At 43.2% G+C, this 144,179-nt stretch overlaps 6 protein-coding genes and 1 pseudogene across 10 annotated transcripts; 4 read left to right on the plus strand and 3 right to left on the minus strand.

The window, feature by feature from the left end:
- The first annotated feature begins 2,067 nt into the window (after positions 1-2,067).
- Positions 2,068-18,368, plus strand: LOC118375777 (probable ATP-dependent RNA helicase ddx6). 3 transcript variants are annotated; one of them, XM_035762382.2, is made up of 13 exons: positions 2,068-2,399; positions 3,964-5,034; positions 5,128-5,232; positions 5,349-5,478; positions 6,063-6,209; positions 8,788-8,882; positions 10,197-10,319; positions 10,514-10,642; positions 15,107-15,223; positions 15,343-15,406; positions 15,509-15,610; positions 15,749-15,960; positions 16,250-18,368. In XM_035762382.2, the coding sequence occupies exons 2-12, from the start codon at positions 4,795-4,797 to the stop codon at positions 15,955-15,957; spliced, it is 1,461 nt and encodes a 486-aa protein (XP_035618275.1). In that variant the 5' UTR covers positions 2,068-2,399; positions 3,964-4,794; the 3' UTR covers positions 15,958-15,960; positions 16,250-18,368. The 3 variants fall into 3 exon arrangements, with proteins under 3 accessions (XP_035618275.1, XP_035618276.1, XP_035618274.1); XM_035762383.2 differs by lacking the exon at positions 2,068-2,399 and adding an exon at positions 2,724-2,832; XM_035762381.2 differs by lacking the exon at positions 2,068-2,399 and adding an exon at positions 2,749-2,922.
- Positions 18,369-20,893: 2,525 nt separating this feature from the next.
- On the plus strand, positions 20,894-25,221 carry LOC118375779 (mitochondrial import receptor subunit TOM40 homolog; annotated as a pseudogene).
- An 87-nt stretch (positions 25,222-25,308) lies between these two features.
- On the minus strand, positions 25,309-54,355 carry LOC118375778 (B-cell lymphoma 3 protein homolog). Of its 2 annotated transcripts, XM_035762384.2 has the most exons (9): positions 53,297-54,355; positions 52,663-52,834; positions 38,313-38,421; positions 30,611-30,812; positions 27,337-27,425; positions 27,094-27,171; positions 26,692-26,859; positions 26,204-26,309; positions 25,309-26,125 (listed from the first exon to the last, which is right to left on the minus strand). In XM_035762384.2, the coding sequence occupies exons 1-9, from the start codon at positions 53,946-53,948 to the stop codon at positions 25,938-25,940; spliced, it is 1,764 nt and encodes a 587-aa protein (XP_035618277.2). In that variant the 5' UTR covers positions 53,949-54,355; the 3' UTR covers positions 25,309-25,937. The 2 variants fall into 2 exon arrangements, with proteins under 2 accessions (XP_035618277.2, XP_035618280.1); XM_035762387.2 differs by lacking the exons at positions 52,663-52,834; positions 53,297-54,355 and adding an exon at positions 40,134-41,105.
- Positions 54,356-61,189: 6,834 nt separating this feature from the next.
- Positions 61,190-83,422, plus strand: LOC118375780 (E3 ubiquitin-protein ligase CBL-like). Of its 2 annotated transcripts, XM_052489979.1 has the most exons (12): positions 61,190-62,738; positions 75,089-75,235; positions 77,020-77,176; positions 77,398-77,519; positions 78,341-78,478; positions 80,025-80,244; positions 81,209-81,361; positions 81,571-81,720; positions 81,855-81,913; positions 82,625-82,708; positions 82,930-82,994; positions 83,156-83,337. In XM_052489979.1, exons 1-12 carry the CDS (start codon positions 62,026-62,028, stop codon positions 83,278-83,280), a joined length of 2,133 nt encoding a protein of 710 aa, XP_052345939.1. In that variant the 5' UTR covers positions 61,190-62,025; the 3' UTR covers positions 83,281-83,337. The 2 variants fall into 2 exon arrangements, with proteins under 2 accessions (XP_052345939.1, XP_052345940.1); XM_052489980.1 differs by lacking the exon at positions 82,625-82,708 and having other exon boundaries at positions 83,156-83,422.
- Positions 83,423-84,649: 1,227 nt separating this feature from the next.
- On the minus strand, positions 84,650-120,626 carry LOC118375775 (transmembrane protease serine 9). Its single transcript, XM_052489098.1, has 19 exons — positions 120,499-120,626; positions 120,170-120,320; positions 119,796-120,046; positions 119,504-119,640; positions 119,109-119,210; positions 118,878-118,922; positions 108,711-109,103; positions 108,363-108,586; positions 102,861-102,987; positions 102,604-102,774; positions 102,423-102,521; positions 99,073-99,348; positions 98,862-99,032; positions 86,928-86,994; positions 86,514-86,670; positions 85,989-86,087; positions 85,693-85,856; positions 85,344-85,480; positions 84,650-85,173 (listed from the first exon to the last, which is right to left on the minus strand). Exons 1-19 carry the CDS (start codon positions 120,536-120,538, stop codon positions 85,021-85,023), a joined length of 2,964 nt encoding a protein of 987 aa, XP_052345058.1. The 5' UTR covers positions 120,539-120,626; the 3' UTR covers positions 84,650-85,020.
- Positions 91,257-101,211, plus strand: LOC118375782 (trypsin-2-like). The gene is made up of 5 exons (XM_052489984.1): positions 91,257-91,425; positions 99,505-99,658; positions 99,962-100,221; positions 100,538-100,674; positions 100,782-101,211. The coding sequence occupies exons 1-5, from the start codon at positions 91,362-91,364 to the stop codon at positions 100,929-100,931; spliced, it is 765 nt and encodes a 254-aa protein (XP_052345944.1). The 5' UTR covers positions 91,257-91,361; the 3' UTR covers positions 100,932-101,211.
- A 7,562-nt stretch (positions 120,627-128,188) lies between the features above and the next one.
- Positions 128,189-130,668, minus strand: LOC118375776 (trypsin-1). Its single transcript, XM_052489983.1, has 7 exons — positions 130,604-130,668; positions 129,815-129,942; positions 129,487-129,637; positions 129,101-129,351; positions 128,781-128,917; positions 128,556-128,657; positions 128,189-128,369 (listed from the first exon to the last, which is right to left on the minus strand). The coding sequence occupies exons 1-7, from the start codon at positions 130,627-130,629 to the stop codon at positions 128,322-128,324; spliced, it is 843 nt and encodes a 280-aa protein (XP_052345943.1). The 5' UTR covers positions 130,630-130,668; the 3' UTR covers positions 128,189-128,321.
- Positions 130,669-144,179: the final 13,511 nt, after the last annotated feature.

The raw sequence follows: 144,179 nt of genomic DNA on the forward strand, positions 1-144,179 counted from the left end.
AAAGCCTTTTGGAGTGGGTCTGTGGACTTTTCCATGTGAATATTAAAGTCACCAAAGATTAGAATATTATCTGCAATGACTACAAGGTCTGATAGGAATTCAGGAACTCAGTGAGAAACGCTGTATATGGCCCAGGAGGCCTGTAAACAGTAGCTATAAAAAGTGATTGAGTAGGCTGCATAGATTTCATGACTAGAAGCTCAAAAGACGAAAACGTCATTTTTTTTTTTTTGTAAATTGAAATTTGCTATCGTAAATGTTAGCAAACACCTCCGCCTTTGCGGGATGCACGGGGATATGGTCACTAGTGTAGCCAGGAGGTGAGGCCTCATTTAACACAGTAAATTCATCAGGCTTAAGCCATGTTTCAGTCAGGCCAATCACATCAAGATTATGATCAGTGATTAGTTCATTGACTATAATTGCCTTTGAAGTAAGGGATCTAACATTAAGTAGCCCTATTTTGAGATGTGAGGTATCATGATCTCTTTCAGTAATGACAGGAATGGAGGTGGTCTTTATCCTAGTGAGATTGCTAAGGCGAACACCGCCATGTTTAGTTTTGCCCAACCTAGGTCGAGGCACAGACACGGTCTCAATGGTAATAGCTGAGCTGACTACACTGACTATGCTAGTGGCAGACTCCACTATGCTGGCAGGCTGGCTAATAGCCTGCTGCCTGGCCTGCACCCTATTTCATTGTGGAGCTAGAGGAGTTAGAGCCCTGTCTATGTTGGCAGATAAGATGAGAGCACCCCTCCAGCTAGGATGGAGTCCGTCACTCCTCAGCAGGTCAGGCTTGGTCCTGTTTGTGGGTGAGTCCCAGAAAGAGGGCCAATTATCTACAAATTCTATCTTTTGGGAGGGGCAGAAAACAGTTTTCAACCAGCGATTGAGTTGTGAGACTCTGCTGTAGAGCTCATCACTCCCCCTAACTGGGAGGGGGCCAGAGACAATTACTCGATGCCGACACATCTTTCTAGCTGATATGCACGCAGAAGCTATGTTGCGCTTGGTGATCTCTGACTGTTTCATCCTAACATCGTTGGTGCCGACGTGGATAACAATATCTCTATACTCTCTACACTCGCCAGTTTTAGCTTTAGCCAGCACCATCTTCAGATTAGCCTTAACGTCGGTAGCCCTGCCCCCGGGTAAACAGTGTATGATCGCTGGATGATTCGCTTTAAGTCTAATACTGCGGGTAATGGAGTCGCCAATGACTAGAGTTTTCAATTTGTCAGAGCTAATGGTGGGAAGCTTCGGCGTCTCAGACCCCGTAACGGGAGGAGTAGAGACCAGAGAAGACTCGGCCTCTGACACCGACCCGCTGCTTAATGGGGAGAACCGGTTGAAAGTTTCTGTCTGCTGAATGAGCGACACCGGTTGAGCTTTCCTACAGCATTTCCTTCCAGAAACCGTGAGAAAGTTGTCCGGCTGCGGGGACTGTGCCAGGGGATTTATACTACTATCTGTACTTACTGGTGGCACAGACGCTGTTTCATCCTTTCCTACACTGAAATTACCCTTGCCTAACGATTGCGTCTGAAGCTGGGCTTGATAAACTGTAAGGTCTCCTGTTCTAGGAGACCTCTGTGTGTGTATTAACACCTGTTTTGAGTGTTGTGCCCTTCAGACATGATCAGAAGGCGGAAACCGCCTACGTTCATACATACTCCTCCTGTCTGGGCCCCACCTGGGTATCTGAGGTTCTGAGAATACCACTGGTTTCCTGAGAACACAAGGCTGCCGCAGGCCTGAAGAAAACAGCCACCTGTCAGAAGATGCTTGGACTCGTTCACCTTGTTATGACCCTATACTTGTGATTGTTTTTTAAAATGACGTTTTACTTGCATTGAGTGTGATATGTGTTTGTATTACTGTGCAGAATCCTTGGACGTCCCTACCCCCATTGAAGTTGAAATTTAAAATGGTTAAGCAAAGGGTTAGGAAAGGCGTTAAATGCGTCAGCATGCTTCAGTTCTGTTGGCGACTAGCCGAACCGAGTGTGCAAGCATAGTACTGTTTGTCCATTTTGCGACGCGGTAGCCAGTTACACTTCCTCAAAATAGTCGGAACTAATCGAAGATATCCCAGGAAATGTCATTAATGTTGACGTTGTTACCGAAGAAATCTTAGTCACGCAATTGTACATCTAACTAAGGCTTTTTTGTGCAGTATTTTTCAATGAAAAAATGTGCATAAAGACGAGTCGTCTCTGGTTGAATAACAACAAAGACTTTATTTAATAATCCCCACTGTTGACCAATCACCGACGAAGGGGCGTAGACATCGGCTCCGAACTTCGGCTTGCCACCGGAAAAAAAATGTCGTTTGCCCGAACAACAACCGAAAAAAAACTCTCACCGAAGTCCAAAATGAACAAAATCTCGACATAGGTATGTGCACGAACTCTACCGAACTTTTTCGCCCGGGGAGCAAGCAAACTTTTTACGTTAAGTACGTCCCAAGAACCTAGATATCTCGAAACAATTTGAGTTCGAAACAGGACACGCTGATTGGGTAGTTCATGTACCTGCGCAGCCAGACGATGGGTTCCATTAGTTACTACAGTCACAAAGTCAAAATGGGTTATATTGTAAAGATTCATAAAAAATAATGAATTTGCCTTTAAGGTTAGGCATACAGCTATCAGATTAAAATCAAATTTTAAGAAGATAAATTGTATAAATGGGTGGGGCTTAAGACTTTGTGGCTGTGGTAACTAGTGACGAACCAGTAGGAAAGCGAAAGAGACAACCAGCTAAAGGCAAGCGCGCGGCCATGTTGAATTGTCGTTTTTTTAAGAAGAGACAATAGAGAGACAAGTCGGTGGGTTTCACGAAACACAAACAGTTTCATAATACTTGGGAAATTTGCTTTAATTAAGTTAACGAGAGAAGACGTTCGATGAACATTAAGGTAACGTGTTGTATTTGTTTGAAGTAGCTGATAGTGCATGGGCGCTACTCGGCTGCCTATGCTAGCATGTTTGAAGGAGAGTCGACCAGTCAGCCTACGCTTAACGTTAGTTACCATAGCTAGCTAACCAGCAATGTTTGCTAAGCAAACGTACTAGCTAGTTATTTCATATTTTACTTTCTAAAATCTGTCGACTGTTTATCTAAATCGTAAGCCTCAGCTCGAACATGTGTCGTGAACGTACTGCTAGCCTCCTAGTTGTCAGTCAAAATATCTCAGCCCTAAAACTTCGATTAACACGTTGTCACAGCTAGCTAGTTAACGTTAGTTGACCCACACAACTCTAGCTAGCTACGTTAGCTTAGCTAATCTACTTTACCGGGCATTCAATGCCACTATCAAGATAATTATCAATGTAAAGTTTGCCTACCGTTAGTTTGCCATCTAACGTTTGCTGGTAAACCAATTGTGGGTCTCTGTTGGCTGCTCATACGGCTATCAATTTGTTAATTGTTTCATGAGTACACTGATCACCAACTCAGCGCTAACTGAACTATTTTGTTGAACTCAGCTAGCTATCGTAGTGTTTTAGCACAGTCAACTTGTGCGTAGCTAACGTGTACTCATAACTTATGTTTGGATCTTTTTAAAACAGTTTTTCTGCTTTGCTTTAGCCCCAGATCGCTGCACTTGGTAACTAACGTTAGCTAACTACTCTTATATCGACCATTTCTACCACGTAACCTAACTAGCTAGCTAAACAATTTGCTAATATGTCCAGTTCGCTAGTTACACGTTAAAACTAAAATGCTCAAGTTTAACCTTAGACTCGATTAGCTCACGTTCTGGAAATAAACATAATTTCAAGTGTAGTCCTAGTTAGTGGTTGTTTTGTTTAGAAGTTGAGATTAATTTACATGTTTAAATTGTTGAAACCAATCTCCACTTCATTTTAGTATTAGCTACGGTCAATAGCGGCACAGGCACAAGTTTTCATTTGTGATGCTTTTGTCCTTATGATGTATTGTTGCTTTCGTGCAGGTAACCAGGAGTTGAATGCAAATGTGACTGAGTGTGTCAGCTCCACATCTACCACAGCAAAAGAAGAGCACAACAGCAGAACACACATTGTTACTGTCAAAGTGAACAGCACAAAGGGTTGGAACTATTTCCCTCAGTGTTTTGTGTAAGTAAATTTTTAGTGGTTGTCAAGCGCACAATTTTTTTTTTGCTTCATAACACACCAAAAAAACACCAAGTTGAGAGATTCAGAGAAACATAGGAATAGTCCATGTGAATCAGAAGACAGTACAGGTCTGTTTGAATGTAAAAGACTAAAAGCACTTGAGACTAATAAAGACACTTACAGCCACTCCAGTCCAGGAAAAACGGCGAAAAGGTCTTTGAACATAGAAACAATATTACAAACTTTACAGGTTGTTGTACACCGAAAAGAGACTTCAGAAAAAGCTATTTTCGCCAGGAATAAGACTGCTTCAGGATAATTTACTTTAATGTTTGAATTCTGAAACACTTTCACAAAGGTTTGTTTTTTGAGCGGATATATGATCTATTTATTCATATAAATGCTAATTTCTCCCTTTTTGGGGAGCGTTGTCTTGTAAATATACAATTTTCATACGCCAGACTCTTCTTTTCAAGAGGGCTGTACGTATAAATATACATCAATTCTTTAAATTAGAAATCCTGAAAACAAGATTTTATTTTTTTGTGAACTAAATAACAAGGACAATAGTTCCGCGAGTGGATAAACAAGATCTAAGGAAACATTGGATAGGGGAAAAAAAGTTTAGCTTTACACTGTGAGTGACTAAGGCATTGACAGACTGTGAAGGACAACCTCTCTAAGCCATGTCTACAGCAAGAACAGAGAACCCAACATCCATAATGGGACTGAACAAGCCCAACGGGCAGTTTAGAGGACCACTCAAGCCAGTTGGACTAACACCAGGATCCCTGGCAACTACCCCACAACCAGATGCCCACCAGAAGGGAGGCAACATTCCCCAGGGCAGTGGGGGCATCCGTTTTGGCGATGACTGGAAGAAGTGCCTGCAGCTTCCACAGAAGGACTGCAGATTTAGAACATCAGTAAGTCCTAGTGATACATTCACAGTTTAATAAAGCAAGTCCATCATTCAATAATGACCCCAGCTTCAACCTTGACGTCTACTCTTTCCCCAGGATGTGACATCGACCAAGGGGAATGAGTTTGAGGACTACTGCCTGAAGCGGGAGCTACTGATGGGGATCTTTGAGATGGGCTGGGAAAAACCATCTCCTGTACAGGTGACTTCCCTCTGCTGCTCTGTCCATGACTATTTTGGAATTTTGTTGAATGTGTGTTGGTCTTTGCTCATGTTTGTGGAACTCTCTCACCACCCTGTGTCTGTCTGTCTCCCCAGGAGGAGAGCATCCCCATTGCTCTGTCAGGAAGGGACATCCTGGCCCGGGCTAAGAACGGCACCGGGAAAAGCGGAGCCTACCTCATTCCTCTCCTGGAGAGGATAGACCTGAAGAAGGACCACATACAGGGTGAGAACTGCACCAGCTGCTACTCAAAACCGTTTCAACATCAATCCATGTAATCTCATTTGCTTGTTTAAATCAATTTTGGTACGAAGTCAGTCTGTGAAGTCTGCACTTAATGTTTTATGATTAATTTGGCCTATTGTGGTGTAATCACTGGTGAACACCCCTATGTAGTTGCCTGAACAATTCACTAGATTGATGCACAAGTAAGCACACATTCAGTGTATGGAGAGGCCATTACAACGGTCCAGTACGCCTGGTGGGACACGGAATCTCTTGATATATGGACTGACCCAGTGTCACAAACCTAATGCCCACACAGTGTGCTCTAATAGAGCTGCAGCACAAGGGAACAGCATGCCACAGATTCATAATATGTCAAGGCCACTTCAGTTTAGTGAGTTGGATAAATTACATTCAGTTAAGCCAGTGCCTGAGCTCATCACCTGTCAGTGAAATTGAGCTTTTTAATGGTCTCCAGTTATAGGTTATTTATTCCAATTGGTTTGTGGAGATTGTTTTTCTCTTGTCCCTCATTCCCCAACTGTTTCTCTGCAAAATCCTTCATTTCTCCCTCATCTCTGCAGCCATGGTGATGGTTCCTACACGAGAGTTGGCCCTGCAGGTGAGCCAGATCAGCATCCAGGTGAGCAAGCACATGGGTGGGGTCAAGGTCATGGCCACCACGGGAGGCACCAACCTGAGGGACGACATCATGCGCCTGGACGAGACTGGTAACTACCACTCAGTCACGGGGGACGGGCAGTCGAAAGGGTTATAGTGTCATATCCAATGTGTGAAGAATTGCAGCTGATTATAGCTCTACATGCATTATGGATATTGTTTGCTTGTGTGACTGACACTGAACTTTGTTACTTTAAATCCAGTTTGGCTGTTAATCAAGAGACTTGCCTGTGTTACGCAACAGCACATTGTGCAGATCCTCATTGTGCCTTTATGTACTGTACTTACTAGGGCTGTAATGATCAGTACATTCATGTAGTGTATGTGGACACCTGCTCGTCGAACATCTCATTCCAAAATCATGGGCATTAATATGGAGTTAGTCCTCCCATGGGGCAGTTGTCATTCTACTGGCATCTGCCAAACCCAGATTTGTCCTTTGGCCTGCCAGACGGTGAAGCTTGATTCATTACTCCAGAGAACGCGTTTCTAGTGCTCCAAAATCCAATGGTTTTACACCACTCCAGCCGACACCATGCGCAATGCCAAGCGATCTTGGGCTTGTGTGCGGTTGCTCGGCCATGGAAACCCATTTCATGAAGCTCCCCGACAAACAGCTCTTGTGCTGAAGTTGCTTCAAGGCAGTTTTGGAACACCATAATGAGTGTTGCGAACGAGGGCGGACTATTTTTATGCGCCTCAGCACTACCACTTTGTTGCTGAGCCATTATTGCTCCTAAATGTTTCAACTTCACAATAACAGCACAGACAGTTGACCTGGGCAGCTTTAGCGAGGCAGACATTTGGGGAACTGACTTGTTGGAAAGGTGGCATCCTATGACTGTACAATCTATGGAGATTGCATGGCTGTTTTATACACCTGTCAACAACTAGTGTGGTCGAATCTACTAATTTGAAGAGGGGTCCACATACTTTTGTATATAGTCTGAATTATTTTGTCCGCTGTAACGATAGCTCCCTGATTTCAAATGTTTAAGGTATAAGTGCATTGATCATCAGGACCCCTAACCGATCCAAATGTAACATGCATCCTCAGAAAATCGATTCAAACGTTACGAATTGCCTATTCACTTTTTTGTTATTGCTCAAATTACTTTCTACTCTCCGAAAATACCTAATCTTTTATGGCAACTGCGTCCTCTCCTTACTGTTGAACTAAGCATGTAATTATGTTGACAGTCATTGATCTAAAAGTCATTTTGCCTGCTCAACAACCCCAGTCAATATCAGTAGACTGGTCACTCTGTGTCCTGTGTGCAGCTTCGCACGCTGTCCAACGATGGGTATTCCTGATCTGGTATATTTGCGACTCACGTACAGCATTCAAATGTTGGTAAAATGGCTTGCACAATATTAGCCTTTATTAGTTGGGTGACAACCAATGACATTGTTCTAGTTTAAAAAAAAAAATCAAATGCATTTTTGAAAAGGTGGGTAGGCTACATACTGATCAGGGCATACATTCAATTTTATTTTGATCACTATCAGCAGTAGTTTTGCTTAAAACAATCTGTATTTGTCATTTTTAGCTATAGAAGGTAAAAGTTTATAATTTCATAACGAAGACTGCAATCACTTTTGCTATCTACTACATGGTCTGGTCGAAGTTAGAGAAGAAAACGAGCTTACTGAGTCTGTCAACTTCCAAACGGTCAAAACCAACTCTTACCCTACGAGGTCCGGAGCCTGCTGGTTTTCTGTTCTACCTGATTATTAATCGCACACGCCTAGTGGCGCAGGTCTAAATCAGTCCTTGATTTAGAACCTCATGCCTTTTGCACACATTGTATATAGACTCCCCTTTTTTTCTACTGTGTTATTGACTTGTTAATTGTTTACTCCATGTGTAACTCTGTTGTCTGTTCACACTGCTATGCTTTATCTTGGCCAGGTCGCAGTTGCAAATGAGAACTTGTTCTCAACTAGCCTACCTGGTTAAATAAAGGTGAAATAAAAGAATGAACAACAGAAAAATGCTGTGGATCTGGCTTCGAGGTCTAGAGTTACGTTTCAGGGGTCTAAACGGTCCGATTGTGAGACGGGTGAAATCTAAAGTTGTGCTATGTCACAGTAGATTTTTAAGTATTTATACATTACTAGCTCTAACACTTAATCAGCAAAAATTACATTCATTAGTGGGTGATGGTGATTTTCCTTATGGCTCAGATCAGATGCCTACATGCATCGTTTACACACAGATCCAGCTCCAAGATACCCAGGGGTGGTAGGTAGCCTGACAAGGTGAAAATCAGTTCTGCCCCTGAACAATGCAGTTAACCCATGTTCCCCGGTAGGCCGTCATTGTAAATAACAATTTGTTCTTAACTGACTTGCCTAGTTAAACTTAAAAAGCTCATGAGCTCCAAATCTGCAGCAGATTTTAATTTAGAATGGAAAATGAATGTGTTTATACAACGGATGTTAGTGGATCGCATCGATACGTTCCTCTAATCGCACTGAATCGTTTCAAACTAAAACGTATTGTACCTGTATCGGTGACAATTTGTCAAGATGCGTAACAGCCCGTCTTAAAAGGGAAATATGAACATCCCCAGTACTTACTGTTAATTTTCACAATTTTCTCTTCCTCGTCCCCCTGTCTCTCAGTGCATGTGGTGATAGCCACACCAGGCAGGATCCTGGACCTGATAAAGAAGGGCGTGGCCAAAGTGGACAAAGTCCAGATGATGGTGATGGATGAGGTGAGCTTTACTGGTTGTTTTATTGAAGCGGCATATGTTACGAAATCTGGAAAGTATGTTTTTTTGTGGAAGAATCCGTAGTTGCTCATTTTGTTTTGCTAATGGAATAATATTATTTTGCTAATGGAATCATATTGTTTTAATAAGCCAAGTGAACACAGCCCCACTTTGCCACCTGCTCTGTTTGAAATAGTTCATGTGCTGAGGATTCACTCAATTGGGTCATTAACTTGGTGACTGGGAGCAGTATTTTCACATCTGGATGAAATTCAACTGCCTGCTACTCATCCCCATAAGATATGCATATTATTAGGAGGTTTGGATAGAAAACACTGAAGTTTCTAACTCTTGAATCATGTCTGTGAGTATAACAGAACTTATGTAGCAGGCGATACCCAGAGGAAAAAACATTCTGATTTTTGTTGTTGAGGTCACTCTCTTTTCAATGGGTTTTCATTGGGAATCCAGATTTCTAAGAGACCTTCTTGCAGTTCCTATCGCTTCCACTGGATGTCACCAGTCTTTAGAAATTGGTTGAGGTTTTTCCTTTGTGTAATGAAATAGCCCTGTTCAAAACGAGGGTCACTTCAAGTGTACTGTTAGATAGAGGCGCGTGACCAGAAAGGTAGCCTCAGTTTGTTTTCTTCCAGTATTGACCACAGATCATCCCGTCTTCAATTTGATCAATTATTTACTTTAAAAAATACCTAAAGTTGTATTACAAAAGTAGTTTGAAATGTTTTGGCAAAGTTTACAGGTAACTTTTGAGATTTTGTCGTCACGTTGAGCAAGTTGGAACCAGTGTTTTTCTGGATCAAACGCGCCAAATAAATTGACAATTTGGATATATATATATATATATATATATATATATATATATATATATATATAGACAGAATTAATCAATCAAAAGCACCGTTTGTGATGTTTATGGGACATATTGGAGTGCCATCAAAAGACTCTCGTCAAAGGCATGATTTATATTTTTATTTCTGCGTTTTGTGTCGCACCTGCAGGGTTGAAATATGTTTTCTCTTTGTTTATGGAGGTGCTCCCCTCGGATAATAGCATTGTTTGCTTTTACCAAAAAGCCTGTTTGAAATCTGACATGTTATGTTGGCTGGATTCCCAACACGTGTAGCTTTAATTTGGTATCTTACATGTGTGATTTCATGAAAGTTTGATTTTTATAGTAATTTATTTGAATTTGCTGCTCTGCATTTTAACTGGCTTTTGGCCAGGTTGGGAGGCTAGCGTCCCACATATCCCAGAGAGGTTAACAAATGTCCTTGTGTCCTGACTCTCCCTCTCCAGGCAGACAAGCTGCTGTCTCAGGACTTTGTGGTCCTCATCGAAGACATCATCAGCTTCCTGGCTAAGGGGCGTCAGATCCTACTCTACTCTGCCACCTTCCCCATCAGTGTGCAGAAGTTCATGGTGAGAGGACTTGCCTTGATGACTGGGGGGCTAGAGAGTGAGCGAACGGGGGGAGACCAAGGGGGTGGTTGGATAGACCGAGGTGGAGATGTGCATGGAGGTTCAATGAGAGAAAGGAGTCTGAATTAAAAGTTGACAACTGAATTGTCTTTATACTCAATTGTGATCGGTTTTCCCCCTGTCCCCCTCTCCAGGCGAAGCACCTTTCAAAGCCCTATGAGATCAACCTGATGGATGAGCTGACACTGAAGGGCATCACCCAGTACTATGCCTACGTCACTGAGAGGCAGAAAGTCCACTGCCTAAACACCCTCTTCTCCAGGGTGAGTCTATCTAAAGCTGTGGAGGTAGTTTGTTGAGCTATGTACAGTGCATTCAATAAGTATTCAGACCCCTTGACTTTCTCCACATTTTGTTACATTACAGCCTTATTCTAAAATGTTTTGAATTATTTTTTCCCCCTCATCAATCTACACACATACCCCATAATGGAAAAGTGAAAATAGGTTTTTATACACTTTAGCAAATGTATTAAAATAAACGCCTTATTTACATAAGAGACTTGAAATTGAGCTCAGGTGCATCATGTTTCCATTGATCATCCTTGATGATTCTACAACTTGGAGGCCACCTGTTGGAAATTCAATTGATTGAACATGAGTTGGAAAGGCACACCTATCTAGATAAGCTTCCACAGTTAACCGTGCATGATAGATCAAAAACCAAGCCATGAAGTCAAAGGAATTATCAGTTCCGAGTAAGGATTGTGTCAAGACACATATCTGGGGAAGGGTACCAAAAAATGTCTCCAGCATTGAAGGTCCCAAAGAACAGTGGCCCCCATCATTCTTAAATGGAAGACTCCTCCTAGAGTCTTCTATTCCTTTGCGTCCTCAGAGCATGTGCATACCAGCTGGCTGGTGTGTTTATGGACATATTCAATCAATCCCTATCCCAGTCTGCTGTTCCCACATGCTTCAAGAGGGCTACCATGGTTCCTGTTCCCAAGAAAGTTAAATGAACATCGACCCGTAGCACTCGCTTATGTCATCATGAAGTGCTTTGAGAGACTAGTCAAGGATCATATCACCTGACACCCTAGACCCACTCCAATTTGCTTACTGGCCCAATAGGTCCACAGATGATGCAATCACACTGCCCTAACCCGTCTGGACAAGAGGAATAACTATGTAAGAATGCTGTTCACCGATTACAGCTCAGCATTTAACACCATAGTACTCGTCAGTAAGCTCGATACCCTGTGTCTCGACCCCGTCCTGTGGAACTGTGTCCTGGACTTTCTGACGGGCTGCCCCCAGGTGGTGAGGATGGGAAATATCTCCACCCCACTGATCCGCAACACTGGGGCGCCACAAGAGTGTTCTGAGCCCTCTCCTGTACTCCCTGTTCACCCATGACTGCGTGGCCATGCACGGCTCCAACTCAATCATCAAGTTTGCAGACACTACAGTATGGCTTGTCACCAAAAGCACTCGAACTTCTACAGACACACAATCGAGAGCATCCTGTCGGGCTGTATCACCGCCTGGTACGGCAACTGCATCGCCCACAACCGTAAAGCTCTTCACGGTGTAGTGCGGTCTGCACAACGCAACACCGGGGGCAAACTACCTGCCCTCCAGGACACCTACACCACCAGATGTCACAGGAAGGCCAAAAGATCATCAAGGACAACCACCACCTGAGCCACTGCCTCACTGCCTGTTCACCCCGCTATCATCCAGAAGGTGAGGTCAGTGCAGGTGCATCAAAGCTTGGACCGAGAAGCTGTTTTTCAGTCTCTATCTCAAGGTCATCACTGTTAACTTCTTACGCCTGAAATCCTGTTAACGGGATTGATTTGACAACAGCCAGTGAAAGTGCAGGGCGCCAAATTCAAACAAATCTCATAATTAAAATTCCTCAAACATACAACTATTGTACACCATTTTTTAAAAACTTAATCTGACCACAGTGTCCGGTTTCGAAAAGGCTTTACGACAAAAGCATACCATGCGATTTATGTTAGGTCAGCACCTAGTCACAGAAAAACAGCCATTCTTCCAGCCAAAGAGGAGTCACAAAAAGCAGAAATAGAGAAAATGAATCACTAACATTTGCTCTTCATCAGATGACACTCATAGGACTTCATGTTACACAATACATGTATGTTTTGTTTGATGAAGTTCATATTTATATCCAAAAATCTGTTTACATGGCATGTTCACTAATGTTTTGCTTCCAAAACATCCGGTGGTTTTGCAGAGAGCCACGTCAATTTACAGAAATACTCAACATATATGTTGATGAAAATACAAGTGTTATGCATGGAATTAAAGATATACTTCTCCTTAATGCAACAGCTGTGTCAGATTTCATAAAAGCGTTACGGAAAAAGCATACCATGCAATGATCTGAGTACAGCGCTCAGGCACCAAAACAAGCCATACAGACACCCGCCATGTTGTGGAGTCAACAGAAGTCAGAAATAGCATTATAAATATTCACTTACCTTTGATCTTCATCGGAATACACTCCCAGGAAGCCCAGTTCCACAAATGTTTGTTTTGTTCGATAAAGTCCATAATGTCCAAATACCTCCTTTTTGTTAGCGTTTAGTTCACAAATCCAAATTCACAAGGCGCAGGCACTTAATCCAGACAAAGTCAAAGTTCCATTACAGTTCATAGAATCAATCTTTAGTACGTTTTTTAAAATCTCAATATTCCAACTGGACAATTCCTTTGTCTTTAGAAATGAAAAGGAACGCAGCTCACTCTCTCGGCCGCGCGCATGACTTAGCTCATGGCATTCTGCCAGACCTCTTAGTCAAACAGCGCTTATTTGCTCCCCCTTCACAGAAGCCTGAAACAAGGTTCTAAAGACTGATGTCTAGTGGAAGCCATAGGAAGTGCAATCGGACCACATTTTACACTAAATTGGATAGGCAAAGACTTGACCTACAAACCTCAGATTTCCCACATCCTGGTTGGATTTGTTCTCATCTTTCTGCCTGCTATATGAGTTCTGTTATACTCAGACATCATTCAAACAGTTTTAGAAACTTCAGTTTTTTCTACCCATTTCTACTCTTAATATGCATATCTTAGCTTCTGGGCCTGAGTAGCAGGCAGTTTACTCTGGGCATCTTATTCATCCAAGCTACTCAATACTGCCCCCCCAGCCATAAGTTAAACAGCCATTACTAGCATTGAGTGGCTGCTGCCAACATACTGACTCAAATCTCTAGCCACTTTAATAATTAAAAATGGAATATAATGAATCTATCACTAGCCACTTCAAACAATGCCACTTTGTTCACATACCCTACATTACTCATGCATGTATATACTGTACTCTAAACTGCATCTTGCCTATGCGTCATGGCCTTCGCTCATCCATATATTTAAATGTACATATTCTTATTCTTTGATTTACACTAGTGTTTGTACAAGGTAGTTGTTGTGAAATTTTTTGATTACTTGTTAGATATTACTGATTCGTCGGAACTAGAAGCACAAGCATTTCGCTACACTCGCATTAACATCTGCTAACCATGTGTATGTGACCAATAAAATTTGATTTTAGTGCTGGCCACCTGGCCAAACTGAGCAATTGGGGGTGAAGGCCCTTGGTCAGGGAGGTGACCAGGAACCCAATGGTCCATCTGACAGAGCTCCAGAGTTCCTCTGTGGAGATAGGACAATCTCTGCAGCACTCCAGAAATCGGGCCTTTATGGTAGTAGCCAGGTGGAAGCCACTACTCCGTGAAAGGCACATGACAGCTCACTTGGAGTTTGACAAAATGCACCTAAAGGAATCTCAGACCATGAGAAACAAGATTCTCTGGTCTGATGAAACCAAGATGGAACTATTTGTCCTGAATGCCAAGTGTCACATCTGGAGTAAACCTGCCACCATTCCTACAGTTAAGCATGGTGGTGGCAGTACCATGCTGTGGGGATGTTTTTCAGGTGCAGGGACTGGGAGACTAATTAGGATCGAGGGAAAGATGAACAGAGATCCTAATTGAAAACCTTCGCCTCAGTCTGAGTGCTCTGGAGCAAGTTAACATTCCAAGAGGACAATGACCCTGAGAACACAGCCAGGCAACGCGGGAGTGGCTTTGGGACAAGTCTCAATGTCCTTGAGTTGCCCAGCCGATCGAACATCTCTGGAGAGACCAAAAAATAGCTGTCTAGCAGCAGTCTTCATCCAACCTGACAGAACTTTTGATTTGATCTGCAGAGAAGAATGGAAGAAACTTACCCAAATACATTTGTGCCAAGCTTGTATCCTACTCATGGCTGTAATTGGTGCCAAAGGTGCTTCAACAAAGTACTGAGTAAAGGGTCTGAATAGTTGTTGTTCTAAAAAAAAATGTTCTTACTTTTCTAAAAACCTGTTTTTGCTTTGTCATCGTGGGGTGTTGGTGTAGGTGGGGGGGGGGGCTAATCAATTTTAGATTAAGGCTGTTAATGTAACAAAATATGGGAAAATTAAAGGGGGTCTGAATACTTTACGAATGCACTGTACCTGCTTGATGAGTAACCTTGAAGGAGCCTTAGCTCCCAGAGATTTCGCCTCATGTTTTGCTAGATAGCCTAACTCTTGAGGTGGGTTGGAAACTTGTGTTCTATAACTGGTCCTTTACATACGCAGTCAGAAAAGCTCAACTTGTTTCAGTCGTAGAGATGTTGGCTAATGGTAGAGCAGGAAGCCATGTTTCGGTCATCCATTCATAATGACTACATTGTTTCATCAATGCGTCTTTTGTTCTCCAACAGCTCCAGATCAACCAGTCCATCATCTTCTGTAACTCCACCCAGCGGGTTGAGCTGCTGGCCAAAAAGATAACCCAGCTGGGCTACTCCTGCTTCTACATCCACGCCAAGATGATGCAGGTCAGCTCAGCCGGCCCAGCCACTTGCACTTTAGCTGTAGACCGCATGGAATACCTTCTCATTAGACCGTGTGTAGCCATGTTTTGCAAACCCTTCCACTGGTGTTGCCTTTGAAACAGGAGTACAGAAACCGTGTTTTCCATGACTTCAGAAACGGACTCTGCAGGAACTTGGTCTGCACAGGTAACATATTTTATCCTTGAGTTGAATGATTTGCTTGGTTGATAAAAAATAAAAAAAGATAACCGATAGACTGTTAAATTATTCTCTTGCATCTCTGCTTAGATCTGTTCACCAGGGGAATTGACATCCAAGCAGTGAACGTAGTGATCAACTTTGACTTCCCCAAGAATGCTGAGACGTACTTGCATCGCATCGGCAGATCAGGTGAGACCATACACTGTATTTTCATCATGCCGTCAAATCAGACCTCGGGCCACATGTCCTCCAGCTACCATCTGCTCATCTCCTGGGTGAATAAAGCATCAAATATAAGCCTGTTGCTTATTTTAACACCTTCTCCAGGGAGGTTCGGTCACCTGGGTCTGGCCATAAACCTGATCACCTCTGAGGACCGCTTCAACCTGAAGTCCATCGAGGACCAGCTGGTGACCGACATTAAGCCCATCCCCGGCAGCATCGACAAGGGCCTGTACGTGGCAGAGTTCCACTCTGCCGAACCAGACGCCGAAGACGAGATCCGAGGCAAGGACGGCGAGTTAAGTGCAGCATAAACGGTAAGGTTTGTCCACTTATGCAGAGATAAGTCTCCCACTACTCATAGAAAGGACTGGGTAGTTATTTCACCTTTTGTTTATTTCATCTGAGTCCTTTGACTCCTTGCTGGTCAGTGGTCATAAAACAAAATACATTTGGGCATTGGGGCCTGAACTGAAAAATGGTTTACTCATGTTCAGCCTAGCTCTTGATAAAAGATTCTCTGTGGATAGGATTGTTGAATTGGCTTTACTTCTGCTTTTGCAATTTGATTACATTAGTTCCTAACTGGAGCCCTCTCTTTTCCAGGAGAACAAGAGGCGTCTGGCATTCATCACACCATCCCCTGCTGCGCACAGACATTCAGATTAGTTTGACCTAATATAAAAAAGTCTACAGGATGCATTTTCGTTTTTTTTATTTGTATTTTTTGGGATAATGTTTACAGCAGTGGTCAGTTTGTTTTGGCACAGATTACATCTGTTTTTTAACCAATATGATATGTACCCAACTTGTCAAAGGTCAATAATTTTCTAAGTCTGCCGTTTTTCTGTATGGTCAGTGTATCACTGGTGGCTTCTAATACAGTCACATTTCATCATTTCCTGTTGAAAAGGCCCTCCTCGCTTGTCAGGTTCACTTCCTATAGACTTATTTCTGAGCATATGACTGTCGAGGAAACCAAACCAAAGCTGAACATGTTGATAGGGGAGTATGGATTTACTCAACCAAAAGGACCGCCTCTGCTTTAACGGCTGTTTCGAGAAAGCTATCACGGTGCTATATGGTGGAAATACGAATAGAACTACATTTTTAAAGTTTTTGTTTTTAAGTGTTCATGCTAATGTGACTTTACAGTCGTACATGAAAGGCACCTCCATGAATAGTTTTTGTCAGACTCACATGGATGAGTCCAATGATGAGTGTTGCTTAGTTGACTTATTGTTTATTTGTCTCGTATTTTACAGCCTCCTTAGTAGGCTATAGCACCAGACAGACCCGTAACTCTGTGGGCAACAGATCCCTTAGACAAGGAGATGATGGCAGTAGAACCTGACATGGATAAGAGCCTGTATCAACAGAGTAAACATTTTATTTAGATGCACCGACCCCCCCCACACACACACACACAAATAATTATACATGCTGAAGCCAGTCATCTTATTCTATTGCTCTCTGACTCTTCTGTTCCTCTCACATTCTTCCTCTTAACTCACTCGCGTGCCTTAATCTAACCTCCGCTCAGTGTTCATACTGTACATCTGAAAGGATCTGTCTGTGTGAACCAGAGCTCCAGAAAGTAGCTTGAAAGTTCGGTTCCAAAAAGAGCTTCTCTGGTAATGTGTTCTTTAGCTCTCACCAAGTCGGTGCTTGTTTTCTCAGCTTCCCAGAACTCCCCTCTGTGTTTTTAATGTGGAGTAGTTGAAAATGATCTAAGGTCAATTTTGCAAACCCCTCTCCTATTGGTTAATATTAGGATTTAGGGATGAAAATCTGACCCTAGATCTATCCGTAGCTTGCCAGGAAGCAGGAATGGTCACACAGGGTGGGGGGGGACCCTAATCTCTAACACAAGAAGTGATTTGTTACAATACTGGCAATTGTCGTTGAGGAATCGCAGCATTGCAGGCATTTTCTCAATTGTTATGCAATGTATTTTTCCTCTTTCGTACAGCTATATTGGGTAGGCTGACAGAGCAATGGTTGTGTTGAGGGAAGATTGTGGCAGTACTCTCATTGGCCAAATTACAGTGTTCTATTTTTAAAAGGATAAAATATTGCCAAATACAATCTTGTCTTATAGCGACAACCCTAACAGATCCTACAATCTTCAACATTCGAGCTGTAGAAGAGGACTGGCCTCTGCATTGAGTGTAGCACCAGCAGAACAGAACAGGGACCATTGTAATGCATGTACTGTAAGCCCTTATTTAAACAGCCTACAATCCTGAGCACTGTTTCCCCACATCTGGCTCTGGAGTATCCCTGTAAATGCTGGAGTTTATTTAACTTATTCCATTGTCAATTATCCTCAATTGAGGCACTTGAGCACTGAAATGGGACTTATGATTTGAGCATTGTGGAAGTGTCTGTGTTAAACATTATTAATTGGTTAATCTCAGCACACCAGCCGCCCACAGCGATGAGCAATAGCTTTGGGAGGAAGCTATAAATTGGTTAAGTGAAGCAGTATTTGCCAGGGGTACTCCAGGGCCAACTATAAGAAGACTATGGTAGACTTGTTGATTTGAATTTATTTCTATCCAACTCATTTGGTTTGAGTAATGCTCCTGTTGTAGTTGTGTTGTCAGAGGTCACCTGCTGAGCTGTAAAGTGGTAGGAGGATGGCTAAGCAAAGTTTATTCTACAGCCAATTGTGTCAATGCCAGCACCTGAAGGAATCAAATAAAGGCCTGCTGATTCTCCATTCCTGTGTCTTAAGTTTTCATGTGTATTGGTTCATCACACTGAACATTATGTGCATGTGCATTTATGACAAGTTACATTGTATCAGTGGTCAGCTAACATTGTGGGAAGTATGCATAACCTATTTGGCGTAGGCCTGTCGTGAAACTAGCTATATGTATACATTAACTTTGCAAGGTCAGATTTGGTGTTAATGATACATCGGGAAAACGTTTTAAGTTACCATAATATACAGTACCAGTCAAGGTTGGACACCTACTCACCTTTGCTACATTGTAGAATAATAGTGAAGACAACTATGAAGTAACACAGAATCATGTAGTAACCAGAAAAGTGTTAAACAAAGCTAAATATATCTTAGATTCTTCAAAGTAGCCACCCTTTGCCTTGACTGCTTTGTACACTCTTGGCATTCTCTCAGCCAGTTTAATGAGGTAGTCTTGAAGGAGTTCCCACATGCTGATCACTTGTTGGCTGCTTTTCCTTCACTCTTCGGTCAATCTCATCCCAAATCATTTCAATTGGGTTGAGGTCAGGTGATTGTGGAGGTCAGGTCATCTGATGCTGCAATCCATCACTTTTCTTCTTGGTCAAATAGCCCTTACACAGCCTGGAGGTGTGTTTGGTCATTTTCTTGTTGAAAAACAAATGGTAGTCCCACTAAGCCCAAATCCGATGTGATGGCGTATAGCTGCAGAATGCTGTGGTAGCCATGCTGGCTAACTGCCTTGAATTTTAAATCATTGTCACCCGCCAAGCACCATCACACCACCACCATGCTTCACTGTGAGAACCACACGTGGATATCAACCGTTCTTACAAAGACACTGGTTGGAACAAAAATCTCAAATTTGGACTCATCAGACCAAAGGATGGATTTCCACTGGTCTAATGTCCATTGCTCATATTTCTTGGCCCAAGCAAGTCTCTATTATTATTATTAGTGTCCTTAAGTAGTTTCTTTGCAACAATTTGTCCATGAAGGCCTGATTTGCACAGTTAAACAGTTAATGTCTGTTTACTTTAATTTATTTGGGTTGCAATTTGAGGTGCAGTTCATTTCTGAATTCTGAGGCTGGTAACTAATGAATTTATCCTCTGCAGCAGATGTAACTCTGGGTCTTCCTTTCCTGTGGCGACCCTCAGAGTTTCATCATAGTGCTTGATGGGTTTTGTGACTGCACTTGAAGAAGCAATGGACTATCGTTTCTTTGCTTATTTGAACTGCTCTGCCATTATGTGGACTTGGTCTTTTACCAAATAGGGCTATTCTGTATACCACCTCTACCTTGTCACAACACAACTGATTGGCTCAAATGCATTAAGAAGGAAATAAATTCCACTAATAAACTTTGAAAGGCACGCTTGTTAATTGAAAAGCATTCCAGGTGTCTACCTCAAGAAGCTGGTTGAGAGAATGCAAAGTGTGTATTAAAGCTATCAAGGCAAATGGTGGCTACTTTGAAGAATCTCAAGAATAAAATATATTTTGGTTTGTTTAACACTGTTACTACATGATTCCATATTTGTTATTTCATATTTTTTTAGTCTTCACTATTCTACAATGTAGAAAATAAAAATAAAACCCCTGGAATGAGTAGGTGTGTCCAAACTTTTGGCTGGTCCTGTACATTCTACATGTAGATTACCCTTGGAATGTCTTGCCTCGTGGGATTGAATGACGCAACCGAATGGAAGGCGCAAAATACGCCTATTAATGTCGTATTCAAGTGCTAGTCAGAAGTAGGAAACTCGTAAATGTTGGATTTGCTAAATGGCTGTAGTTATATACACGTGTTGCATTCAACCCATACCTCTGTGGTTCAACGATTTAGTGTTTAACTAGATAGCAGCTCAGTTATTTCAGAGTTCTGACTAGGGGATTCCTAGTAGTTGGATATGCTGGCCAATGGTAGTTGATTTTGTAGTCACACTACCCAATCCATGGGGTTTTTGGGTGCGGTGGGCGGGCCTAAATGTGCACGGGAAGGTTGTAACTTTGCCGGTGCGTAGCTTGAATTACCGCTGAACACGCACGAACAGTCGTGAGTAGCTCGATAACACATTTGAAGGATAGTTGCATGAAACGGACAACTGTAAAACATGTCTTTATTACAGAAAGTTGGTGTTAGTTTTGTCTGAGGCATGTGCAGTGCTGCAATTGTTATCGCTAGGAACATTAGCAAGCTAACGTTAGCTCGGTCAGTGACTGTCAGTCAAGTCGACCACATCTCAGAGCATTTCGTATTTTTCTGTATGTAAATCCGAGACACTCCATTAAGTATGATGCAGTATATTACGTTTGGTATGGTTGCATAAGACAGTTGGTTACTTGAGGCCAAAAAGAAAGACCACTGTGGTGGGCATATGCTATCCAGCTAACGTTACGTTTATGGCTTAAATACCCTTTGGCCTTGACCCAGTCTTTGTCCCAGTTAATGCATAGAGTTGGTTAACTAGCCACTAGCTAGTAACTATTTACATAACATCAAGTATCTCGTTGTCTCTCTCTCATTCTGCTTCAGCATGGGCAGTGTGTTGGCTGCCAGCTCCCCCCCCTGCCCCAGGCAGTGGTGTTGTCCAGGGGGCCCCTGGGTTGGTGTCAGTCCCCCCAGGGTTCTCCATGCCCTCCGTCCCTCCCCCCTCTGTCCCCGGACAGCCAGCAGGTGAGACGGGGAGCTCCCTCCCCAACCCTGGTACCTATGAGGAGTGTCATCGCAAAGGTAAGGATCTTTGTCATCCTGTTTGAATAGGCTGGGCAATGACATGGCAGATTTTATGCTCTATCGTTTGAGAGGTGTCTTTTTCCTCAAAATCCAAAAAATGTTGGTCCCATATTTTAGATTGTGTTCAAATAAAACTTTGTTTGCATTGAACAGTTTCTGTTCTGACTATAGACTTGGAATACTCTAGTGCCCAAAAGCCCTCAATGGTGTCTGGCAACACCATTGAGGACTAAAACCATTTTGAAATCAACCTGGTGGGACTTGCTATTTGTAAAAGAAGGATCACATAATTCCTTCCAGGTCATCAGGAGGGATTAGCCAATTAATTACATGTGTGAGCAAACATTCCTTAAATGCAGGTGGCAGTAAATCGCCAACCTTTCTTTTATACCTGTTCAAATAACTCACTCCATGTGGCAGATTGCACCCTTTTTAGTTTGTTTACAAACTCAGAGTTAGTAGAATATGAAAATTCACTACTTCCAAATGGAGTTGGCCTCAATGGCGACAACCTTGCTCTCACAGATGCCATAATGGGACCGATACCAAAGTTGGGTCCTCTAACTATCTCTGTGGTTCTAACGCCATTTGAGGTGTTCCCCATCCAGATGGAAGGAGTGCGACTGGTGGTTAACAAGGGCCTGAGTAATCACTTCCAGGTCAGTTGTGGAGCTAGAGGAATATATATTCTAGATGCAGCCAGTAAATTAAAGCCAGCGTTATTATTAATTCTGTTGAAGCTATTATAAAATGAAAAGGAACTATCTAACCCTCAATGCTGTAAAGCTCAAGGTGGTGATTGTCCTATTTCATATGGATCAGAATACTATATTGTTTGCCACTTTATTGGATGTCTGCTGTATCTGTTCTACAGGTCAGTCATACAGTCACTCTCAACACCTTGGCTGAATCTGGCTACCGGTTTGGTGCCACCTATGTGGGCACTCAACAGACAGGACCTGCTGAGGTAAACTGTCACTTGTCTGGAAATCGTCTCTCAGCCACTTTACCCTTATATTATTACTCTAATAATATTGTTGTTTCATGTGTTGAACCCCCCCCAGTCCTTCCCAGTCATGGTGGGAGACATGGACAACACCGGTAGTCTGAACGCCCAGGTTATCCACCAGCGCCGTGCGCTTCAAAATAGCCATCCAGGTACGTCACTGAAGGCCACACCAGGATCAAGTTTATGTACACTACTAATTCAAAAGTTTGGGGTCACTTAGAAATACAAATGTTTTGTCCCTTAAAATAACATGAAATTGATCAGAAATACATTGTAGACATTGTTAATGTTGTAAATGACAATTGTAGCTGGAAGCGGCTGATATTTTAAAAATGATGGAATATCTACATAGGCGTACAGAGGCCCATTATCAGCAACCTACACGTTAGCTAATCCAAGTTTATCATTTTAAAAGGCTAATTGATCATTAGAAAACCCTTTTGCAGTTATGTTAGCACAGCTGAAAACTGTTGTCCTGATTAAAGAAGCAATAAAACTGGTATTTTTTAGACTTGTTGAATATCTGAAGCAATAGCATTTGTGGCTTCGATTACATGCTCAAAAAGAAGAATTTTCTTCTGAAATGCATCAGTCTATTCCTGTTCTAAGAAATTAAGGCTACTCCATGTGAGAAATTGCCAAGAAACTGAAGATCTCGTACAATGCTGTGTACTACTCCCTTCAAAGAACAGTGCAAACGGTCTCTAACCAGAATAGAAAGAGTGGGAGACCCAGGTGCACAACTGAGCAAGAGGACAAGTACATTAGTGTCTAGTTTGAGAAACAGACGCCTCAAGTCCTCAACTGGCAGCTTCATTAAATTGTACCCGCAAAACAGACACTAGTGTACTTGTCCTCTTGCTCAGTTGTGTACTTGGGCCTCCCACTCTTTCTATTCTGGTTAGGGACAGTTTGTGCTGTTCTGTGAAGAGAGTAGTACACAACGTTGTATGAGATCTTCAGTTTCTTGGCAATTTCTCACATGGAATAGCCTTAGTTTCTCAGAACAAGAATACATGGACGAGTTTCAGAAGAAAGTGCTTTATTGCTAATGCTCCAGATACTCAACTAGTCTAAAGGCCAGTTTTATTGCTTCTTTAATCAGGACAAGTTTTCAGCTGTGCTAACATAATTGGAAAGGGTTTTAAAATGATAAACATGGATTAGCTAACACAACGTGCCATTGGAACACAGGAGTGATGGTTGCTGATAATTGGTCTCTATACGCTTACGTATATATTCCATTAAATATCAACTATTTCCAGCTACACTAGTCATTTACAACATTAACAATGTCTGTTAACAAACACTGTATTTCTGATCAATTTTATGTTATTTTCATGGACAGTTATTTATTTAAAAAAACAAGGACATTTCTAAGTGACCCCAAACTTTTGAACGGTAGTATATATTCAACTTACTGTTTATTAATCTGTGTATTTCCAATAATGTGTTTGTTATTTCTACAGACTCAGCAGCACAAGTTTGTGAACTGGCAGTGTGACGACTTCACTTCCGCTGTTACCCTGGGCAACCCAGACGTCCTCCTCGGCTCTGGTAGGATTGTTTTCTCATCATCAAAGACTTCACTGGTGGTCCATGATGCTGCAAAACGACCCATCTCTCCTACAAGTGCATTTGTGTGGAAGCTTCATCACTTACAGCAATAATGTTCTTGTTCCCCAGCCTTTTGATCACATGTTATGATGGCCTCTGTTTACAGAGTGAACGGGCTGGTTATTATTCAGACATGAGTCCTTTATTCTTGTGCTCTACTGTAACATCTATGATGATGTTGCTGTCCTCAGGTATTATCGTGGCTCACTACCTCCAGTCCATCAGTCCAGCCCTGGCGTTGGGAGGCGAGCTGGTTTACCACCGGAGGCCTGGAGAGGAGGGAGCAGTCACCTCCCCCGCATCACCTTCTGTTAGAGCCAGGAGTTTTTTTACTGGTCAGGTTACTGAGATTAATATTCTTCTGGTTTTTCCTCCAGGCAATAATTGTTGCCACATTGACTCTAGGGGGTGCCGGTGCTCATACCACAGAGCCAATGACCAGGTACCCAAACTAAGCTATCACTTCTACCTTGCCCCCAGTCTAGACCACAAAACTCCTCAAGCTTTAGTGTGGATCACTGTGCAAAATAGTTGGGAATCCACTGGTAGCCTACCATCTCTCGACCATGACTATAGGCACAGTACCATCCCTCTCCTATGAGTTGTGCTTAGTGGAAAGTTTGACCATGAAGGTGTAAGCCCACTGAAATACTTGAGGCTATGTAGCACCACAGTGCTAGGTCTGTTTGTGAGACCATCTTGTTGTCGTTCTACCAACGCAGCTGCAGCTGGGGGTGGAGTTTGAGGGCAGCATGCGGACGCAGGAGACCGCAGTATCGTTTGGGTACCAGCTGGACCTCCCTAAAGCCAACCTGCTCTTTAAAGGTAAGCCACTGTCTGTCCCTCGACAGCACAGCTATTTAGTCAGACCTCTAGGATTAATTGATCCATTTAATGTCATAGATTGGCGAGAGTTTATCCACCTGTTGTCCCAGGTCTGAATTATTTCCTGATCAGTCCCTCCCCTCCATCCCTGTCTCCAGGTTCGGTAGACAGTAACTGGGTGGTGGGGGCGGTCCTGGAGAAGAAGCTGCTGCCCCTGCCTCTCTCCTTGGCCCTGGGAGCCTTCCTTAACCAAAAGAAGAACACGTTCCAGTGTGGCTTCAACGTCACCGTTGGCTTGACCTCCAGCCGCCTCCGACACACTGGGTCGTGCTTGGACAAGCACTTGTCATGTATGTATCTACTGGATTCAGAGACTCTCCTATACTGTGAATTGTGGGGCAGAGAGTTACTCTATACCAAGGAGCCAGGCCTACATATTGTAGCACAAGTGTATTTCCTTACAATCGATACATTCTTTAGGAAAGGGAAAAAGCTATATTTTTACCAAACTTCAGAAGCAGTTTGAATACATTATCTTGGTCCTAGAGTCATGAAATGTTCAGAGTACACTGACTGCAGTTACTGCTTTTGATACATGTAACAAACATTGGCAGAAATGGAGTTGAGGTTTTCACCAGACTGTGATGAAATGTATTTAGAATCATAAATAAACTACTTTTGATGACGTTAACGACCATTAAGGTCGTGCATGTGTCCGTGTGGTGCTATGCATGAGAACAAATAGCAGTGCATAGGGAAATAACTTAATGTATAAAAATATTTATTCTTGGACTTATCAATTATTCAAAGTAAACAAGTGAGCCTGAAAAATAATGAGTTTCAAGTAAGGTAGCAACATTCAAGACCTGGTGGAGCTCCAGTTTCCACACAGCCCATCACACACACACACAGTGATAACAGTTCTGAATGCAGTCTATTCAGGAAACTGCAATAACGTTCATTCTTCCAGTGTAGGTTTCATTGCATTAGTCCCTTTACAAATCCATATGCATCCAGCTGAGTGCTAGAGGAACATAATCATGCCAGCATAAGCTCTATAGTCCAACAGTAGTAAATAAACTGTTCCTTGTTTTAAGCTGGGACACTGAAAGCGCACCTCTTTGTCAACCGTTACCTTTTCCCATGCTGGCGCTCGTGATGGAGACATCTGATTGGTCGCTGGAGGGCCGGGATTGGCCAGGGGTCATTTGGGAGGCAGTGGCTGGGTAAGGGATGTTGGTGTGGAGGAGGATAAAGGGAGGCTCTGGATGAAGAGGTCTCTGGGCTCCAGGGGAGTAGTAGGCTAGTAAATGTCCTATTTGAGCATCAGTGATGAGGGACTGGTGGGATTGCTTGAGGGTAGCTGTAGGTCCTTCTCTGGGTCAGGCTGATGTCAAGCCTCATCGGCAGCTGCTCGCTCTCCTGGATCTTCATTGGAGACTGGCGGCCTGACATGCTCTCTGCTGATTGGCTGTGAGGAGAGGGAGTGGGAGGTGCCCTGGGGGAATGGGATGCGCTGTGGTGAAGAGGTGAAACTGGGAGTGGCCAATGGTGAAAGACCTAGGCTGGGAGATGGGGAACCTGGGGACAGAGGGGTGTGATGAGTTTACTGTGTCCCCGAATGCATGATGCACATAAGTGTACTCGTCTCACCATTACCTCTGTTCTGTGAGTGGGGTGTGCTCCTGTGTGGTGAGGCTGGTACACACTGCTGAGCTTTGGGCTGCTGGTATCTGGAGCCCTTCCCTCGTAGTACATCTGTTACCTGAGGACAGAGATCTAAAGGGTGAGGTTACCTGAGAGGACACACATTAACAGTGCTGCAATGACAACTAGTTCACGGCATCTGTGGGGCCTGCTACTGAGTGATAGCATTCCTTAGATTATTTGTGTGTTTTATTGTTGGTACGATTTGTCATTGTCAGTTTTTGTTACTTTGCCGCTGATAAGAAATGCGTTATTAGGTACAGCCACTAGAGGGAAGCACCCACAAGGATTAGTTCAGTCCTATGTCCACACTATTGTTCATTTAACCTACTAACCTCAGTTTTTATTCTTCTACACATCCGTAAAGCTATTGATTAGCGTGGAACAGAGAAAAAAAAGACCCTCTTCCATAGATCCAGTGTTAATTTCTCCCTCCTCACCATCTTGTTCTTGGCCACCATCGCGGGGGTGTCATTGTGGTAGTTCTTCACACTGCTGTCGGCTCTGTTCTTCAGTAGCAGCCTGGCTGTGTCTACCTGGCCTCGCCCACAGGCACTGTGCAGGGCCGTGTTCCCGCTGTACGACTGGCCATTCACATTACAGTCATTCTGAGGGGGCAGGGAGATTGATGAGAAGATATAAGCGGTAAAAATAAGTAACATGGTCAGTCTTTGACGATGTGTAACTAGACAGTCACTTAATGTTTTTCTTGCAAATCATTTTCCCAGAATGAAAATAGAAACCTAAAAAGGGGAACAGGGGAGAACCTACAGACCATTTTAAATATAGATGAGCTGACTTCAGTAGAACAGCTGAGTCACATACAACACACGTAGCCTTACCTCTATGAGGAAGTGCACCATGTCCATATTGTGGTTCTCTACTGCGTGTATGAGAGGACTGTGGCCACTCTTGATGTCCTGCTTAGAGAGAGGAGAATGGGGACTCTGTAAAGTGGAACTGGAATTAATCTAATGAGTATTACCTGGTATTGAGTAATTGGATGATGCAGTAGGTTCAGTATGCCAGAATAACTCAAAGCCCATTTGAAATGGCCCAGCATTAAGGGGAGGAAGGTGACTGACCATAGCATTGATGTCCGCCCCAGCATCCAGCAGCATTCTGACCAGCTCCTTGTCTCCACCCTGTACAGCTAGGTGGAGAGGGGTGAGGCCTGGAGAGAGGGGGGGACAATAAGCAGTTAATAGAATCACACGCTCCAGAGCCCATGTGTATTCTAGGGGCTTTCTGCTGTTTTGAGTACAAGGCAAACCATGCTGTGCCCAGACTTGTCACACAGACCACCACAGCAGGAAATGCCCTCTTCCCCTCTGCCTCACACACCCACCACGGGACCCGCAGCCTGAGTCAAACGGGAATGTGAGAATCAATAATACCAGTAGATTAAGCTCTAATCATTTCAAATGGGTAGGTCACTTTCAGTGCAATTCGATTCAACTTACACAACTTAAGTCAGTCAAGCAACCATTTGAAATGTGTGCTACATAACGTTAGTATCTGTGTCGCAACTCAAATATTCCCACATGAATATGGGAATTCCCATACATAAGGCATAAATGTTGTAAACATTGTGTGGGGGGTTACTGGCTTTATTTGGGGTAGTAGTATACATCTCACCGTTGCCACTTGTTGTAGACCCCCTTCAGCCCCCAGCTGTGCCCTGGATACCATGTGACTTGATTGGCCCCCTACTGTTAGGTGACCTAAACTGGGATATGCTTAACACCCCGGCCGTCCTACAATCTAAGCTAGATGTCCTCGATCTCACCCAAATTATCAAGGTACCTACCAGGTACAACCCACAATCTGTAACCATGGGCACCCTCTTAGACCTCATCCTGACCAACCTGCCCTCTAAATACACCTCTGCTGTCTTCAACCAGGATCTCATCGTGCATAATGGGTCCGTGGTCAAACGACCACCCCTCATCACTGTCAAACGCTCCCTAAAACACAGCGAGCAGGCCTTTCTAACCGACCTGGCCCGGGTATCCTGGAAGGATATTGACCTCATCCCGTTAGTAGAGGATGCCTGGTTGCTATTCAAAAGTGCTTTCCTCTCCATCTTAAATAAGCATGCCCCATTAAAAAAAAAATTTAGAACTAAGAACCTATATAGCCCTTGGTTTACCCCAGACTTGACTGCCCTTGACCAGCACAAAAACATCCTGTGGCGTTCTGCATTAGCATCGAATAGCCCCCGCGATATGCAACTCTTCAGGGAAGTCAGAAACAAATATTCTGTCAGTTTGAAAAAGCTAGCCTTAGCTTTCCTAACAGAAATTTGCTTCCTGTGGCACTAATTCCAGAAAGTTTTGGGACACTAAAGTTCATGGAGAATAAGAGCATCTCCTCCCAGCTGCCCACTGCACTGAGGCTAGGAAACACTGTCACCACCGATAAATCTCATAATTTCAATAAGCAATTTTCCACGGCTGGCCATGCTTTCCCTCTGGCTACTCCTACCCCGGCCAACACCTCAGCACCCCCTGCAGATCTCTTTCGTATCGTCTGAGATCCCCAAAGATTTGAAAGCTGCCTCAGTCATCCCCTACACCTTAGACCCAAACTGTTAGACCTATAGCCATCCTGCCCTGTCTTTCTAAAATCTTTGAAAGCCAAGTTAATACACAGATCACAGACCATTTCGAAACCCACTGTACCTTCTCCACTATGCAATCTGGTTTCCGAGCTGGTCATGGGTGCACCTCAGCCACACTCAAGGTCCTAAACGATATCATAACCGCCATCAATAAGACAGTACTGTGCCAACAGTCTTTGTCGACCTGGTCTCTGTCAATCACCGCATTCTTATCGGCAGACTCAATAGCCTTGGCTTCTCAAATGACTGCCTCGCCTGGTTCACCAACTATTTCTCAGAGTTCAGTGTCTCAAATCGGATGGCCTGTTGTCCGGACCTCGGGCCGTCTATGGGGGTGCCAAAGGGCTCAATTCTCAGGCCGACTCTTTTCTCTGTATACATCAATGATGTTGCTCTTGCTGCTGGTGATTCTCTGATCCAACACCATTTTGTATACATCTGGCCCTTCTTTGGACACTGTGCTAGCAAACCTCCAAACAAGCTTCAACGCCATACAACTCCTTCCGTGGCCTCCAACTGCTTTTAAATGCTAGTAAAACTAAGTGCATGCTCTTCAACCAATTGCTGCCCACACCCTCCCGCCCGACTAGCATCACTGCTCTGGACAGTTCTGACCTAGAAAATGTGAACTACAAATACCTAGATGCCTGATTAGACTGTAAACTCTCCTTCCAGACTCACATTAAGCATCTCCAATCCAAAATTAAATCTAGAATCGGCTTCCTATTTCGCAACAAAGCATCCTGCCAAACATACCCTCGTAAAACTGATTATCCTACCGATCCTTGACTTCGGTGATGTCATTTACAAAATAGCCCCCAACACTCTACTCAGCAAACTGGATGTAGTCTATCTGTGCCATCCGTTTTATCACCAAAGCCCCATGTACTACCCACCACTGCGACCTGTATGCTCTCGTTGGCTGGCCCGCAATACATATCCGTCGCCAAACCTACTGGCTCCAGGTCATCTATAAGTCTTGGCTTGGTAAAGCTCCGCCTTCTCAGCTCACTGGTCACCATAGCAATGCCCACCCGTAGCACGCGCTCCAGCAGGTATATTGCACTGGTCATCCCCAATGCCAACACTTCCTTTGGCCGCCTTTCCTTCCAGTTCTCTGCTGCCAATGATCTCTGATTCAAAAATCTCAATCTGGAGTCTTATCTCCCTCTCTAACTTTAAGCATCAGCTGTCTGAGCAGGTTACCGATCACTGTACCTGTACACAGCCAATCTGTAAATAGCACACCCGACTACCTCATCCCAATATTATTACTTACCCTCTTGCACCCCAGTATCTCTACTTGCACATCTGCACATATCACTCCAGTATTAATGCTAAGTTGAAATAATTTTCACCTCATGGCCTATTTATTGCTTACCTCCCTACATTTGCACACACTGTACATATATTTTTTTGTTATTGACTATATTTGTTTGTAACCCTGTTTTTGTCGCACTGCTTTGCTTTATCTTGGCCAGGTCGCAGTTGTAAATGAGAACTTGTTCACAACTGGCCTACCTGGTTAAATAAAAGTGAAATAAATAAAGATCTATTATTGTTTTAGCCAAGTAATGTCTGGCATGACTACCACAAAGGAGCTGACTAAAGCAGAAACACTGTCAATTAGGTCATATTGGAATGTTCAGGGGAATTTTGAATTGATGAGTTCAATTTAAATGAATTCCCTGAAATGTCTCAATTTAATCGATCCCAACATAAAAGTAGTAACTTACCCTCATAGTTCCTGACCTCCAGGCAAGTCAAGATTGAGGGGTGGGAAAGCACCACAGAGAGGCAGGCCTGCTGGCCGTGTTCACAGCAGAGGTGGACCGCTGTCTGACCGTTACGGTCTAGAGCCCCCGGATCAGCACCCGCACGCAGCAACGCCCCCACCAGCTGGGCCTGATGGGTAATCACAGCCAAATGAAGAGGGGTCTGAGAAAGAGGGAGATAATTCATCTTTAGACAATCTCATTAACTTCTTGGATATAGGGGGCGCTCTTAATTTATGGATAAAAAAAGTTCCCGTTTTAAACAAGATTTTGTCACGAAAAGATGCTCGACTATGCATATAATTGACAGCTTTGGAAAGAAAACACTGACGTTTCCAAAACTGCAAAGATATTATCTGTGAGTGCCACAGAACTGATGCTACAGGCGAAACCAAGATGAAATTTCAAACAGGAAATGCCCCAGATTTTGAAGGCGCTGTGTTCCAACGTGTCCCCATATGGCTGTGAATGCGCAAGGAATGATCCTACACTTTCTGTCGTTTCCCCAAGGTGTCTGCAGCATTGTGACGTATTTGTAGGCATATCATTGGAATTTTGACCATAAGAGACTACATTTATCAGGTGCTTGCTTGGTGTCCTCCGTTGCGTAATCTCCAGCTGCGTGTATTTTTCCATTTGCGTCAGAGGAGAAACCCAACTGCCACGAATGACTTATCAAAACACCTTGAAATTGATTCTAAACAACGTTTGCCAGTCAAAACTGTTCGCTGCTCTGGCCCCCCAATGGTGGAACAAACTCCCTCACGACGCCAGGACAGCGGAGTCAATCACCACCTTCCGGAGACACCTGAAACCCCACCTCTTCAAGGAATACCTAGGATAGGGTAAGTAAGGGTAAGTAATCCTTCTCACCCCCCCCCTCCCCCAACAAGATTTAGATGCAAGTGGCTGTTCCACTGGTTGTCATAGGTGTTTGCACCAATTTGTAAGTCGCTCTGGATAAGAGCGTCTGCTAAATGACTTAAATGTAAATGTAATGTTTCTGTCGATATTATGGAGTTAATTTGGAAAAAAGTTTGGCGTTGTAATGACTGAATTTTCGGGGGGTTTTCTTAGCCAAACGTGATGAACAAAACGGAGCGATTTCTCCTACATAAATAATATTTTTGAAAAAACTGAACATTTGCTATCTAACTGAGTCTCCTCATTGAAAACATCCGAAGTTCTTCAAAGGTAAATTATTTTATTTGAATGCTTTTCTTGTTTTTGTGAAAATGTTGCCTGCTGAATGCTAGGCTTAATGCTATGCTAGCTATCAATGCTCTTACACAAATGCTTGTGTAGCTATGGTTGAAAATCTGAGATGACAGTGTTGTTAACAAAAGGCTAAGCTTGTGAGCCAATATATTTATTTCATTTCATTTGCGATTTTCATGAATAGTTAACGTTGCGTTATGGTCATGAGCTTGAGGCTATGATTACGCTCCCGGGTTACGGGATTGCTCGACGCAAGAAGTTAAACAAGAACATTTGAAAACCAGGAGCCTCATAAACATGGGATAAATGTTACTCAATATCTGCTGTCACCATTTATGAAAAGACTGCGCAAGTACAAAGTATTGATTTATAAACTTGGCGTAAACCATAAATACACATGTTTCCCTTTATAGACCCGTTCTGAAACTGCGCTTGTGAACTTACATTAAAACACCGGCTGAAAAACGTCCCATCATTCATCTTTTCTGGTGACAGTAACGCCCTTATTTGCTGTATACTTTGGAAGTATTCAAATTAGGCGAGGCCGTTTTCTAAAGGCAATAGCGAACTTGATCCAATGTCTTTGGAAGGGATTGTAGAATGTTAACTTTTGCAGTGACATTTTCTGTAGTCCTAGGCTATCTGACCGTTTATGAAAGACAACTGCAAATTGCTGTGGACCTTCATTTATTTAAATAGGCAAGTCAGTTAAGAACATTCTTATTTACAATGACGGCATAGCCCGTCCAAACCCTAACGACGCTGGGCCAATTGTGTGCTGCCCTATGGGACTCCCAATCACGGCCAGTTGTGATACAGCCTGGAATCGAACCAGGGTCTGTAGTGATGCCTCTAGCACTGAGATGCAGTGCCGTAAACCGCTGCGCCACTCGGGACCTGTAAACAGATAGTTTTGAATTCAATAGGGCCTAATGATTTGCATTTACTTTCTCTCAAACCTATGCTACACTGCCCTCGAATTCTGAAACTATCTACTTAGTGGTAGACACACTTCAATGTAAAATATGAACTGCCTGTTCTCTTGTTAAATTCTACTGCATGTTATAAACCATGCTTACTTTGATGCATAGAGCGAAAATAATATCTAATGGCCACAATTAAATTAGATCTACATGGTAATTTATTGTAGTCTATATGAACCCATCATGGCCAGAAAGTGAAGAATTTATTCTGCAATGGTTATGAAAATATTTAGTGTGTATAAATGCAATAGTCTACTTGAGAAATTTGAAATTGCAGTATTAAGATGTAAGCTACAGCCGTAACATACAACAGTCTGTTCCACAATTAATAAACTGCGATCTGGATTGGCTTGCATAGAGCAAAAATACTTGACATAGCCTGTCGTTCTGCCCCTGCGCAAGATAGTTAACCCACTGTTCCCCGGGCGCCAAAGACGTGGATGTCTTGAACAACTGACTAGGTATCCCCCTTTCCCCTTGTAGGCCTATGCTACCTCGTGAGTAGTAAACCATCACAGAAAAGGTGAGGCATTTTTTTATGCAATGATCATGGAAATTAAAAATAATAACCCAGGATTTAGATGCCTATTTCTAATTAAAAGTGCTAAGATAAATAGATTCTCACTAAAGGCAAATGATAGAATCTTGTTATTAACCTGTTTATTATGAATAAGTGTGTCCATTCTATCCCCTATTTGCACAAAATACTAATCTGCTTGCAATACAATACTTCAACCACTATGCACATTTTCTAAACATGGTCTAAAGTTTGCGAGAAGGTGGGCACATTTCCATGTCAAGCTTAGTTTTTATAAATGCCAATTTTTGCACATACGCAGTTCATAAATGAGGTAAACCATTTTTTTAACCAGGAGGAGGAAGAAGAATAGTGTATTACTTCTGTTAATGGAATCGCATCTCCATCCTGTTCACAAGAGCTGATAAACGATTGGCTAGATAAGGTTGGGCATACGCCCCCAAACAAACCGGAGCTGCCCAGTCACAGCACAGAAGGCTTTCTGGCTTTATCAGCATTAGACATCGGCAGACAAAGATAAAACGCCACACAGGATGGTAAACACACCATCAAAGTCCAAAATGCAAAACAGCTAGGAGATGGCTTCCACCAAGGTCAGGGTGAAGATACAGCCCCATATCGTTTTTCTTGTTTCAAAATTAGATGCACCTAAAGTATTTGCAAGAACTAATGCTTTTTCGAGCCAGGTCGGATGTGGTCAATGAGGTAAAAACCTGTTTGTCTCAAGTGACCGGAACAGCCCATGTTGTGTAGGAAAGCCTGGGACTCGGCCCAGGTGATTCCAGAGACATGCCACTATGCAGGGGATTGCAGATTCCAAAACAGGTTTACTGAAAGCACTTGTGCAATCTAGGATGTTCCAGAGACCAATGGCCAATGATTAATTGATTCATAAAACCTGATTTGATAAATGTTAACTTTGTCAGTGGTCCAATGTCCAGAGACATTCAGAAAGGGTTTAGGGAAGTCACTTGATCTGGAATCTATCATTGTTCAGTATGATTAACCTCAGTGGTCAGGATGATCATTTAGTTTCACTTTGATTCAGGAAGAGCACGTACTTAATGTGTGTGGGGGGGGGGGGGCTATGTTCCAGTAAAGAACAGCAGCAAAATACCAAAGCAGTGGCGGGAGAAAACACGGGTGAAATGTCTCAATGCCAGTGGCCCTCACTTCCTGAGAGAACTCCTATTTCCCTGAATCCTCAGTTACTCATGACTGATCTCACACACACACACTCGAGTGTTTTCCCTCCCATGAACTACCAACAGTCTGACTCAGTCATCTTGTACTTCCTAGAATGTGCTGTAAAGGACGTAACCATCAACATGTCACAATACTTAATCAAAAGGCCAAATCAAAGATTTTATGATGGTCCAAAAAAACTCAAGTTCATTGAGTTTAGTTCTAGTTTCCTGTAAACCATTCCAGAATGACAAACAAAAACTGCAGATAAGAGGGGCAGAGTGCGGGGAGGGAGAGAAGGGGGAGCATAGGGTAAGAAAGCCAGGGAGAGGAATAGCTGGAAGCGGTATAGAGGGGAGGCAAGGGGATAAGAGGGAAAATCCCTTCCCTCTCCCCTGCTGGCTGTGTGTCCAGAGTTACATTCCAATGAAATTAGCAGATAAACCAGAAGAACAGAGGAGTGGAGGGGAGAGTTCTAGGTATGAGGAAAAGCCTTGAATGGGTGGGTGTGTGCCAGACAAGGATACAAAGAACAGGAGGAGGAGGTAAAAACAATGAGAAACTAAAGGTGTGCATTTAATCCCAAAATGTTCCCAGACATGAAATATCCAAATCAATGTCATTAGTAACCCTTTGAAATAATCAATCATTATTTTTTAGTTTTAATGGAAAAGTAGGTGAAAAGTGTGTTATGGTTGTGACCAGGTCATCACTGATAACGTTGTTCCTGTCATGATCTGTTTGCATAGGTTCAGCATATGCATTCAACAGCCTGGCTGGCAAATGGCCTGTCCATAGTCCATATCTGACCCATTGCAATCACTCAGGACAGCATATTTCTCATTTTGAGGGAGGACAGCAGCTCTCATTTTGAGGGATAACTGCAATGTTGCATGCCTTGTCTGGGCAGTCACCTAGATCCAACATATCCAGAACTTGACTCAAAGTGAAACTAAAAGAAAGAACAGAGTAGAAAGTCAGGTAGAACAAGAACTATGTATGTGTATAAGTGTGTACACCTGGATGCCCTGTGTTATCCCTCCGGTCACTATTGTTGCCGTCAACATGTTTACTCATTCTATGACCACACTGAACAAAGTTGAGTAATTGCAAATGCATATCAATACTAGACACCTTAAAGATGGTGTAATCTTTGTCCTATCTTTTAACATACTATACTAACCTTTTGTTTGGGAGCTTTGATGCAGCCATCCTCCTCTCATGGTGTTACCAGGAAGTATACAGCTCTGGTCATGTGACAATTTACACATTTCATTGCTACCCATTATTATTTCAATATTTTCTGTAAATGCATTGATGTAACATTTATAGAGCCGTATAACTGGAAACGTTAACGTTTTTTACTATTGTGACCAATGGGATTAAATAGGTTTATGTTCTAGTTGTGCAACTTTCAAGGAAAGGCTAACAAAGGCCCTTAACATACCATGGAAGAGCTCATTCTACTAGGAGGGGTCAACTCACAATTTACTGAGATAAGATCAGAAGGAGACAGCGACTAGAGCAGAAAGGGAAAGTCCCTGATTCTACCCTCAACCTCAGCAACAACTTATGTTGAAACAGTGCAGAGGGGGGGGGGTCATGTGACTTCTCAGAATGAGGATACTAGCACATACACATGCACTGTAGAAGCCTCACACAATACACTGCATGCCACAAGCACACACACACAAAGCGGCAACAGTAGCGTTAAGGACATGGTCATTCATTTGCAATATCTGAACAGTTTCCAGGGAATTTGAATAACCTAACATGGGAGTAACATTGGCCAGAGAATTGGGAAGTGCACCAGCTATTAGATGTCAGTGTTTGGTTAGTAGTAGGTGTCAGTGTTTGGTTAGTAGTAGGTGTCAGTGTTTGGTTAGTAGTAGGTGACAGTGTTTGGTTAGTAGTAGGTGACAGTGTTTGGTTAGTAGTAGGTGACAGTGTTTGGTTAGTAGTAGGTGACAGTGTTTGGTTAGTAGTAGGTGACAGTGTTTGGTTAGTAGTAGGTGACAGTGTTTGGTTAGTAGTAGGTGACAGTGTTTGGTTAGTAGTAGGTGACAGTGTTTGGTTAGTAGTAGGTGACAGTGTTTGGTTAGTAGTAGGTGACAGTGTTTGGTTAGTAGTAGGTGACAGTGTTTGGTTAGTAGTAGGTGACAGTGTTTGGTTAGTAGTAGGTGACAGTGTTTGGTTAGTAGTAGGTGACAGTGTTTGGTTAGTAGTAGGTGACAGTGTTTGGTTAGTAGTAGGTGACAGTGTTTGGTTAGTAGTAGGTGACAGTGTTTGGTTAGTAGTAGGTGACAGTGTTTGGTTAGTAGTAGGTGACAGTGTTTGGTTAGTAGTAGGTGACAGTGTTTGGTAGGTAGTGTTTGGTTAGTAGTAGGTGACAGTGTTTGGTTAGTAGTAGGTGACAGTGTTTGGTTAGTAGTAGGTGACAGTGTTTGGTTAGTAGTAGGTGACAGTGTTTGGTTAGTAGTAGGTGACAGTGTTTGGTTAGTAGTAGGTGACAGTGTTTGGTTAGTAGTAGGTGACAGTGTTTGGTTAGTAGTAGGTGACAGTGTGGGAGTATCAAACAGCTGTTTCATAGCACCAGTGCTTGCAGCTGATCTGGTAGTCGCACAATGTGCACATGCAACTCAGTACTGATATTAACTCTGTCAAACCGTTTAATTAAAGTGACCACTGAAGTATTGTTTGGACTGCACAACACATTGAATTGCTTAGAATGGCTAAAGATTGTTTTTTTTTTGCTGACAAAAAAAAAATGTAAAGGTATTGTGCAGTGTGTTTTTAAGATGTTTATTTTGGGTTACAGACTATCCTATATGGTCATTTACTTGATTATCACTGACAAATCTAATAAACAAAAAAAAAATGGTTCTCAGGCTTGGCAATAGGGTCATTTTGTTATCTAGCACAGGCCTATCTGGTTGTCACATCATTGTGGCGAGCATCACGTCTCTCAGCCTGGACTGAATCTCACATGACATGAACGTATGCAGCCTGTCTGCTAGACTATACACTACAGACAGGATATCACTGTAAATGCTGGTGAGAACACACAACAAACTACTGACGTTATTTCTGGTAAGTGAGCGATGTGTTGTCTGAAACCCCAGTTGTGTGTGTGAAGGGTTCAGGTTGATTTCTCTGGGGTGATTAAGCAGACTAACAAAGCTGCAGAGGGGATGTGACATTGACAGGACACGATGGCACGCTGGAGGGGGGAAGAGGACTCATTTGAAAGTGATGGGAAAAGGCCATGGGGCATTGATGAACAGAGCACAAAATATCACTTCAGAACACCCAGCCCTGAACAAAGGATACCAATCATAGCACATCCTTCCAAGCAATAGTTTTGTGCGTGTGACTTTTGCCTGCGGTCAGCACAGGTAACCAGAAACAACATTTCTTCTGATAACCAGCAGCCGAGAGGTAGGAGTCTACGGTAAAGAGGCTGGGCGAGGAGGAAATCAAGGACTTCCTCTATCACAACTTTCCTTGTTGTGATCTGAAATCTGCAGTGAGTGGCAAGTGTGTGTGTGTGTACTTGTTTTCCTACATTATCAGGACCCCAATATCCTAACAAGGTAGAAAAAATACTTTCAGGTCTAGAGTTTTTTTCAAATGCTATTTTAAGCTTAGGGGTTTTGGGGTTAGGGAAATAGGGTTTTTACACTCAAAAGTCCTGACATTTCTGAAAACACAGCTGTGTGTGCTCGAGCATGTATCTCACCTGTCTCAGGTTGTTATAGATGTCCAGGTCTGTGTGAACCAGTCCCAGGAGAAGGATCATTCTTTGGATCTGAGCTTCCTGCCCCTGCACCACTGCTATGTGAAGAGCCCTGTAACACATGCACCGGAGTCAAAACTATACATACACACAAACTATTTAAATGCACACAAAAAATGGACACTTTCACACAACTCCAGCATGATTGTAAAACTGCTTGTATGTCATGACACAGAAACCCACTGATGCCTTAACTAACATTTAAGCCAGCTAACTAACACTGGGCCAGGATAGGAACTGATTGACTGACCTGAGAAATCCTATGGCCTACAAACTGACTGACACACTAACTGGCATGTGATGGCTGACTATGTGTAAAACCTTTACACAATTGCGGTATAAAGTTTACACAAACCTACAATATGTTGACAAAGTCAGGCTAATCCATAAACGTATCTCACCGGTCTGCCCCTGCACCATTACTGAATGACTGAGCACTGGCCAACTTCACTTGACCTATGACCTGATTCTCTACAACTGACAGTGAGGCTGAGAGAAGAGCAGTGTGGTTCGTGACTCATTACAAAACATGTTAAACTGATCAAGTTGACTAGGAAACTGATATTTATATAGTATGTAAAGTGAAAGAACAGAAACAGGCAAGAATGACAGGAGTTCTTGAATTTATATATATATTTATACATACACATTCAAACGGTAGTGCGTAGGTGTATATACACCCACTACCGTTCAAAAGTTTGGGGTCAAATGGCACCTTCATTAAATGGTACCCCCAAAACACCAGTCTCAACAGTGAAGAGGTGATGATGGCCTTCGAGGCAGAGTTGCAAAGAAAAAGCCATATCTCAGACTGGCCAGTAAAAATAAAATATTAAGATGGGCAAAAGAACAGACACTGGACAGAGGAACTCTGTCCAGCATCCCGGAGTTGCCTCTTCACTGTTGGTGTTGTGCGAGTACTATTTAAAAAAGCTGCCATTTGAGGACTTGTGAAGCGTCTAATATACTTGTCCTCTTGCTCAGTTGTGCACCGGGGTCTCCCACTCCTTTTTATTCTGGCTAGAGCTAATTCCAGTTTCTTGGCAAGTTCTCACATGGAATAGCCTTCATTTCTTAGAACAAGAATAGACTAATGAGTTTCAGAAGAAAGTGCTTTGTTACTGGCCATTTTTAGCCTGTAATTGAACACACAAATGCTGATGCGCCAGATACTCAACTAGTCTAAAGAAGGACAGTTTTATTGCTTCTTTAAATCAGCACAACAGTTTTCAGCTGTGCTAACAATTGCAAAATGGTTTTCTAATGATCAGTTAGCCTTTTAAAATGATGAACTTGGATTAGCTAACACAATGTGCAATTGGAACACAGGCCTGATGGTTTCTGGTAATGGGCCTCTGTACGCCTATGTACTGTAGATATTCCATTAAAAAAGGGCAGTTTCCAGCTACAATAGTCATTTACAACATTAACAATGCCTACACTGTATTTCTGATCAATTTGATGTTATTTTAATGGACCAAAAAAAATGTGATTTTCTTTCAAAAACCAGGACATTTCTAAGTGACCCCAAACTTTTGAACGGTTTTGTGTGTATACATTTTTGAACGATAAGTGTACACACATTACACACACACGTTCAAAAGCTTGGGGTCACTTAGAAATGTCCTGGTTTTTGACACACACACAATATATATATATATATATATATATATATTTCAGAAGCTAATTTCATTAAACACCCGTTTGGTTTGATGTAATTTCCTGTTGTGTGGCACGGCCCTCTGTTTTTGGGAAGATAATCACCATTAGAACTATGGTCTCCATTAGGGGCTTTCTGTGTGTTTTCATGTCTTTCAGCTTCCTCCAATGAATATCGATCGTACATGTAGAACAAGAGAAAAAAGGTTGACAGGAAATTGGGTAGGGACATTAAGAGAGTCATTTAAAAGTACCTTCACTAAGAATTTGGGGTTAGTAAAAATGTATGGTAATAAGCTTAGTTTACTTCCTGATCTATTGTCCATTACAACAGATTAAAGATGTCTACCTACTGCACATACAACTGAAGTCTGAGGAGATGAGTAACAACATATTTGCATACTGCAAAGAGGAAATGGAAGATAAAGAAAATACGTAGGCCTACACACACAGAGAACATCTTTCATGCATTGCTCAAAAGACAGCACTTATACAAAACAAATTTAGCGGAAAACCTTTTTAAATCTCCAGCATCTACCTTGGCTTTCTAACACTGGTCACAAATGATACGTGCTGCAGGCCTACACAATACAAATGTAATGTCCCGAGACAAAAACATGTCATTCTCTTTCAGAGAGTTGTGAGTTGATAATGTCATACATTCCTCCACATAACTACACTGAACAAAAATAAACACAAGTGTTGTTTTCATGAGCTGAAATAAAAGATCCCAGAAATGTTCCAAAAGCTTATTTCTAAAAATGTTTACATCCCTGTTTGTGAGCATTTCTCCTTTGCCAAGATAATCCATCCACCTGACAGGTGTAGCGCATCAAGAAGCTGATTAAACAACATGATCATTACACAGCAACTGTTCAGTATCTGGCCGTAAGGCCCTACAGAGGGTAGTACGTACGGCCTAGTACATCACTTGGGCCAAGCTTCCTGCCATCCAGGACCTATATACCAGGCAGTGTCAGAGGAAAGCCTAAAAAATGGTCAAAGATTCCAGTCACCCAAGTCATAGACTGTTCTCTCTGCTACCGCATGGCAAGCGGTACCGAGCGCAAAGTCTAGGTCCAAAAGGCTCCCTAACAGCTTCTACCCCCAAGTTATAAGACTGATGAACAATTAAGCAATCAAATGGACACCCAGACTATTTACATTGAACCCCCCCTCCCTCCCTCCCTCCCTTTGTTTTTAATACTGCTGCTACCCCCGCACATTTACTTGGTACCGGTGCCCTCTGTATATAGACTTTTTATTTTCACTTTTTTTTATTTAGTAAATATTTTCTTTATTTCTTGAACTGTACTGGTGGCTATGGGCTTGTAAGTAAACATTTCACAATAAGGTCAACACCTGTTGTATTTGGCACATGTGACAAATACAATTAGAATTGACAGGTGCACCTGTGCTGGGGACAATAAAAGGCCACTAAAATGTGCAGTTTTGTCACAACAGTACCACGGGTGTCTCAAGTTGAGGGAGTGTGCAATTGGTATGCTGACTGCAGGAATGTTCACCAGAGCCTTTGCCAGATAATTGAATGCTCATTTCTCTACCATAAGCCGCCTCCAATGTCGTTTTAGAGCATTTTGGCAGTACGTCCAACTAACCTCACAACCACAGACATTGTGTGGGCGAGTGGTTTGCTGATGTTAACGTTGTAAATGGAGTGACGGTGGGGTTTATGGTACGGGAAGGCAGAAGCTACGGCCCACGAACACAATTTAATTTTATCAATGGCAATTTGAATGCACAGAGATACCGTGAAACGATCCTGAGGCCCATTGTCATGCCAATTATCCGCTGCTATCACCTCATGTTTCATCATGATAATGCACAGCCCCATGTCGCAAAGATCTGTGACAATTCCTGGAAGCTGAATATATCCCAATTCTTCCATGACCTGCATACTCACCAGACATGTCACCCATGGAGCATGTTTGGGATGCTGGGGACAATAAAATGCCACTAAAATGTGCAGTTTTGTCACAACACAGTACCACAGGTGTCTCAAGTTGGGGGAGTGTGCAATTGGTATGCTGACTGCAGGAATGTTCACCAGAGCCTTTGCCAGATAACAGCCCATGAACACAATTTAATTGTATCAATGGCAATTTGAATGCACAGAGATACCGTGACACGATCCTGAGGCCCATTGTCGTGCCAATTATCCTCTGATATCACCAGAGCCTTTTGTTCAGTAGAAATTGTAGTACAAGTCCATAGCTTGAGCCAACAATTCCCTTTGCATCAAAGTGAACACAGATTTAAAATATATATATATATATATATATATATATATAAAATAACTTACAACGTATGCTCTGGCTCGGTGTATGACAGCGTGTCCCAGTTCTTGCCAATATCCAGTAACTTCGCAAAGACATTGAAAACGAGTGGGACAACATTCCACAGGCCACAATCAACAGCCTGATCAACTCTGAAGGGGATGTGTTGCGCTGAATTTGGCAAATCAGTCACACCAGATACCTACTAGTTCTGATCCAAGCCTCTACCTTTAAGGTATATGTGACCAACAAATGCGTATCTGTATCCCCACTCATGTGAAATTCATAGATTAGGGCCTAATCAATTTATTTCAATTGACTAATTTGCTTATATGAACTGTAACTTAGTAAAATATTTGAAATTGTTGCATGTTGCGTTTTGTATTTTTGTTCAGTAGAAATTGTAGTACTAGTCCATAGCTTGAACCAACAATCCCTTAGCATCAACATCAAAGTGAACACAGGTTTAAAAATATATATAATAATTCACAACTTTATGTTGGAGGGCTCGTGTGTGATATAGGGAGAGGTCATACAGCTTAGCTCTGTTTTACCAGGCAGAGAGAGACTGACTTGACAGCTGACGTAATATTTGGGTGCCAAGCCGAAACATTACATTCTTTCTGAGCTTGAGTTAAGGCAAGTCCTAACAGAACACTTATCAGCATACGGCCTTGGGTGGATCTCATTATTGCCTCTCTTGAAGACAGGTGCGTGCCTACCTGCACTTATGAGTAATTAAACCTAACATTATGCATTAGGAGTATATTGTGTTATACAGGGCAGTACGTTACTAATACAGACTGATCATTGAGACATTGTTCATCTCTGATCAACCTGTGTCACCGTAGACCTTCATATTCAAACAGAGTGGCTGGGTGGATGCATCTTTCACAACACAATCACAACACGTACAATGCATAGCACAGGTGTGGAGATGTGTGGTAACATTATACAGAGCCTGAGGTTTGGAGGTGGGTGTTTGACTGACGTCAATGCAAAAGGCAGGTCTAACCAATCACAACCAGCCATCTCATCCGTGTAGCTAGTGTAACACAGACAAAAATATGTCAACAAACCATAGCCAATACAACCTTGTTTTCCTCATTTCTTATTCAACTTGAGTAAACAAATCTTTCACATAGAGAAAGACACAACAGGGATGACAATTTGTCTTTGTAAATGAAACCCATCTCCATACAAGTGTAGTTCTAACCGGCACTGTGGTGACTGGTGCAACTGAAGATGACCACAAGACAGTCTCATAACAGTAAAACGTGTGACAGTGTTGACTCTCTCTCAATCTGACCTGACTAATGGCCATACAGCACAGTGAAGCCACTCAGCCGTCTGATCAGTGTGAAAAGCAGAAATTGTTTGGCCGTGTGTGTCGGTTCTTTCCTCAAAGCTGCCCTTACCGGTAAGTGAGAACCACCCATCACCGTACACACCGTACAAATACCACCCATCACCGTACACACCGTACAAATACCACCCCTCACCACACACACACACCGTACAAATACCACCCCTCACCACACACACACACCGTACAAATACCACCCCTCACCACACACACACACCGTACAAATACCACCCCTCACCACACACACACACCGTACAAATACCACCCCTCACCACACACACACACACCGTACAAATACAACCCCTCACCACTCACACACCGTACAAATACCACCCCTCACCACACACACACCATACAAATACCACCCCTCACCACACACACACACACCATCCAAATACCACCCCTCACCACACACACACACACCATCCAAATACCACCCCTCACCACACACACACCGTACAAATACCACCCCTCACCACACACACACCATCCAAATACCACCCCTCACCACACACACACACACCGTACAAATACCACCCCTCACCACACACACACACCGTACAAATACCACCCCTCACCACACACACACACCGTACAAATACCACCCCTCACCACACACACACCGTACAAATACCACCCCTCACCACACACACACCGTACAAATACCACCCCTCACCACACACACACCGTACAAATACCACCCCTCACCACACACACACCGTACAAATACCACCCCTCACCACACACACACCGTACAAATACCACCCCTCACCACACACACACCGTACAAATACCACCCCTCACCACACACACCGTACAAATACCACCCCTCACCACACACACCGTACAAATACACTTGTGAATGGTATCTGTCTAAATGGCTGACCCCATTTAGTCGACTTGTCGATTGTTTGGTCGATAGGCTGTTGGTCGAGCAGTATATAATATATATTTTTATGGCAAAAGTGACCTGATGGATTCACGCCTGTCTCAGTGGACTAAACCATTGCGGAGGCCACAGGGATTGCTCATCTAAATCACCAGTAGTACATTTCATTTCCCAGATTTCTAGTCTACAATGTTTTATGGTAATTGCTGTTAATGCATTCAAGTTATTACTACAACAACAACAGTCTTTTACCATTCTCATTGTCAGAGTGGACAAGTTGTTTGAGGATTGCACAACCTAGGCTACACTTCTGAGGAACAAGTTTTGGTTTATTTCATTCCATTTAGGAGTTGTCAATTTCCTCATTGTAATTTGTAGTCGCTTCTGTTAATGTTTAGTAAGGACGAGCACCTGACTATACATAGAAGTAGGCCTAGGATACCTGGTCTGCGCGCAAATGTAGGCTATAAATGTGCCCATTTGGGGATCTGATAGTATTTCTGATTGTCTTAACTCACCACCACAGTGGAACTTCTGAAAGTAATTTTTTCTTCACCTCAAACAGTGAGTCAACTAAGTCTGTTTTTACATCCATTGAGAATGACAAGGTCATCCTCAACGTAGACTATTTGAAATACATTTTTAGCTCTCTTTCGATAACCACTCAGCGTGAAAGGGGGAGAAAAGAATAATGATTTGATCCCATGGAAACTACTTATCCCTTGCGCAAATAGTCAAGAGTCAAGGTTCACCAACTACTTTGCAGACAGAGTTCAGTGTGTCAAATTGGAGGGCATGCTGTCCGGTCCTCTGACAGTCTCTATGGGGGTGCCACAGGGTTCAATTCTCGGGCAGACTCTTTTCTCTGTATATATCAATGACGTTGCTCTTGCTGCGGGCGATTCCCTGATCCACCAATTCGCAGACGACACCATTCTGTATACTTCCGGCCCATCCTTTTACTCTGTGCTATCTAACCTCCAAACAAGCTTCAATGCCATACAACTCTCCTTCCGTGGCCTCCAACTGCTCTTAAACGCTAGTAAAACCAAATGCATGCTTTTCAACCGTTCGCTGCCTGCACCCGCACGCCCGACTAGCATCACCACCCTGGATGGTTCCGACCTAGAATATGTGGACATCTACAAGTACCTAGGTGTCTGGCTAGACTGTAAACTCTCCTTCCAGACTCATATCAAACATCTCCAATCTAAAATCAAATCTAGAGTCGGCTTTCTATTCCGCAACAAAGCCTCCTTCACTCACGCCGCCAAACTTACCCTAGTAAAACTGACTATCCTACCGATCCTCGACTTCGGCGATGTCATCTACAAAATAGCTTCCAACACTCTACTCAGCAAACTGGATGCAGTTTATCACAGTGCCATCCGTTTTGTTATTAAAGCACCTTATACCACCCACCACTGCGACCTGTATGCACTAGTCGGCTGGCCCTCGCTACATATTCCTCAACTGCCTTATCTCAGTTCACTGGTCACGATGGCAACACCCACCGTAGCACGCGCTCCAGCAGGTGTATCTCACTGATCATCCCTAAAGCCAACACCTCATTTGGCCGCCTTTCGTTCCAGTTCTCTGCTGCCTGTGACTGGAACGAATTGCAAAAAAAAAAAAAAAAAAAAAAAAAAAAAAAATCACTGAAGTCGGAGACTTTTATCTCCCTCACCAATTTCAAACATCTGCTATCTGAGCAGCTAACCAATCGCTGCAGCTATACATAGTCTATCGGTAAATAGCCCACCCAATTTTACCTACCTCATCCCCATACTGTTTTTATTTATTTACTTTTCTGCTCTTTTGCACACCAATATCTCTACCTGTACATGACTATCTGATAATTTAGCACTCCAATCACAGATTGGACCACTAAGTCGTACACCCCACAGAGCTAGGCTTTACGGAATAGTGACCAGAAAAAAGCCATTGCTTAAAACTTCTTAGGGATAGGGGGCAGTATTCGGAAGTTCGGATGACTGAGGTCCCCAAAGTAAACTGCATGTTACTCAGGCCCAGAAGCTAGGATATGCATATAATTGGTAGTATTGGATAGAAAACACTGAAGTTTCTACAACTGTTAAAATAATGTCTGAGTACAACAGAACTGATATGGCAGGTGAACACCCATAATGGCCGTCTATGGGAAAATCAAAGGAAATCCTCCCAGATTGACATCTAGTGGAAGCCATATGAACTGCAGTCTTTAGAAAGGGTTTCAGCTTGTTTTTTGAAAAATGAGCTAGAATTTGTAGTTTTCCTAGGTGGCTCTCATTTTGACTGTTGTCTTGTGGCACGAGTGGATGAGGGTGCGCACTTCGTTATTTATCGCCGGTATTGAACACACTATTCTCAGTCTTAAATTTGACCATTTATTTACATATTAGGGTACCTGAGGATTGATTAGGAACGTTGTTTGACTTGTTACCAATAAACTTCATCCAAACTGAGTGCTGTCTCAGATTATTGCATGGCTTGCTTGTTCCGTAAAGTTTTTTTGAAATCAGACAGCGGTTGCATTAAAGAAAAAAATAAGCAAACACATTTGTATTCGCCTCATCTGGTCAGATGAGAAAAAATGTTGTATTTTGGCCATCAAGGAAAATGCTATGTCTGGCGCAAACCCAACACCTCTCATCACCCCGAGAAGACCATCCCATCCCATGTTTTTCCATCGGCAGGGACTGGGAAACTGGTCAGAATTGAAGGAATGATGGATGGCGCTAAATATAGGGAAATTATTGAGGGAAACCTGTTTCAGTCTTCCAGAGATTTCACCTTCCAGCAGAACAATGACCCTAGGCATACTGCTAAAGCAACACTCGAGTGGTTTAAGGGGAAACATTTAAAATGTCTTGGAATGGCCTAGTCAAAGCCCAGACCTCAATCCAATTGAGAATCTGTGGTATGACTTAAAGATTGCTATATACCAGCGGAACCCATCCTACTTGAAGAAGTTGGAGCAGTTTTGCCTTGAAGAATGGGCAAAAATCCCAGTGGCTAGATGTGCCAAGCTTATAGAGACTTTTAGCTCTAATTGCTGCAAAAGGCAAAAGGTGGCTCAACAAAGTATTGATTTTTATTTTTTTTGGGGGGGTGAATAGTTATGCACGGTCTATCTATCAACACCCAACTGACCTAGTAACAAGTGTCTCCATTCAGTGCAATGGTGAGATTATCACACACTTGAACAAGGTTCCTCTCTCTCTTAAGATGAAACTGTGCTCTCTCCTGTTCCTGGAAGTGGGGCAGACCACAGCCCCAGATAACCCAAAGCACACTGACGCAGGAGCGCTGGGCCGCACTCAAACACACACACACTGAGCGACAGAGACTGGCAGTGGCGTACATGTGGTATCCTGTTTTGGGGGAGGTGTGGGAATGCGGGTTGCTGTGGCCAGCAGACCAGCTGAGAGAGCGACGACTCTAAGACAGGTGTATTAAACAAAGGGGAACCAGAAACACACCACAGTCCAACTTACAATAAATCATTTTTAAAAACCATTTGTCATTTAGCAGACCCTCTTATCCAGAATGCATACATTTCTTACTTTTTGCAAATTGGACCCCTGTGGGAATTGAACCCACAACTCTGACATTGCAAGCACCAAGCTCTAACAACTGAGCCACCCTAAGTCTGGAGCCTGACATAGCCTTTATGGTTGCCTGTCAGTTTTGGAAACAATTTTTAAAAGAATTGCTTTATTGATCTTTAAAGCAGCCTCTATGGCCATGGCCTTGGGAACAGCCTGCCAGAGGATCTGAGGGCAGGCCTCAGAAACTGGAGACATTTTTAAGAAAAATCTCAAGACATACCTTTCTAGCCGTGCTTTTACATAAGGTGCTTTTAGTCATACTATTAACTTTTTTTTTATACCATTCTATATTTATTTCAATCAATTAGTCTCATGTCCACTTATTTTATTGTTATACTATTTAATTTGTTAAGCACTTTGAAATGCAAATATATCCTCTAAGAAATGTGCTATATAAATAAAAGTTTGATTTGATTTTTGCCATGGCAGCACTATAGCTATTTCCTCCAGTTTATTGACCCCGCCCCTACCTACATGTCTGCATAGGTTGGATGCATATCCCTGGCCAAGCACAGCAGTGAGCCAAAGTTGTTGGGTACAATACATGTGCTTTACAAGGAACTGCTGAACAAACTTCATCCCCACCTGTATTATATAAGCATGACTACACTCAAATACATTGAACTGTCCCCATGTTACTGCACTGACTACAACACCTGTCTTTCATTCAAGCAGCTAGAAGGACAATGAACAGGGAGGAGAGTGTGTCACAGAGGGGTGAGAGATGAACAGGGGAGAATGAGACAGGGGTGAGAGATGAACAGGGGAGAATGAGACAGGGGTGAGAGATGAACAGGGGAGAATGAGACAGGGGTGAGAGATGAACAGGGGAGAATGAGACAGGGGTGAGAGTGTCAGTGAGAGAAGCAGGGAAATGATCAGAAGAAAAGAGAGAGAGAGAGAGAGAGAGAGAGAGAGAGAGAGAGAGAAGCAGGGAAATGATCAGAAGAAAAAAAGAGAGAGAGAGAGAGAGAGAGAGAAGCAGGGAAATGATCAGAAGAAAAAGAGAGAGAGAGAGAGAGAGAGAGAAGCAGGGAAATGATCAGAAGAAAAAGAGAGAGAGAGAGAGAGAGAGAGAGAGAGAGAGAGAGAGAGAGAGAGAGAGAGAGAGAGAGAGAGAGAGAGGAAGAGAGAGAGAGAGAGAGAGAGAGAGAGAGAGAGAGAGAGAGAGAGAGAGAGAGAGAGAGAGAGAGAGAGAGAGAAGCAGGGAAAAGATCAGAAGAAAAAGAGAGAGAGAGAGAGAGAGAGAGAGAGAGAGAGAGAGAGAGAAGCAGGGAAATGATCAGAAGAAAAAGAGAGAGAGAGAGAGAGAGAGAGAGAGAGAGAGAGAGAGAGAGAGAAGCAGGGAAATGATCAGAAGAAAAAGAGAGAGAGAGAGAGAGAGAGAGAGAGAGAGAGAGAGAGAGAGAGAAGCAGGGAAATGATCAGAAGAAAAAAGAGAGAGAGAGAGAGAGAGAGAGAGAGAAGGGAAATGATCAGAAGAAAAGAGAGAGAGAGAGAGAGAGAGAGAGAAGCAGGGAAATGATCAGAAGAAAAAGAGAGAGAGAGAGAGAGAGAGAGAGAAGCAGGGAAATGATCAGAAGAAAAAGAGAGAGAGAGAGAGAGAAGAGAAGAGGAAATGATCAGAAGAAAAAGAGAGAGAGAGAGAGAGAGAGAGAGAGAGAGAGAGAGAGAGAAGCAGGGAAATGATCAGAGAGAAAGAGAGAGAGAGAGAGAGAGAGAGAGAGAGAAGCAGGGAAATGATCAGAAGAAAAAGAGAGAGAGAGAGAGAGAGAGAGAGAGAGAAGCAGGGAAATGATCAGAAGAAAAAAGAGAGAGAGAGAGAGAGAGAGAGAGAGAAGCAGGGAAATGATCAGAAGAAAAGAGAGAGAGAGAGAGAGAGAGAGAGAGAGAAGCAGGGAAATGATCAGAAGAAAAAGAGAGAGAGAGAGAGAGAGAGAGAGAGAGAAGCAGGGAAATGATCAGAAGAAAAAGAGAGAGAGAGAGAGAGAGAGAGAGAGAGAAGCAGGGAAATGATAAGAAGAAAAAAAGAGAGAGAGAGAGAGAGAGAGAGAGAGAAACAGGGAAATGAACAGAAGAAAAAAGAGAGAGAGAGAGAGAGAGAGAGAGAGAAGCAGGGAAATGATCAGAAGAAAAAGAGAGAGAGAGAGAGAGAGAGAGAGAGAGAAGCAGGGAAATGATCAGAAGAAAAGAGAGAGAGAGAGAGAGAGAGAGAGAGAAGCAGGGAAATGAGAGAGAGAGAGAGAGAGAGAGAGAGAGAGAGAGAGAGAGAGAGAGAGAGAGAGAGAGAGAGAGAGAGAGAGAGAGAGAGAGAGAGAGAGAGAGAGAGAGAGAGAGGTAAATGAGGAAGTGAGGAGCGGATGTTTGGGTTTTTGAGCTCATTCATTTAAAAACACAGAAATGAAAACAGAGATACAGAAAGACCTGAGAAAACCACAGTCACACATTGAGAGGCGCACGCTCAGAGGTTTTCCCGAAACTGAGGGGCTCAGAGGCGATGAGAACTGAGGATTAACACCCCATTGACGTAAGCACACACACACACACACACACACACACACACACACACACACACACACACACACAGATGGTGGGGGGGGCTGAGAAGCAGCACTGTCTTTCTGCTGAAATCTAACTTTTCATCAGACAGACCACAATACAAGTAGCTACCAGCCAGGGAAATGTACTTCTTTACAGTCTACCACTTCATCAAGTAGTTTGACTTCATAAGAACAGCACCCAAAAGCCCCAGTGCTCGAAACCCACAGCCAGGTCTGCACTTTCTCGATCATGTGTTTTTTTGTGATGTATTGCAAATGACAGTGACACACGGCACTTAAACTACAGGAACATGATTTGCTTGGAAGGACTTATGATTTCAGTCACGTGACTGTTTTTGTATCGTCCTCGCATTTCTGTCAGTGAACAGGTGAGTGCTCAGGTGTAGAAGGTCAGAGAGGGCATCGGTGCGTGAGGTTGGTATGTACCACATCCACTCCTTAACCTCTAACATAAGGTGACCAGACATCCCCGATTTTGGTGGCCTGTCCCTGGCTAGTACTGGCAATGTCCCTGATTATCCCCCAGAAAGAAAAGCAACTCAATTTAAATTGAGGCTGATATTTCAGTAATCAAAAGCTGTATGCAATCGGATTTCAATGTCAAATTTGTCTCACCACTTGTATCAAACTTGTTTGCTCCCTTCTATGAGAACATTTGGTCAGTGATACATTGTAACAACTACATGAACAACCATGCCCATAGCCAGAAAACCTTTCCAACAGCATAGGCTACCAAACTGGGGTGATTCAAAAATGACCACGGTAGGCTAAAATTAAGAAACATTTGAAGGGTTAATCCATTTGTGTTATAAATAATTAAAGTATTTGAAAGGACTGTAGCGGAAATATATAGTTAAAAATAATTCCGTGGGCGGCCTCCCGAATGACGCAGTGGTCTAAGACGCTGCATCGCATCGCTAGCTGTGCCACTACAGAACCTGGTTCGAGTTCAGGCTGTGAGCAGCCGGCCATGACCGGGAGACCCATGGGGTGGCGCACAATTGGCCCAGCGTTGACCGGTTTAGGGGAGGGTTTGGCTGGCAGGGATGTTCTTGTCCCATCGCGTACTAGCGACTCCTGTGGCGGGCCGGGCGCAGTGGCGGCTGGCTTCCAGGTTAGGTGGCCTTTGTGTCAAGAAGCAGTGCGGCTTGGCTGGGTTGTGTTTCGGAGGACGCACGGCTCTCGACCTTCGCCTCTCCCGAGTCCGTACGAGAGATGCAGTGATAGGACAGGACTGTAACTACCAATTGGATACCACAAAATTGGGGAGAAAAAGGGGTTAAAAAATATTTTTAAAATATAATTATTCCATGGGATATTTTAATCTTCTTTCTTCATTTTTTTTGTGTGTTGTTATCTGGTCACCTTACTATAATAGTCATCCCAGCCTCTCAGAGACAAGCCTGTCTCTCATATGAAGACTCACACAAACAATGCAAAGAGACACAGAACACGACACACACACACAGTACAGATCACAGAGGTCAAGTTCAATCCCAGAATCCCCCTCACCCAGTGACACTTTCACTGAGCAGTAGAGCAGAGAATTGACTCCATTAATAATTACAGAGACAGGAAGTGAAATGAAGGTAAAGAATGTGGTGTGGTGTGATAAGGGTACGTACACACAGCACACTCCTCTCTCTCACCACCAACACCCCTCAGCCAGGTGAATCATAGACCAAAACAAACAGACTGTGTGACATCTCCTCTCCCTCCAGCACATACCTAACAGGGTCATATGTGAAATGGAAAACAAAAATGACCTACTGAACTCGACCCAGTCCATAGCGCCTTGCAGGTAGTCAGGGTTAGCAAGGAACCCTCGAGGGCAACAGTACTAGACCCTATCTGCTTCATGAGACTAACTGAAGTTCAATGCATGTCGTTTTTTTTTTTTTTAAACATACGTGTCACCGTCGTTGTCTTGGCACGTCGCCTGGGCAACATCTGCCAGCAGGTGTTCGGTATGTCCCGTCGGGTAAAGAGAGGACTGGAGGTGAGAGACAGGCACGTTCACAACCAGTGGTGACCTGCTGGGCCAGGAGTAGAATGGGTGCCCTGGATAGGGATCTGAGTGACCTAGGGAGGGAGGGGGTAGATAGAGAGAGATGTTTGGTACGATAATGTGAAATAAGGAAATTACAGATGACCCATTGACATGTTTTGCAAGTTTTTAATCAGTTCAATAATTTAATCACTGGAAGGTCTGGCAAAACAGTTTCTCAATGACTGGGGTTCCAAAGCAGGACTAACCATCACTGCACAATGACACACGATCTATGAAGGAACATTCCACAGAGAAAAAAAACAGTTTGACTCAAAGGCAAATGACCACTAACTGATTCAGAAGTATATTCTCTTTCAAACCAATAACTTTGATTATAGTCAAATTAATACACTTATGCCATGACTATCAGATATGATTACCCATTTTTAGGAGAAAAAAATCATATGAAAATAAACTTTGAATAACAATGTAATGGGCTGTACACTTTAATTTAAATATTTTTTACGCGTCTTTTGCCAGGGCGACAAACTTACAGTAAGGACGGAGTGCTTGCATTGAACGAGCCGGATAGACGCTTTGGTGTCCATTGTCAAAACCGCGGGCGACGGACAATAGTCTGTGTGAGACCGATGCCAGGGAACCAATATTCTCATTGTCGTAGCTCTTTAAAAAAATATTTGGAGGACTCGGTCTACTGCACAAGTCTTTGTTTTTGTAGGGGGATAAGAACTCATCTCTCTCGGATGGGTTACGTGACTGTTCCGGCGTCTCCCATTCGGTAGGAAATTGACGTTTCCTAAAAGGAAGCCTCGAGGAAGATATGTCCCGTGTTCGTGTGTCTGTTGTGCTGCGTTCACCAGGGTTCGGAGTGAATGGCTTGTGAGAAGTTACAACTGGGGAGTGTTTTTTCTCCAGAACTGCCGGGTTTTCCGTGTTCACGGGAGGTTTTATCAACGATGATCCACAACGATGTGCCAGCGGCTCCACAGTCGGGCTGGCATTTCCGTTTGGACAGTCATCCCCCGTGTGTGGGGCAGTGGGATACGGTACTCTCACCCGAACGGAGCGACCTTTGCTGGTGGGAGTCCCTTCGGCACCGTTCGCACACTCCCTCTTTGTGGTGCGCAAATCCAGTGGCACTGTGGTTTGAGTCTGGTGACCCTTCATGGTCATGGTCCTCGGCATGAACACGGATCAAGTATCTTGGAATCAGCCTCAGGAGTTTGTCGTCTCAAAACATAGTCATTCAAATGCCAATTCAATTTATGTCTTCTATAGCCTAGGCACAGTCTCCTTCTCCACGAAAGTATCCAAATGTCGTTTTGCATTTGGAGTTTAATAATGTAATTTGCCATGCCAAAACAAGAATGTCTCGAGGCTATTCTCCAAATCCATAAATGTTCCTCTTGAGAATTTGTGGACACTGATAATTGAAATAAATTAAATCACACAACTGAATTGTGGTAAATGTTTTGAATATAAAAAATAAGACGTTCGAATAACCTAACTGACGATAACACACCTGCAATATAACTGCAGGTAGGCAAGGGAAGAAAATCAGTAGGCAATTATGTTCCTTTTATTGCAACGAATCAAACTGTCTGTCTCTCTCATTCACATAACCAAATCCCCGCAACTGGGGCTTTCCCTTTCGTATAAGAATTAACTCTTTACCTTCCTGTTTGCAAACTCAAACAGTGCGTTCTGGCGGTCTACTTTTTTTCTTAAACCAACACCTTTAAGAAATGAAAGGTTTCTTGTAATTTAAATGTTCAATGTTAATTAAGACATATGATTGATTTAATTCACTTAATGTTAGACTTCCTGTTTTACCCCGGTTTAGGCTATGGATTGACCTAATATGTCAACGATGACACATGCTTTTTTCGGATTTTAAATTAGGATTAGCACAAACGCTGCTAGAGATGGCAAAATGACACGCAATGTTCGAATTCTGCATAGAGTGCATTTGGCACCAGGAAATGTGATCTAATCCAGGGGTTTCAAACTCATTCCATGGAGGGTTTAGTGTCTGCAGGGTTCTGATGGGCAAGGCATTGTGCCCTTGAGCAAGGCACTTAACCCCCCACAACTCCTCCTCCACAGGCACCCAATGTGGCAGCCCCCTCCTCCAAACTGTATATGTATGTGTGTCTTTTGGAGGGGTTGAGATAAAGCAGAGGTCAAATTTCAGTGTGATTTTATGTACACTTGACCAATAAAGGGACAGCCTTAAATAGCCTTCTGATCTGGGCCTCTGTGTCATTGCACATCTAACTCTATCAACCCCCCCCCACACATCGGTTTGCCTCCAGCTGATTCTTTAGTTACCAGGGTCAATTTGGGACTTTCCTCAGATGTATCGAAGTGTGGAACCGCCAACGGAAAATCAAGCTTTGTGTCTAAAGTCCCTGAAACACCCTGCTGAATCTGTGCTGACACGTTGTGCAGCTGCTGGATACAGTAGATAGTCAAGGTGTCCTGCGTGCCTTTGTGTGGGATGTGGTGGGATGATCGTTACCATGAACTGTTAGAGAGGTGAACCAGCAACTGGAGGGTTGCCAGTTGGAATTCTGGGTCCGATGGGAAAAATCTGTCTGGGAAATGAACTGAAACCAGAGGGTTGCTGGTATCAAATCCTAGATGCAATTGTGCCCTTGAGAAAGGCACAACAACAGTTCCCCGGGCGCCCAGTGTAGCAGCCCCTAGCACCTCTCCAAAAGAACCTGTGTGTGTATGTGTGTCTTTCGGTTGGGTTAAAAGCAGAAGTCAACATTCGGTTGGACCTTGTGTGCAATTGACCAATAAAGTGATCCTAATCTTAATCTGTTTGAGCTACCCTGGCCAACCGTACACTCATACAGCACCCACCTCTTCATGACTGTATGAGCGACTTCTGCCCTTATGTCTTTACACTAAGCTTGTCAAAATGCAGAAAAGTGCAGCATTCTGTTAAGAACAAGGTGTGGCAGGATGGTTTTGTGGTGGTGTAGAGGTGAATGGACAGACAAGATGGAACACCCTGAGAGAGTGAAAGGAGGTAAGGCTGCACGATATGGGCATAAAATTGAATAGCGATTTAAAAATAACAAGTAAATATTGCGATTGCAATTTGACTTCCGATATGGATCAAAACACTTGGATGAACCATTTGAAATAGAATGATTTATATTAAGAAGCAAAGTGGAAACCAACATCATTCTTGTTTGGAACAATCTGTTGACTGCATTAAACCTAACAAAACAGCATGCAAACTTATAGTGAATCTAACAGCGAGGAGAGGTAGAGAGACGACAAACACACGGCTTATTGGTGTTTCAAAATATTGCATGATATATGGATCTCTTGCTATATGGATATTGCACATGTCAATATTGCGATGTTGATGTGAATTTGATTAATTATGCAGCCATAAAAGGGAGCCATGGCCACCTAGTGTCATTAGATGTATACTCAGTGGTCAGTTTATTAGGTACACGCATCTAGTACCGGGTTGGACCCCTCCAGCCATGTTCAGCAACAATGTACAGATGCGCTGTGTCGTTCAAACATTGCTCAATTGGTATTAAGGGACCTAACGTGCACCAGGAACACATTCCCCATACCATTACACCACTGCCACCAGCCTGTACCGTTGACACCAGGCATGATGGGGCCATGGACTCATGCTTTTGTTGCTCCCTGCCTATAGACAGAGACTAAAATAGGAAGCTCCCGGGCTCAGGTCTGTTCAACGCTGGTCCGACCAATCTGATTCTACGCTTCAAGATTGCTTTGATCACGTGGATTGGGATATGTTGCACAATGCGTCAAACAACAACATTGATGAATACGTTGATTCGGTGAGCAAGTTTATTAGCAAGTGCATCGGCGATGTCATACCCACAGCAACGATTAAAACATTCCAAAACCAGAAACCGTGGATTGATGGCAGCATTCGCGTGAAACTGAAAGCGCAAACCACTGATTTTAACCAGGGCAAGGTGACCGGAAACATGACCGAATACAAACAGTGTAGCTATTCCCTCCGCAAGGCAATCAAACAAGCTAAGCGTCAGTATAGAGACAAAGTAGAGTCGCAATTCAACGGCTCAGACACAAGAGGTATGTGGCAGGGTCTACACTCAATCACAGATTACAAAAAGAAAACCAGCACCGTCGTGGACCAGCATATCTTGCTCCCAGACAGACTAAACAACTTCTTTGCTCGCTTTGAGGACAATACAGTGCCACTGACAAGGCCCGCTACCAAAATCTGCGGACTCTCCTTCACTGCAGCCAACGTGAGTAAAACATTTAAACGTGTCAACCCTCGCAAGGCTGCAGGCACAGACGTCATCCCCAGCCGTATCCTCAGAGCATGCGCAGACCAGCTGGCTGGTGTGTTTACGGACATATTCAATCAATCCTTATCCCAGTCTGCTGTTCCCACATGCTTCAAGAGGGCCACCATTGTTCCTGTTCCCAAGAAAGCTAAGGCAACTGAGCTGAACGACTACCGCCCCGTAGCACTCACTTCCATCATCATGAAGTGCTTTGAGAGACTAGTCAAGGACTAGTATATCACCTCCAACCTACCTGGCACACTAGACCCACTCCAATTTGCTTACCGCCCCAATAGGTCCACAGACGACGCAATCGCAACCACACTGCACACTGCCCTAACCCATCTGGACAAGAGGAATACCAATGTGAGAATGCTGTTCATCGACTACAGCTCAGCGTTTAACACCACAGTACCCTCCAAACTCGTCATCAAGCTCGAGTCTCTGGGTCTCGACCCCGCCCTGTGCAACTGGGTACTGGACTTCCTGACGGGCCGCCCCCAGGTGGTGAGGGTAGGTAACAACATCTCCACCCCGCTGATCCTCAACACTGGGGCCCCACATGGGTGTGTTCTGAGCCCTCTCCTGTAATCCCTGTTCACCCACGACTGCGTGGCCATGCACGCCTCCAACTCAATCATCAAGTTTGCAGACGACACTACAGTGGTAGGCTTGATTACCAACAACAACGAGATGGCTTACAGGGAGGAGGTGAGGGCACATGGAGTGTGGTGTCAGGAAAATAACCTCACACACAACGTGAACAAAAGAAAGGAGATGATCGTGGACTTCAGGAAACAGCAGAGGGAGCACCCCCCCATCCACATCGATGGGACAGTAGTGGAGAGTAGAGTAAGATTTAAGTTCCTCGGCGTACACATCACGGACAAACTGAATTGGTCCACCCACACAGACAGCGTGTTGAAGACGGCGCAGAAGCGCCTCTTCAACCTCAGGAGGCTGAAGAAATTCAGCTTGTCACCAAAAGCTCTCACAAATTTTACAGATTCACAATTGAGAGCATCCTGTCGGGTTGTATCACCCCCTGGTACGGCAACTGCTCCGCCCACAACCGTAAGACTCTCCAGAGGGTAGTGAGGTCTGCACAACGCATCACCGGGGGCAAACTACTTGCCCTTCAGGACACCTACACCACCCGATGTCACGGGAAGGCCATAAAGATCATCAAGGACAACAACCACCCGAGCCACTGCCTGTTCACCCCGTTATCATCCAGAAGGCAAGGTCAGTCCAGGTGCGTCAAAGCAGGGACCGAGAGACTGAAAAACAGCTTCTATCTCAAGGCCATCAGACTGTTTAACAGCCATCTCTAACATTGAGTGGCTGCTGCCAACATACTGACTCAACTCCAGCCACTTTAATATTGGAAAAATGTATGTAAAAAATGTATCACTAGCCACTTTAAACAATGCCACTTAAAATGTTTACATACCCTACATTACTCATCTCATATGTATATACTGTGTCTTGCCTATGCTGTTCTGTACCATCACTCATTCATATATCTTTATGTACATATTCTTCATCCCTTTACACTTGTGTGTATAAGGTAGTTGTTGTGAATTGTTAGGTTAGATTACTTGTTGGTTATTACTGCATTGTCGGAACTCGAAGCACAAGCATTTCGCTACACTCGCATTAACATCTGCTAACCATGTGTATGTGACAAATAAGATTTTATTTGATTTTATTTGCTGCTTACACCAAATGTTTTTATTTATTTCACCTTTATTTAACCAGGTAGGCCAGTTGAGAACAAGTTGACATTTACAACTGCGACCTGGCCAAGATGAAGCAAAGCAGTGCGACAAAATCAAACAACACAGAGTTACACATAAACAAACGTACAGTCAATAACACAATAGAAAAACATCTATGTACAGTTTGTGCAAATGTAGAAGAGTAGGGAGGTGAGGCAATAAATAAGACATGGAAGCAAAATAATTACAATTTAGCATTAACACTGGAGTGATAGATGTGCAGATGATGATGTGCAAGTAGAGATACTGGGGTGCAAAAGAACAAGAGGGTAAGTAATAATATGGTATCATCTATTGCATCATCAGCATGATGCAACAGGAGCCAGGATTCGTCGGACTCAGACCAGGTAATGTTTTTCCGCTCCTCAATTGTCCAGTGTTGTTGATCACATGTCCACTGCAGCCGCTTCGTCTTGTTTTTAGCTGATAGGAGTGGAACCGATGCGTTCTGAGATGCCGTTCTGCACACCACTGTTGTACTGTGCTGTTATTTGCCTGTTTGTGACCCGCCTGTTAGGTTGCACAATTCTTGCCATTCTCCTTTGACCTCTGTCATTAACAAGCTGTTTTTGCCCACAGGACTGTCGCTGACTGTCGTGCGTGAAAAGCCCAGGAGGCCGGCCATTTCTGAGATACTGGATATAGCACCACTGGTACTGACGATCATACCACTCTCAAAGTCGCTTAGGTCACTGGTTTTGTCCATTCTAACGTTCAATCGAACAGTAACTGAATGCCTCCATGCCTGTCTGCCTGCTTTATGTAGAAGCCATGGCCACCTGACTCACTGTAGGAGCTAACCATTTTCGTGAACGGGGTGGTGTACCTAATAGACTGGCCACTGAGTGTAAATTGACAACAAACTGAATGTGACGGGCACTGGAGAATGATGAAGGGAAGACACTCTGTAAACATTGCAACATACACTTGGAGATCTCTTTGGTGCAGTGAGCAGCCTCACACCCTGTGAACTTGTTGCCAGTGTCTCCATCATGTGGATAATGTAAGTATAGCCTGGTTATAAAGAATTCTACCAGGCCAATGCAGTTCCAGTCTCTGCCACTTGTTGGCAGTAGAGACCCAATCATACAGGAAAGGTGCAATAGTGGTTTTCTTCATTTGGAAAACTGTGACTTAGCTTCATCATTATCAAGCATTTTATCTTAACACATCCCATGTCTTTCCAATGTGCTACTGCATAATGATCACTCTACACTAAACCTAACATCCATATGCCTAACAGCTGCCAAGAGAATGGTTGCCTTACGATGGGTGGCAAGCCTCACACACTCTGCCATGGATTTCCCTATTCATGGTATTTTGGTATTTGTATTTTATTAGGATCCCTATTAGCTGTTGCAAAAGCAGCAGCTACTCTTCCTGGGGTGCACACAAAGCATGAAACATGACAATACAGAACTTTAATAGACAAGGTCAAATAAGGGAGAGGCGTTGTGCCCTGATGTGTTGCTTTATCTGCTTTTTTAAACCAGGTTTGCTGTTCACTTGAACAATATGAGATGGAACGGAGTTCCGTGCAATTAGGGCTCTATATAATACTGTACGCTTTCTTCAATTTGTTCTGGATTTGGGGACTGTGAACTTATTGAAGTTATTCATGAGCTCAACTTGAACTGTAATTTTCTCGACAAGGTGCAAAATCAGACAATATTAATTAAAATATGGACTACAACACTTGACAGTGTGTAATTGTGTACTGTCTGTTGATTTGTGTTTTTTGTCCTGTCAACCAAAAAAATTATAAAAACTTGATACAAAAATGAATAGAAAAGATGTATTCATGAGTCTGTGGCAGTTTAGACACCTCCAACTTTATCCCATTAGGATGGCATTTACCGTTCTCTCTAGGTCGTTTCCCTTTTCAAATGTTACAAAGAAGAATATGGTGCTAACAGTTAAATGCCATGTATTTTCTGCTTGGTCCCACGGTCTCACAAAGGCAAGACAGCAGTTGAGAGCTGCTTTACACATTAAACATCACTGGCCCTTGACCTGCAGTGCTATGACTTCACATACATGCTGTGGCACAGTGCTCTTCATCTTTGTGACAGCTAATCACTATACGTTTCCACTACTCTCTCTCTCTCTTTCTATACTCTCCTTTTCTCTTCTCTCTCTACTATCTCTCTTACCACCCTCTACACGACACACTCTCCTTGTGGGTATCCCCTGTTTCCTCTTCCCCCATACTTTCTTAGTAATCGATTACCTCTAAGCCCAAACCTATCTCAGCCTCACTCCACCTTCACACACAAAGACAACAAACCTGTTCATCTGGCTGCAAACCCGGTAGAACATCAAAGAAAGAGAGAGCGAGAGCATGAGAAAGTGACACAAAACAAAGAGAGAGAGAGGGACCAGCCAGAGTCAGACTGAGACATAAAAAAAAATTCCGTTGTGCTGCAAAGAGAGCCTGGGGTCTATATCTGAGACACCATTTGTATGTTGTAGATGAAATCAGAGAGCTTTACGCCACTTGGGGGGAGAGATAGTGCCTGGGCACGAGAGCGTAAAATGTTGCCTAAGAAGGGGTGGAGAGAACAGGGCAGGAGAGGTGTTGAGATTGTTTAAGAAAGGGTGAGTGGTTATTTGTCTGTCTTGTTCTGCCCTCCCTTGCTCTCTCTCTCTTTCAGAGTTTCCTCTTTACACTTACTCTTTACAAAATGAACTGGAATGAGACTGTTCCTAAACAATCTTGGCTACTTCTGAAAAACTGACCAAAGAAATTGAGGATTTATGAATTGAGGACTTGATGAATGTAGGCTTGAAAACAAACAGTTTTGAGAGATTATTTGTTTGCGCTTATCTGGACAAGACGTTTCCCCTCCACTCTTTCTAAACCACAGCAGTTGTCTCCATTCCTGTTGGACTATGGTATATTCTGGCCCTATCTGGGTTACCTGATTTCATTGGATTATTCTTTGGATTACTGAGGAACACTGGTGAAGATATATTGTATAAAGTGTGCTCTTTTCAACCAAAGCTGTCAACCATAAAGATAGAATGACAACATTTACCAAACCGTCCATGCCATACATCTAGACCACTCCCTCATGCAACTGTCATAGATAGGGCTGCGCTGAACTGATCCCACTCGGACTAACACACCACAACCAGGAATCCCTCCTCAGGACAATGGCCACGGGAGGGAACGGGCTAGGATCTGACCGGAGCCTGACATCCACCTCCCAGCCGCCCAGTGCCTCTGACCGGAGCCTGAAATCCAACTCCCAGCCGCCCAGTGCCTCTGACTGGAGCCTGAAATCCAACTCCCAGCCGCCCAGTGCCTCTGACTGGAGCCTGAAATCCAACTCCCAGCCGCCCAGTGCCTCTGACCGGAGCCTGAAATCCACCTCCCAGCCGCCCAGTGCCTCTGACTGGAGCCTGAAATCCAACTCCCAGCCGCCCAGTGCCTCTGACTGGAGCCTGAAATCCACCTCCCAGCCGCCCAGTGCCTCTGACCGGAGCCTGAAATCCAACTCCCAGCCGCCCAGTGCCTCTGACCGGAGCCTGAAATCCAACTCCCAGCCGCCCAGTGCCTCTGACCGGCGGCAGGTGGACAAGGCCCTGAAGAGGCTGGAGAAGCTGCATCGGCTGTGTACCAACCTCAGGCTAGGCCTGAGGAACAGCCCCCCGTACCTCCCCGATGTGGTCTCAGAGACAGCCACGCTGCTCACCCAGGTGTGGGAGCCATACAGGGGGCCTGCAGCTGGGGGGCAGGCCCCCCGGGGGGACGAGGGGGAGTACCTGAGGATCCATGCAAGACACCTGCTGGATAAGACTAACCGGGCCGTGCTGCTGTTTAAAGAGGGGCGCGATAAGATGTTCGAGGAGATGTCCAGCTACAGGTGAGAGAGAACAACAAGGGTCGGGACATAACTTGATATATTTGGTTCTGAACGATATCTTTGTAAAAACTCAAAAACGTCTCAAAAAGTTACCTGCATGTGTCTCCAGTTTGGATTAAGCTCCAAATCCTATTACCATACGCTTTGTCAGTGTTGGGGAAGCTACTCTAAAAATATAGTTTACCAAGCTACCGATTACTTTACACTGAAAGAAGTTGAGCAACACTAAAGCTGTAGCTCAGTTGGTAGAGCATGGCGCTTGTAACGCCAGGGTAGTGGGTTCGATCCCCGGGACCACCCATACGTAGAATGTATGCACACATGACTGTAAGTCGCTTTGGATAAAAGCGTCTGCTAAATGGCATATATTATTATATTATAAAGCTACCCTTAAGAAAATATAGTTTACTACAGTGTATAAAACATTAGGAACACTTTCCAAATATGAACTTGCACCCCCTTTGCTCTCAGAACAGCCTCAATTCATCGGGTAATGGACTCTACAAGGGGTCGAAAGCGTTTCAAAGGGATGCTGGCCCAAGTTTACAGTGATATCCTGTCTGTAGTGTATAGTCTAGCAGACAGGCTGCATACGTTCATGTCATGTGAGATTCAGTCCAGGCTGAGAGACGTGATGCTCGCCACAATGATGTGACAACCAGATAGGCCTGTGCTAGATAACAAAATGACCCTATTGCCAAGCCTGAGAACCATTTTTGTTTTAATGTTTATTAGATTTGTCAGTGATAATCGCAAGTAAATGACTATATACAGTGAGGGAAAAAAGTATTTGATCCCCTGCTGATTTTGTACGTTTGCCCACTGACAAAGAAATGAACAGTCTATAATTTTAATGGTAGGTTTATTTGAACAGTGAGAGACAGAATAACAAACAAAAAAATCCAGAAAAACGCATGTCAAAAATAAATTGATTTGCATTTTAATGAGGGAAATAAGTATTTGACCCCTCTGCAAAACATGACTTAGTACTTGGTGGCAAAACCCTTGTTGGCAATCACAGAGGTCAGACGTTTCTTGTAGTTGGCCACCAGGTTTGCACACATCTCAGGAGGGATTTTGTCCCACTCCTCTTTGCAGATCTTCTCCAAGTCATTAAGGTTTTGAGGCTGACGTTTGGCAACTCGAACCTTCAGGTCCCTCCACAGATTTTCTATGGGATTAAGGTCTGGAGACTGGCTAGGCCACTCCAGGACCTTAATGTGCTTCTTCTTGAGCCACTCCTTTATTGCCTTGGCCGTGTGTTTTGGGTCATTGTCATGCTGAAATACCCATCCACGACCCATTTTCAATGCCCTGGCTGAGGGAAGGAGGTTCTCACCCAAGATTTGACGGTACATGGCCCTGTCCATCGTCCCTTTGATGCGGTGAAGTTGTCCTGTCCCCTTAGTTGTCCTGTCCCCACTGTCAAACCTACATGTTTGACAGTGGGGATTGTGTTCTTGGGGTCATAGGCAGCATTCCTCCTCCTCCAGACAGTTGAGTTGATGCCAAAGACCTCCATTTTGCTCTCATCTGACCATAACAATTTCACCCAGTTGTCATCTGAATCATTCAGATGTTCAGCAAACTTCAGACGAGAATCTAAATGTGCTTTCTTGAGCAGGGGGACCTTGCAGGCGCTGCAGGATTTCAGTCCTTCCCGGCGTAGTATGTTACCAATGGTTTTCTTGGTGACTATGGTCCCAGCTGCCTTGAGATCATTGACAAGATCCTACCGTGTAGTTCTGGGCTGATTCCTCACCATTCTCGTGATCATTGCAACTCCACGAGGTGAGATCTTGCATGGAGCCCCAGGCCGAGGGAGATTGACAGTTCTTTTGTGTTTCTTCCATTTGCAAATAATCACACTAACTGTTGTCACCTTCTCACCAAGCTACTTGGCAATGGTCTTGTAGCCCAATCCAGCCTTGTGTTGGTCTACAATCTTGTCCCTGACATCCTTAGAGAGCTCTTTGGTCTTGGCCATGGTGGAGAGTTCGGAATCTGATTTATTGATTGCTTCTGTGGACAGGTGTCTTTTATACAGGTAACAAACTGAGATTAGGAGCACTGCCTTTAAGAGTGTGCTCCTAATCTCAGCTCGTTACCTGTATAAAAGACACCTGGGAGCCAGAAATCTTTCTGATTGAGAGGGGGTAAAAACACATTTCCCCATTAAAATGCAAATCAATAACATTTTTGACATGTGTTTTTCTGGATTTTTTGTTTGTTATTCTGTCTCTCACTGTTCAAATAAACCTAGCATTAAAATGATAGACTGATCATTTCTTTGTCAGTGGGCAAACATACAAAATCAGCAGGGGATCAAATACTTTTTTCCCCTCACTGTAGGATAGTCTGTAACCCCAAACAAAAATCTTAAACACACTCCACAATACTTTTATATAAAGCCTGCCAAGCTCTTTTGGCAATGCCAGATGACCATACTGTGTCAGCCCATACCAAGAACTTTGTCTAGCTATTCCAAACTATTAAATATTTCCCAATATAGACACAGTGTACAAAACATTAGGAACACCTTCCTAACACCTTCCTAATATTGAAGGAAGGTGTTCCTCAGAACAGCCTCAATTCTTTGGGGCATGGACTCTACAGGGTGTCGAATGCTTTCCACAGGATGCTTGCCCACATTGACTCCAATGCTTCCCACAGTTGTGACAAGTTGGCTGGATGTCTTTTGGGTGGTGGACCATTTTTGATACACATAGGAAACTGTTGAGCATGAAAAACTCAACAGCGTTGCAGTTCTTGACACACAAAGCGGTGCGCCTGGCACCTACTACCATACCCCGTTCAAAAACACTGAAATATTTTTTCTTGCCCATTCACCCTTTGAATGGCACACATACACAATCCATGTCTCAATTGTCTCAAGGCTTAAATATCCTTCTTTAACCTGTCTCCTCCCCTTCATCTACACTGACTGAAGTGGATTTAACAGGTGACATCAATAAGGGATCATAGCTTTCACCTGGATTCACCTGTTCAGAGCTAAATGTTTTGTACACTCAGTGTACAATTCTGAAATGTCATAGGCTACAAATTGCAAGACAAGATCACTTTGGGGTCATATGTTAACAGAATTAGTTAAGGCTATTAAACACAAAACTGTTTCAAGTGGGAATTAGGCAGGTCTGATGCCAAAAAAGGAAGGAAATTATTGTCTGCTACACATATATATATAGTTATTTTTTTCCAAATAAAAAGTGTCTAGTCCCAATAGTTAGCTACATCACAACATTACAAAAAAGTCATGAATTACTAAAAACACTACCAATATTTGAATTGAGTTCAACTACCACCAAGCTACTGCTAAATGTAGTTGAATTACTAGATGAACCACATGGAGTTCACTACTCTCCAACACTGCACTTGCACCGTTTCTTACATTTGTTAATTACTCAAAGTACAAAATAAAACAAACATTTCTCAATTATATATCTACCGCTTGTAAGGGTTTTCTTCTGGTGAAAGAGAGGCAGCTTGGTGGTTATTCATGTTTTTAATAAAGATGACTATACATGAACAGACTATACAAACCAAGAAAAGTGAAAAACCTAAACAGTCCTATCTGTTGCAAAAACAGGAACAATCACCCACAAAACAGGCTACCTAAATATGGTTCCCAATCAGAGACAATGACTAACACCTGCCTCTGATTGAGAACCATATCAGGCCAAACATAGAAATAGACACACCAGACACACAACATAGAATGCCCACCCAGCTCACGTCCTGACCAACACTAAAACAAGGAAAACACATACGAACGATGGACAGAACGTGACACCGCTAAACACACAACATTTTTACAATAATACAAAAAAGTCTTTATTATCTGTGAAGTCAAGAAATAGCTATGAGCTATGTGTAATTTTTCAAAAATGCTGAATCTCACTAATGGTAAGAAAAGCAGGGCTTGGCTACAGATGCATGTTCAGTGCAATGCACTATCTTAACACAACTGTTATTCCCTTCGCTCCTTGTCGTCCATATTTTTCTCTCTGAATCTACAGAATGTGTGTATCATGAAATCACATCAATTGGCATTATGCCTTGTCATAACAAAAATGTAAATTAACAACTGAGAGAGGCAGATTATTGTTAGTTTATATTAATAACACCCACATACAATGAAACAAACATTGACACCTACTCGCCCACACTCTCCTTCAAACCCCTCTCTGTTCGTAGAAAGCAACACAGAAACAAACCCCTCTCTGTTCTTATACGTTCTTACACACGGCCCACGCCTGGGTAAAATGCCGTAGTTTGCTTTAAAGATAAATTCAATGGCAGGGTCCCTGCAGGTACAATTCCAATTAACCACAGTTGTTGCAGCAATAAGTAACAGATATAAGGTAGATATTGTATATTACATTAGTGATAATAGTCTATTGCAAAAACTGGTAACTATGCCACATGTACTGTTGCCTTGTTGGTCTTCAGTGAGTGGCAGGCACATAGTACTATCACAGTACAGTATCAATGCCATGCAAGCTCTTTTTTTCAAATAAGACGTTTTTCTGCTTTACACACACCATTGAGCTCAACTGTAGACAGGATGTAGTGAATGAGTGTGGTGGAAATTAAGAAATGAACATGGTCAACCAGGTTAGGTAAGGATGGAAACTTCAGTCCTGCTCTCAACTGCCCGTACAACCATAGAGATGAGAGAATGGTTGAGACGGTGAGTGGAACACACAGTAAGAGGTTTGTGGCCGGATCTTTCCTGTCCCTGGCAGGCTGATAATAGACACACACTCAAGAGAAGAGCCACACAGTAACCTTTGAGTGTCTTGTTGGTTGGTCAAATTGCTAACGGAAAATTCTGTTTCTGCGGCACAAAACGAACAAGGACAGGAAGAGCTAGACTGTGACATCCTGTTTGTACAACCATGAGTGTACCTGTGTGTGTGTGAGAGAGAGAGAGAGAGAGAGAGAGAGAGAGAGAGAGAGAGAGAGAGAGAGAGAGAGAGTTCATAAAACCTGTGTTAACATAAATAATGACACACTGCCTTTTCAGAAATGAAACAACAAATGTAATTCCTAAACAAAAATAAATACATAACATATACATTCAACTTATTTCATCAGCAAAAAAAAATGTCCCCTCCTCTACAAAACAAAGCGTTCCTTCGTAGGCCCACTTCTCCTCAAATAATAGGAGATCTTTTACAGCTGAAAAGAACTCAAAATCAACTTTTATTCTTGCTTTCACTAATCCTTTAAAAACACACCTTACATCCTGCCCATATCCCGTTTCTATCTTATGTTTCCTACTCAGAAAAATTGACATCTTAGCTTGTCCCAAAATAACATTTAACATTTGACATGTTCTTTTCTGTTGTTTACTATATTCTTTACCAATAGAGGTTTTAACCTCTCACACTCCATAAAACAAAATGGAGAAAAATGGTTTCTCTTATATTACAAAAAGGACATCCATCTCTAACATCTGAGTTAATAACAGATACAAAAGCATTAACTGCAATGATGCCATGTAAAACCTTCCATTGCATATCACCAGTACCCTTTTGTAACGGTGGCTTGTACAGTGCTCTCCATGCTGGCTTTACCTTGTCATCAATGCCCAATTTTACCCTCCATGGAGTGTCTTTTCTATTTTTCAATTTATCTTTATTCAACACCTTGACACACCCCCTATACAAGTCCTTCCCATTCACCTCATCCAAACCCACCTCCTTCAACCCTCTCAAATCCAGCAATAACGCCTTTCTTTCTGACTCGGGATATTTGGTTTAATCCCTAGTCTTGGAAATGAGACGTCTTCATCTTGTACCTTCTTCTTGTGGCTACTAAGCATACCCCATTCTTCTGCTGACAGAGCCTTCCTGCAGCTCCCCAGCATTTGTCCGACAATCCTTTCCGACCTCATCCCCAAATGTTCTGCCACCCGTCTTCCATCCATTAAGGCGGGCCCAGCCATGGCCATTAATTGTTTTAAGGTGATGATTTTCCCCTTCACAAGAATCTTGGAGAAATGTGGAACAGCTGCAGTTGTACAATCCAGTCTTGCCCCATACACCAGAGGTTCCTCCAACAGCCAATGCACTGACTCCGCTGAAGTTCGTCTGGACACCTTCATTATGCTCCACACTCTGAGAAGGCCTCTGTAAAACGGAGGTACTCCCTCCCTAGAAATCTGGCTACTATCAACCAGAAATAAAGCCTTCTTTAAACCTAATCCTCCAACCCGCTGTAATATAAGACCTGTCACCCCTCTCCACACCACATTTTCTGGTCCATAAAGCAACCTTTGAATAAACTGAAACCGGAAAGCAGCAGCCCTACTAACAAGATGTACAAGACCTTGTCCCCCCTCCTCTTTTGACAAATACAAAACACGTTGTGGAACCCAGTGATATTTATCCCAAAAGAAATCCACAATAATTGCCTGTATCTTAGCCAGAAGGCCAGATGGTGGTTCTAAAACTGACAACCGATGCCACAGTGCAGAGGCAATCACATTGCTAACTATAATAGTGCGCCCCCTATATGACATACGAGATAGTAACCAACGCCATCTCCTCATCCTCCCATCCACCATTTCAACCACCCCACTCCAATTTTTTTCCATAGTCCCCTCATCTCCTAGGTACACTCCAAGATACTTAAAACCTCCCTTACACCATTCTAGCCCCCCTGTCAAAGCCATGATCCCTCCAGACCATTCTCCAATCTGTAAAGCACAACTCTTTTCACAATTTACCTTTGCAGAGGATATTCCCCTAAAACGATCAACCATTAGACTCAAGCTATCCACCTCCGCTTGATGTTTCACTAACACAACTATATCATCAGCATAGGCTGAGAGACGAATAGGAGGAATATCCTCTGAAAGGCACACCCCTGCAATGCGACTTCTAATGCTATTTAGTAGTGGCTCTATAGCAATGGCATATAACATCCCTGACATAGAACATCCCTGCCTAATACCTCTACACACTTTAAAAGGAGCACTCAAACCACCGTTAACTTTCAATACACTTTCAATGTCACCATATATCACCTTTATCATGGCAATAAAACCAGAGCTGAACCCAAACGCCTCAAACGTGTGTCATAAATATTGATGTTCAACTTGGTCAAATGCCTTTTCCTGATCAATTGAAATTAGACCAGCATCCAACCCAATAGCCCTAGAGACGTCCAAAAAATCACGAATCAGAGAAATGTTATCCCCTATCTGCCTGCCAGGAACACAGTAGGACTGATCCGTATGTATGATTTGCCCCATCACCTCCCTCCGCCTGTTGGACAAAGCCTTTGACAATATCTTATAATCAGTGCACAATAAAGCCACTGGCCTCCAGTTCTTCACCTCCCTCGGGTTACCCTTTTTGGGCAGTAGGGTGAGGACAGCCCTTCTGCAGCTTATTGGTAGTAACCCTCCGGTTAAACTATCATTAACTACTTCTAACCAATCCTCTCCCAACATAGCCCAAAAAGACTTAAAAAAGTAAACGGGAAGCCCATCAATGCCTGGTGCCCCTCCATTTTCCATGCCTTTTAATGCAGTGTATAAATCCTGCAAAGACAATGGTTGCTCAAGCTCAACCTGAGCTTCTGCAGCCACCTTTGGGAGCCCATCAAATAACTGCTGTGTCACTGTTTTATCCTCTTTGTATTCACACTTGTAGAGCTCAGCATAGAACTCTACTGCCCTCTTTCTAATTTCACTAGGGCTAGTGAGCTCTTGTCCAACAGCTGATTTGAGACAATTAATCATTTTTCTTTGTCCATTCTTTTTCTCTAAACCAAAGAAAAATTTGGATGAGGCATCCATTTCAGATATTCCCTGAAACTTACTTCTCACCAGTGCCCCCTGTGCTCTGATACCCAGCAGGTCTGCCAATGCAGCTTTTCTCCTCTTGAGGGCCTGAGTATGGCCTCGATCTCCTGTGGTCTCAACCAACGTCATGAGTTCCACTATTTCAATCTCTAGGGCTTTCATTGATATGGTGATATCCTTGGTGACATTCCTCGTGTATTGATTACAAAATTGTTGAATCTGGATTTTCCCTATATCCCACCACTGTTGAAGGGATATAAAACTGGCCTTTTGAGACCTCCACCTCTCCCAGAAAAAACTGAAACAGTTCCTGAAGTGAGCATCACTCAATAAAGTTATATTAAAATGCCAGTATGCGCTTTTGGGTTTTACATTGTTAATGAACACCACCTCTGTTATTAAACAATGATCAGAAAATCCCACTGGGGTTATCACACTTGATTTACAGACCTGAGATTGATGCTCAAAAACATAAAACCTATCTAACCTGGCCATAGAGATGATGTTCTCTCTCACATGCGCCCAGGTGTACTGCCTTGTTCCTCCATGTTGACTCCGCCAAATATCACACAGTTCATGTGTTACAATGAGGCGTTTTAAAAAAGTCCTTGAGGCTATATGAGGTTCTTGGTGATTTCTATCTAAATCACTAACTGTGCAGTTAAAATCCCCAGCAATAAATAAATAATCTTCTTTGTTACATTTCTCAATGGTATTTGATAATGTCTCTAAAAAACATACCCTCTCAACTGTCACCACTGGGGCATATACATTTATCAGACACATAGTGATGTTTTCATACCTTGCACTAACTTTTAATAACCTCCCCTCAACTACCTCTTCAACCTCATATGACAAAGGCAAAAACCCTTTTGAGAACAAGATAACCACACCCCCACTTTTTGAGTTTTTATGACTACACACCACTGTCCCCCCCCCACTCCTGTTGCCACATAACTTCATTTTCCAAATTACAATGCGTTTCTTGTAGAAAATTTATGTCACTTCCCTTTCCCCTAATTAACTCATACACCATGGCTCTTTTTTTAACATCTCTTGCCCCATTTACGTTTAAAGAAGAAATCTTAAAACTGCTCATGGATGAAAAAAATATACAGAGGAAGATACAGCTACCACCATCTCTTTACAGAGTTAAAACTGCAACTGAACACTTTCATTTTCTTTAGAATTTACATCACTTATCACTCTCGTGACCACTTTCTTGACTCTAGCAATTTCAGGGCTTTTCAAACTTCCCCCTGTAATTTTTGACATCAGAAACTTTGCTGATTCAATAAACAATTCACGTTCAGGGAAAAAATCAGTTACATTGTAATCCTGCATATATTTCTTCCCTTTTGTCAACTTCAGAAATTGACGTATCTTCTCGATCCCATACCTCCCTTCCACCCCATTTATCTCACTATATTGTTGTGACGCGTCAGATGACCCACTCTCACTATCCTCCCCAGAAGAGAACTCCACCACCTCTCCACTTTGTTCATCTTCAACTGATCTATCAATCTATACATTTATCTTAGAATTAGACCCTTCACCACAACTTAAATTATTATTTTTACTCCTCGGTATTTTGAAAACATCCGCTTCCTTTTCCGTTATTTCGCAATCTCACCTACTGTTTCCCCTCCCTCTTTGTTCTGATCTACCACAATTGCCCCCGTATCCACAATGCCTTCCTCTCCTACTTTTCCAACCACATCTGCCCACCTTCTCCCTTCCCTGCACCCTCAGCATGTTCATCCCTTCGCGGTGGTGCGTTAGTTTCACCCGCACTAGAGCTACTACCAGGCTCAGCGCGCTCATCCTCGGGACAACTACGCACCAAATGCCCCTCTCTTCCACAGCCAAAGCATTTCATTGATTCAGTAGATGCATAGAAGACATAATCAAATCCATCAATCTTAAAGCTAAACGCTAAATTCAGTTCATCTCCGTCCTTTTAAAAAATCATATGCACTTGTCTCCTATGAGACACGACATGTTTCAACAACGGAGATTTGCATCCAAAAAGAACCTTCTTTATTGTAGATACGATTTGACCATGGCGAGATAACTCTCGCTCTAACACTTAATCTCTAACAAATGGTGGCACGTTAGAAAGCATAACTTTCTTCGCCGGATTCATAAGCGGAAATACCGGCATCTGTGTCTCCCGCAACACAACACCCCTCTCAACTATCTTATTCACCTTTTCAATTGAATCTAAGAATATCACTACAGCGCTATTCATCCTTGAGGCTGATTTGATGCTATCATACCCAATGATAGCACCCACAGCCAAGCTACATTCTTCCACTGAACACCCGGCCGCAGCAGGAATCTTTACTCCATGCCTCCGACTAAGTTTTTCAAACTCTACACTTCCGCGAGTGGCCATTGCAACCAGCCCCACCCGCTGGTTGTGCCCTCGCGAAAAAAACACCCTCAAAGATCCCACCACCCCTATACGTGCTTAGTGATAGATTAAACAAGATACCCTTAAACCAACTAAACTAATCAATATATATATATACATACAAAAACCCGATAGAGTGAAAAGAAATTCCATTCACTCTCACAATCACTCCTGCTTGACGACTCACTCCCAGCATGCACTCCGACGAGAGAGTGAGAGAGAGAGAGTGAGAGAGAGAGAGAGAGAGAGAGAGAGAGAGAGAGAGGGAGCAATACAGAGATACGCTACGGAGAAAGAAGGAACAGCCAAGTCAGAAATCAGCTCAAAGTAATTGAAGAATCCATAGAAACTAACCACTTCTGGGAAAATTGGAAAACTCTGAACAAACAACAACACAAAGAGTTATCTATCCAAAATGAAGATGTATGGATGAACCACTTCTCCTATCTTTTTGTCTCTATAACAAAGAACAAAGAACAAACAGCAAAACATGTACACTACCGTTCAAAAGTTTGGGGTCACTTAGAAATGACCTTGTTTTAGACCTGGGCCCTGACAGTAAATCTCAGTAAGACAAAGGTAATAGTGTTCCAAAAACGTCCAGTTGTCAGGACCACAAATACAAATTCCATCTAGACACTGTTGCCCTACAGCACACAAAAAACTATACATACCTCAGCCTAAACATCAGCACCACAGGTAACTTCCACAAAGCTGTGAACGATCTGAGAGACAAAGCAAGAAGGGCCTTCCTTCTATGCCATCAAAAGGAACATAAAATTTGACATACCAATTCGGATCTGGCTAAAAATACTTGTTCAGTGCAACCAACCAAGAATTCACAAAATGGGACAATCACCAAATTGAGACTCTGTATTCAGAATTCTGCAAAAATGTAATCAGTGTACAAAGTAAAACACCAAATAAGGCATGAAATAGGCCAACACCCGCTAATGATCAAAATCCAGAAAAGGGATGTTAAATTCTACAACCACCTAAAACGAAGCGATTCCTAAACCTTCCACAACAAAGCCATCACCTACAGAGAAATTAACCTGGAGAAGAGCTCCCTAAGCAAGCTGGTCCTAGGGCTCTGTTCACAAACACAAACAGATCCCACAGAGCCCCAGGACAGCAACACAATTAGACCCAACCAAATCATGGGAAAACAAAAAGATAATTACTTGACAGATTGAAAATAATTTACAAAAAAACTGAGCAAACTAGAATGCTATTTGACCCTAAACAGAGAGTACACAGTGGCAGAATACCTGACTACTGTGACTGACCCACAATTAAGTAAATCTTTGACTATGTACAGACTCAGTGAACATGGCCTTGCTATTGAGAAAGGCCAACGAAGGCAGACATGGCTCTCAAGAGAAGAGAGGCTATGTGCTCACTGCCCACAAAAGGAGCTGGAAACTGAGCTGCACTTCTTAACCTCCTGCCAAATGTATGACCATATTAGATACACATTTTCCCTCAGATTACACAGACCCACAAAGAATTCTAAAACAAATCCAATTTTGATAAACTCCCATATCTGTTGGGTGAAATACCACAGTGTACCATCACAGCAGCAAGATGTGTGACCTGTTGCCACAAGAAAAGGGCTTCCAGTGAAGAACAAACACCATTGTAAATAAAACCTACATTTCCGTTTATTTGTTTTCCCTTTTGTACTTGAACTATTTGCACATCATTACAACACTGTATATAGACATAATATGACATTTGAAATGTTTTTATTCGTTTGGAACTTTTGTGAGTCTAATGTTTCCTGTTAATTTGTTATGGTTTATTTAACTTTTGTTTATTATCTATTTGACTTGCGTTGGCAATGTTAACATATGTTTCCCATGCCAATAAACCCCCTTAAATTGAATTGAACTGAGAGAGAGAGAAAGAGAGGGATACATTACTGCTTGTTAGAGGGTACAATATCCATTATGTCTATGAGATCTAAAGTTTACTTTCATTCTCGCTGCCACTGTTGCATTTTAAGCTATGGACCAGAAAGCCTACCCTTATCGCCCTAGTTGATACATTGTAAAAAGCTCAGAATAGCTTAATGTTATTTTCTGTCATTCACAGGAGAAACTTGACCAAGCTGTCCCTGCTCTTCAGTCACATGCTCTGGGAGCTACGGGCCATGTTTCCCGAGGGAAGCTTTCAAGGTGACACCTTTAGGCTGACTAAGACAGAGGCCGGAGAGTTCTGGAGGCGAGCATTTGGAAACAAGTGAGTGTTGGGTGGGGTAACAGTGGAACTAGAATGGAATAAGGGACGTGGGCTTGACAGAACATTCCACAAATAGGAACAGTATATTTGTATATACACTACTGGTCAAACGTTTTAGAACACCTACTCATTCAAGGATTCTTCTTTATTTTGACTATTTTCTACATTGTAGAATAATAGTGAAGACATCAAAACTATGAAATAACATATATGGAATCATGTAGGAACCAAAAAAGTGTGAAACAAATCTAAATATATTTTATATTTGAGATACTTCAAATAACCACCCTTTGCCCTGATGACAGTTTTGCACACTCTTGACATTCTCTCAACCAGCTTCACCTGGAATGCTTTTCCAACAGTCTTGAAGGAGTTCCCACATATGCTGAGCACTTGTTGGCTGCTTTTCCTTCACTCTGCGGTCCGACTCATCCCAAACCATCTCAATTTGGTTGAGGTCGGGGGATTGTGGAGGTCAGGCCATCTGATGCAGCCCTCCATCTCCTTCTTGGTCAAATAGGCCTTACACAGCCTGGAGGTGTGTTTTGGGTCATTGTCCTGTTGAAGAACAAATGATAGTCCCACTAAGCCCAAACCAGATGGGATGGCGTATCGCTGCAGAATGCTGTGGGAGGCATGCTGGTTAAGTGTGCCTTGAATTCCAAATAAATCACAGACACTGTCACTAGCAAAGCACCCCCACATCACAACACCTTCTCCTCCATGCTTTACAGTGGGAAATACACATGCAGAGATCATCCGTTCACCCGCACCGCGTCTCACAAAGAGATGGCAGGTTGGAACTAAAAATCTCCAAAGGAGAAGGACACATTTCCACCGGTCTAATGTCCATTTCTCATGTTTCTTGGCCCAAGCAAGTCTCTTCTTATTATTGGTGTCCTTTAGTAGTGATTTCTTTGCAGCAATTCGACCATGAAGGCCTGATTCACACAGTCTCCCCTGAACAGTTGATGTTGAGATGTGTCTGTTACTTGAACTCTGTGAAGCCTTTATTTTGGCTGCAATTTCTGAGGCTGGTAACTCTAATGAACTTATCCAGAGGTAACTCTGGGTCTTCCATTGCTGTGGCGGTCCTCAAGAGAGCCAGTTTAATCATTGCGCTTGATGGGTTTTGCGACTGCAGTTGAAGAAACTTTCAAAGTTCTTGAAATTTTCCGTATTGACTGACCTTCATGTCTTAAAGTAATGATGGACTGCCGTTTCTCTTTGCTTATTTGAGCTGTACTTGCCATAATATGGACTTGGTCCTTACCAAATAGGGCTATCTTCTGTATACCACCCCTACCTGGTCACAACACAACTGATTGGCTCAAACACATTTAGAAGGAAAGAAATTCCACAAATCAACTTTTAAGAAGGAACACCTGTTAATTGAAATGCATTCCAGGTGACTACCTCATGAAGCTGGTTGAGAGAATGCCAAGAGTGTGCAAAGATGTCATCAAGGCAAACAGTGGCTTTGAAGAATCTCAAATATAAAATATAGATCGATTTTTTGTTTACCCCATGATTCCATGTGTTATTTCATTGTTTTATGTCTTCACTGTTATTCTACAATGTAGGAGATAGTAACAAATGAAGAAAAACCATTGAGTGAGTAGATGTTCTAAAACTTTTTTTCTAGTCTTGTGAAAAGCATTCTGTTCCTCCACTTGTGTTTTCACTCCTCTCACTTTCACTCTCTTTCTCTCTCTCAATTTCCTTCTTCCTTTATCTCACACCTCTCTCTCCCTCTCCTCCCCTCCTCTCGTTCTCTCTCCTAGGTGTATTGTGCAGTGGAGCAGTTTTAAGCAGCATCTCCGTAGGGTCCATGGCTTTGAAGAGGGGATGGAGTCCATGGCTCTAAAGTCCACTGTAGATCTCACCTGTAACGACCACATCTCAGTGTTCGAGTTTGACATCTTCACCAGGCTATTCCAGGTACATGTGATCCATATATCTTAGCCCTGTTCTAAGTAGCCCTACATCCTGGTTAATTAGACACCTCACATAATGTTCAGTGAACATGCATTCTGTCACTTTCCAAGACGTCTATCCCATTCTTTCTCTCCCACTGTCTAAAGAAAGCCAAAACATTCCAAAGTGGAAAAAATAACACATATTTCAACTGATAGTAAATATGTCCTCCCCTCTCCTGTCAGCCCTGGAGGTCTCTTCTGAGGAACTGGAACCAGTTGGCAGTGACCCATCCCGGCTACATGGCCTTCCTCACCTACGACCAGGTCAAAGCCCGCCTCCAAAACTACCTGCACCGGCCCGGGAGGTGAGGACAGGAGAGATTGTTTGGAGGTGGATGGGTTGGGGTGTGGCGAGAGAGAGTAGATAAAGGGAAGGAACAGGGGGATATGAAGGACTCAGGAGAAAAGAGAGGAGATGTACCATACCCTACAACAATATCTGCAATGATTACTTTTAATGGGACACACTGTCATTACACTGTCATAATAAATATAGTGATAGTAAACAATGATACCTAGATAAGTAGAGGTAACTGCCAAAATAATGGAAACACTTGAGGAAATGAGGGGTACAAAGTATAATGAAAGAAGGTGCTTCCACACAGGTGTGGTTTCTGAGCTAATTAAGCAATTGGCATCCCATTATGCTTAGGGTCATGTACAAAAATGCTGGGCAGGCCATTCTTTTGCCCATTATTTTGGCTACTATGGCTATAAGATGACACCCACTGGGCATGAGAGGTCACTGAATGGTTTGATGAGCATGAAAACAATGTAAACCATATGCTATGGCCATCTCAGTCACCAGATCTCAACCTAATTGAATGCTTATGGGAGATTCTGGAGCGGCGCCTGAGGCACCGTTTTCTACCACCATCAACAAAACACCAAATTATTGAATTTCTCATGGAAGAATGGTGTCACATCCTTCCAATAGATTACCAGACACTTGTAGAATCTATTCCAAGGATGCATTGAAGCTGTTCTGGCTCGTCGTGGCCCAACGGCCTGATAAGATACTTTATGTTGGTGTTTCCTTTATTTTGGCGGTTACCTGTATTTCATGGTCAAATCTGTATGTACTTCAGTAAAGACGTTTCCATGTGAACTCTGTATCTCTGTCCAGCTACATCTTCCGTCTGAGCTGCACTCGGATGGGCCAGTGGGCCATTGGTCATGTGACTGGTGATGGCGGCATCGTACAGACGATCCCCCAGAATACACCTCTCTACCAGGCCCTCATCCAGGGCTTCAGGGAGGGCTGGTGAGTAAACACACACATGGACACACTACAGGAGGTTGGTGGAACCTTAAATGGGTAGGACAGGCTTGTGGTCATGACTGGAGTGTAATCAGTGGAATGGTATCAAATAGATCAAACACATGGTTTCCAGGTGTTTGATGCCATTTCATTTGCGACGTTCCGACCATTATTATGAGCCGTCCTCCCCTCAAGAGCTTCCACTGACACACACACCAGTGATGCACGGGTTGACTCATAAGAAAAGGTGGTTATATCCGTGGGGTGGGTTTAGGGTCATTAACTATTGTGTGGATGAAGGGTGGCTGGGTGGCGGGCGGTTCAATAAAGAGAAAACAGTACCTTGAGAAATCCACAAACATTGAGGTTTTAATTGAATTATAGTAGGCCTTCTGGCAATGGCTTTAGAGCATAAGCCTAAGCTTTAGGGCCTGTACGAGTGCTAAATAGTGTACACTCCAATCGCTAAATGCTTATGGTAACTGGCAGAAAAAGCTCACTTCAATACATGGAGGCAAAAAGGACAATGCCAGAGTTTAATTCAATTAGAGAAAAGCTGTGAAATGAAGAGTTGGAAAAAAAGAGAAGGGAGGGCCAGAAAAGTCATGTTTGGGGAAGATTTGTGAAGTCATAACAGAGGATGATAGCAGTGTGATGTTATGTGATTTATATGTGATGATTGGGAGACTATACAAATTCCACAGTCACAAGATGGGGACTTCAAATAGGCCCATGGCAAGTCAAAGGAACTGTAGCCTACTGTTCAAATGTGTTCAATGGAAACCTAAATCTGGACACTAACAGTACGTCTATAGCCTCTCACATAGCCTTAATATTAACTCCTGCAGAATTAAGGATTTCTTGCAGTAAAATGATACACCAAATGTAGGCAACATTTTGACTTGGGAACAGGAGTTGTGGTGGTTCCTTTCTTTACTATCAAATGAGGAGAGACAAACTTATCACACAAGTCAGAGTTATACTTAAACTAAATCTTTAATAAGGAGAGCTTTGCAATAGCAATGACTTGTCAACTATTCACCATTTCTAATGATCCGTTGAGAGTGGCGAGACAAAAGTACAAAGGTCTTTTATAGCCAAGATACACCCCTTTCAACCTACATGACGAACAACTGATACATAGAATGTGTCACAAGGTTAAGACTCCAAACGGGAACCATCTCTCCCTGGCACGGTATAGAGCAGAAAAGTTAACTCATGCTCTGGAATGCTCTTTAGGTTTTATCACCCAAAGACATTATACATTTCCTCTGTCAGTGTTATCTCCCAGAGGCCCATCCTCAGTAGAACACACACACAATAGTTAACAGAATACTCTGTTCTGTCGAATGAAACAACCATTTGATGCAATAAAAGCATTATAACATAATCTTGCAATTTTTCCATGACAGAGTGCTGATGGGTTATTAAAAATTGTGGGCGGGTGCAGATGAACAAACAGCTGACCAACACTCACACATAACATTTGCACAGGCCTGTAATGGTTTTACATAATGTGTGTGTAATTCTGTGTTGTGTTTGTCTGCAGCTACCTTTACCCTGACGGACGTGATGTGAACCCAGACCTCACCAGTCTGTGTGAACCAGCACAGAGAAGCAGGGTCAAAGTCACAGAGGACGAGTATGAGATGTACTGTGAGATGGGTAGTACCTTCCAGCTGTGTAAGATCTGTACAGAGAGAGACAAGGACACACGCATCCAGCCCTGCGGACACCTGCTGTGCCAACCCTGCCTCACAGGATGGCAGGTATGCCTACTCTGTGATTGACGACGTCACCAACAAAATCCTCAAAGTGAAACCACACATCGTTCACTCACACAATGTCTCTGACATCACCCAGCCACATCCTCTTGTGTTAATATACATCATCAACATAACAATTTGGGTTAACTGTATGGAATTGTTTTTTGGTCAGACAGTTCAAATGTCTTCCCATCCACCTGTCAATCAGTCAGTTAGTCAGTTAGTTAGTCAGTCGGTTAATCTGTCAGTCAGTTTGTCAGTAGGCTAGTCTGTCCATCTGTGTGTCAGTCAGTGAGCCAGCCCACTACACATCAAAAGGTGAACCGGCGTAGCAGCATGTAGAGCAGTATTATTGGCCATCGTGTCCTAACATGTGGGTTAGGACTTCCTGTTTGAGCCGACGCGTACATCTTCCTCATGATACACTCACACTGAGGAAACTCACCCTTAGAGTTTCCACTCCTCACCGGGTCACACACTGACACACACTGTCACAGTCACACTTCAGGGGACAAGAAGAAACAGTAGATTCGATTTGAACAGAATACTCCGGTTTTTACCAGTGAACTACGGTAGAATGCTCAATCTTTATTTGATATGCTAAACCGTAAGTGTAGCTTCATGCAAATAACACACAGAAAGGACATTATTATGGGTATTGTACTTTCAGCATGGGAAATATATCTTCTTGGGAATGCTCTTGACAAATTACTGCATCATCCCAGGGATCTTTTTGACATATAGCAATCATTTTTCTCTCTGCATTGTTGGGAAGGGCCCGGAAGTATTTCACTGTTAGTCTATACCTGTTGTTACGAAGTATGTGACAAATAAAATGTGAATTGATTTGATACAACAATACACAAACGTACACAGACACGTGAGTTTCCACACATTAACAGACAGTACACATGTGTAGATCATGTTTATTCTGTTTAAGCTGGTGTGATCATTCCATGTGCTGCAGAAGTTGGATGGACACACCTGCCCATACTGTCGCTGTGACATCAGAGGGACAGAGTCCATCCTGGTGGAGCCTTACCTGTCTGTCAGCGAGGAAGAGGAAGATGACCTGGAGGATGTACAGCTAGTCATGAAAAACCTGGCCTATATGAAGAGGGTGTGTTTTGTTATGTGTGGGGGTGGGGGTGGGGTGGGATTCTCTTTTACTGTCTCTGCCTCGGGGGGTTTTCTCTTGCATTGGCTCTCCTTTCAACTCTCTCTCTCTCTCTCTCTCTCTCTCTCTCTCTCTCTCTCTCTCTCTCTCTCTCTCTCTCTCTCTCTCTCTCTCTCTCTCTCTCTCTCTCTCTCTCTTTCTCTCTGATGCAGATGTCGTCTGAAGAGTACCAGTTCCCCAGCTCTCGCCTGGCTCCACCCCTCCCTCCCAAACACAGCACCTTCTCCCACTGCCCTTCCCCACAAGCCCCCTTACGGCCTTCCGATATACTGGTCAAATACTCCCACTCTAACTCACGTTCTGTAAGTTCCCCCATACACACACTCTACAGAATTGATAGTAACAGTATCACAATGGAAAGAAGAAGTGTAACCCATATTCACTGATAACTGGGGCTTCGGTAGACAGCTAAAAGTGTGTCCTTATTCCACCACAGGCTCACAGTGACACCCCCTCAGACAGAGCGCTCACACACCACACTGCCAGCACTAACAGGTGAGCTCTAAATGCCTACTACAGTGGATGGATAACTGCATTTTAGGCGTTTAAGACTTATGGAAGATGTCTGTCAGAAATAAAATAATTGTGTATTGTAGCCTACATCCTAACGAAGCTGAGGAGATAGACAAATAAAATAATTGTGTACTGTAGCCTACATCCTAAAGAAGCTCAGGAAATAGACAAATAAAATAATTGTGTACTGTAGCCTACATCCTAAAGAAGCTGAGGAGATAGACAAATAAAATAATTGTGTACTGTAGCCTACATCCTAAAGAACCTCAGGAGATAGACAAATAACATAATTGTGTACTGTAGCCTACATCCTAAAGAAGCTCAGGAGATAGACAAATAAAATAATTGTGTACTGTAGCCAACATCCTAAAGAAGCTCAGGAGATAGACAAATAAAATAATTGTGTACTGTAGCCCACATCCTAAAGAAGCTCAGGAGATAGGACAATGGGACAATGTAAAAAATGTTAGCTCACTGTTTGTTCCTCCCTTGGTCTGATGTTTACTGGCCATAGCCATACACTTTACTGAATACATTTTTTATAAACACTTTTGGTTTGTATGGTTTGCTCAATAACCTGAAACCTCACCACTTTGTGTGTGACCTAATGCTACACAACTAAATAAAATTCATTTGGTTACAGTACTCATTGAATTTGATTGGCAGTTCTGTGTTCCTTCTCCTCTCCTTAAGATGCCAGTGGGAGGAGCTAGCTAGTAGTGAGGAGGAGAATTCTGGGGGGTTCAGACAACCGCCCACACTCCCAATCTCTCACAGGTCAGCCATGCCTGTCCCCAATGGGACTTTCAAAAAGTGTGTGTTTATTATTAGTGTAACACAATAATATGCTTGCTGTACATAAAATAGTAAATGTGAGCACAAGTACCATGTTTTAATTGTAAACATTATTTGTATGGCATCTTGTATACAGTATTAGCTTTCCAAAGTGTTAAAAGATGACGGTGGTGAATGCTGTTGTTGTGTTCTCTGTGTAACAGTGAGGATTCTGTCTCAGAGCCAAACTTCCACTCCTGTTCCGTCTCCTCCCAGTCCTGTGGAGAGGGTGAGTATCGAAGAGGAGGGGGGAGGAAGTGGAGGGCTGTTCTATACCATAATAAAGTATTTTACAGGGGCTTTTCCACACACTTGACCCCTCACTAACCTCTCTCTATCTATCGATAGATATCGATCTATTGATCTATTGAGCTAACATTTCTCTTGAAGGTGGAGCACCCTGGGAAGGGGCTTCAGATTCAGTGAAACAGAAGAAGAGGTATAAAGAAAGGAGTGAAAGGACGTCAGAGCTTGGGTACAGCCAGAGAGAGCGGGAGAGAACCATGTCCTCCTGACGCTGGGAGAAAAGACAAGCACAACATCTCTGACTCAAGAATGGATGGATAATAGGAATAAGAAAGGTTGATTCCACTGTTCCTGATAAACAGCCATTGTTAATCTTATGTACCTTATGTATATGTATCTTATGTATGCCTTAATATGGAGGGAGAATAATGACATCAAAGTGAATGGAGAAGGAAATACTGATGGAGCAACTCACTGATGCCCTCTGCTGCACAGCAAACAGAGTAAGCTGCTGCACAGTAAACAGAGTAAGCTGCTGCACAGCAAACAGAGTAAGCTGCTACACAGTAAACAGAGTAAGCTGCTGCACAGCAAACAGAGTAAGCTGCTACACAGTAAACAGAGTAAGCTGCTACACAGCAAACAGAGTAAGCTGCTACACAGCAAACAGAGTAAGCTGCTGCACAGCAAACAGAGTAAGCTGCTACACAGCAAACAGAGTAAGCTGCTACACAGCAAACAAAGTAAGCTGCTACACAGCAAACATAGTAAGCTGCTGCACAGCAAACAGAGTAAGCTGCTGCACAGCAAACAGAGTAAGCTGCTACACAGTAAACAGAGTAAGCTGCTACACAGTAAACAGAGTAAGCTGCTGCACAGCAAACAGAGTAAGCTGCTACACAGCAAACAGAGTAAGCTGCTGCACAGCAAACAGAGTAAGCTGCTACACAGTAAACAGAGTAAGCTGCTGCACAGCAAACAGAGTAAGCTGCTACACAGTAAACAGAGTAAGCTGCTACACAGCAAACAGAGTAAGCTGCTACACAGCAAACAGAGTAAGCTGCTGCACAGCAAACATAGTAAGCTGCTGCACAGCAAACAGAGTAAGCTGCTACACAGCAAACAGAGTAAGCTGCTGCACAGCAAACAGAGTAAGCTGCTGCACAGCAAACAGAGTAAGCTGCTGCACAGGAAACAGAGTAAGCTGCTACACAGCAAACAGAGTAAGCTGCTGCACAGCAAACAGAGTAAGCTGCTACACAGTAAACAGAGTAAGCTGCTACACAGCAAACAGAGTAAGCTGCTGCACAGCAAACAGAGTAAGCTGCTGCATAGCAAACAGAGTAAGCTGCTACACAGCAAACAGAGTAAGCTGCTACACAGTTCCAAAAACAAGTTAAATGATTTAATTGCTTGATGTGTGTATGTAGGGCATTGAAAATATGCTACCTCATAATTTACCCCATACTTAAAACATATTGTCCAGGATGTATGGCTAGTACGGTATATAGCCTGCATACTATAGTTGTATGTTAATATAATCAACCATGAAACCCAAATAAAACTTTTGCACATCCATCATACCGTTAAAAATGCACATAGTAATGAAAGTGTAGTTCCTAAGACAGACAGAAGGAAGACAGTGTAACTTCAGGCTTTATTGTGTTTGACATGTTACACACTGTGCTGAGTCCACTTTAGTATCAAACTAGGAGGAGAACGAGAGAGAGAGAGGAAGAGTTTGGAGGAGTGGAGGTCTGAGAGACAGGGAGGAAGAGTTTGGAGGAGTGGAGTTCTGAGAGACAGGGAGGAAGAGTTTGGAGGAGTGGAGTTCTGAGAGACAGGGAGGAAGAGTTTGGAGGAGTGGAGGTCTGAGAGACAGGGAGGAAGAGTTTGGAGGAGTGGAGTTCTGAGAGACAGGGAGGAAGAGTTTGGAGGAGTGGAGTTCTGAGAGACAGGGAGGAAGAGTTTGGAGGTCTGAGAGACAGGGAGGAAAGCAGCTAGTGGTGTTACATGTTGGCCTTCATGGTCTCATCGATCCAGGGGAGGAACTCACACACTTTGACATAGACTCCGGGGTATCCGGGCACAGCACAGCCCTGACCCCAGGACACCAGGCCATGAACCTCACCCAAACACACTAGACCACTGCCAGAGTCCCCCTGAGAGAGAGAGAGAGAGAGAGAGAGAGAGAGAGAGAGAGAGACAGAGAGACAGAGAGACAGAGAGACAGAGACGTAAGACATCAATTCAAGGTGATCCTAATATGTACCACTGTGTTTTATAAATGACTAAACGGTCTCATCAAAAAGATGTCATATACTGTACGTACGTTGCATGCGTCTCTGCCTCCGTCCATGTATCCGGCACACACCATCCTGCGGGTGAGCATGCCAGGGTAGGCCATCTCACACTTATCATCCTCCAGTATGGGCACATCCAGACACTGCAGATGGGCGGGCATGTTTACTGAGAAGGAAGTAAAAGGCAGGGAGATTTAGTTATTTAATATAATTTATCCGTAGTCATACCTCTTCTCCGGGTGAGGCGTTTGTTGTTAGAGTGTGTGTGGATAAAAGTACTGAGGGTATAATTAATGTTGGTAAAGTTTGTTTGGTATAGTGTGTTTGGGTGTAATTTCTGTGGTTATAGTTTGGTAAAGGTCATTTGGTCCGTCTCACCCTCCTCTCCAGTGGCGATGTTGCCCCAGCCAGAGACAGAGCAGGGGAGGCCTGCGTATGGGCAGCCTGTGGGCAACGGGATGGGCTTCACATAATCAGTGATCTCCACAGGGTGGAACAGCTTGATCAGCATCATGTCATAGTCCAGCGTCTGGTAGTCATAGCTACAGAGAGAAGAGAGAGAGGCCAAGGGATTTTTATTGAATCATGCAACGTGATAAAACTCCATTCAGCCTCGGTTCGGTTGTTATAAAATGGCTTCCCTAAAGTGATGTGTAAGAGTGGGTGTAGCTTGCCTGGGATGCCAGATGATGTTTTGAGTCTTCATGAGCTGCTCAGTTCCCTCAAACACACGCAGGTTGTGCTCTCCAAGCATGATCTGCATAGCGTAGGGGCTGAGAGAGAAGGATGAAGGAGAGAAAGGGCAGAGGACGGAGAGGTGGAAGAGGACGGAGAGGTGGAAGAGGACGGAGAGGTGGAAGAGGACAAAGGGAAAGACAGGGTGATACAACTTTGATTACAGAGAAACCTCATGTCAGTTTGATAAGATTCAGTGTCACACTGCGGAAGACATAGAAGAGCCCTCCTTTTGGTCCATATTGGACCGAAATCTGTTGTTCTGCCCCTGAGTAAGGCAGTTAACCCACTGTTCCACGGGCGCCGAAGACGTGGATGTCCATTAAGGCAGCTCCCCACACCTCTCTGATTCAGAGGGGTTGTGTTAAATGCAGAAGACACATTTCAGTTGAATGCATTCAGTTGTACAACTGACTAGGTATCCCCCTTTCCCTTTCCCTCCCCTGCCCTCCACCCTTACTCACTTGTACCAGCAGTGAGCGACAGAGAGCACCCACTGCTCATTGATGAGCACGGCTCCGCAGAAGTGGTACCCGTAGTTGAGGGAGGCCATCCAGGGTTGGGAGTGAGGTTCACACTCCTGGCCACCGATGATCTTACCATTCTCACGGGGCACTGCCGCTGAAACACACAGAGAGAGACACCATACAGAGAGAGTGGTCACAAGAGGGGAGAGATGAGGACATTGTTGCACTCTGAATAGTATTCATCAGAATTGTTCTACCTCACATAGAAACAGTCTGTTTAGTAAAAACGTTGAAAGCTCTTATAAGCTATATGTAAGATTAATATTCCCTACGAATAGTTTGTGATATATAATTGGTAGAGTATATTAAAGTACTGTATGTGTGTGTGTCTGTGTGTGTGTGTTTAATTACCAGCAGCTCCAACCAGCAGTATCAGAGCAAGCAGTCTCATGGTGTCTGTCTGTCCGGTGAACACTGGCTGATCAAAGACACCTGGACACGCGCATGTACTTTATTTATACACACCCTATCTGCCCCCCACCCCACCCATCAAACTCTACCTTACCTCCCCTGCCCTTCACACTCTATCTGCCCTCCCCTACCCCTCACACCCTATCTGCACTGCCCTCCCATGTGCTCACAACATTCACTCTACCCCACTGACCACCCTAATCACCTCCCCCTCCCCTCACTCAGCCTTATCCCTAAACATACAAGCATACAAGGGCCACAATATTTTATTTAATGCACCTGCATACACTTCGCAACATACACGCGCCTCTACACGCGCCTCTGTATTTATTTGGACAGTGATGCTAAAACTATTCTTTTGGCTCTATACTTCAGCATTTTGGATTTGAGATCACATGTTTTATATAAACCGACAGTACAGAATGTCTCCTTCAATTTGAGGGTGCTTCATAAATATCTGTTTTACCATTTCTAAAATGATAGTACTTTATGTATCTTGTCCTCCCATTTGAAGGTGTCAGAAGTATTGAGAGTGTTGTAGTGTGCCATCTGATTAGCTTAATATAAGGAATTTCATGTATAGCATTTTCTTTGACTTTGTACTTTTACTCAATGACAATGTAATACTTTTTTCCACCACTGCTAAATCAAGCTTGTGACTCTACAAACTTGTTGGATGCATTTGCAGTTTGTTTTGGTTGTTTCAGATTATGTTGTGCCCAGTAGAAATGAATGGTAAATAATGTATTGTCATTTTAGAGTCACTTTTATTGTTAATAAGAATATAATATGTTTCTGAACACTTCTACATTCATGTGGATGTTACCATGATAATCATGAATGAATCTTGAATAATGATGAGTGGTCCTTCTGTAGCTCAGTTGGTAGAGCATGGCGCTTGTAACGCCAGGGTAGTGGGTTCAATCCCCGGGACCACCCATACGTAGAATGTATGCACACATGACTGTAAGTCGCTTTGGATAAAAGCGTCTGCTAAATGGCATATATTATTATTATATTATTATAAAGTTACAGATGCATGAATATCATACCTAAATCCTAACCTCCCCTGTTATTTTTAATGGTGAGAGGTTAGCATGTTTTGGGGGCATGACCTTTGTCCATCTGTAACATCATTATTCATTCATTATTTTTTATTTATTTTTTATTTCACCTTTATTTAACCAGGTAGGCCAGTTGAGGACAAGTTCTCATTTACAACTGCAACCTGGCCAAGATAAAGCAAAACAGTGTGACAAAAACAACAACACAGAGTTACGCATAAACAAACGTACAGTCAATAACGCAAAAGAAAAGAAAAATAGAAAGATCTATGTACAGTGTGTGCAAATGTAGAAGAGTAGGGAGGTAGGCAATACATAGGTCCTAGAGGCAAAAATAATTACAATTTAGCATTAATACAATACGGTAAGCTGCTCAGACAGCTGATGCTTAAAGTTAGAGAGGGAGATATAAGACTCCAGCTTCAGCGATTTTTGCAATTCGTTCCAGTCATTGGCAGCAGAGAACTGGAGGGAAAGGCAGCCAAAGGAAGTGTTGACATTGGGGATGACCAGTGCAATGTACCTGCTGGAGCGCGTGCTAGGGGTGGGTGTTGCTATGGTGACCAGTGAGCTGAGATAAGGTGGGGCTTTACCTAGCAAAGACTTATAGATGACCTGGAGCCAGTGGGTTTGGCAACGGATATGTAGTGAGGGCCAGCCAACGAGAGCATACAGGTCACGGTGGTGGGTAGTATAGGGGGCTTTGGTGATAAAATGGATGGCACTGTGATAGACTAAATCCAGTTTGCTGAGTAGAGTGTTGGGGGCTATTTTGTAAATGACATCACCGAAGTCAAGGATCGGTACGATAGTCAGTTTTACGATGTTATGTTTGGCGGCAAGAGTGAAGGAGACTTTGTTGCGAAATTGGAAGCCGATTCTAGATTTAATTTTGGATTGGAGATGCTTAATGTGAGTCTGGAAGGAGAGTTTACAGTCTAACCAGACAGGTTAGACTAGGTCAGAACCATCCAGAGTAGTGATGCTAGTCGGGCAGGAGGGTGCGGGCAGCAATCGGTTGAAGAGCATGCACTTAGTTTTACTAGCATTTAAGTGCAGTTGGAGGCCACGAAGGAGTGTTGTATGGCGTTGAAGCTCGTTTGGAGGTTAGTTAGCACAGTGTCCAAAGAAGGGCCAGATGTATACAGAATGGTGTCGTAAGAGAATCACCAGCAGCTAGAGCGACATCATTGATATATACAGAGAAAAAAGTCGGCCTGAGAATTGAGCCCTGAGGCACCCCCATAGACACTGCCAGAGGTCCAGACAACAGGCCCTTCGATTTGAGACACTGAACTCTATCTGAGAAATAGTTGGTGAACCAGGCGAGGCAGTCATAAGAATAAGAATGCAGTGATTGACAGAGTCGAAAGCTTTGGTCAGGTCGATGAAGACGGCTGCACAGTACTGTCTTTTATCAATGGCGGTTATGATATCGTTTAGGACCTTGAGCGTGGCTGAGGTGCCCCCATGACCTGCTCGGAAACCAGATTGCATAGTGGAGAAGGTACAGTGGGATTCGAAATGGTTGGTGATCTGTTTATTAACTTGGCATTCAAAGATTTTAGAAAGACAGGGCAGGATGTCTATAGGTCTATAACAGTTTGGGTCTAAGGTATCTCCCCCTTTGAAGTGGGAGATGACCGCGGCAGCTTTCCAATCTTTATGGATCTCAGGCGATACGAAAGAGAGGTTGAATAGGCTAGTAATAGGATTATCTGTACTCAAGGTAGCATCCACATTAATGTAGAAGTGTTCGGGAACATCTTACTTACAATAAAACTGACTTGACTCCAAAATGACAAAATACATTATTTACCGTTCGCACAACATCATCCGAAACACAACCAAAACAAACTGCAAATGCATCCAAGAAGTTTGTAGAGTCATGAGCTTGATGTAGTCATTGTGTGCTAGGAGTATGGGACCAAACTTTTGATGAAATTAAATACACTATAAGTGATGGGGTGACTAGATACAAAAAGTGCATTCATTTCTAAACGGTAAAACAGAGATGTATGAAAGCACGTTAAAATAAAAGGTGAAAGTCTGTACTGTTGCCTCATATACTACATGACCAAATGTATGTGGACACCTGCTTTTGTGGCCTGCCATTTGCAGCTGAGCCATTGTTGCCCCTAGAGGTTTCCACTTCACAATAACAGCACTTACAGTTGACAGGGGCAGCTCTAGCAGGGCAGAAATTTGACGAACTGACTTGTTGGAAAGGTGGCATCCTATGACGGTGCCACGTTAAAGGTCACTGAGCTCTTCGGTACGAACAATTCTACTGCAAATGTTTGTCTATGGAGATTGCATGGCGGTGTGCTTGATTTTATACATCTGTCAGCAACGGGTGTTGTTGAGCCAAATCCACTCATTTGAAGGGGTGTCCACATATGTTTGGCCATGTAGTGTATAAAACATTTGTTCTCAAATCCAAAATGTTCGAGTATAGAGCCAAATGAACATTTTTATCTTCACTGCCCAAATAAATACGTTGGGGACTGTACACCTAACTGATGATTAACCAGTAGCTGGCAAACTGAATGTGACAGACATTTAGCCTTTTGAAGTGGCATGTGGCACACAAGGACATGTACCCATGGCTGGCCATATGCACTATCAAAAGGACCACAGCTACTTAACAGCCTGTGCTCATCCCACAAGGTCTATTCACTTTCCAATGTTGCATCTTACAGAACAACCAATTCATCTGTTGAATGTACTGATTGCATAACATTTTAAATGTGCAAATCATCATTCTGTCTGGTTCTATTCAAATGTTACTCATAGAGCCTTCCTTATCTCTGCAACTATTCTTTAGTACACTTAGTATGCCCTTGAATATAGGCCAGGAGCTGTGAGAGAAATGGCCACCTGTGATGTTAGAACTAGTACCTGAAAAGTACAACAACCTTTTCCCCCACTTCTTTGAGGTGTTGCAAGAGGTCTCAATGATCCTACCACTCTGGCAATCTGGCCAACAGCACAACTGTTTCAACATTAAACACTTTCTGTCCAAAGTCCCAAGGTTGAGACAGCTGCAGCTGTGACTTATTCCAATAACAAAATGTCTCAAACGCCATGATGAAATTGGCGTGAGGAATGGGATAAACGCATGCTTTGAGTACCTGGTAGAATATAAGGAGAGTTTGTGATAAGATGAGGCATGATGGGGCAGGAGAGTTTGGGGTGGGGCATCAGGCACGAGAGACTTGGAAAGGGGGCAGGGCAGGGTGGAGGGATATCAGTTGAGATGAAGGTATAAATGTAGAGAATCGCAGAGTGCACATGTCCAGTCTGGTGAATGAAGACTTGTCTCAGCAGCACGATGATTGGCCTGATTGTACTCACACTCCTGGGGGCTGCAGGTAACAAACACACACATAGAGACTCGCGTAGAGACACGTGTAGAGACACACATAGAGACTCGCATAGAGAAACACATAGAGACCCGCATAGAGACACACATAGAGAATCGCATAGAGACACATGTAGAGACACACATAGAGACACACGTAGAGACACACGTAGAGACACGCATAGAGACACATGTAGACACACACATAGAGACTCGCATAGAGACACACATAGAGACTCACATAGGGACTCGCATAGAGACACATGTAGAGACACACATAGAGACACGCATAGAGACTCGCATAGGGACTCGCATAGAGACACACATAGAGACACACATAGAGACACAGGTAGAGACACGCATAGAGACATACATAGAGACACGCATAGAGACACACATAGAGACTCGCATAGAGACACACATAGAGACTCGCATAGAGACACGCATAGAGACACGCATAAAGACACATAGAGACTTGCATAGAGACTCGCATAGAGACTCGCATAGAGACACATGTAGAGACACGCATAGAGACACACATAGAGACTCGCATAGAGACTCGCATAGAGACACGTGTAGAGACACACATAGAGACACACATAGAGACACACATAGAGACACACATAGAGACACGCATGGAGACACACATAGAGACTCACATAGAGACTCACATAGAGACACACATAGAGACACACATAGAGACACACATAGAGACACGCATGGAGACACACATAGAGACTCACATAGAGACTCACATAGGGACTCGCATAGAGACACATGTAGAGACACGCATAGAGACTCGCATAGAGACACGTGTAGAGGCACACATAGAGACACACATAGAGACACACATAGAGACACACAAAGAGACTCGCATAGAGACACGTGTAGAGACACACATAGAGACACACATAGAGACACACATGGAGACACACATAGAGACTCACATAGAGACTCGCGTAGAGACACGCATAGAGACACATGTAGAGACACACATAGAGACTTGCATAGAGACACACATAGAGACACACATAGAGACACACATAGGGACTCGCATAGAGACACATGTAGAGACACGTGTAGAGACTCGCATAGGGACTCGCATAGAGACACACATAGAGACACGCATAGAGACACACATAGGGACTCGCATAGAGACACATGTAGAGACACGTGTAGAGACTCGCATAGGGACTCGCATAGGGACTCGCATAGAGACACATGTAGAGACACGTGTAGAGACTCGCATAGGGACTCGCATAGGGACTCGCATAGGGACTCGCATAGAGACACATGTAGAGACACGTGTAGAGACTCGCATAGGGACTCGCATAGGGACTCGCATAGAGACACACATGGACACACAGGTAGAGACACGCATAGAGACACGCATAGAGACACGCATAGAGACTCGCATAGAGACACACATAGAGACTCGCATAGAGACACGCATAGAGACATGCATAAAGACACACATAGAGACTTGCATAGAGACTCGCATAGAGACACATGTAGAGACACACATAGAGACACACATAGAGACTCGCATAGAGACACATGTAGAGACACACATAGAGACACACATAGAGACTCGCATAGAGACAAATGTAGAGACACACATAGAGACTCGCATAGAGACACGCATAGAGACTCGCATAGAGACACACCTAGGGACTCACATAGAGACACATGTAGAGACACGCATAGAGACTCGCATAGAGACACATGTAGAGACACGCATAGAGACTCGCATAGAGACACGCGTAGAGACACACATAGAGACTCGCATAGAGACACACGTAGAGACACATGTAGAGACACACATAGAGACTCTCATAGAGACACACATAGAGACTCGCATAGAGACACACGTAGAGACACATGTAGAGACACACATAGAGACTCTCATAGAGACACACATAGAGACTCGCATAGAGACACACATAGAGACACATGTAGAGACACTAATAGAGACTCGCATAGAGACACACAGAGACTCGCGTAGAGACACACATAGAGACACATGTAGAGACACACATAGAGACTCTCATAGAGACACACATAGAGATTTGCATAGAGACTCGCATAGAGACACACATAGAGACACATGTAGAGACACACATAGAGACTCGCATAGAGACACACATAGAGACTCGCAGAGAGACACGCGTAGAGACACGCGTAGAGACACACATAGAGACTCGCATAGAGACACACATAGAGACCCGCATAGAGACACACATAGAGAATCGCATAGAGACACATGTAGAGACACACATAGAGACACACGTAGAGACACACGTAGAGACACGCATAGAGACACATGTAGACACACACATAGAGACTCGCATAGAGACACACATAGAGACTCACATAGGGACTCGCATAGAGACACATGTAGAGACACACATAGAGACACGCATAGAGACTCGCATAGGGACTCGCATAGAGACACACATAGAGACTCGCATAGAGACACATGTAGAGACACGCATAGAGACTCGCATAGGGACTCGCATAGAGACACGCATCGAGACTTGCATAGAGACACATGTAGAGACACGCATAGAGACACACATAGAGACACACATAGAGACACAGGTAGAGACACGCATAGAGACATACATAGAGACACGCATAGAGACACACATAGAGACTCGCATAGAGACACACATAGAGACTCGCATAGAGACACGCATAGAGACACGCATAAAGACACATAGAGACTTGCATAGAGACTCGCATAGAGACACATGTAGAGACACGCATAGAGACACACATAGAGACTCGCATAGAGACACACATAGAGACTCGCATAGAGACACGTGTAGAGACACACATAGAGACACACATAGAGACACACATAGAGACACGCATGGAGACACACATAGAGACTCACATAGAGACTCACATAGAGACTCACATAGGGACTCGCATAGAGACACATGTAGAGACACGCATAGAGACTCGCATAGGGACTCGCATAGAGACACGCATGGAGACACACATAGAGACTCACATAGAGACTCACATAGAGACTCACATAGGGACTCGCATAGAGACACATGTAGAGACACGCATAGAGACTCGCATAGGGACTCGCATAGAGACACGTGTAGAGACACACATAGAGACACACATAGAGACACACATAGAGACACACAAAGAGACTCGCATAGAGACACGTGTAGAGACACACATAGAGACACACATAGAGACACACATAGAGACACGCATGGAGACACACATAGAGACTCACATAGAGACTCGCGTAGAGACACGCATAGAGACACATGTAGAGACACACATAGAGACTCGCATAGAGACACATGTAGAGACACGTGTAGAGACTCGCATAGGGACTCGCATAGGGACTCGCATAGAGACACATGTAGAGACACACATAGAGACTCGCATAGAGACACATGTAGAGACACGCATAGAGACACACATGGAAACACAGGTGGAGACACGCATAGAGACACGCATAGAGACACGCATAGAGACTCGCATAGAGACACACATAGAGACTCGCGTAGAGACACGCATAGAGACATGCATAAAGACACACATAGAGACTTGCATAGAGACTCGCATAGAGACACATGTAGAGACACATGTAGAGACACACATAGAGACACACATAGAGACTCACATAGAGACACATGTAGAGACACACATAGAGACACACATAGAGACTCGCATAGAGACAAATGTAGAGACACACATAGAGACTCGCATAGAGACACGCATAGAGACTCGCATAGGGACTCGCATAGAGACACACCTAGGGACTCACATAGAGACACATGTAGAGACACGCATAGAGACTCGCATAGAGACACATGTAGAGACACGCATAGAGACACACATAGAGACACGCGTAGAGACACACATAGAGACTTGCATAGAGACACACGTAGAGACACATGTAGAGACACACATAGAGACTCTCATAGAGACACACATAGAGACTCGCATAGAGACACAAGTAGAGACACATGTAGAGACACACATAGAGACTCTCATAGAGACACACATAGAGACTCGCATAGAGACACACATAGAGACACATGTAGAGACACTAATAGAGACTCGCATAGAGACACACAGAGACTCGCGTAGAGACACACATAGAGACACATGTAGAGACACACATAGAGACTCTCATAGAGACACACATAGAGATTTGCATAGAGACTCGCATAGAGACACACATAGAGACACATGTAGAGACACACATAGAGACTCGCATAGAGACACACATAGAGACTCGCAGAGAGACACGCGTAGAGACACGCGTAGAGACACACATAGAGACTCGCATAGAGACACACATAGAGACTCGCATAGAGAAACACATAGAGACCCGCATAGAGACACACATAGAGAATCGCATAGAGACACATGTAGAGACACACATAGAGACACACGTAGAGACACACATAGAGACTCACATAGGGACTCGCATAGAGACACATGTAGAGACACACATAGAGACTTGCATAGAGACTCGCATAGGGACTCGCATAGAGACACACATAGAGACTCGCATAGAGACACATGTAGAGACACGCATAGAGACTCGCATAGGGACTCGCATAGAGACACGCATCGAGACTTGCATAGAGACACATGTAGAGACACGCATAGAGACACACATAGAGACACACATAGAGACACAGGTAGAGACACGCATAGAGACATACATAGAGACTCGCATAGAGACACACATAGAGACTCGCATAGAGACACGCATAGAGACTCGCATAGAGACACGTGTAGAGACACACATAGAGACACACATAGAGACACACATAGAGACACGCATGGAGACACACATAGAGACTTGCATAGAGACTCGCATAGAGACACATGTAGAGACACGCATAGAGACACACATAGAGACTCGCATAGAGACACACATAGAGACTCGCATAGAGACACGTGTAGAGACACACATAGAGACACACATAGAGACACACATAGAGACACGCATGGAGAAACACATAGAGACTCACATAGAGACTCACATAGGGACTCGCATAGAGACACATGTAGAGACACGCATAGAGACTCGCATAGGGACTCGCATAGAGACACGTGTAGAGACACACATAGAGACACACATAGAGACACACATAGAGACACACATAGAGACACACAAAGAGACTCGCATAGAGACACGTGTAGAGACACACATAGAGACACACATAGAGACACACATGGAGACACACATAGAGACTCACATAGAGACTCGCGTAGAGACACGCATAGAGACACATGTAGAGACACACATAGAGACTCGCATAGGGACTCACATAGAGACACACATAGAGACACGCATAGAGACACACATAGGGACACGCATAGAGACACATGTAGAGACACGTGTAGAGACTCGCATAGGAACTCGCATAGGGACTCGCATAGAGACACATGTAGAGACACACATAGAGACACACATAGAGACTCGCATAGAGACACATGTAGAGATACGCATAGAGACACACATAGAGACACACATGGAGACACAGGTAGAGACACGCATAGAGACACGCATAGAGACACGCATAGAGACACACATAGAGACACACATGGAGACACAGGTAGAGACACACATAGAGACACACATAGAGACACACATGGAGACACAGGTAGAGACACGCATAGAGACACACATAGAGACACACATAGAGACTCGCATAGAGACACATGTAGAGATACGCATAGAGACACACATAGAGACACACATGGAGACACAGGTAGAGACACACATAGAGACTCGCATAGAGACACGCATAGAGACATGCATAAAGACACACATAGAGACTTGCATAGAGACTCGCATAGAGACACATGTAGAGACACACATAGAGACACACATAGAGACTCGCATAGAGACACATGTAGAGACACGCATAGAGACACACAGAGACTCGCGTAGAGACACACATAGAGACTCTCATAGAGACACACGTAGAGACTCGCATAGAGACTTGCGTAGAGACACACATAGAGACTCGCATAGAGTCACACATAGAGACACGCATAGAGACACACATAGAGACTCGCATAGAGACACACATAGAGACTCGCATAGAGACACACATAGATACTCGCATAGAGACACACATAGAGACTCGCATAGAGATACGCATAGAGACTCGCGTAGAGACACACATAGAGACACACATAGAGACTCGCATAAAGACACATGTAGAGACATGCATAGAGACACACATAGAGACTCGCATAGAGACACACAGAGACACACATAGAGACACACATAGAGACACACATAGAGACACACATAGAGACTCACATAGAGACACACATAGACACACACATAGAGACACACATAGAGACTCACATAGAGACACACATAGAGACTCACATAGAGACACACATAGAGACTCGCATAGAGACACACATAGAGACACACATAGAGACTCACATAGAGACACACATAGAGACACACATAGAGACTCGCATAGAGACACACATAGAGACACACATAGAGACACACATAGAGACTCACATAGAGACACACATTTGAGACACACATAGAGACACACATAGAGACACACATAGAGACTCACATAGAGACACACATAGAGACTCACATAGAGACACACATAGAGACTCACATAGAGACACGCATAGAGACTCGCATAGAGACACACATAGAGACTCACAGAGACACACATAGAGACTCGCATAAAGACACATGTAGAGACATGCATAGAGACACACATAGAGACACACATAGAGACACACATAGAGACTCGCATAGAGACACGCGTAGAGACACGCGTAGAGACACGCGTAGAGACACGCGTAGAGACACGCGTAGAGACACGCGTAGAGACACGCGTAGAGACACACATAGAGACTCGCATAGAGACACACATAGAGACTCACATAGAGACTCGCATAGAGACACACATAGAGACACACATAGAGACTCGCATAGAGACACGCATAGAGACACACAGAGACTCGCATAAAGACACATATAGAGACATGCATAGAGACACACATAGAGACTCGCATAGAGACACACAGAGACACACATAGAGACACACATAGAGACACACATAGAGATACGCGTAGAGACTCGTATAGAGACAAACATAGAGACTCGCATAGAGACACGCGTAGAGACTCGCGTAGAGACACACATAGAGACACACATAGAGACTCACATAGAGACACACATAGAGACTCGCATAGAGACACACATAGAGACACACATAGAGACACACATAGAGACTCACATAGAGACACACATAGAGACACACATAGAGACTCGCATAGAGACACGCATAGAGACACACATAGAGACTCGCATAAAGACACATGTAGAGACATGCATAGAGACACACATAGAGACTCGCATAGAGACACACATAGAGACACACATAGAGACACACATAGAGATACGCGTAGAGACTCGTATAGAGACACACATAGAGACTCGCATAGAGACACGCGTAGAGACACGCGTAGAGACACGCGTAGAGACACGCGTAGAGACTCGTGGTAGAGACTCGTGGTAGAGACTCGTGGTAGAGACTCGTGGTAGAGACTCGTGGTAGAGACTCGTGGTAGAGACTCGTGGTAGAGACACGCATACGCAGAGAGACACGCATACGCATAGAGACACGCGTAGAGACACGCGTAGAGACACGCGTAGAGACACGCGTAGAGACACGCGTAGAGACTCACGTAGAGACCCGCGACCCGTGTAGCGACCCGCGTAGAGACCCGCGTAGAGACCCGCGTAGAGACCCGCGTAGAGACCCGCGTAGAGACCCGCGTAGAGACCCGCGTAGAGACACGCGTAGAGACCCGCGTAGAGACACGCGTAGAGACCCGCGTAGAGACACGCATGTTTTACAGACAATGTGGACATCAGCTTGATGTTCTCCTTTTGCCCATCTTGTATAATATAACATTATCTCTAACCTCTGCATCTCTCTGTCTTCTGTTACCTTCTGTCATGCTTTCTGAACACGACTCCCTTCTCCATCCTACTCTTTCTCTTCTGACCCTCCCTCTCCCTTCCACTCCTTCCCTCCCTCAGCGGCAGCTCCTATGGATGACAGGATCGTGGGGGGTTATGAGTGTGAGGCTCATTCCCAGCCCTGGCAAGCCTCTCTTAACATCGGCTACCACTTCTGTGGCGGCTCCCTCATTAATGACCAGTGGATCATCTCTGCCGCCCACTGCTGGATGAAGTGAGTACTGCAGGGTCACTGTCAACCATCTTTGCCCTTCACTGTGCCTCCCAAAGGCCTCTTCATGTAAAGGTTTCTATATTTTTCTCCTCTCCCTTCTCCAATTGTCCATCTGTCTTCACTTTCTGTCTTCCCCTCTCTCCTTCTTGTCTTCTCTGCTTTCCTCTCTCCACTTCTTCACCTTCATCCCTTTCTGCTCTCCTTCATAAATCATGTCCTCTCTCTCTCTCTCCCTCGCTCTCTCACTCTCTCACTTTCTCCTTCTCGCTCTCTCTCTCTCTCCCTCTCTCTCCCTCCCTCCAGTCCTTGGAGTCAGCTTGCTATCCTGGGTGACCACCACATCTGGGAGCACGAGGGAACGGAGCAGTACATGTCTGTGGACGCCATCTACTGGCACCAGAGCTATGACTACCAGACCCTGGACCACGACATTATGCTGTTGAAGCTGGCCCACCCTGTCACTCTCAACAAGTTTGTCAAGCCCATCGCCCTGCCCACAGCCTGCCCCAAGGCCGGGGACATGTGTGTGGTGTCTGGATGGGGAAACATCTACACCGACTCTGGTATTTATGTAGATGGGTTGTAGTATGGGATGGGGTGGAATGAGGATGAGATTGGGATGAGAAAATATGGGTTATTGAATGTAATCAACTAAAAATACTTTTTCTTGAAACTATAGCTCACGCTAGGTCTACATTTTGATGGGAAATCAGCAAGTCAATTTACTTGAGAGGGTAGCTACTTCTAAGAACACCACTTACTGTATCCCCCCTCTCTCCCCCAAACCTTCTCTCTCTCTCTGTCTCTCTCTCCCCAACTGTGTCTCTCTCTCTCTCTTTCTCTGTCTCTCATCGGTCTCTCTGTCTCTCTCTCTGTCAGTGTTCAACCCATTTAACCTGCAGTGTGTGGACATCCCCATCCTGTCTAAGAAGGCCTGTGAGGAGTCCTACCCTGGCCAGATTACTGATACCATGGTGTGTGCCGGATACCTGGAGGGAGGCAAGGACGCCTGTCAGGTATGGAGAATACCCCTGCAACCTCACAAACAGAACATTTCATTTGTTTGTTTATTCATTTATATATTAATTCATTATCTTTCTCTCTCCCTCTGTTTCTGTCTCAGGGTGACTCCGGCGGTCCCCTGGTGTGTAACGGAGAGCTGCATGGCATTGTGTCCTGGGGTGTTGGCTGTGCCCAGCCCAACTATCCTGGTGTCTACACCAAGGTCTGTGCCCTGCTGCCCTGGATCACTGAGATCATCACCAACTACTAGCCTGTACCCTCCACACCAGACTAGAGAGAGAGAGTGAGAGAGAGCGAGAGAGAGCGCGAGAGAGAGAGAGCGAGAGAGCGCGAGAGAGAGCGAGAGAGAGAGAGAGAGCGAGAGAGAGAGAGAGAGAGAGAGAGAGAGAGAGAGAGAGAGAGAGAGAGAGAGAGAGAGAGAGAGAGAGAGAAGAAGAATAAGATGAAGTAGAGGGAGATAGAAGGCTGATGTTGTTACAAGCAGGAAGACAAAGAGACATCTAGTCAATAAAATGGCATCTTTGACTTCACTAATGCATGTTTGTGTTTTTTATTACAATTCTTTGTGTCAATAAAAAAAATACACAAACAATCAATGATTTAGATAACAGGGTAGATTACTAGAATATTTAAAGTCACATCAAACAATTTAATAATTGAAAATTAGATGACACAAAGAAGCATGCTAACAGAGGAACTCTTCCACTGTTAGGAATTTCCTCAGCACCCACCTACTACTTACTAGTACAATCAAATAGTGACAATGGTATAGAGTACAGAGCAGGAAATTAGATGGCAAAGACAAATGAAATGGAAAAGTAACCATGCTAACAAACATATGCTAACATATGTATGGCCTCCTTTGTTTTGCACTACACACTGCTAATGCTGATAATGATACAATGCTAATAATGATGCTATAGCTACTAACAATGATCATTTGAATAATGATGCTAACTCTACGTACAACACTAGAACTAAGTAAACAAACACAAACCTTGGGTTCATGGCTCTGTTCATATTGTCATGGTAACAAAAGTGATCAGACATGAATCGGACATCTGACTTGTGAAAATCTGTATCTAAAGTACAGCCATTGTAACCGCATCCACCTGGAAGAACAGGGTGTTTTCAGTCTGACCATTTTTTGTAATTCCAGGCGTGCCGCCATTAGCACTTCTTTAGCATCCTCCACCAATTCTTTTATTCCCTCGTGCAGAAGGTGTAATGTAGTGGCAAAAGCAATCCCATTGCGCCAAAACTAAAAACAACAGTGGTCAACACAGCTTCGATAGCCTTGGCTGCCACCATGACTGCTGTATGCATCATTCTAGCCACCATCTTCTCATCAACTCCCCCAGTGAAGCGAGACTTCACTGCTGAGCTCAGTTCAACGACTGGCTTGTTGACACATTCTGAGAGTCTCCGGAGAGATTTCTCACCCAGTCCAAAGGTTATGAAGGCCTTGTGGAAGAAGGCCTGCATAACACCAATCTCTCAGTCCACTGAGAAGCCAGGGATGGGTACGGCTGCTGTGGTGGAGGCACCAGCAGCTGCAGCAAAGGCGGTTTTGAAAAGATATTTCCTCTTCTTCTCAATCATGACTATTGAGCAAACCGAGACTGGATTAGGCAGACCTCTTGTGCTCTGAGAGGTTTTCCTCCAGAGACTAGATTAGCTTCTGGAAATCGTACTTCCCAAGATCAAAGGTGGAGATGAGGAAAACTTTGGGATTCCCTACGGTCTTCAGGTTCCCCTCACAATTCTGTCTGATCTTGGAGAGCAAATCCTCCTCCCTGTAGTTCTTCTTCCATGCCTCAGCTCGGCTGTCGTTGTCAATCTTCGACCGGAAGAGGTAAAAATATATTCTTCATATTCTGGATCTCTTTGGCCAGCATGATGTTGTTCTCTTTGAACCTCACTGTGCCGACGATGATGAAGAAGTTGTAGGTTTTAAACTTTTCCTCCTTCAGGTACTTCTTTGCTTTAATGTTTGGGGTGCCGGTACCAGGCAGGTCCCAGAATGTCACGTTAGGCACTGTGTGATGGCTGTATCTAATGGGCTTCATTGTGGTCTTGGTCAACTCCAGTTTCTACTGCCCCTTTGTCCATGTAAGGCATTAACAAAGGTGGACTTTCCCGCCCTGCTCTCCCCTGTCACAACAATGTTAAGGGTCACGTTCTCCAGCAGATCCAGGTGCTCCTTTGCTTTGGCTGCATTTTCTGTTGGGGTAAACATGTCGTAGTTCTTCATTTCCTTGTCGATGTCAAGATCCTCATATAAGTTTTCATCAGACATCTTGCTCCTGACAACCCATAATTAGCTAAATTAATAACACACAAACATCCATCACATGCGGAACTATCCACTTATGTAATATAGATGCATTGTGCAATCTTAGAAAAAAGGGTTATTTGGGGTTTTATGCATTGTTTTATGGATTTGCAAACTTAATGGTTCTTTGGGCGATATTTCTTTCATTTTAATTTTTGGATTATTTGTGTATTGTTTTGTGTTTTGTAAGGTATTACTGCACTGTTGGAGCTAGGAACAAGCATTCCGCTGCACCTGTGATAAAATCTGCACATCTGTGTACGCGACCAATAAACTTTTATTTGATTTGACAAGATTAAATAACCCTTTACTAAAGAAGGTTCTATATACGTATAAACCCAGTGAAGGCAAAAAATCTTGAGGTTTCTTTCCCTATCCCAAAAGGTAATGTGGATTTTAGCAAACAATAGCTGAGAAAACCTAACATGCTGACCAGACCGGACACGTCGCGTGATCCATGTTATTCAAATATTGCACCCACACTGCTTGAGAGTGCCAAAGAGTATCTGCTGATGCCAAGGGCAAAAATAGAACTCCTTTCTATTTCTGACGCAGATCGCGCTGAAAGTCCTGCTTCTCCTATCTCCTCATTGGTTTATAGAAGCAGGTACCCACGTGCCATCTCCTCATTGGTTATACCCACGTGGGTGATTGAAAGACTAACTGTTTTGCTGGTTGTCGTGGTAATACTATAAAAGTTTAGATGCCGATCACCATATACGTTCAAAGATGAAAAGGCCTGGAAGGAGGAGAGATGACTAGAAATGATTCGGTTGGCCGTTTTATGTGTGTCGGAGTAGAGGACCTTGTGCATATCAGGTAAAATAACAACTCAATGTTTATATCCCAGGAAAAATTAGCTAGCAACAGCAAGCTAGCTAAATAGGACATATTAGCTAGTAAGTGCAAGCTAACTAGCTAAATTGCCATACATGTTTAATGCTTTTCAACCTGTCTCCAAATTAATGACATTGGTTCAGAGTTTGTTTTGATATTTTAACCTGCGTGTCGTGATCCCGTTTGGTGTAGGGGGACAAAATACATTTATGCACGATAGCACGTGCGCGCAGACGGTTTGGGTTCCGTGTAACACAGTCACATCTAACTCTAGCTGTTGCATAGACATTTATATCAATATTAATGATGCTGCTGAATGGTCAGAAAAATGGCTAGCTATCTAGCCCGACACCGTTTACTCTCAATGGCTTGGTGTAGATAATATTAGTATTTTTGCAGCATTGTTGCCGAGGTTGGAGTGGCAAAGAGCAAGGTTCATAAAATGTATTATTTAATTCAAATACGTTTGTGAAGCAATAATCATATAATAAACCGTACGCTAGCTAGATAAGGTTGTTTCAGGATTTGAGCACATTTTTGTCAACAGGAAAGGTAGGCTACTTTTAGTTAGCTTCTTTACAAGCTAGCTAACTCTTACAAAAAACATGAATATTTGTTATTGAATATGCCAAATAGAGCTACAGACCACCTGACAATGGCAATTAGGTAACTGCTACTTTTAGTTCAGTATTTCAGTGTGGAGTCAGATGATGGGACTATGTTTCATGAAGCCATTAGAAGACTGGACTGAGTGTTGCTGTCGTCTGTTGAATGCATAACACGTGATGGTCGGTTCCCATCTCTCCACTGGGATTCTCTGTCTCTAAGCCTATTACAGGGGCTGAGTCACTGGCTTACTGGCGCTCTTCCAATCGTCACTTGAGTGGGTTGAGTCACTGACGTGATCTTCCTGTCCGGGTCGGCACCCGCCTCAGGTTCATGCCGTGGGGTAGATCTTTGTGGGCTATACTCGGCCTTGTCTCAGGGTAGTGTTAGGGTTGTGTCAATTCGAATCTGGTATCAGGATAAGTATGACACTGAGTCACTGATTGTATGCTATGTATTTTTTATTAGCTAAGCAATAAGTGGTAAATGCAATTTTCGTATATACGGGCTCTCTGTCCCACCTCGTAGGGCAAAACAGAGAACTGACTTGTACCTGACAAAGATATTATAATATACTCTGATGACAGAAGTAGTTCCTGCTTCCGAGCCGGCATGTCAGAGTAGAGACTGGGCGTGGTTTAGACTCACCTAGCCTATCGTTGATTGTTGGCGCAGAGCTGGTCCCATCCCCCGGGCACTCCAGCGGTCAATCGTTGTAGTTGTGTAGAATATACAGTTATCAGGCTCCTGGCTCCTGTTATCGCAAAACTACATTCTGAATGTGCCCCCCCAACTCATTGCACAGTTCCTGTCTTCATGTTATTCGGTATTTTTCCATCATGAGAAAGGCCCATGGCCCTGAAACTGTTAACAATGTCTCAAGTCAGCTTTGTTGCATAACACATATACCCACACAAGCAAATAATATTCCATCACATATGATATGGTAAGGGCTATAGTGTATAACACAGAACCTCACAGTAGTAGGTTGGTGGTTGAAGATATCCCTCTAGTGGTGTGGGGGCTGTGCTTTGGCAAAGTGGGTGGGGTTATAGGACCATGCCTCAGTATTATCTGGCCTGATGTCTCCTTGCTGTCCCCAGTCCACCTGGTCATGCTGCTGCTCCAATTTCAACTGTTCTGCCTGCGGCTATGGAACCCTGACCTGTTCACTGGACGTGTTACCTTGTCCTGGACCTGCTGTTTTGGACTCTCTCTCTATCGCACCTGCTGTCTCTAACTCTGAATGATCGGCTATGAAAAGCCAACTGACATTTACTCCTGAGTTGCTGACCTGTTGCACCCTCTACAACCACTGGGATTATTATTATCTGACCCTGCTGGTCATCTATGAACGTTTGAACATCTTGGCCATGTTCTGTTATAATCTCCACCCGGTACAGCCAGAAGAGGACTGGCCACCCGCTAGGAGCCTGGTTCCTCTATAGGTTTCTTCCTAGGTTCCGGCCTTTCTAGGGAGTTTTACCTAGCCACCGTGCTTCTATATCTGCATTGCTTTCAGTTTGGGGTTTTAGGCTGGGTTTCTGTACAGCACTTTGTGACATCAGCTGATGTAAAAAGGGCTTTATAAATACATTTGATTGATTGATTGATTTGATGTGCAATTGATAATGTCATACCCAGCCAAATAACTGCTGTAAATCTGTACTGTATAATTGTTCTAATAGTCTGTTCTGAGGTACGGACCCATCTCTACCTCAGTCTGGAGTGGTGGTTATTGTTATTTTATTAGGATCCCATTAGCTGTTGCAAAAGCTGCAGCTACTCTTCCTGGGGCCCAAAGAAAACATAAACCATGACATAATACAGAACAATAATAGATAAGAATAGCTCAAGGACAGAACTGCATATATTTAAAACAAGTATATAGAAATAAAAAAGGTTCTGTACTGACAAAACACTGAGAAAACAGAGATGCCCATACTATAGGCCTATATTCCGTCACATTTATCAATTTAATTGGCATATATATTCAAAGAAGTGGACTTTTTGCATTTATAATTATGATTTTTTTTCCCATTCTAATGTGAACAGAGAATAAGTGAAGATAGCCCATGTGGTTACAGTAGGTTACATAAGGTTTATCCACTTGCACAGCTTGCTATGCATCTCAACTAAATGTATACTGAACAAAAATATAAATGCAACATGTAAAGTGTTGGTCCCATTTTTCACAAGCAGAGATGAACGATTCTAGAAATGTTCCATATGTTCCATTGTTTACATCCCTGTTAGTGAGCATTTCTCCTTTGCCAAGATAATCCATCCACCTGACAGGTGTGGCATTTCAAGAAGCTGATTAAACAACATGATCATTACACAGGTGCACATTGTGTTGGGGACAATAAAATGTACAGTTTTGTCACACACCACAATTCCAAGTTCCAGGTTTTGAGGGAGCATGCAATTGGCATGCTGACTGCAGGAATGTCCACCAGAGCTGTTGCCAGATCATTTCATGTTAATTTCTCTACCATAAGCCACCTCCAATGTCGTTTTAGAGAATTTGGCAGTACATCCAACCGGCCTCACAACCGCAGACAACGTGTAACCACGCCAGCCCAGGACCTCCACTTCCGGCTTCTTTACCTGCGGGATCATCTGAGACCAACCACCCGGACAGCTGATGAAACTGAGGAGTATTTCTGTCTGTAATAAAGCCCTTTTGTGCCAAAAAACTAATCCTAATTGGCTGGGCCTGGCTCCCCAGTGGGTGGGCCTGGCTCCCCAGTGGGTGGGCCTGGCTCCCAAGTGGGTGGGCCTGGCTCCCAAGTGGGTGGGCCTATGCCCTCCTAGGCCAACCCATGGCTACGCACCTGCCCAGTCACGTGAAATCCATAGATTAGGGCCTAATGAATTTATTTCAATTAACTGATTTCCTTATATGAACTGTAACTCAATAAAATAGTTGAAATTGTTGCATGTTGCGTTTATATTTTTGTTCAGTATAATTAGTATTTTATTGTTTCATTCACACCTGCTCTGTTGGAGCTCGAATCTTAAATGAAGTATTTCGCTGAACACTGCAACAACATCTGCGACCCTGTGCATGTGACAGTGTACATACAATTACAAAATATCTCAAATAAAAATAGATGTCATTACTTCAATATGAACTCACATATTGTTTTTGATAGACAACTTTACATTTCCCAAGCATTCACCTGCCAGTTACTAGTACAATCAAATACTGACAATTATAAAGAGTACAAAGCAGGGGAAAAAATGTCACAAAGACAAATCAAAATGTTAACACATTTTTTTATAACAGATGTATGTATAGCATCCATTGTTTTGCACTCAACAATGCTAATGATGATACAAATGCTAGTAATAACACTATAGCTAATAACTATGCTACAGCTAATTAAGATGATAATGCTAACAACAATGCTATAGCTAACAAAATGTTAATGCTAATAATGATGCTAATTCTAATAACAAATCTATAATTAAGTTAACAAACTCAAACATTGGGTTCCTGACTCGGTTGTCATGGTAACAAAAGTGATTAGACATTTGACCTGTAGGATATGTTTTTGCAGCCATTATAGTATCCGAGGTGTTTATATAACAAGGTGTTTTCAGTTTGATAATTTTACATCATTCTACACCTGCCATCATGAGCATTGCTTTAGCAACCTCCACCATCTCTTTTCTTTTTTTTCTTTTTGTCCAGAAGGTGTAATGTAGTGGCAAAGGCAATCCCCACTGATCCAAACCTACCAATGGCAGGTATGCTAGTCAACTCAACCACAATGGTCTTAGCTGCCACCATAGCTGTTGTACTCAGCATTCCAGCCACCACCTTCTCATCGACCCCCCCCCCAGCGAAGCGAGACTTCATCGCTGAGCCCAGTTCACCCACTGGCTTATTGACACGTTCTGAGAGTCTCATCTCGTCCAAAGGCTATGAAGGGCCTGCAGAGGAAGGCCTGCATAATACCAACCTCACAGACCACTGAGAAGCCAGGGATGGGTACGGCTGCTGTGTTTGAGGTGGCAGCAGCTGCAACGCAAGGAGTTTTGAAAAGCTCCTTCCTCTTCTTTTCAATCATGACTTTGGAGCCAACCGGCAGAGACTGGATCAAGGCTGACCTCTTGTGCTCTGGGAGGTTTTTTGAGAGAGAGAGTCAAGCAGCTGCTGGAAATTGTACTTCCCCAGCTCAAAGGTGGTGATGAGGAAGACTTTTGGGCTCCCTACGGTCTTCAGGTTCTCCTCACAATTACTGTATGTCTGATCTTGGAGAGCAAATCTTCCTCCCTGTAGTTCTTCTTCCATGCCTCAGCTCGGATGTCATTGTCGATCTTCGAACAGACAAAGTAGAACATCTTCATCTCTGAGGCCTGCATGATGTTGTTCTCTTTGAACCTCACAGTGCCGATGATGACGAAGAAGTCGTAGGTTTCAAACTTGACCTCCTTCAGGTAATTCTTTGCTTTAAAGTTTGGGGGGCTGATACCAGGCAGGTCCCAGATTTTCACGTTAGTCATGGTGGGATGGGAGCATCTAATGGCCTTCATGGTGGTCTCCATCACTCTGGTTTCTGCTGCTCCCTCGTCCCCATCCAGTCCAACCAAGTAAGGCGTTAACGAAAGTGGACTTTCCTGACCCACTTTTCCCTGTCACAGCGATGTTAAGTGTCACATTCTCTAGGAGATCCAGGTCCTCCTTGACCTTGGCTGCATTCTCTGATTGGGTAAACTTGTCATAGTTCTTAATTTCATTGATGATGTCAGGATCTTCATAGAAGTTTTGATTCAATGAAATTACTGTCTCATTTTTCTGTTGTCAACATTGCCGACCACAATACAGTAGTCAAGTACAGCGGTTTTCAAACTATTTGGGGCCGGGAACCCGTTTTGTGTTAGCAAATTCACCAGGGACCCCCTCATAATCAGAACACCACTCCTTTAGAATGCAATGACATTTACTATGAATTCTGCAATACATGGCCAGACTAAAGTTTTGGGCCCTGGGAAAGAACAGTTTAAAGGTCTACTTCTTGGCTTCAGCAGAGAAAGTTTTCCAGTTTTCAAGCAAATTCTACATGTTTTGCTACAAAGCAGATTTTTGTTGCCGTTTTAAAGCACATTTCCTGCAATTCTATACATTTTGCCATGAGACAGAGTGTCACGACTCCGACCGAAGGTGGCTCCCCTTCCCGTTCGGGTGGCGCTCGGCGGCGGCGTCCCCGGCCTACTAGCTGCCACTGATTCTTTCCTCCCCCTCCTTATGTGTTTATTGAGTACACCTGTTTTGAGTTGGGTATAATTAGGGAGGCTTTATTAGTCAGCCGGCCCGCCTGGTTCTTTGTGCGGGATTCATTATTGTGACCTTCTGTTTTGTGTAACTTGTGCACACATCTGTGGGTTACGTGTTTCCCATTTCGTGGGTTTTGCTGGACAGTTTAAGTCCCCGTGTTTGGGCCGTTTGTTTTGTTATACGCCCTGTGTTTTCCTGGGGTTGGCTTATGTTCGCCGTGTTGTGCATTAAAGTAGTGTAACAGTGTAACTTTAGACCGTCCCCTCGCCCATACCCGGGCACAAACCAGGGACCCTCTGCACACATCAACAACAGTCACCCTCGAAGCATCGTTACCCATCGCTCCACAAAAGCCACGGCCCTTGCAGAGCAAGGGGAACTACTACATCAAAGTCTCAGAGCAAGTGACGTCACCGATTGAAACGCTATTTAGCGCGCACCACCGCTAACTAAGCTAGCTGTTTCACATCCGTTACAGTAGCACTACCCTGAACTCTCTGCTTCCTGCGCCTGACTTCTCACCCACTACACTCAGAACGTTGCACAGAGAGAAAACTTAGCAGTTTTAAAGATACATTTACAGTGCATTTACAGTGCCTTGAAAAAGTATTCATACATTTACATTTTACATTTAAGTCATTTAGCAGACGCTCTTATCCAGAGCGACTTACAAATTGGATGTTCTGTTGATGGTGGTGGAAAACGCTCTCAGGCGCCGCTCCAGAATCTCCTATAAGTGTTCAATTATACTGAACAAAATTATAAAATGCAACATGTAACAATTTCAAAGATTTTACTGAGTTATAGTTCACATAAGGAAATCAGTTAATTGAAACAAATTCCCTTTGGAACATTTTATTGTGTTACAAAGTGGGATTAAAATGGATAGAATTTTTTTTGTCAACAATCTACCCAAAATAATCTGTAATATCAAAGTGGAAGAAAATGTTTTTGTTTTTTTTAAGATTCACAGAAATTGTATAACTAAAATATAGTTGTTGCATAAGCATTCAGCTCCCTGAGTTAACAATCTAGAAGCAGCTGTGAATCTTCTTGGCTAAGTCTATAAGAGCTTTACACACCTGGACTGTGCAATATTAGCCCATTATTATTGTCAACATTCTTGAAGCTCTGTCAAGATTGTTGGAAATCATGGCTAGACAGCCATTTTCAAGTCTTGTCATATATTTTCAAGCAGATTTAAGTCAAAACTGTAAATTGGCCACTCAGAAACATTCACTATCTTATTGGTAAACAACTCCAGTGTAGATTTGGCCTTGTAGGTTATTGTCTTGCTGAAAGGTTAATGCTCCCCATTTGCCCATCTTGTATAATATACTGTAACATTAACTCTAACCTCTGCATCTGTCTGTCTTCTGTCTCCTTCCTCCTGTCATTCTTTCTGAACACGACTCCCTCTCTCCATCCTCCTCTCTTTCTCATCTCACCCTCCCTCCCTATCCTTCTTTCCCTCAGTGGCAGCTCCTATGGATAATAGGATCGTTGGGGTTATGAGTGTGAGGCTCCCTCATCAACGACCAGTGGATCATGGTTGCCTCCCACTGCTGGATTATGTAAGTACTAAGGTCACATTCACTTATCTTTTCCCTCAAGCCTCTCTTCCTCCTTCAGTGCATTATATTTTCTTTCTGTTTCATGTATTCTCTCCAGTTTTCACTCACAAATCATCTCTGTCTGTGGACGCCATCTACTAGCTCCAGAGCTATGACTACCAGACCCTGGACCATGACATTATGCTGTTGAAGCTGGCCCACCCTGTCACTCTCAACAAGTTTGTCAAGCCCATCGCCCTGCCCACAGCCTGCCCCAAGGCCGGGGACATGTGTGTGGTGTCTGGATGGGGAAACATCTACACTGACTCTGGTGTGAATGCAGACTGAGTGTAAAATGGGATTCGATGAGACTGGGGGTCTGATGGGGGTCCTGAAAGTGTGGCTGTCTCTGTCAGTGTCCAACCTGTTTAAACTCCAGTGTGAAGACATCCCCTTCCTGTCTAATAAGGCCTGTGAGAAGTCTGACACTAGCCAGATGAATGACTCCTAGAGCTCTGCTACCCAACTCCAACCCGGACAGGCCATGACACTATAAATAAGGCTGTTTTTTCATCGAAGCTAGGGTACAGGCAGGGCTCGCTTATCAATAAATTGATCACTAAGATTTCGAAGCTGAGTCATTTGCTCATGCTGTGCTGCTCAATACTGTCATATCTCACTAAGATCAAAGCTGTAGTGACACATCACTAAGATCATAACAACTTCGTCAAATATAAGACAGGAGAGATTATTTCACAGAAAATAAGAATGTAGTGTGACAGAAAGTAGCTAACAGCTAACTGCTCTCTCATGTCTCTTCATTGTGCAGAGCAGCCCAAGCGGAGCTGTTGCTTGATAGTCACAGACACAGAGCCACCATGAGCAGAGCGCATGCAGAGCAGCCCAAGCGGAGCTGTTGCTTGATAGTCACAGACACAGAGCCACCATGAGCAGAGCGCATGCAGAGCAGCCCAAGCGGAGCTGTTGCTTGATAGTCACAGACACAGAGCCACCATGAGCAGAGCACATGCAGAGCATGCGACAGGGAGGAGCAGCTAATGGACTCACTAAAGGGTACGTTTTTTCTGATTTCGGGCCGGGCCTTAAAATTGACAGAAGCCTGTTTAAGTGGAAAGTCAACATATTTAGAACTGACCGAAGGTTATGGCACGTGAACACATATGTGAAACACATGCAGTATGTTTTATATGTGAACACATATGTGAAACACATGCAGTATGTTTTATATGTGAACACATATGTGAAACACATGCAGTATGTTTTATATGTGAACACATATGTGAAACACATGCAGTATGTTTTATATGTGAACACATATGTGAAACACATGCAGTATGTTTTATATGTGAACACATATGTGAAACACATGCAGTATGTTTTATATGTGAACACATATGTGAAACACATGCAGTATGTTTTATATGTGAACACATATGTGAAACACATGCAGTATGTTTTATATGTGAACACATATGTGAAACACATGCAGTATGTTTTATATGTGAACACATATGTGAAACACATGCAGTATGTTTTATATGTGAACACATATGTGAAACACATGCAGTATGTTTTATATGTGAACACATATGTGAAACACATGCAGTATGTTTTATATGTGAACACATATGTGAAACACATGCAGTATGTTTTATATGTGAACACATATGTGAAACACATGCAGTATGTTTTATATGTGAACACATATGTGAAACTCATGCAGTATGTTTTATATGTGAACACATGTGAAACTCATGCAGTATGTTTTATATGTGAACACATATGTGAAACACATGCAGTATGTTTTATATGTGAACACATATGTGAAACACATGCAGTATGTTTTATATGTGAACACATATGTGAAACACATGCAGTATGTTTTATATGTGAACACATATGTTTTATATGTGAAACTCATGCAGTATGTTTTATATGTGAACACATATGTGAAACTCATGCAGTATGTTTTATTGTGAACACATATGTGAAACACATGCAGTATGTTTTATATGTGAACACATATGTGAAACACATGCAGTATGTTTTATATGTGAACACATATGTGAAACACATGCAGTATGTTTTATATGTGAACACATATGTGAAACACATGCAGTATGTTTTATATGTGAACACATATGTGAAACACATGCAGTATGTTTTATATGTGAACACATATGTGAAACACATGCAGTATGTTTTATATGTGAACACATATGTGAAACTCATGCAGTATGTTTTATATGTGAACACATATGTGAAACACATGCAGTATGTTTTATATGTGAACACATATGTGAAACACATGCAGTATGTTTTATAAACACATATGTGAAACACATGCAGTATGTTTTATATGTGAACACATATGTGAAACACATGCAGTATGTTTTATATGTGAACACATATGTGAAACACATGCAGTATGTTTTATATGTGAACACATATGTGAACACAGTATGTTTTATATGTGAACACATATGTGAAACACATGCAGTATGTTTTATATGTGAACACATATGTGAAACACATGCAGTATGTTTTATATGTGAACACATATGTGAAACTCATGCAGTATGTTTTATATGTGAACACATATGTGAAACACATGCAGTATGTTTTATATGTGAACACATATGTGAAACACATGCAGTATGTTTTATATGTGAACACATATGTGAAACACATGCAGTATGTTTTATATGTGAACACATATGTGAAACACATGCAGTATGTTTTATATGTGAACGCATATGCAAAACAAAAGTAGCATGTTTTATATGTGAACTCATATGCAAATCAAATGTACTATGTTTTATATGTGAACTCATATGCAAATCACATGCAGTATGTTTTATATGTGAACTCATAAGCAAAACAAAAGTAGTATGTTTTTATATGATGGTTACACTTTACATTACAGTGCCCTTCTTACTGTGTAATTATTCCTGTAATTACAGTGTAACACGTATTATAATTACTAACCATTGTTGCATTGTACGTACTTTGCATTGTATTTAGGGTTAGGGTTAGGGTTAGTTCCCTGACTGCCTTGCCTGGTTCACCAATTACTTTGCAGACAGAGTTCAGTGTGTCAAATCGGAGGGCATGCTGTCCGGTCCTCTGGCAGTCTCTATGGGGGTGCCACAGGGTTCAATTCTCGGGCCGATTCTTTTCTCTGTATATATCAATGATGTTGCTCTTGCTGCGGGAGATTCCTTGATCCACCTCTACGCAGACGACACCATTCTATATACTTCCGGCCCGTCCTTGGACACTGTGCTATCTAACCTCCAAACGAGCTTCAATGCCATACAACACTCCTTCCGTGGCCTCCAACTGCTCTTAAACGCTAGTAAAACCAAATGCATGCTTTTCAACCGTTCGCTGCCTGCACCCGCACGCCTGACCAGCATCACCACCCTGGATGGTTCCGACCTTGAATATGTGGACATCTATAAGTACCTAGGTGTCTGGCTAGACTTTAAACTCTCCTTCCAGACTCATATCAAACATCTCCAATCGAAAATCAAATCAAGAGTCGGCTTTCTATTCCACAACAAAGCCTCCTTCACTCACGCCGTCAAACTCACCCTAGTAAAACTGACTATCCTACCGATCCTCGACTTCGGCGATGTCATCTACAAAATTGCTTCCAACACTCTACTCAGCAAACTGGATGCAGTTTATCACAGTGCCATCCGTTTTGTCACTAAAGCACCTTATACCACCCACCACTGCGACTTGTATGCTCTAGTCGGCTGGCCCTCGCTACATATTCGTCGCCAGACCCACTGGCTCCAGGTCATCTACAAGTCCATGCTAGGTAAAGCTCCGCCTTATCTCAGTTCACTGGTCACGATGGCAACACCCATCCGTAGCACGCGCTCCAGCAGGTGTATCTCACTGATCATCCCTAAAGCCAACACCTCATTTGGCCGCCTTTCGTTCCAGTTCTCTGCTGCCTGTGACTGGAACGAATTGCAAAAACCGCTGAAGTTGGAGACTTTTATCTCCCTCACCAACTTCAAACATCAGCTATCTGAGCAGCTAACCGATCGCTGCAGCTGTACATAGTCTATTGGTAAGTAGCCCACCCATTTTCACCTACCTCATCCCCATACTGTTTTTATTTATTTACTTTTCTGCTCTTTTGCACACCAATATTTGATTTGCATATGAGTTCACATATAAAACATCTGACCATCTGATCATTTATCACTCCAGTGTTAATCTGCAAAATTGTAATTATTCGCCTACCTCCTCATGCCTTTTGCACACAATGTATATAGACTCCCCTTTTTTTTCTACTGTGTTATTGACTTGTTAATTGTTTACTCCATGTGTAACTCTGTGTTGTCTGTTCACACTGCTATGCTTTATCTTGGCCAGGTCGCAGTTGCAAATGAGAACTTGTTTTCAACTAGCCTACCTGGTTAAATAAAGGTGAAATAAAAAAATAAAAATAAAAAATAGGGTTAGGGTTAGGGCTAAAGTTGGGGTTAGGCTCACTGCTGTAAGTGCATTGTAACTCACTGTAACAATTTCAATACTTAATAATTATTAGTAATTTATAATGAATAATTATTCATAATTAATACAGTGTAATTACATGAGTAATTACACAGTAATAAGGGCAATGTAATGTAAAGAATGACCTTTTGTAGTGTGTCATAGTGTGCCGTTTGGGGCCTTTTGAAAGTGGCTTTTCAAAATTCCTTTACATGGACAAGGTACATGAACATCATTAATGTGTAAAAACTCAAAGCGATAACTCATGTTACCAATGGCACCTTTTGATCTCAAAGAGTAAAAATTCTAAACACGTTCGACTATAATACTTCTTTTGAATTCACTTATTCTTTCAAGTCATTACGTTAGCGATACTGTTGTGAGCGGGTACATTTTTAAGAATTATTAAGTGATTAAAACCAAATCGGTAACATAATTAAAGAAAAATCATTAAAGGAATTACTGTAGTCTAAAAAATGCAGGTTTAACTAGGCAAGTCAGATAAGAACAAATTCTCATTTACAATGACAGCCTACACTGGCCAAATCTGGGCCAATTGTGCGCCGCCCTATGGGATTCCCAATCACGGCCGGTTGTGATACAGCCTGGATTCAAACCAGAGTGTCTGTTGTGACACATCAAGCACTGAGATGCAGTGCTTTAGACTGCTACACCACTCGGGAGCCCCCAAAAGCAGTTCCCTGACCAGGAAGCGGACCCAGGACGCGGCGGTGAGAGAGCCAAATCCTAACCACTAGGCTGGGAGCCACTTGTGGATTTGACAGCTTTAATGCAGTTGCACCTCCAACAACCAGAAAACAACCAACCACTATGCCGATGTCTGCTAAATCGGATCTGATTGAATAGAGCCCTAAGAGTTTTTACTACATGAGTGGGTTTTTAAGTTGTCGGTGAAATGGGTTACAAGTAAGCTATTGTAAGTGTGATTACTAATTGATTATCATTGATTGGTAATGCCTGACCTGTGTCTATAAATTCCTATCTGTCACGTGAACTGATTGAGATGGTGGTTGTTTATAGAGATTAAAGTGACTTTTTATATCGCTCCTGTATGCTGCCTCTGTCTGATCTTAACTGTCATTATAGTTGACGTTCCAGCCTTCGAACCCCCTTACACTATTGAACACATTGTCACGTTCTGACCATAGTTTTGTTATTTTATTCTTTGTTTTAGTATGGTCAGGGTGTGAGTTGGGGTGAGAAGTCTATGTTTGTTTTAGTATGGTCAGGGTGTGAGTTGGGGTGGGAAGTCTATGTTTGTTTTAGTATGGTCAGGGTGTGAGTTGGGGTGGGAAGTCTATGTTTGTTTTAGTATGGTCAGGGTGTGAGTTGGGGTGGGAAGTCTATGTTTGTTTTAGTATGGTCAGGGTGTGAGTTGGGGTGGGAAGTCTATGTTTGTTTTAGTATGGTCAGGGTGTGAGTTGGGGTGGGAAGTCTATGTTTGTTTTAGTATGGTCAGGGCGTGAGTTGGGGTGGGAAGTCTATGTTTGTTTTAGTATGGTCAGGGCGTGAGTTGGGGTGGGAAGTCTATGTTTGTTTTAGTATGGTCAGGGCGTGAGTTGGGGTGGGAAGTCTATGTTTGTTTTAGTATGGTCAGGGTGTGAGTTGGGGTGGGAAGTCTATGTTTGTTTTAGTATGGTCAGGGTGTGAGTTGGGGTGGGAAGTCTATGTTTGTGTTAGTATGGTCAGGGTGTGAGTTGGGGTGGGAAATCTATGTTTGTTTTAGTATGGTCAGGGTGTGAGTTGGGGTGGGAAGTCTATGTTTGTTTTTCTATGTTGGTTTTTGTGTTCGGCCTAGTATGGTTCTCAATCAGAGGCAGGTGTCATTAGTTGTCTCTGATTGAGAATCATACGTAGGTAGCCTGGGTTTCACTTTTGGTGTGTGGGTGTTTGTTTCCGTGTGAGTGTTTTGGCCACACGGTACTGTTTCAAGTTTTGTATATTTCACGTTTATTATTTTGTTCCAGTGTTCAGTTGTGTTTTTGAATAAATCAATATGGACACTAACCACACTGCGTTTTGGTCCGATCCTTACTCCTCCTCAGACGAAGAGGAGGAAATCCGTTACACACATACACAACAGTATGTGTTAATAGCATACTGTAGCAGCAATTTAAAATGTGTAGACAAAAGGCACTCTTCACTGAATATAGTTAATTTTGATTCATTGGAGCATTGGAGAAAATACAAAGTAGTAAATGTTTTTATGCATCAAGTGATCGCTTCTCTCTGGCATTTACACAGGCATAGCTCCAAAAAAACAATAATTAATGTTGCCACATGGATTTACGGAAAATATGAACACGTCTATGACGTTTCCAATAGAAAGATGTTTATAGTGAGAAATGATTCCTCCTAACAGTTTACAAGGTTAAATGGATAGTTCACCCAAATGAAGAAATAACATAATCCTAATGATTTGTAGAGAGAGTAGTCTGTGCAGTCAGTCTGTATTCTGTGGAGCCAGAGAGTCTGCAACCCAAGTTTTGTTTGATAGGTTCCCACTTACAATACTTGATAGCCAAAAATACATGGGACTGGTAGGACCCTCTTTTAACATACTCTGATTGGTCAACTGAAGATCAATACTTTCTTGATATTATCAGAATACATTGTGTATTCGGACTTATCCCTTATAGTTTATTGAAGCCTTAAAAACACCTACAGTATATGTACATTAGAAGTGCTCAAGCTGTTATAATTACAGCATTTATAAACCAACACAAATTGAGACATTCCACTTGTAATCAACACTCCTTTGATGACATACAGAACATACTATTGCACTACTACATTCATGAACATGTGTTCTATGCTGCATGCATGTAAGAAGTACCTTCTACAGTATATTTATTTTTTATAGTTTTATACCTTGGGAATAGACACAGTAACTCAAATTATGTTAAATGCTTTATTTGTCATTAGTATTTCATCTCCAGTATAAAAGGTAGATGTTGAACTGCACAGGATGTTGTAGACTTCTGGGACCATGCTGGAGGATCGAAGCTAGGATCAGACTTAGTAGGTGGCCATGGTGCTGGTCAGCCAGTCATTGAAGATGCACACCTGAAGGAAGAGAAGAAGAAGGGAGACAGTAGTGGACACGCTCAATGGGAGGCAACATGAGAACCATCAATCAATGTTTTATAGACTCAATGTCTTTTTCCTTCAGGAAACCAAGGGATATCACAGTGATGTATGAATGTTGATGTTTTCCTGAAACACAACAGGAAAACCGGTTTTCTGTCTTACCTTGGCGTAGACACCGGGGTTACCGGGCTCGGCACAGCCATAACCCCAGGACACAACACCCTGGAGCTCACCATTGCACACCACAGGGCCACCAGAGTCACCCTGAGAGAGATAGATAAAGAAGGGGAGAAAGATTGTGAGATCGAGAGAGAGAGGAAGGGAGAGAGAGAGAGAGAGAGAGAGAGAGAGAGAGAGAGAGAGAGAGAGAGAGAGAGAGAGAGAGAGAGAGAGAGAGAGAGAGAGAGAGAGAGGAGAGGGAGAGAGAGAGAGAGAGAGAGAGAGAGAGGAGACAAGTGATTTGAATTGGTTATTTCATTATCAATTTCTAATCAATTGAAAAAGTACATCTAAAGTCATCAGTGGAACCACTGAATTGATGTCAGTGTGGTAAGTACCTGGCAAGAGTCCTTGCCTCCCTCCAGGTATCCAGCGCAGAACATGGCGTTGGTGATCATGCCAGGGTAGGAGTTGTTACAGTCGCTGTAGGACAGGATGGGGATGTTCAGGCACTGAAGCTTGTTCTTGTCAGCGGCTGTAAGGAGGGAGGGAGGTGGAGAACGAGTTATAGTTAGATATAATGAGTGTTTTTAATAATAGGTCTACATTTGCTATGTCTGTAAACACACTCAGTCACCATGAAGATGACCAACTGGCACATGTAACCTTTGACCCAGGTTCTGCACTCACTGGAGCTCATGGTGTTGCCCCATCCAGAGACGGTACACATGGTGCCCGCGGGGGCACAGCTGCTGGGCAGAGCAACAGGCTGCACGTAGGTGTTGAGGGTGGCGGGCTTGCTCAGCTTGATCAGCATGATGTCATTGTCGATGTTGTAGGAGCTGTAGTTGGGGTGACGGATCACGCGGGATGAAGAGATGAACTGCTCGCTACCCTCAGTCACCTTGATGTTGTGCTCGCCCAGACGCACCTCCACACGGCTGAAAGAGAGAGAGTTCATGTGAATGTGGAGTTCAAGTTTCGCAAGAGTTAAGCTTATCAAATTGCTGCTAGTTGTTATTGACTCAATATGTTGCTAGTAGCTCCCTTGGGAGTGTACTTACGACTTGTAGCAGTGAGCAGCAGACACAACCCAGTTCTCATTGACCAAGGAGCCACCACAGAAGTGGTACCCAGAGTTCAGGGACACCTGGTGGGGCTGGGAGTAGGCCTTGCACTCATACCCTCCAACGATCTTGTCGTCCTCCGTGGCGACTGTAAACAGAGAGCAGGCATATTCTTAGCGATATTACCTCAGCTTTTGAGATGGAAAAGCATAGCACTATGATAAAACGACAACAACATATTTCTTAATAAAGTCAAAAAAACACATTTGTGATGTTAGTGTCATTACACAGTCCTGTTCTTTTTCTATGGTCATTATTATACTCACAAGCGGCTCCAATGAGCAGAACGAAGACCAGAGAAATCATGGTTGCTATATGATCCTGTCGATGAAAGGGGTTAATCTGCACCTCTGGTATATATGCAGAATTCGTTGTGCCGCCCCGTTTAATGGAACTGTTTGATTGGTCAACAGAAATCCAATCAGAGGCAAAAGGTGCACTGCCAAGGTCAGCATTATGACAAAGCATTTTCCATCATGGTGTGGTATGAATTTGACCCTGAAGGCAGCAGAAAGCTAAATATATGTTTTCATTAGTCTCAGTACTTTTAAGTGCAGGTTCTTACCATCTGCATTTGATTGAAATTCTTACAGGAGACAGTGATACATGTACAGTGCACTACAACTGCCAGTTTGAGATGGCCAGTATTCTCTGCAGTTCAGACTGTATCTTGACCTCAACATGACTGCAACACAGCTGTGTGGTTCACACGGTGGTATTCTCTTGGAGAAGTCGACAAACACAAATTTGCTGCTCACAAGGCCAAATTTAGCTTTGTAAACAAGTAAACTGGTTTTAAGGAGTTTTGTTGGAATGTCATGCAAGGCTGTCTTAAAATTTGATTTTGAATCCTCCTGTAGCTCAGTTGGTAGAGCATGGCGCTTGTAACGCCAGGGTAGTGGGTTCGATTCCCGGGACCACCCATACGTAGAATGTATGCACACATGACTGTAAGTCGCTTTGGATAAAAGCGTCTGCTAAATGGCATATATATATCATATATATATATATATCATTACATAAGTTATACTGTATGCAATTAATATACAGTTAAACACTCAAAATAAGCAAACACTTGGGTAGTGCAGCTTATTATATGAATTATGAATATACCTTGACAGTAGATTGATGTCTTCACCCTGTCTCAACTCTAATCTTACCCATAAACATAGATTCAACTCTAAACCTCGCTTCATGTCCAAGTCTCTGCTCAACCCTCAACCCTACTAACCTTGCTTCATGTCAACATCCTGGCTCAACCCAAACCCTAATCCTCAACCCTAACTAACCCTAGCTTCATGTCAACATCCTGGCTCAACCCAAACCCTAACCCTCAACCCTAACTAACCCTAGCTTCATGTCAACATCCTGGCTCAACCCTAACCCTCAACCCTAACTAACCCTAGCTTCTTGTCCACATCCCAGCTCAACCCAAACCCTAACCCTCAACCCTAACTTCATGTCAACATCCCAGCTCAACCCACACCCTAACTTCATGTCCACATCCCAGCTCAACCCTAACCCTCAACCCTAACCCTAACCCTAACCCTAACTTCATGTCCACATCCCAGCTCAACCCAAACCCTCAACCTTCAACCCTAACCCTAACTTCATGTCCACATCCCTGCTCAACCCAAACCCTAACCCTAACATCATGTCCACATCCCAGCTCAACCCAAACCCTCAACCTTCAACCCTAACCCTCAACCCTAACTAACCCTAACTTCATGTCCACATCCCAGCTCAACCCAAACCCTCAACCTTCAACCCTAACCCTAACTTCATGTCAACATCCCAGTTCAACCCAAACCCTCAACCCTCAACCCTCAACCCTCAACCCTCAACCCTAACTTAATGTCCACATCCCAGCTCAACCCAAACCCTCAACCCTCAACCCTAACCCTAACTTCATGTCAACATCCCAGCTCAACCCAAACCCTCAACCCTAACCCTAACTTAATGTCAACATCCCAGCTCAACCCAAACCCTCAACCCTAACCCCAACTTCATGTCAACATCCCAGCTCAACCCAAACCCTCAACCCTCAACCCTAACCCCAAGTTCATGTCAACATCCCAGCTCAAACCAAACCCTCAACCCTCAACCCTAACTTCATGTCCACATCCCAGCTCAACCCAAACCCTCAACCCTCAACCCTCAACCCTCAACCCTCAACCCTCAACCCTAACTTCATGTCAACATCCCAGCTCAACCCAAACCCTCAACCCTCAACCCTAACTTCATGTCCACATCCCAGCTCAACCCAAACCCTCAACCCTCAACCCTAACTTCATGTCCACATCCCAGCTCAACCCAAACCCTCAACCCTAACTTCATGTCCACATCCCAGCTCAACCCAAACTCTCAACCCTAACTTCATGTCCACATCCCAGCTCAACCCAAACCTCAACCCTCAACCCTCAACCCTAACTTCATGTCCACATCCCAGCTCAACTTTAGCCCAATACGTTTACCAACCTCAATTAAGTAAGAATAGTACAAGAATAATACATTTATCGATCTCTCAAAATAACAAGTTTAACCAACTGAAAATAATTAAACCAATCAATCAGTTTATCCAACTCATAATAAACATTTAACGTACTCATAATAACTCAATTTGGCTCAACCGTAACCGTAGCCTCAACACTAACACCAAAACTAACCATAACCCCAGCTTTATGTTCAACCCAGGCGTGTGTTAAGTATGACAAAAATGGTACTGTACTAAATGACCAGTTAAAAAAAGCTGTTGAAAAACTGTGCACACCGTTTTGAGGAAACATCTGGTTCAGTACAAACAGTCACATAACGTAGCAACTGTTGAAGCGAACTGAACTCAACCTGGCTCACTTCTAAACCCAGGATTTGGTCAGAGTCATCATTTTGTTAGCATGTTACCATGTACCAGTAGCCAAAAGGATTTTGTCTCATTAGAACATGTGTATGTGTTCAATAGCATACTCTAGCAGCAATATACAGTTGAAGTTGGAAGTTTACATACACTTAGGTTGGAGTGATTAACACTCCACAAATATCCTGCTAACAAACTATAGTTTTGACAAGTTGGTTAGGACATCTACTTTGTGCATGACACAAGTCATTTTTCCAACAATTGTTTAGAGACTTATAATTTATAACACTTATAATTCACTGTATCACAATTCCAGTGGGTCAGAAAGTTACATACACTAAGTCGATTGTGCCTTTAAACAGCTTGGAAAATCCCAGAAAATTATGTCATGGTTTTAGAAGCTTCTGATGTATTTCAAGGCCTACCTTCAAACTCAGTGCCTCTTTGCTTGGCATCATGGGAAAATCAAAAGAAATCAGCCAAGAAATCAGCCAAGACCTCAGAAAAAAATTGTAGACCTCCACAACTTTGGTTCATCCTTGGGAGCAATTTCCAAAAAGCCTGAAGGTACCACGTTCATCTGTACAAACAATAGTAAGCAAGTATAAACACCATGGGACCACGCAGCCATCATTACCGCTCAGGAAGGAGACGCCTTCTGTCTCCTAGAAACGAACGTACTTTGGTGCGAAAAGTGAAAATCAATCCCAGGACAACAGCAAAGGACCTTGTGAAGATGCTGGTGGAAACAGGTACAAAAGTATCTATACCCACAGTAAAACGAGTCCTATATCATAACCTGAAAGGCCACTCAGCAAGGAAGAAGCCACTGCTCCAAAACCACCATAAAAAAGCCAGACTACGGTTTGCAACTGCACATGGGGACAAAGATCGTACTTTTTTGAGAAATGTCCTCTGGTCTAATGAAACAAAAATAGAACTGTTTGGCCATAATGACCCTCGTTATGTTTGGAGGAAAAAGGGGTGGCTTGCAAGCCGAAGAACGGGTGTGGCAGCATCATGTTGTGGGGGTGCTTTGCTGCAGGAGGGACTGGTGCACTTCACAAAATAGTTGGCATCATGAGGAACGCAAATTATGTGGATATATTGAAGCTACATCTCAAAACATCAGTCAGGAAGTGTCACGGCTCTCGTCGTAATGAGGATCAGATCAAAGCGCAGCGTGGTAAGTGTTCATGATTTTATTTGATCACAAAACACTCGAACAAAATAAACAAGAGGGGAAACCGAAACAGTTATATAAGGTGCATAAACTATACAGAAAACAACTACAAAACACAGGTGGGAAAAAGGCTGCCTAAGTATGATTCTCAATCAGAGACAATGATAGACAGCTGTCCCTGATTGAGAACCATACCCGTCAAAACATAGAAATAAAGAAACTAGAATGCCCACCCTAGTCACACCCTGGCCTAATCAAAATAGAAAATAAAAGCCTCTCTATGGCCAGGGCGTGACAGGAAGTTAAAGCATTGTTGCAAATTGGGCGGCAAGTAGCCTAGTGGTTAGAGCGTTGGAATAGTAACTGAAAAGATTGCAAGATTGAATCCCTGAGCTGACAAGGTAAAAATCTGTCATTCCCTGAACAAGGCCGTTAACCCACTGTTCCTAGGCCTTCATTAAAAATAAGAATTTGTTCTTAACTGACTTGCCTATTTAAATAAAGGTAAAATATATTTTAAAAAATAATGGGTCTTCCAAATGGACAATGACCCCAAGCATACCTCCAAAGTTGTGGCAAAATGGCTTAAGGACAACAAAGTCAAGGTATTGGAGTGGCCATCACAAAGCCCTGACCTCAAGCCTATAGAAAGTTTGTGGGCAGAACTAAAAAAGCATGTGTGAGCAAGGAGGCCTACAAACCTGACTCAGTTATTCCAGCTCTGTCAGGAGGAGTGGGCCAAAATTCACCCAACTTATTGTGGGAAGCTTGTGGAAGGCTACCCAAAATGTTTGACCCAAGTTAAACAATTTAAAGGCAATGCTACCAAATACTAATTGAGTGTATGTACACTTCTGATCCACTGGGAATGTGATGAAAGAAATAAAAGCTGAAATAAATCATTCTCTCTACTATTATTCTGACATTTCACGTTCTTAAAATAAAGTGGTGATCCTGACCTAAGACAGAATTTTTACTATGATTAAATGTCAGGAATTGTGAAACGCTGACTTTAAATGTATTTGGCTAAATTGTATGTAAACTTCTGACTTCAACTGTAAAACTGCTGTATACAGAAGACTCACCCAATAAAGAGTTCATTTAGATGTAATAGAGCAATGTGGGAAAAGCATAGCAGTTGTAACACAAGTCTTCTAACATATTAGTTCTCTCTGAAATATACTCAAGCATATAACAACATAGAAAACACAACTAATGTGTGTACTTACTGTGCCTGGGGAAAAGGATTTTCTCCCTTTCCAATTTTCTCTGTTTTTGCATATATTTTGATACTGAATGTAATCAGTTCTTCAACCAAAACCTAATATTAGACAAAGGGAACTTGAGTTACAAATAACAAAAAAATATAGACGTATTTATTTAATTCACAAAATGACGCAACTCCCAATTTGCCTGTGTGAAAAAGTAATTGCTCCTTACACTCAATAACTGGTTGTGCTTTAGCTGCAATGACTGCAACCAAATACTTCCTGTAGTTGTTGATCAGTCTCGAACTTCGCTGTGGAGGAATTTTGGCTTACTCTTGCGTACAGAACTGCTTTCATTCAGTGACTTGTGTGGGTTTGAACTGCTTGTTTCAAGTCTTGCCACAGCATCTCAATTGGGATTAGGTATAGACCTTGACTTGGTCCTTGAAAAACTTCATATTTGTTGCTTTTTAACCATTTTCATGTAGACTTGATTGTGTGTTTGGATCATTGTCTTGCTGCGTAACCCAGCTGTGCTTCAGCTTCAGCTCACAGACGGATGGCCTGACGTTCTTACTGTGGAATGTAGTGTTTGGTTTTCGCCAGACATAATGGGACCCATCTCATCCCAGAACTTTGCCAAATAGCATCTGGATGATCATCAAGACTCTTGGAAGAATGTTCTAGGAGAGATGGATGACAATGATCTGAAACACACAATGAAGTCTACATGAAAATCAACAGATTTGAAGTTTTGGAATCTTCTTGTCAAAGTCCAGACCTGTCGCTGAGTTAAAGCAGTTCTGCAAGGAAGAGTGGGCCAAAATTCCTCCACAGCGATGTGAGAGACTGATCAACAACTACAGGAAGTGTTTGGTTGGAGTAATTGCAGCTAAAGGTGGCACAACCAGTTAATGAGTGTAAGGGGGCAATTACTTTTTCAAACAGGGACATTGGGTGTTGCATAACATTGTTAATGAAATATGTATGTAATTGGTGTGTGATTTGTTCACTCAGGTTCCCTTTATCTAATATTAGGTTTGTGGTTAAGGATGTGATTTTCAGTATCAGAAATATGCAAAATTAGAGAAAATTACAAAGGGGGAAAGTACGTTTTCACGGCACTTTATCGATTTATGGAATGATCATAATATGAAGATTCCAATAGAACAATGTTTAAAGTGAAATTCCTCCTAAGAGTTTAAAAGGTTAGAGGAAATAGTTCACACAAGTTGCAAATTAACTTTAACTTAATGATTGCTATAGAAAGTAGTAAATTGCCTTTAAAATCTAAATTATCCACAGAGTAATTCGCTTGTCAACAATCTCGGCCTACCTTTTGGTGATATGCAGTGTGTTACATTGAGGCCATTAGAGGGCGCTTTGGTCATTCGACTTCAGGAATCTGAGCTCCAGACGCATTTATAAATTCTACTCAGGACCGGTTCTAGGCATAAGCAATGTAAGTGGTCCCTTTCTAGGGAGTTTTTCCTAGCCACCGTGCTTCTACACCTGCATTGCTTGCTGTTTGGGGTTTTAGGCTGGGTTTCTGTACAGCACTTTGAGATATTAGCTGATGTACGAAGGGCTATATAAATACATTTGATTTGATTTTGTCGTTTAAAGCCCCCGACAGCTAGGGGTCCCCTGACCACAAAAACAAACACATTTTATTTATTTTTGACTTTTTTGGGTGTAACTCAGTCATGGTCTCAAATTACTATTGATTTACTATTACTAAATTACTATTACTACTGTCCCTGACAGTCACTCAATTAGCCATTCCATTTGACTGATCCTGAGTACAGCCATGTCAGTAAAACAGTTTTAGATTGGTATTTGATCTAGCCAGCTATATAAACTTGTAGTAATCATGGCCGAATACCAACCGGGCACGCAGGGCATGTGCCCAGGCCTCCACGGGGCCCATATTAATATATACTCTATATATTTTTTTATTATGATTGTTATTCAAGAAGATTATAGATTAGCTTTAATGTTGCAGATAAATTGTGGCTTCCATCAATGAAATTGTCTATATCATTTCCAATCCCCCATATATTTTTTGCGAGGTGGTGGGCCTCCCCAACCACATCTTGCATAGGGCTCCAAAAAGGCTAGAGCCGGCCCTAGTAATACTCTTCAAGACATTAGTGGACACACTCAATGGGAGGCAACATGAGAACCACCAATCTGTTTTATAGACTCAATGTCTTTTTCTTTAGAGAAACCAAGTTGTCACAGTTGATATTTTTGCTCGGTGTAAAGCATTATGTAAGATCTAACCATATTCATGTTGCACTACATTGTATTTCAGTAGCAACACAACTCTCAGAGACAATACTCTAAATAGGTAAGAAGGAGGAGCAATTATGCCACACTTTTAACATCCTTACATCAGCTATTGTGAGCAGCAACACATCAATACACAACTATAGAAACAAATCATTGCAATCAATAATGTTCCTTGTTGTATCTTGCTGTATTGATACATATCAAATGGTTAAGGTAGGGTACCATGACACAATGAATTCACCCCCTGTATCCTTTAGAAAGAAAACAGTATATTCTTGATCCATACTTTAAAAATTTGCTAGTGGTTCCTAGTTTCTCTGGTGTTTACTAGTAAAACTACTTGACATGAGAAGATAGAAAGACCTTTACAAAGATTTCTAAGGACAGTGAAAGTACAAACACAACAGAAAAAAGTATTTAGTGTTAAATGCTTTATTTATCATAAACATAGATAATGTCTAATCTCCCGTACAAAAGGTGGATGTTGATCTGGAACGGGATGTTGTAGAGTTGTGCGAATGTACTGGACGACCAAAGCTAGGATCAGACTTAGTAGGTGGCCATGGTGCTGGTCAGCCAGTCATTGAAGATGCACACCTGGAGGAAGAGAAGAAGAAGGGAGACATTAGTGGACACGCTCAATGGGAGGCAACATGAGAACCATCAATCAATGTTTTATAGACTCAATGTCTTGTTCCTTCAGGAAACCAAAGTATGTCACAGTGATGTATGAATGTTGATGTTTTCCTCAAACACAACATGAAAACAATTTTTCTGTCTTACCTTGGCGTAGACACCGGGGTTACCGGGCTCGGCACAGCCATAACCCCAGGACACAACACCCTGGAGCTCACCATTGCACACCACAGGGCCACCAGAGTCACCCTGAGAGAGAGAGATAGTGATATTAATTGGTTATTTCATTGTCAATATATTTTTAATCAACTGAATAAGTCCATTAAAGTCATCCTTGTGATACCCCTGGATTGAGGTCAGTGTGGTAAGTACCTGGCAAGAGTCCTTGCCTCCCTCCAGGTATCCAGCGCAGAACATGGCGTTGGTGATCATGCCAGGGTAGGAGTTGTTACAGTCGCTGTAGGACAGGATAGGGATGTTCAGGCACTGCAGCTTGTCGCCATCTGCGGCTGTAAGGAGGGAATAGAGAGAGAAGGATGGAGGGAGGAAGGTAGAAGGAGGAGAGTTATAGTTAGACATAATGACAGTGTTTTTAATAGTAGGTTTACATTTGCTATGCCTGTAAACACACTCAGTCACCATGAAGATGACCAACTGGCTCATGTAACCTTTGACCCAGGTTCTGCACTCACTGGAGCTCATGGTGTTGCCCCATCCAGAGACGGTACACATGGTGCCAGCGGGGGCACAGCTGCTGGGCAGAGCAACAGGCTGCACGTAGGTGTTGAGGGTGGCGGGCTTGCTCAGCTTGATCAGCATGATGTCATTGTCGATGTTGTAGGAGCTGTAGTTGGGGTGACGGATCACGCGGGATGAAGAGATGAACTGCTCGCTACCCTCAGTCACCTTGATGTTGTGCTCGCCCAGACGCACCGCCACACGGCTGAAAGAGAGAGAATTCATGTGAATGTGGAGTTCACTTGTGTCCTTAAGTTTCGCAAAAGTTAAGCTTATCAAATTGTTGCTAGTTGTTATTGACTCAATATGTTGCTAGTAGTTCCCTTGGGAGTGTACTTACGACTTGTAGCAGTGAGCAGCAGACACAACCCAATTCTCATTGACCAAGGAGCCACCACAGAAGTGGTACCCAGAGTTCAGAGACACCTGGTGGGGCTGGGAGTAGGCCTTACACTCATACCCTCCAACGATCTTGTCGTCCTCCGTGGCGACTGTAAACAGAGAGCAGGCACATTCTTAGCTTTATTACCTCAGCTTTTGAGATGGAAAAGCATAGCACTATGATAAAACGACAACATATTTCTTAATTATGTCAAAAAAAAACACATTTGTGATGTTAGTGTCATTACACAGTCCTGTTCTTTTTCTATGGTCATTATTATACTCACAAGCGGCTCCAATGAGCAGAACGAAGACCAGAGAAATCATGGTTGCTGTATGATCCTGTCGATGAAAGGGGTTCATCTGCACCTCTGGTATATATGCAGAATCGGGTGTGCCGCCCCGTTTAATGGAACTGTTTGATTGGTCAACAGAAATCCAATCAGAAGCAAAAGGTGCACTGCCAAGGTCAGCATTACGACAAAGCATTTTCCATCATGGTGTGGTATGAATTTGACCCTGAAGGCAGCAGAAAGCTAAATATATGTTTTCATTAGTCTCAGTACTTTTAAGTGCAGGTTCTTACCATCTGCATTTGATTGAAATTCTTACAGGAGACAGTGATACATGTACAGTGCACTACAACTGCCAGTTTGAGATGGCCAGTATTCTCTGCAGTTCAGACTGTATCTTGACCTCAACATGACTGCAACACAGCTGTGTGGTTCACACGGTGGTATTCTCTTGGAGAAGTCGACAAACACAAATTTGCTGCTCACAAGGCCAAATTTAGCTTTGTAAAACAAGTAAACTGGGTTTATGGGGTTTTGTTGAAAAGTCATTCAAGGCTGTCTTAAAAATAGACTATGTATACCTTATATGGCCATGAGTTCATTACATAAGTTGTATAACCATAAATTCCTACAAAAATCATTATACTGTATGCAGTTATGTGCAGTAAAACAATCAAAGTAAGCACACACTTGGGTAGTGTAATGTATTATATTAGGTATTAACACTATTCAAATAAACAGTTGTACTTCGACAGTAAATTAAAGTCTTAATCCTAATCTTACCCATATCTCTCAACCCTCACCTTCATTTCACGTCCCAGCTCAACCTGAAACCTTGCCACAACCCTACCCCTAGCTTCTGTTCCAAATCCCTAATCAACCCAAACCCTAACCCTCTATCCTAACCATAACACTAGCTCTTGTCCACATCCCTGTTCAACTCAAACCTTAAACCTCAACCCAAACCCTAACCCTCTATCCTAACCCTAACCCTATCTTCATGTCCACATCCCAGTTCAACCCAAACCCTCAACCCTAATCTTAACTTCATGTCCACATCCCAGTTCAACCCTAACCCTATCTTCATGTCCACATCCCAGTTCAACCCAAACCCTAACCCTAACCCTCAACCCTAATCCTAACTTCATGTCCACATCCCAGTTCAACCCAAACCCTAACTTCATGTCCACATCCCAGTTCAACCCAAACCCTATCTTCATGTCCACATCCCAGTTCAACCCAAACCCTCAACCCTAATCCTAACTTCATGTCCAAATCCCAGTTCAACCCAAACCCTAACCCTATCTTCATGTCCACATCCCAGTTCAACCCAAACCCTAACCCTCAACCCTAATCCTAACTTCATATCCACATCCCAGTTCAACCCAAACCCTAACCCTCAACCCTAACCCTATCTTCATGTCCACATCCCTGTTCAACCCAAACCCTCAACCCTAACCCTATCTTCATGTCCACATCCCTGCTCAACCCAGACCTTAAACCACAACCCTAACCCTAGCTTCATGTCCACGTGTTATTTCTTACATTGGTACCCCAGGTCATCTTAGGTTTCATTACATACAGCCGAGAAGAACTACTGAACATAAGAGCAGCGTCAACTCACCATCAGTACGACCAAGAATATGACTTTCGCGAAGCGGACCCTGTGTTCTGCCTTTCACCCAGGACAACAGAATGGATCCCAGCCGGCGACCCCAAAAAACGACTTCGAAAAAGGGGAAAACGAAGCGGTCTTCTGGTCAGACTCCGGAGACGGGCACATTGTGCACCACTCCCTAGAATTCTCCTCGCCAATGTCCAGTCTCTTGACAACAAGGTTGATGAAATCCGAGCAAGGGTAGCATTCCAGAGGGACATCAGAGACTGTAACGTTCTTTGCTTCACGGAAACATGGCTCACTGGAGAGACGCTATCGGAGACGGTGCAGCCAGCTGGTTTCTCCACGCATCGCGCTGACAGAAACATACATCTTTCTGGTAAGAAGAGGGGCGGGAGCGTATGCTTTATGGTTAACGTGACGTGGTGTGGCCAAAACAACATACAGGAACTGAAGTCCTTCTGTTCACCTGATTTAGAATTCCTCACAATCAAATGTAGACCGCATTATCTACCAAGGGAATTCTCTTCGATTATAATCACAGCCGTATATATTCCCCCCCCAAACTGGAATCCATATATCCGGAGGCTGCATTCATTTTAGCTGGGGATTTTAACAAGGCTAATCTGAAAACAAGACTCCCTAAATTTTATCAGCATATCGATTGCGCAACCAGGGCGGGAAAAACCTTGGATCATTGCTATTCCAACTTCCGCGACGCATATAAGGCCCTGCCCCGACCTCCTTTCGGAAAAGCTGACCACGACTCCATTTTGTTGATCCCTGCCTACAGACAGAAACTAGAACAAGAAGCTCCAGCGCTGAGGTCTGTTCAACTCTGGTCGGACCAATCTGATTCCACACTCCAAGACTGCTTCCATCACGTGGACTGGGATATGTTCCGTATTGCGTCAGACGACAACATTGACGAATACGCTGATTCGGTGTGCGAGTTCATTAGAACGTGCGTTGAAGATGTCGTTCCCATAGGAACGATAAAACATTCCCAAACCAGAAACCGTGGATTGATGGCAGCATTCGCGTGAAACTGAAAGAGCGAACCACTGCTTTTAATCAGGGCAAGGTGACTGGAAACATGACCGAATACAAACAGTGTAACTATTCCCTCCGCAAGGCAATCAAACAAGCTAAGCATCAGTATAGAGACAAAGTAGAATCTCAAATCAACGGCTCAGACACAAGAGGTATGTGGCAGGGTCTACAGTCAATCACGGATTACAAAAAGAGAACCAGCACCGTCACGGACCAGGATGTCTTGCTCCCAGGCAGACTAAATAACTTTTTTGCCCGCTTTGAGGACAATACAGTGCCACTGACACGGCCCGCAACTAAAACATGCGGACTCTCCTTCACTGCAGCCGACGTGAGGAAAACATTTAAACGTGTCAACCCTCGCAAGGCTGCAGGCCCAGACGGCATCCCCAGCCGCGCCCTCAGAGCATGCGCAGACCAGCTGGCTGGTGTGTTTACGGACATATTCAATCAATCCCTATCCCAGTCTGTTGTTCCCACATGCTTCAAGAGGGCCACCATTGTTCCTGTTCCCAAGAAAGCTAAGGTAACTGAGCTAAACGACTACCGCCCCGTAGCACTCACTTCCGTCATCATGAAATGCTTTGAGAGACTCGTCGAGGACCATATCACCTCCACCCTACCTGACACCCTAGACCCACTCCAATTTGCTTACCGCCCAAATAGATCCACAGACAATGCAATCTCAACCACACTGCACACTGCCCTAACCCATCTGGACAAGAGGAATATCTATGTGAGAATGCTGTTCATCGACTACAGCTCGGAATTTAACACCATAGTGCCCTCCAAGCTCGTCATCAAGCTCGAGACCCTGGGTCTCGACCCCGCCCTGTGCAACTGGGTACTGGACTTCCTGACGGGCCGCCCCCAGGTGATGAGGGTAGGCAACAACATCTCCACCCCGCTGATCCTCAACACTGGGGCCCCACAAGGGTGCGTTCTCAGCCCTCTCCTGTACTCCCTGTTCACCCATGACTGCGTGGCCACGCACGCCTCCAACTCAATCATCAAGTTTGCGGACGACACAACAGTGGTAGGCTTGATTACCAACAATGACGAGATGGCCTACAGGGAGGAGGTGAGGGCCCTCGGAGTGTGGTGTCAGGAAAATAACCTCACACTCAACATCAACAAAACTAAGGAGATGATTGTGGACTTCAGGAAACAGCAGAGGGAACACCTCCCTATCCACATCGATGGAACAGTAGTGGAGAGGGTAGTAAGTTTTAACTTCCTCGGCGTACACATCACAGACAAACTGAATTGGTCCACCCACACAGACAGCATTGTGAAGAAGGCGCAGCAGCGCCTCTTCAACCTCAGGAGGCTGAAGAAATTTGGCTTATCACCAAAAGCACTCACAAACTTCTACAGGTGCACAATCGAGAGCATCCTGTCGGGCTGTATCACCGCCTGGTACGGCAACTGCTCCGCCCACAACCGTAAGGCTCTCCAGAGGGTAGTGAGGTCTGCACAACGCATCACCGGGGGCAAACTACCTGCCCTCCAGGACACCTACACCACCCGATGTCACAGGAAGGCCATAAAGATCATCAAGGACAGCAACCACCCGAGCCACTGCCTGTTCACCCCGCTATCATCCAGAAGGCGAGGTCAGTACAGGTGCATCAAAGCTGGGACCGAGAGACTGAAAAACAGCTTCTATCTCAAGGCCATCAGACTGTTAAACAGCCACCACTAACATTGAGTGGCTGCTGCCAACACACTGACTCAACTACAGCCACTTTAATAATGGGAATTGATGGGAAATTATGTAAAATATATCACTAGCCACTTTAAACAATGCTACCTAATATAATGTTCCCTACATTATTCATCTCATATGTATACGTATATACTGTACTCTATATCATCTACTGCATCCTTATGTAATACATGTATCACTAGCCACTTTAACTATGCCACTTTGTTTACATACTCATCTCATATGTATATACTGCACTTAATACCATCTACTGTATCTTGCCTATGCCGCTCTGTACCATCACTCATTCATATATCTTTATGTACATATTCTTTATCCCCTTACACTTGTGTCTATAAGGTAGTAGTTTTGGAATTGTTAGCTAGATTACTTGTTGGTTATTACTGCATTGTCAGAACTAGAAGCACAAGCATTTCGCTACACTCGCACTAACATCTGCTAACCATGTGTATGTGACAAATAAAATTTGATTTGATTTGACATCCCAGTTCAATTCTAACCTCAAACTTAACCCTTGCTTCATGTCCACATCCCAGTTCAATCTAACCTCAAACTTAACCCTAGCTTCATGTCCACATCCCAGTTCAATCCTAACCTCAAACTTAACCGTAGCTTCATGTCCACATCCCAGCTCAACCCTAACCTCAACCCTAACCATAATATGTTTATCAACCTCAATTCTAAATACCAGTATACCTCCATGGACCAGGATATCCTGCGCCGGCTCTACGTACTGTGAGTCTGCACAGCCCTGTGCGACCTGTGCCAGCATAACCAACCAGTCAGGACGGGTTGTGTCAGCTCTACACTCCAGACCTCCAGTACGCCTCCCCAGCCCAGTATGCCCTGTTCCTCCTCCCCACACAAGCTTGCCAGTTTGGTGTAGCGCCATTTCTGTCCCTATTTTCTGGAAGATTGCTTCAGGCGTTGGGTATTTCTGTATACCAGGGAGCTAGTTTCTTATGACAAATGTTTTAATTTTTTAGTGGTGCGAGGTTAAATTTAGTTCCTCAGTTAGCTGGTTAAGCCTTTTTGGGGTTGGTCTGTGGACTTTTCCATGTGAATATTAAAGTCATTAATATAAGTCATTCCTACAGCATTTGCTTCCAGAAGCAATGAGACAATTGTCCGGCTGTGGGGACTGTGAGGGGATTAACACAACTATCTGTACTTATTGGTGGCACAGAGGGCGTTACATCCTCTTCTACACTTAAACTGTCCTTGCCTAACGATTGCGTCTGAAGCTGGGCTTGCAGCACAGCTATCCTCGCCAGAAGGTGATCATTCTCCTGTATATTATGAGTACAGCGACTGCAATTAGAATGTTAATGTTACTACTTCGCTTTGGCTGGTGGACGTCATGTAGAACCATGTCCAGATAAAGTGTCCGGGGTGAAAAAGTTGAATGAAATACGTTGAGCGGGAAAAAAATCTAAAACGGTAATTAAAAATTAAATACCGTAAAGTTGGCAGGTAGCGAAGAAACGTCACAGCAGCACGTAATAGTGATGGGTTGTTTGCGAATGAGACGGCTCTTGTAGGTGAACGTTGGGAGCCGGCTCACATATTAGAAGAGCCGAATCTATAGCTGAGGAGAGAGAGGAAGGACAGCTGTGAAAACAACAGCTGGAAAATGAGTCGGAACCACAGTAGCATTTGGATGCATTTTAATAATGCAGACGATGTTGGAGCACAGTGTAGATTTTGCCAAAACAAAATCTCATATAAAGCTTGTTCTACGAACAACCTACACCGGCATATGCAAACTGTGCACCCAACTGTGAAGTTAGCTGTAGTGGAGCTTTCGAGAAACTGGTGGGCCTGCTAGTGATAGTGGTGGAGCCAGCAACTCCACACGTGGAGATGTATCCACTCAGTCAAGTAGGCCTACTCCGCGACCCACAGCAACGCAGTCTTCTATGGGCCCATTTATTCCAAAGTCTATGTCTGTAGCAAAACAAGGACAAATTGATATTGCATTGGCTAAAATGATTTCCAGCCATTTTCGATTGTGGAGGACAGTTTTAGAAATTATAGCAATAGTCTAAATCTAATGTACACAATTCCAATCAGGAAAACCCTTTCAAAATCACTTATTCCACAACTGTATGAGAGCACGCAGGCTTCAGTGCGGGAAAGGGTCCAAAAAGCTACTGCAGTTTGCCTTACCACTGACTGCTGGACATTAAGGGTAACCACTTCTTACATGTCGGCTACATGTCACTTCATTGAAGATTTTTCAACGTCAAGCTGTTGTCATGACGTTGGCCTGGGTGATAGGTTTATGACAGTCATAAATACATCTTCCCCCCTTTTTCCTCTCTCTACCCTACTGAGGTTACATTTGCAAACTAACATAGAGATTCTGGGAACATCAGAAGGTGGGGGGAAATGAACTATATTCTGGTAATGCGACCAATTGAACATATGCGGTGGTACTTAATGAATATGATGTCAGTTCGGTTGTCATCTGAGACATTCTCCTCAATGATAAGATGACAAACACTACAGTGGAAAGTCAGAGTTATCAGATTCACATGGAATTGTTGTTCAATTTAAATGTTTGAATATGAAATTATTTGTGATGGGATGAAATGTGATTTTAACTTCTAAAATGTGAGATTTGGGTTTTCATAAGATAGGGCTCTGCTCAATCAGTGGCCTGCCCCTGTGAAGGGACATGGGCTATAACACATTTCAAACACGCCCTCCTCTCCCTTCCTATCTACGCCCTTGACGACAATATAACTATCTGTTGTGAGGACGACAGTCCTTTGTCAGAATGGTTCAGATAATAACTACAGAACGAAGCCAACATCAGCATGAGCTTTGTATGAACTTTGAATTCTTATTCACTACAGAAGTGATACCTCCTAGCCATTGAGTTAGCAACAGAAGATGCAAATGAGGGTTAGGAAGGAACAGACAGAGTATTCCGTCTATCACCCAACGACGTTACTACAACGTATCCAATTGACAACCAGAGACATTCTTCAAAGGACTCGGTTGGGCAACACGGCCTTCCATCTACCACCAACCTACCGAAGCGCAGCCCAGAGTAAATATTTATTGCATTTTCATTTTCCAAATGGGCGGTAGTTTAGAATGTATAAGATACTGTATTTGTGATAGCACAGCTTCAGCCTTTGTTCCTCAGTCTTCCCGCTCCTTCAATCAAACCCAGCCCCTTTTCTTTTGTGTAACAAGCTGTCATATCTGTTCTGCCCGCCAGGGACGTTTTCCTTTATGACGTCATTTGTAATCAAGTTATGATTTAATTATGTGTGATTAGTTAGGTATTTAGTATATAAATGATTAACCCCAATTTTGTATTGCTGATTTAACTTGTTAGCCAAGGTTCGTGCAGATAACCAAGAATTTACAACTTTCCGATGAGACTGAATTAAGATGACGATTAATATTGACTGCTATTGATGTAAAATATTACTAAGAGTTTATTCAGAAGATAACAGCTCTATAAATATTATTTTGTGGTGCCCAACTCTCTAGTTAATTACATTTACATGCTCAATCAGATAATATTAATTAGGGAGAAATTATTTTATAGAATAGCATGTCATATCACTTAATCCGGCATAGCCAAAGACACAACACTGTCTTCTGGACTGCTTTGAGTTCAGCGACAGACGCACCTCAGAGAACTTGGCAGAGGAACTGTTGAGAGTGGCCAGAGAATGGCAAATAGATGGAAAAGTGGTCTATTGTGTTAGCGACAATGGAGCTAACATATCCAAAGCCATGAACATTTTAGAATGGACCCATCATACATGTCTTGCCCACAAAATCAACCTGATTGTAAGAGATGCTCTGAAGGTGATGAAGCCCACTGTGGACAAAATGAAAGCAATTGTGGAATACTTCCACAGGAGCACAGTAGGTGCTAAAAAACTAAAGTCTACACAATGACAGATGGGGATGCTTGAGCTGAGGCCTAAACAAGACTGCACTACAAGGTGGAATTCAACATTTTATATGTTGAAGAGGTTTCTTGAGACATCATCTCTACCCTGGCCAATGTCAATGCACCTGTTGATGCTCTGATCCAAGAGGAATGGGAGGTGGTGGAGGAGGTGTGCAGAGTCCTGGACCCTTTGAGCAGGTCACTGTGGAGCCAGTGGAGAGAGGTACGGTAAGCAGTTACTACTACATCATTATTTAATCCAGTATTATATATGTATATGAGCCGTAGATGAGAATGTAGTATCAGTAGATAAAACATGAACCTGAAGTAATAAGTTACTGTTCACTCTTTTCAGCTACAGTGGGGAGAACAAGTATTTGATACACTGACGATTTTGCAGCCTTTCCTACTTACAAAGCATGTAGAGGTCTGTAATTTTTATCATAGGTACACTTCAACTGTGAGAGACGGAATCTAAAACAAAAATCCAGAAAATCACATTGTATGATTTTTAAGTAATTCATTTGCATTTTATTGGATGACATAATTATTTGATCACCTACCAACCAGTAAGAATTCCGGCTCTCACAGACCTGTTAGTTTTTCTTTAAGAAACCTCTTGATACTACCCATCCCGGGTCCGGAAGCGTAATCATCAACTGACACTAATTAGCATAACGCAAAGGACATAAATATTACTAGAAAATATTAATATTCATGAAATCACAAGTGAAATATATTGAAGAACAGCATAGCCTTTTGTTAATAATCACCCTGTCATCTCAGATTTTGAAAATATGCTTTACAGCCAAAACAGGACAAGCATTTGTGTAAGTTTATCGATAGCATAGGAAAGCATTATGACTAGCTAGCAGCAGGCAACCTGGTCACGAAAATCAGAAAAGCAATAAAATTAAATCGTTTACCTTTGATGAGCTTCGGATGTTTTCACTCACGAGACTTCCAGTTAGATAGCAAATGTTCCTTTTTTCCAAAAATATTATTTTTGTAGGCGAAATAGCTCAGTTTGCTCTTCACGTTTGGCTGAGAAATTGACCAGAAATTGTGGTCACTACAATGCTGAAAAATATTCCAAATTAGCTCCATAATATCGACAGAAACATGGCAAACGTTGTTTATAATCAATCCTCAAGGTGTTTTTCAAATATCTATTCGATAATATATCAACCGGGACTGGTGGCTTCTTAGTAGGATAGAGAGAAACAATGGCCGCATTTGTCCTTTATGCACAAAACACTCTGAGAGACTTCAGCTGACAATTTTTCAAAATAATAGTCTGAAACTATGTATTGTGACACTAGACACATTAGGGAAGCCATAGAAAAAGGAATATGGTTGATATCTCATTCACTGCTCAATAGGGATGCATAGGAACGCAGAGCTTTCTAATAAGAGTCCCTTCCTGATCGATTTTTTCTCAGGCTTTCGCCTGCAATATCAGTTCTGTTATACTCACAGACAATATTTTTACAGTTTTGGAAACTTTAGAGTGTTTTCTATCCTAAGCTGTCAATTATATGCATATTCTAGCATCTTGTCCTGACAAAATATCTGTTTACTTTGGGGATGTTATTTTTCCAAAAATAGTGCCCCCTAGATTCAAGAGAGCCCTCCTGTTCTCCACTCGTTACCTGTATAAAAGACACCTGTCCACACACTCAATCAAACCGACTCCAACCTCTCCACAGTGGCCAAGACCAGAGAGCTGTGTAAGGACATCAGGGATAAAATTGGAGACCTGCACAAGGCTGGGATGGGCTACAGGACAATAGGCAAGCAGCTTGGTGAGAAGGCAACAACTGTTGGTGCAATTATTAGAAAATGGAAGAAGTTCAAGATGCCGGTCAATCACCCTCGGCCTGGGGCTCCATGCAAGATCTCACATCGTGGGGCATCAATGATCATGAGGAAGGTGAAGGGATCAGCCCAGAACTACACGGCAGGACCTGGTCAATGACCTGAAAAGAGCTGGGACCACAGTCTCAAAGAAAACCATTAGTAACACACTACGCTGTCATGGATTAAAATCCAGCAAGGTCCCCCTGCTTAAGCCAGCGCATGTCCAGGCCCGTCTGAAGTTTCCCAATGACCATCTGGGTGATCCAGAAGAGGAACGGGAGAAGGTCATGTGGTCTGATGAGACAGAAATAGAGCTTTTTGGTCTAAACTCCACTCACCCTGTTTGTAGGAAGAAGAAGGATGAGTACAACCCCAAGAACACCATCCCAACCGTGAAGCATGGAGGTGGAAACATCATTCTTTGGGGATGCTTTTCTGCAAAGGGGACAGGACGACTGCACCGTATTGAGGGGAGGATGGATGGGGCCATGTATCGCGAGATCTTGGCCAACAACCTCCTTCCCTCAGTAAGAGCATTGAAGATGGGTCGTGGCTGGGTCTTCCAGCATAACAACGACCCAAAACACACAGCCAGGGCAACTAAGGAATGGCTTCATAAGAATCCTCTCAAGGTCCTGGAGTGGCCGAGCCAGTCTCCAGACCTGAACCCAATAGAAAATCTTTGGAGGGAGCTGAAAGTCCGTATTGCCCAGCGATGTGAATCGGCATTGTGCGTACCCCTGAGAGTGTGCTGACCATTGGGCTAGAGGGGGTACGCAGCTGGAGGTTGAAGGAGTACGTTATTGTCATTTCCGGTAACAACTTGTAGACTTGTTTACGTGCTTGTGATGGGCATTCCGTCTGTTTTCAATGAGCCAGATCAGCTCACCAAAAAGAGCCAGCACTTTTGCCTCCCAAACGGCTCTTTAAAAAATATATGTGTTCTACTTTTTCAAGTCAAACAGTTTGCTATAGTATGATTATGATTGGGGTTAAAACAATTCTAATTACATTTTTAAATTAAATCATACTCTACCTTAACCACAATGTATTTAAAAATGCATTGGTTTGTATTGAAAAAGAATGCTATTAAACATTTGCATTTAAAGTATAGCTTTTTCATGTATATAAACAAAGTGCACATACATCTAACCATTCAAAATTAGTACAATCTGAACAGCATAATAGAATATTGCACCATATCAAAGAAAAATAAATAACAATATGCAAAACTGCAGCATCCCTCAAATGGAAATAAATGTTTAAAAAAACATTTTCAAACAGTCCATTTATATTTTCCAACAGGGCTATACATTCGGGTTAGGTTTTTTTCTTGCCTGAGTAGCCTCGTTTCACTGCCAAAAATAGAATTAAACCATCTAGTGTTCAGCGAAATAACAACACAATGTCAAACACAGGTAGCCTAGTCAAATGATTAACATCCAATCATATTAACTGTTACTCTCTCACGGCAATTCCACTAACGGTTCGTAGTTAGCCAAATGTAGCTGTTGTTCATTCCATTTGCTCAAAAATTGATAAATGGCTAAGAAAATAAGGCCCTTGTCCATAGAGAAACATGTGTTTATTTATTTCACCTTTATTTAACCAGGTAGGCAAGTTGAGAACAAGTTCTCATGTACAATAGTGACCTGGCCAAGATAAAGCAAAGCAGTTTGGCACATACAACAACACAAAGTTACACATGGAGTAAAACAAACATACAGTCAATAATACAATAGAAAAATAAGTCTATATACAATGTGAGCAAATGAGGTGAGATAAGGGAGGTAAAGGCAAAAAAAGGCCATGGTGGCAAAGTAAATGCAATATAGCAAGTAAAAACACTGGAATGGTAGATTTGCAGTGGAAGAATGTGCAAAGTAGAAATAGAAATAATGGGGTGCAAAGGAGCAAAATAAACAAATAAATACATTAGGGAAAGAGAGGTATCTGTTTGGGTTAAATTATAGATGGGCTATGTACAGGTGCAGTAATCTGTGAGCTGCTCTGACAGCTGGTGCTTAAAGCTAGTGAGGGAGATAAGTGTTTCCAGTTTCAGAGATTTTTGTAGTTCATTCCAGTCATTGGCAGCAGAGAACTGGAAGGAGAGGCGGCCAAAGGAGGAATTGGTTTTGGGGGTGAGCAGAAAGATATACCTGCTGGAGCATGTGCTACAGGTGGGTGCTGCTATGGTGACCAGTGAGCTGAGATAAGGGGGGACTTTACCTAGCAGGGTCTTGTAGATGACCTGGAGCCAGTGGGTTGGGCGACGAGTATGAAGTGAGGGCCAGCCAACGAGTGTACAGGTCGCAGTGATGGGTAGTATATGGGGCTTGGTGACAAAACGGATGGCACTGTGATAGACTGCATCCAATTTATTGAGTAGGGTATTGGAGGCTATTTTATAGATGACATCACCAAAGTCGAGGTTCAGTAGGATGGTCAGTTTTACAAGGGTATGTTTGGCAGCATGAGTGAAGGATGCTTTGTTGCGAAATAGGAAGCCAATTCTAGATTTATCTTTGGATTGGAGATGTTTGATGTGAGTCTATAAGGAGAGTTTACAGTCTAACCAAACACCTAGGTATTTGTCGTTGTCCACATATTCTAAGTCAGAACTGTCCAGAGTAGTGATGCTGGATGGGCGGGCGGGCAGGTGCAGGCAGTGAGCATGCATTTAGTTTTACTTGTATTTAAGAGCAGTTGGAGGCCACGGAAGGAGAGCTGTATGGCATTGAAGCTCGTCTGGAGGGTTGTTAACACAGTGTCCAAAGAAGGGCCAGAAGTATACAGAATGGTGTTGTCTGCGTAGAGGTGGATCAGAAACTCACCAGCAGCAAGACCAGCATACCAGCTCTACCAGCAGTACTACACCTGCACCTGTCGACGACAAGTTCTTCTGCTTCCATGAGCACATCCAATGCTAGCATCAGTAATTCTACATTTGTTGTTAGCCCAGCTAGCATGGATACTGACAGTTGTGAATCTGATGCAGCAGAAGAGCTACTGCCCCCTTACCCGAGAAAACACCGAACAACAGACAGGGACGTTGGACCATGAAAGAAGCGCAAATATGATGAGAACTACATTTATTTGGGGTTCACTTACAGTATATTGGGAGTAGTGCCTTTCCTCAGCCACAATGTGTTATATGTGCAAAAGTACTATCTCACAACTCAATGAAACCTTCAGAAACAAAACATGGCAATTTGAAAAATGAGCCATGGGAGTTTTTTGATTGAGAATTAAGATGACTTTCGAATAGTAAGACATGTATAAAAGCAACAGATACCATTTAATAAGAAGGGGGTGGAAACTCACTTACTGATATCTGAACAAGAGAGCTTCATCGAAATTGCAGCAAGCAGCTCCTCGTTAAGGCGCACACCTGTCACCAGTGTTAGGCGGATAATGACACTCACCTGGACTCCATCACCTCCTTGATTCCCTGCCCTATATATGTCACTCCCCTTGATTTCTTACCCAGTCGTCATTGTTTCTGTTCTACGTCGGTGCGCTGTTGTGGTTCTTGTTTTGTTCTTTTATTTATTACATGTATTCACTCCCTGAACTTGCTTCCCGACTTTCATCGTTACAAACGTCAAAGAAACATTTGTGTCAGTCCTGTTCTTTTTTCTATGATCATTATGATACTCACAAGCGGCTCCAATGAGCAGAACAAAGACCAGAGAAATCTTGGTTGCTTTATAATCCTCTCCAGCCTACAGAGGGTGGGTTGAGTGAAAACAGCTACCCCTCTGACGTCTACATTGAAGTCACCATCTAGTTTCCAGCTGAAGTGGTGGGTGTCCAGAAGCCTTTACACACACCTGCCTTAGTATTCCCAGAGCCCCCAACACATGATGACTCTTCCATGCTCTTGAGAACAAACTCCAACATGTTCTCTGTGCTAGGGAAGCTGTGTGAGAAGCTGGACCGTGCGACACAAGTGGGTGTACCCAATCAGAACTCCAACCGCCTAATGGCCTACCACCAGAGGGAAAGAGAGAACACTGAGGGAGGAGGGACCCATAGGGTTCCTTAAACACACCTCTGGGAGGCCCTTGACTTTTCCCCCCTGGCTGAAGCCGAGATTGAAGTCTGTAAGGAGTTCACCAAGGCAACAAGACTCACACTGTCCTGGTACTGTCCTGTCCTGAATGTATTGAGTAAA

Source organism: Oncorhynchus keta, chromosome 31 (genome assembly GCF_023373465.1).
Source record: "Oncorhynchus keta strain PuntledgeMale-10-30-2019 chromosome 31, Oket_V2, whole genome shotgun sequence".
Lineage (NCBI taxonomy): Eukaryota > Metazoa > Chordata > Actinopteri > Salmoniformes > Salmonidae > Oncorhynchus > Oncorhynchus keta.

Coding starts and splice junctions, on each gene's coding strand:
- LOC118375778 (XM_035762384.2), bottom strand. CDS start 53,948: ATGCCGAGGACCATGACCATGAAGGGTCACCAGACTCAAACCACAGTG. Junction 30,813..38,312: donor TCTATAACAACCTGAGACAG/GTGAGATACATG, acceptor CCTCTTTCTCAG/ACCCCTCTTCATTTGGCTGT. Junction 26,310..26,691: donor TGGTGGCCAAGAACAAGATG/GTGAGGAGGGAG, acceptor CTCTGTCCTCAG/GTAACAGATGTACTACGAGG.
- LOC118375776 (XM_052489983.1), bottom strand. CDS start 130,629: ATGAAGGTGAGGGTTGAGAGATATGG. Junction 129,352..129,486: donor GCTGCTCACTGCTACAAGTC/GTAAGTACACTC, acceptor TCTCTCTTTCAG/CCGTGTGGCGGTGCGTCTGG. Junction 128,658..128,780: donor GAGGCAAGGACTCTTGCCAG/GTACTTACCACA, acceptor TCTCTCTCTCAG/GGTGACTCTGGTGGCCCTGT.
- LOC118375777 (XM_035762382.2), top strand. CDS start 4,795: ATGTCTACAGCAAGAACAGAGAACCCAACATCCATAATGGGACTGAAC. Junction 5,479..6,062: donor GAAGAAGGACCACATACAGG/GTGAGAACTGCA, acceptor TCATCTCTGCAG/CCATGGTGATGGTTCCTACA. Junction 6,210..8,787: donor CATGCGCCTGGACGAGACTG/GTAACTACCACT, acceptor CCTGTCTCTCAG/TGCATGTGGTGATAGCCACA.
- LOC118375782 (XM_052489984.1), top strand. CDS start 91,362: ATGAAGACTTGTCTCAGCAGCACGATGATTGGCCTGATTGTACTCACA. Junction 100,222..100,537: donor AAACATCTACACCGACTCTG/GTATTTATGTAG, acceptor TCTCTCTGTCAG/TGTTCAACCCATTTAACCTG. Junction 100,675..100,781: donor GAGGCAAGGACGCCTGTCAG/GTATGGAGAATA, acceptor TTTCTGTCTCAG/GGTGACTCCGGCGGTCCCCT.
- LOC118375780 (XM_052489979.1), top strand. CDS start 62,026: ATGGCCACGGGAGGGAACGGGCTAGGATCTGACCGGAGCCTGACATCC. Junction 81,721..81,854: donor CCCACTCTAACTCACGTTCT/GTAAGTTCCCCC, acceptor ATTCCACCACAG/GCTCACAGTGACACCCCCTC. Junction 82,995..83,155: donor CTCCCAGTCCTGTGGAGAGG/GTGAGTATCGAA, acceptor TTTCTCTTGAAG/GTGGAGCACCCTGGGAAGGG.
- LOC118375775 (XM_052489098.1), bottom strand. CDS start 120,538: ATGATTTCTCTGGTCTTCGTTCTGCTCATTGGAGCCGCTT. Junction 119,211..119,503: donor GAGGCAAGGACTCTTGCCAG/GTACTTACCACA, acceptor TATCTCTCTCAG/GGTGACTCTGGTGGCCCTGT. Junction 99,349..102,422: donor GTGAGGGGAACCTGAAGACC/GTAGGGAATCCC, acceptor GATGGGCAAAAG/GAGAACATCAAGCTGATGTC.